This window comes from Sinohyriopsis cumingii, chromosome 3 (assembly GCF_028554795.1).
Source record: "Sinohyriopsis cumingii isolate HCF-2022 chromosome 3, ASM2855479v2, whole genome shotgun sequence".
NCBI classification, from domain to species: domain Eukaryota; kingdom Metazoa; phylum Mollusca; class Bivalvia; order Unionida; family Unionidae; genus Sinohyriopsis; species Sinohyriopsis cumingii.
Window position 1 is genome coordinate 60,798,584 of NC_142963.1, and position 144,179 is coordinate 60,942,762.

Consider the following 144,179-nt stretch of genomic DNA (forward strand, 5'->3'; position numbering starts at 1 on the left):
TCAGTTTTGCACTTTCTGGATGTAAAGGTATTTGATAAAATCCGCTTTCTGCATCAAGTTTGGAGAAGACAGTGGAACCTATCAGCTTCGGTGATATATCATATAGAGTAGGGAGCAGATATCTTTCCCGTTTGACAGCCTCATTGAGCTTCTTCAAGTCAACATAAATTCTCACTTTGCCATTTTTCTTAAGGACTGATACCATAGGCGCACACCATTCTATGGGCTCAGTTACTTCCTCAATGATGCCTTCCTGCTGCATATGGAGCAGTTCTTCTTTCACCTTAGACAACAGGGGAAATGGTACACGCCTGGGTGCAGCTATACTGCATGGCCTGGCATCATACTGGAGTATGATCTTTACTGGCTCACACTTCAACAGGCCAAAGTGACCAAAGGCTGTTTTGTTTTTTTTTATCTCTTCAGCTCTTTTCACAAGACCCATTGCATGTGCAAATGCACGTCCAAGGAGATTATTGGCACGTGGTCCCTAGATGACAAATACCCGAAACTGGTACGATACTTTCTCATAGGTAGTATGTGCCATAAACTCGCATCTTGAATCCAGAATCCCTCCAGGGCTACACAACTTGGATTCCGATTGTCTCAGCTTTGGTTTTGTTGGAAGAGAATTGTATGTTGCTTCAGACATAACTGTTGCGTCCGCTCCAGTGTCTATTTTGAAGTGAAATGAGGCTCCACAAATGTTCAAAATCACACGCCATCCCTCATTATCATCATAGCACATAGTTACTGAGCCAAGGAAGAATGCTTCTTGGTATTCTGCATAACCTGTAGCTGGTGTTTCATTGAATGTGACCTCATTTACTCTTTTTGAGCGACAGACAATGGCAAAGTGGTCGAGCTTGTTAAACTTCTGCACCATTTTCCTTTAGCGGGACATATCTCACCTCTACCATGCCTCCTGTTGCATTTGTGACATGTTTGTTGTGCTGTTGTTCGACCAGTTTGATTTAGTTTTCGCCATTGACGCTGTCCATTTCGGTTGGTCGATCCTGGTTTAGTGCTTGATGCCTTGTTCTGTTTAGAGATTTCATCCAAATCTTTGACTGTCTGACTTTGGTCGCGTATCTGACTTTTTACCAGTTCTGACTGTCTCGCTATTTCTATGGCCTTCACTAAGGTAAGGTTGGCCTCCATTTGTAGCTTTTCCGAAACCTCTTTTTTTTATCCAGAATTACAATTACAAGACGGTCCCTTATTGCTTCGTCATTTTGAGCGCCGAAGTTACACTGATCGGCAATTTCATACAGCATTCTTACAAATTCCTCCACAGACTCTCCTGGTTTTTGACTAAGTTCGTGAAAGCACGCTCTTTCGTGGATTACATTGCTTTTGGGGACGAAGTAATCATCAAATTTCTGCAAAACTGGAGCGTACTTGTAGGCATCTTCGTCGTTAGCAAACTCAAGCGATTTAAATATTTGTTCTGCTTCTTTGTCAAGTTGCTGCTGTTTCCTTTCTTCCTCTCTTTGTTTCCTTTCCTGTTTTGTTTTTATTTTTCTTCTTCTAATATACTCACATCCTTCCTGGTTAAAGAATCCAAAATTATAAACATGCTCCTCAGATTTGATTTGCTGAGTATCATTAGCGACACGATATACATCCCTAATCCAATCTGCAGCTTTTAGAGTTTTAACTTATTCGGGTTTTACATACTTATCTCTATTATAACATCCACACGCGGCAATTGCATTGGGGGTTGGGGGTTGGGTTGGGGTTTGATATCGGCAATACCTTCAGGCACTGAAGACATCTGGCATACCGTCCTTGGTGTATGCCGTAGCTACCAGAGTGACATCATTTAATAATGGATGTTACACAGTAAGACTAGATAAGTTAATTTTATCGCCCAACTCTAGAATCGATTACCAGACAAGGTCAATGAAGAGTAGGTTTAACGTTTCAAGACAACATTGGAAGTAGAAATCAAACAAATCTGAAATCCTGTAGATGCCCATTTTTTTTTTAAAAGTTGTATAGTAGCTGGAATATAAACAGACCTTCCAGTATGTCAATCATCTTATTTATCAGTACCTAATCTCATTACCTACAACCATTGGGAGGACTATAATCTGAAGCCAAGCGTGATTAGCTTCATATCATTTCTTGTGGACAACATGTGCGAATAGCTCCATCAGATTCAAATGGAAATGTGTTGAAATCTGCAGACAAATTAATGTTTAAAGGAAATAAAGGAAATGTATAGAAATCCAGTCATATCGAAGTCAAAAGTAAATATCTATAAATCTGTAGTCAAGTCAATGTCGAAAGGAAATAAAGGAAACGTACATAAAGCTGCCGTTCAATCAATGTCAAAAGGAAATGTGTAGAAATCTGCAGTCTAATCATTATCTAAAGGAAATGTATATAATCTGCAGTCTAATCAATGTCTAAAGGAAATTAAGGGAATGTGTGTGTGTGTGATTTGGATTTTTTACGTAGCTTTAACAATTTTTCAGTCATATCGCTACGATGTCTGCAGTGTGGCAGTTTATACTGATGTCTGGCACTGGGACTTCATGCCGCAGACATGTAGCATGATGTCCCACCCAGTCACATTATCCGGACACCAGGCCGACCAGTCCTAACAAATGCTGAGCGCCAAGCGAGGCGGCTGTCAGTACCATTTTTATGTCTTTGGTATGACTCGGCCGGGGATGAAATGTGTAGAAATCTGCAGTCTAATCAAAGTATAAAATAAATGCATATAACTCTGCAGTCCAGTCAATGGCTAAAGGAAATGTATATAAATCTGCAGTCTAATCAATGCTTAAAGGAAAAATATGACTGATTATTATCAGATCAAATATTTATTGAAGTTTTACTTTGCGTAATAAGTCAGCAAAATTATGTAAATGCATGTGCGCTGGGCTTAAGGCAAGTTTCTTAAAGTCCTGTAATCCTGGTTTACCATAAGGTTTGGAATATATGAACTGTTTGGTTCTTCATGTATGTCCCGTGCAATGGATCGTCGCCAAAACTGGCTCGACAGACGTTTACAGTAGGATTCCTATCTCACATCTCGCGCTCGGTACATGCGGAACTACTCTGTAGGACTTGTGAAACGAGCACGCCAGAGATATACATGTCATACATGTTAGTGTACATGTGTTGGTAACATTTTAGCGATCTGCTAGACAGAGATTTTAAAATTTTATTCTTAAAATATGGCAAACTTGGCAAAAAGAGCATTTTTAGTGATAAAGAAAGAAATTTTGCAGCTAAATTTGACAAGGCAGATGGGTGCGACCGCTAGGTAAGTTGGCGAACTAACTTGTAAGCAGTATTGCATCACACATGACGTTTTTTTCTTATGTAGGTTTGTAACAATATGGAACATGATATGCACGTACACTAGTGTTAGTAGTATTCCATTCTTTACGATTTTATGCGCAACATTCTCTTACCAGTCTGTACTCATACGATTTGAGTTTTTATATTAACGCTGTTCCTTGGTGCTGAATTGTGAATTGTTTGCATTCATATATACACAGGGGACTCGTATTGTTGCTTACAATTGACCTGTCATAAATGTACTATACAATAACTGCAGTAGTTATTATATAGTACACGTATGACAGGTAAAATTGTAAGCAACGATGCGAGCCTCTGTGGTTACATATAATAAACATGTTCAATATTGGTTTGAACATGTTGAAAGACGAGCTGCACATGATTATTGGTAGTTCCAGGTATTTCAGTTATACGTTATGGCGGATATACTCAAATGAACTGTAATTTAGTGTCAGCACAGTGTAGGCTATTTTGCACTCTTTAAGCAAAACCCTCAAAATAAACTGAAAAATTTAAATTGACAATTCATTTTATTATGTCAATTCACCATTATGCACAAAAGAAAATTAAAAATCTGAAATTGAGGCAAATAAACTATAGCTTCAGAAACTTATCTTAAGTTGAAAGTTGCACAGTTCAGATAGACATACAGTATAGGTCACCATTACTTTTCTGGTACTGAGTTGTAATATATTTATAAATGCCCATTGGCAGAATTTATACAGACTAAAGGTAAAAAAAATTCATATAAATAAACAAAATTATATATTTTTTTTAAACTAAAATTTTAATTAATAACTTTTAATTTTATTGACCAGCAGTATTCTGTTTCTAATTCTTTTAAAAATCTAAAATCAAGACCAGTTAATTATGGCTTTAGAAACTTATCATAATATGAAAATTAAACAAGTTTCAAGAGGCAAAGGAGGTCGCAGTGACCTTTTTCTGGTATGGAGTTGTAAATGTATTTAAAAATGCAATGAAAGTATTTTCCAGCTGTAGATTCTTTTACCATGTCTACAGAGTTCAATCAGTGGATCCCCAAAATGAAGTCTCTGACAACAGTGTTCTTGTAACAAAAGTAGGCGCTACTCATTGATGTTGTAGGCGGTAGGACTATTAGTATATGGCCATGGTCATACCAAATTTTGGGGCATACCTTTATACATTCAGATGTGTAGACAATTATCCAGCAGAACACCTTGAGATCACCTGTAAACAACACACACACACATTTATGCACATTCAAAATAGTAGAATCTTGATTATGTATAATGGAACAATACGACAAGTTTTGGACAGGGGATGGCATGGCACAAGAAATTCAGTGGTGATGGGGATGCTTCTGAAGAAAAAAGTAGCATTTTTTTCTAATTTGGAAAGGAAACATTTGATAGCCATAAAAGTTAAAACATTGATGTCTTAGATGTTTATATTTGACGGTAATGGCTTTCAGATAGAGTTGTAGGCCTTATTTTATGTACATGCAAACCTGCCAGATCATGTCATGTAACATGAAAAATACAGTTTTTGAAACCGAAACCTGCTGACATTGTTGTCTTTAAAAAACACACTATTTCCACTAAAGCAAAAAATAAAACAAAACAAGAGACTTCTTCGACACTGCAATATATGCAGTGAACCTGTAATCTATATAAGCATTTAACAGTTGTGATTAACAAAGCTTAGCACCAAATGCCATCACTCCTAGGAAGGTTTGGGACTGATTATTTCATAATGTATCGAGCTATTCTAATAATTGTATATTTTGACTGAGAAGATAGAAGATAATCAAATTTGCATAATGGGGGATAAAACCAAACAATTCTTGGTTAAATATTTGTTTCTGAGGTCACAGTACACAGGATACACTTGGAGAAAGTAAAATGCTGATGCAATAATGTTTAAAACACACAAAGCCTCTCTTTGGATATGTTTTATTATTACATATAACTTCAGCAAGATTATGTGAGACTGCTGTAGAGTAAGAGCTATTCAAGACTTATCATTAATAATTGTCTACAGGCATGCTTTCTACTCAAATCATTTTTATATACAGCACAATAACACAATCTGCTAGATGTTGCTAGGGGCACCCTCCATCATCATATAGACTGGTAATGTAATCCTTTTTTTTAATTAGACTTTATATGGTATCACAATGATGTGCTGATTCAGCCATAAATATGACAGTCCTAATTCATCTTGACTATTGACTGCATTTACTTTGGTAATGTATATGTTTAGTTTGGTACAGTATACATTTATGTTGGTAAAGTATGTTTGGTTTGGTAAGCTCAGTTTTGACCACTATAAATTTTACCAGAGTTGACATCATTATTTAACATTAAATATATTTTGGACAGAAAGGAATTATGGTTTGATAAAATCCCTGACAAGAATCGATGTACTTGTCAGGATGTCTGCTGGTATTTAGAATCGGTTGGAAAGTTTTAAAATTGCATGCTAGATCTAGAAATACATCATTAATGATCGTAGTATTAGTCCCCCCTCTTATGTATTTCAGTTGGTTGACTGTCCCTGTTTTCAATGCTGACCATAGCACTATTGACCCCAGGGTAATTGAGCTGGTTTGCCCAGTACTTAAGTGCTTAGTACATTACATATGGTAATCCTTATAATATATAAATAGTTTTAAAAAAAAATACCTATCTACTGTAATTTTAAAACTTGTGCAAAAGAAAAGGGGTTTTGTGCCTAATAACTATTCAACAACTCTTGAGGAACAGCACATTTGCATGAATAGACACAAAATATCGAACAAATAAACATTTTCATTGGGTTTATAGCCTTTTTAAATTTGTTGATTATATGCATTCTTTATGTTACTGTTTCTTATACCATCTTAATCATTATAATGATATTCATTTTTCCATAATACATTATGTGATAAGCTTACCAATTAATCACTCTCTATTATTATATATACTGGCAGACACATTTTCTGAAGCAAAAATGATCATGCATACATTATGTACTGTATTTATCCACTGTGTTATATTACCTTTATAACAGACATCCCAGTGGAAAGAAAATAGATCCAGATCTACTGTCACATAATGTGTAAGCAAATCAGGGTCTGTGCTATTTGTGTCCATTTATGGTGCAAGAAGAAAATGAAGCATTTATTGTGCACCATAAAATAATTCTTTTGGAGGTACATGTTACCACCAGTAACACTGGATGATGCAACCTTGCAGTGTCAGCACAGGAATGCCATATGATTTGGTTAAGCAAGACACTTGCATGTTGTTACACTATGGTATGTCAACAGAGTCAATTGAGCTTGCACAAGTTGACTATTTGTCTTTTATTATGGAACAGAGGTAATTACTTGGAAGAAGGTCTTATTTTAAAATATAAATACCTACTTTCAGTGTTTCAAATCTTTACACTGTCCCCTAATACTAGTGTACTCTGAGATTACCATATATACTCGCATATAAGCCCATTAGCGTATAAGCTGACCCCCAAACTAAACAGGTATAAACACTAAAAATTGCATGACCCGTGTATAAGCCAACCTACAACTCTGAGACATCTCAAGATGCATTAGGTAAGTTCCAAATGCATTTATTTAGGCAAACTTATATATTAAACATTACCTCAGTTTATAGGATCGCTTATGTCATTGAAAATGAGTAACTCGTGAGCGTGTGTTTCAACATAAATGAAACAGCTATTAAGGACTAGCTGAAATGTTATCTGGAAGAATGCAGTTTGATCGAAACAATGAATAAAGCAAAATCTGCATCTATGTTTGGGAATAAGTAAGGATTTAAGTGATGCTATGCATGCTTTGCACTGTGTAAGTACTGTACATATAGTTCAGCACGGTCTCCCGGGTAAACTCATCCGGCCCACAAATTATGAAGCCTGTATTTACCTTTATTTAACTTTGTGTTGGAGAAATCAGAAAATATGCACATGCAAAATAATACCAAAATCAATCATAGTACTTTATAACAGTTTAATAATTATCAGGTCACTGAAAGTTCCTTTTTTTAACATGCCTGTGTCTTATGACATGAAAAAAATATTGTTTCGTGTCCCAGTATTTACAGCCATTAAAGTAGTCAAGAAAAAGACCTAAAAACTGTCAAGTTTAGACATTGGCCTGTGTATAAGCTGACCCCCCCCCCCCCTTCCAGGCCTTTATTTTTTCCTAAATTATTTGGCTTATACGCGAGTATATACAGTATTTAAGATTGCAGTGTTGAAATAGGTAACTATTTTGTCATGCTTGCATTAGTGGAAAAGATACTTTTTCAGTGACATCAACAGTCTGTTATAGTTTTTGTTATAGTTTTTCATTAGATCAAGCCAACTGAGTTTGTGGTACATCCCATCTTTTGCCATGTGTTGCCTGGGATCCATAAAAATTTTGCTCTTTTCAATTGCTTCTCAAAAACCATAAGATTAATTTTAACTAAATTTGGCACAGAGTATCCAGGCAAAAAGGCAATTCAAGTTTGTACAAATGATGCCAAAATGCCTTAAAAATGGTTTCCTTTACAAAAAGTTGTTGTTATTGTAGGGTTTAATGCCATTTTTCAGCACAAGATATGCTATACATGGCGTCCAGTATAAATGGTGAAGGAAGAACCCGGGAAAACCCTGGAAAGATCCACTGACCCATGAGAAGCTACTGGCAAGCTTTCTCACATACCAACATTGGCTGAACCAGTGACTCGAACCTACGCAGAGGTGAGATGGCAAGGATCTGTAACAGTGAGTGCTCTAGACACATCTGGGCCCTCTTACAAAAAGTAGAAAATCCTTTAAACAGCTTGTTTTAAAAAACCACTGAACAGAATTTGATCATATAACATCTTGACTTGAAGATCTTTCAGGTCTGTGCAAATAATGCCAATCCATAAAAGACGTCTGCAACAAATGGAATTAGACGAAACTTGACATAAAGCATCCTGGCATGATGACCTTTCAGATTTGTACAAATGATGTTGATCAAATATAGCTACCATTTTTAAATCAGAAAAACAACTTGAAACAAGTTTCGCACAGAAACTGCCCATTTGAGTTTGATCAAATTTAATGGCAATCTGATATCAAGGACTTTCAAATTTATACAATTGATATTGATCTGCCATCAAATGTAACCACAACATTACTGAAAAATAAAAATCTTTTCAATGACTTTCCAAAAACCATTCAAACAGAATTGGACAAAATACTTGTCAGTAAGCATTCTCTAGCAAGAAGGGGTTGTTCATTCTGAATAGATGTCAGTAAGCCATCAAATATGGCTACTGTTATGAAAAAGAGAAAAACCTTTAATAAATTCTTCTAATAACTGTGGTACAGAATTAGATAAAAGTTGACAGAAAGTGTACTAGCTTAAAATGGTTGAGATTTACACTAATGACCACATTCTGCCAATATTAGATGTATTGTGGAGCAGTTTTTGTTGACACAGCATTTTCTAAGAAACAAAGCATTCAACAGAATTTGCTGTTTCTTGCTGCATTTGCATACATTTTACCCTGAATGAACAAATTATTAGTTTTTCAAAATATATTTTTTGATTGATTTTCATATGTTTGCTTGAAACCATATAAACTTTACTGTCATTCATTTACTAGCATATAAGGGTTGAAAAATTCCACTCATCTACTGATATCTGTAAGTGGTGGATGATAAAGGGCAGGTCTCATTCTCCAGACAATTAGTATTTTAATCAGATTCAGTATGATGTGTATTGCTGTATGAGTTTAATTGATGCAGGTTAAGTAAATGTTCCAAATCATTTGCTTACTATGACATTTAGCCAACTGATGAGATTTAGAACCAAACATTGGATTATTGGTGATAATGGATTATAAGTTATTTAAATTTTCTTCATTGGAATATTTTGATTTTGCACCTTTCATTTTAACATTTTCAATGCATTGGAAACCATTTATGTTCACCAGATAAATTACAGATCATTTCACATACATACTTTAATTGGTCATTGATTATCACAATTTACCAGTACCAGATGTCCTGATATTTTGTATGAGAACCCAGTAACAGTGATAGTTCCATGAATTTGAGGAACAAAGAGAAACCTTTTTAGGTATATGTATGTGAAAATGACATTTTCCATGAAAAATATAGAATATATCTCAAACTGATTAAAATTAATGGTTGATCAATTCTGATGGAATAGTAATTTATGTTTAATTTGAAACTGATTACCATGATTAGTGTAGCTACATGTACATGTATGTTTATGTACCTAGATTGTAATTATCAATTGAAATTTGGACTGCATTAGAACATTGCAGATATTGCAGCATTAAGTTTATTAGGTCTCAGCTGTATGTTGTTAAATTTTGTTTTTCTCTTAACTTTTAGATGTCATGCTGCAAAGATAATTGATGGGAGGGCCATGGCCCAAACAATCCAGGATGAAGTCAAAGATGAAATTAAGGGCTTTGTATCTCAGGGTGGTAGAGCTCCATTTCTGTGTGTGATCCAAGTTGGTGAGGACCCGGCAAGCACAACATATGTAAAAAATAAGATCAAGGCTGCACAGTACACAGGTATGTGTGATAGTTAAAACGCTAAAGAATATATTGTCCTGTATGATATTGAATGCCATACTGTTCTCTTTGATTTGTGACTTGTAAGGATTTCAGACCCTTAGTGTTTTATAGCACACTGTCCAGTCTCACTTACTAAATATAATTTGTATTATTAATAGTTTATAATAACAAACTTTTTTGACTTACTGAAATAAAATTCAAAATTCAGATTCATTGGCCTTTAAGGTAAATAAATTTTTTGTCACAGGAATCAACTCAAATTTAGGTAAAAGATTATACCTGGTAGAAGTTGTCTTCCTTTAGTATGTTAGTCGGATGGTAATGATTCACACTAAAGTTAAATCAATTTTAAATAGAAAACAGGAAAATAATTATACCCTCCAATAATATTTCAAAACTCAATATAAATTCTCTTGCAACATATAATACAAATAAATTTAGACAAATATCATGAAGGCTTTTTAGAGCAGAATTTTTATGATAGCAACAGCAACCATTGATAGCAGTATTTCTGGAATTGTGTTATTTTATCTGATCTTTTGTAAATTAGTATCACTTCAACCCTACAGCAATAATTGCATCCAGGATCCAGTAAGCTAAGGAACAATTTGCCCCCCCCCCCCTTCCAATTAGTTGAAACACAAACTTCAAATGGGAGAGATAAATGTTTGCAATAGAAGTAATTTTTGTTTTTGAAAAGCAAGCTCTAAAGGTACACAGGTCACGATTTTTTGGAACATAGAACCAAAAATTATGGAAAACAGTATTCCATGCTCAGGGTGCAAGACTGCCTATAGGTTAAAATATCATAGAACAAACTGCAGTTATTCTGAAAACACTGCAAAGGTGTCAGCATGATTTGACTTGAATTCCATAATTTAGTAAATTTACCATACATGTAATAAAAAGTTTAAATTTTTTATAGCCAAAATGATTCGTTATTTATGATATAAGAACTCACAAAGTGAGATTGCTGGCAAAATCAGTGACACTCTATGCTAAAGAATGAGGTATCACAGGCCCAGTGATAGTTGAAGCAAATGGCCCACCTGATTGGGTAATTGTTGGAAAGGCTGATGTTGGTCCATCACTATCAGAAGCAGGTACCATATGGTACATAAGAATTATGATTGATGAGGTAGGTGGAACTTAGTTATTTAATGGAGTCAAACAATGTGTAAGAAGAAAACACGTGTTGTTCAGTATCATGACATACTGAATTGTAGGTTAATCAGTCAATTTCTGTAGCCATTAACAATCACAATTGTTTGTTAATTGATGTGTTAAACTTCACCTGTCAATCAGTCACTGTGGCAGGTAGTTTCCTGTGTCTAACAGCCAGTAAGATCATGATAAAGAGATGTTTTCTATTTGAAATCCAAATAAAGACAAAAAATTAAATTTGCAACCCTCTCCCTTTTTATAGTGTGGCCCCAGCCTTAATGTCTAAATGTGACATCAGTAGATGTTTTCTTCAATAAGTTCCAGGTATATGACTGGACCATTATCTTTGAGCTGTATGTACACAGCATGTAACAGATAACAAATTTACTGTGATTGGGTACCTTTTTGGGAACTCTGGGCTGCATATCTCTATACCTGTATCAAATCCCACCCCTTCACACATCATTGGCAGGTAAGACACTTGACATATCAACCTGCAGCCTTTAAGTATCAATACTTTCTTATGTCAATCTCTGACTGTTCGCTGTCTACTTCTAAATTTGATGGCGCAGTGAAGTATTTTTGTGTGGTGTTTGATATTATGAAAAAGATGTCTTTCCTATACAGGTATAGAGAGTGAAAATATTCGACTACCCAGTTCCACAACTCAAGACCAGCTGCTTGATCTCATACACATGTTGAATGCTAATAAAGATGTTGATGGTATTCTTGTCCAGTTGCCTCTGACTGCAAAAATGAATGAAAAGAAAATTTGTAATGCTGTCGCTCCAAATAAGGATGTGGATGGATTCAATGTTCTGAATGTAGGGAAATTCTGTGTGGACGAACTTTCATTCATGCCTGCCACCCCTGCAGGTGTAATGGAAATAATCCGAAGGACAGGTAATTGTGCTTCAGCGGTCATGTTCCGAAACATTATCTTGCACATGTATCCTTACATGTATTTTGCTAGACAATTTTAATTCCGTTTTTACTGTTCCAAACAAAAACAAATTCATATACATGTAATTTTACAGAATTAGAAAATTATTTTAATTATAATTTTAATTGAATGGTAAAAGCATATAACTTGCATCATGTAATCAGTTTTATGATCATTTTGTGAAAAGGGTTTTAACTAATGCTATGAATAGAACTTAATGAAATATGATTCATTTTGCAGTTTACCATTATGTCATGAATTTGCTAATGAACTAACAGTATCACCCATGTCACACCTTTTGGTTTTCTCACCAAATAACTGAATAAACACCTCAAAAGTATTGCAGAAGCCATCACTGTACATTACTCCTTGTTTACCAATTAGCTTCAAGAGACATCACTAATTTTTGAAGCTTTTATTATGGTCACTTCGTGATTGAAGTGGATTCTTCCAGGTAGAAATATTTATTAGTTTCTCTTTCAATGTTTTCACATATGAGGAAACATAACTTTTAAAAGTCGTCATCATGCTTTATACACAATGTTATTTACCTGCATAATTCAGCAGGTGACCTAGTTTTGTGCCATTTCCTGGCAATTTTGCACATACTACTTGATATTACTTTATCAAAATATTATATTAAGTTTGGTTTGAGAGGGGTGGAGTTTAAGGTGATACAATGGACTGTATCAATGAAATAGTAAAGTGAATTCTATGACTGTGTTTTGAAATCAAAGATTCACAGTATTTTCACAATGATCAATCATTATATTGTGTTTATCACCATTTCTGAAATAATTGTAAAGTTAAAGTTTTTTGAACATGACAGGTATTGAAACATTTGGGAAGAATGCTGTGGTGTGTGGCAGATCTAAAAATGTCGGAATGCCAATAGCAATGTTACTCCATGCAGATGGTGTTTATGAAACCAAGGCAGGTAAGGGTTGACAAAATTTTTGCTTTACTTAGCTGACAGTAAGAGGCAGATGAGGTCTTCTCCTCCCAGTCTGCTCCACCTCCCAAACCATGTCCTTTCTGACCATGTTGATAACTAAAAATCTCATTTTTACTCCATTAATTTGGCACAGTTTCTGAGCCTGAAATTAAGGGTAGCCTTCACTCCTAAGTCTATTACATTTATGAGGCTGAAATTAAGGGTAGCCCTCAATCCTAAGTCTATTACATTTCTGAGCCTGAAATTAAGGGTAGCCCTCACTCCTAAGTCTATTACATTTCTGCTTTGACTAGGGAGCTACATTTGCATGCAATGGTTAGCATGCTGGACTCGGGACTGAAAGGTTGTGTGTTTGAATCCTACATTTGGACCAGGTTGAGTCAGCTACCATGGTGTGCCCTTGGGCAAGGCACTTTACTCTGATTGCCTCACCACTAAATAACCTACTTGTTTTGCTGGTCCATAAAGCAGCAAAGTAAATCCAGTTGGACTAGTAGTTTTCTTAAATTCATTCACTCTATGGCTAGTAAAATTCAGTACTTGTGGGAAGGACTAGTGAAGATTTGGAAGGACTAGTAAATTCTTCAGTTCGCCTTTAGCGCCAGCCCCACAGTTATGTTAAATTCTTTGCCTGAGTTTTGCATATTTATTTCACCCAGGATATCATTGTTAGTACTTGTTTTTAACTTTGACAGTGATAATAAAAAAATTAAACATGATATGTAAATGAATGCATGTGATGTTAAACAGGGATGCCAGGATGTTTGCAAAGTGACAGGTTTCTAACTGGTACAAAGGAATGAATAAAGTGAGCCTTGTGCTTGGAAGATTTAAGGATATTAATGGCAGTTTACATTCACAAATTGAGTTTTAGTGGCAACACAAAAACTTGTTTGATTCCAATATAATTTAAAATTTTATTGATAAATAGAAACAATATCTCATTCACTGTAGTACCACATTGTAGGAAGTGATGTGATGTCACCATGATGTCAGAATTTCAGACAGTTCATCATGGTTTCTAATTAGCAGATTTTGACATTCTAACTTTCAGGAGTTGCATTACATCATGCATTTATGTTAGAGTATTGTATTTACCTGTCTTGTATAACATGCACCTAGCTATGAACAGCATGCATCCTGGACCTACATTCTTGAATTAACCTTTGACAGTCTGTAGTTACAAAATTTAGATATCAATATAGAATTGTACAATTTTCTTCAATGCTCTGGTGGCCTAGTTGTTAGAGCGTCTTTCTCGGATGCAGGATGTTGAGGTTTTGAACCCTTGCCGAGTCATACCAAAGACTTATAAAATGGTACTAACAGCTGCCTTGCTATGTTCTCAGAAATGGTTCTAACGGCTGCCTTGCTATGTTCTCAGCATTAAGAGATTAGTGTTAGGGCTGGTGGGCCTGATGTCAGGATAATGTGACTGGGTGGGACATCATGCTATATGTCTATGGCATGATGCCCTAGTGCAGACATCATAGTGATATGACCGATTTTTTTTTAAAGCTATGTTAAAAAAACCAAATCATACACACAAACACACAATCTTCTTCAGTTGGGTACTCCTTAGCAACTGCAAAATTTCTGTGATGGAGATGCATTTGAAGTATCACATCACAATTTAGGGTTTTAAGCTTAAACTTGAGGTTCATGCTAAAAAAGTTAAAAGATTCTGGGACCAGATCTGTATGGTGTACTGATGATAGGTAAAGAATCCCATTTTAGTTGAAATGCTTGTTTGCTATTTTTGTCAAACCTCTTTCAGAATCAGAAAGTCAAATTCATGACCATTAGTGCTGAATAAGATAAAAGATTATTTTAAAATTTCAGAAAAAAAGATTTCATGTATTATCATGCTATGTATAATTGAAGTGGTAATTGTTTACTCATCTTCCAATAATGTGTGGCTGTCAAGTGAATTCTGAGTTCAAATTTTCTAAACTCATTTTGGAAATGGATAAAAGTTTTACCTGTGTTTAAATTCTCCAGATAGGTCTCTTGTTTGAATATCAACACACATGGATAGGTTTTTTCATATGGGGTTTAATGCCATTTATCAGCATATGATGGATCATACAGGGCAGCCAGTATTTTTGGTGGATGAAGAACCTGAGGAAAAAAACTGTCTAATGAGAAACTACTGGAAATTTTCCTCACATGTTGGTCAAGCTGAGACTTGAACTCATGCTGACAGGTGAGATGTGTGAGTTACCTGTAAAGGTGAGTGTCTTAGACAACTTGGCCACCCAGGCACCTCACTATGGATAAATATATAAGCCAAAACGTTGTATGCAGTGTATAAGATTATTGATGTTTCTTCACATTCTGATTGTCAACTTTTACCCATGTATGCATATGGTTTGACATGTGATTATGCTTTGCTATTAATTATTATATTAGGGGACCCTTTTGGACCTTTCCATTAAATGCTGTAAAATATTGGAAATCAAAACGAAATGAGTATTTGATTCAGATGGAAGAAAATGTGTCTGTCTTCTATTATGATTCTGTATACTTAAAGTAAGTAATAGAAGAGATTGAGAAACAACAAGCTTTGTAAAATTCAACAAATGATTTATTTCCCTGGAATACAAAGTGAACATGTTAAAAGAGGAACTTACAGTATTGTGAATTAATTACCAAATAACCCATTATTACAGATACAATTCCAATGATTAAAAGTCTGAGTAAGCTTTAGTGGAAACACAAATTAAATCAAGTGCTGAAGTGTTGATGCCTGTTGTGGCTTATGTAGCTGTGATGTGCCAGCGTGTTTTTTTTATTGGATCACAACAATACAATCCAAGAATATATCCTTATTGTTTAAAATTCCACTAAAAATGAAGGTCTCTATTTCCACGAATATTAGTTTTGATAAGCACTTTGTATTTGTAGTGAATAAATAATGTAAATAGATAAAATTCCAGCTCAGATGATGTACTGGACACAATAATACAACTGATTCTGCTCAGATATTAAAGCATGAATGAAAATTTATAGAAAAACAAGACTCTGTAGTCCTCTACTTGACCTCAGGTCACAATTTACATTTTCTAAAAAAGGACTTTAACCTTCTAGAAGGTTCCCAATTTTTAAAGATTAAATCTTACTTATAATTAGGTATGTTACTAAAATTATAATATTGACTATAGAATACAGCAGGTATGCCAGTTATATTTATAGGGTAATTCCAATAAGCTACACCTAGACACAAATAAATGTTTACTTATGTTAATAATGATCATAATATTAAACCCTTACAGATAAAATATTGGTTAATGTCTTAGTTGTTTACAGAATTTTTTTTGTGATTTCAGGTCTGGTAGAAAATGAACTTGATATTGGACAAGGTCAAAATCAAATCCAAAATACAGTTATCCATAGTATATATTGAAATTTTTAAAAAATATTACAAAAATCTAACAAACAATACAGATCATATATAGCACTGCTTATGAAGAGAGACACATGTATCCTATACATAAGTATATTTCTAATTTTCATTTGTGCCATATATACATGTACTTGTTTATGAGTCAGATCTATATTTATCTATATCTGCCAATATATAATGTGCCAGCAGATCTGGCTCCATGCAGTTTGTTAGGACTAATCTGTAGAACAAACAGCATATACCCTAATTTGCTGGAGCATTATATGAGGGCATATCAGGTCTATGTTGCTTGCAGTTTGACCAACCTATAAGGTACTATCAATGGTAAGTTGGAATTATTATATCAACAGCTTTTCTAATGAAAAATTGTCATTTTTAGCTCTTCTGGTCACAGACAAAGAGAGCTTATGCAAAGGTCCTTCGTCCATTGTCACTCATTCATCCATTAGCACAAGTTTGTTATTGCTTCTTCTTCTGTACTACTGAGAGGGTTGCTATGTTTATCCCATGTTGGTCCTAAATGAAAATGGTTCCATTTAAATCTCCAATATGGCCACTGAGGTGTCTTGATTTTGTTGTTATTTATCATGTCTGATTAATCCAAAATGAAAAGTGATGCCTGTCTGATATCCAGTATGGCCACTATGGTGGCCATCTTGAAAATCTTGTTATTGTTACTTCTTTTAATTGGTACTGCCACTACTCAATATCAACACTGGATTTTCGTAGGAAAACTTCTTACAATTCTAGTCAGTCCTAAATGAAAAGGGTACTGATCTGACACTACACAACCATTTTGAAAAGCTCATTAATGCACTTCATCTTAAAAAACATGTAATTGCTTAGTGGATGGTCACATAATCATGGGGTATTAACCAAAGGACTTCTTATAATGTCATAAATGAAATTGGTGCCAGTCTGACACCTAATATGGCCATCCTGGCAGATGTTTTATTCCTGTTTAATGGATGGTCATATTGACAAAGGTTTATCAGTGACAGGCTTTTTATGATTCCTAGTTGGTCCTACTTGAAAACAATGCAGATCTGACATCAAGCATGACCACCATAATATGACTGCCAGGGTGGCCATCTTTTCACTGCTCCTCCTTAAAAGACTGTTATATCAACATGGGCTTTTTCACTCAAAGACTAATTATTATGTCTGGTTTCCTATATTAAAAAGGTCCAAACCTGAATGATATGTCCACAAAGTCACCATCTTGAAAATTTTGTTTTTGTACCTCTTCCAAATACCATTACAAGATGTCTTCCACAAAAAACATTTTCAGTATCATTGGTTGCCTCAGGCCTATATATTCTACATTCCCAAACCTGCAGGGAACAGTTTAACAGGAACAACCTGCATAAGTGTAGCCTGAGTACACTGTCATATTTATCATTTTTCAGGCGATGCTACCACTACCATATGTCATAGATACACGCCACCAGACCAGTTGGCTATTTTCACTAAAACTGCTGATATCATAGTGACTGCTGCTGGAGTCCCAAACCTCATCACTGCAGACATGGTGAAAGAGGGAGTGGTAGTTATTGATGTAGGAATCAACAGAGTCAAAGATGAAAGGACTGGAAAGACTAAACTGGTTGGAGATGTGGACTTTGAAGGTTGGTTGCCGTATTGAAAGGTTTCAGGTTTTTAAAATAGTGGTTTATAACATTCAGAAGCTACAACAGATGAAGAAATTCCACTCAGTAAATCAAATGCCTTGACTCTTTTTCACCTTCACTAAAAGGGAAGCATTATTGTTTCCATTGGTCATAAGTCAGATATTAAGCATATATCATGGTCTGTTGTCTGATTGTAAGCGCTGGTTTGTTATCGCTATCCCTTCTTTACTTTAAAGGTTGCCATGAAACTTTATGCATAACTTTATCCCATGGTCTACTTCATCCTAAATGAAAATAATGCTGCTTGGACATCTTGAAAATCTTGTTGTCACTACAGCTCCTGAATGGATGGTCATATCAAAATGGAGTTTTCAGTAAAAGACTTCTTATTTAGTCTTTTTCTTCCAAATGAAAATAGTACCAGTCTAATGTCCAGTATAGCATGAACTGCAGCTAGCTTGAAAATCTTGTTATTACTACTCCTCCTAAATGAATGGTTATATTTACATTGTGTCTTTACTTAAAGACTTTTTATAATGTCTACACATTCCAAAAGGAAAATGGTGCTGATTTGATATTCAGTATGGCTGCTTATCTCTACTCCTTCTGAACACAATGTTATATTGCTTTTTATGATCACTAGTTGGTTCTAAATAAACATGGTGCTGATTTGATATTCAGTATGGCTGCTTATCTCTACTCCTTCTGAATAGAATGTTATATTGCTTCTTATGATCACTAGTTGGTTCTAAATAAAAATGGTGCTCATCTGACATCCAGCATAGACACCATGGTGGCCATCTTGACAATCTAGCTATCACTACACCTGCTTGATAGAGGGTCATATCAAAATGGGGTTTTCACCAAAAGATTTCTTGTTATATGTAAATCAAAATGGTGCTAGTCTGACGTCTGGTATGGCCACGATTGCTGCTCTCTTAAAAAAAAGTTGTTATCTCTACTCCCCTCTGCAACTGAAGGTTTACTATTGAGAAGCAGCTTCCACCGGATGACTTGCAATATCTAGTTGGTTTGAAATTAAAATGGTGACATTTTGAAAATCAAGTTATTGTTAATCCTAGATGGAGAATCATACAAACACATCAACATAGGGTTTTCACCAAAATACTTCTTTGTTGTTTAGGTGGCTCTACATGAAAATAGTGCAGAACTGATATCTGATATTTCCACAATGTCAGCCATCCTGAGAATCTTATAATAACTTCTGCTTATGAATGTGATTTTTGCTGAAGGACTTATAATGATGTCTCTGTTCATCACTCCATCGACTTGTGTCTGGTCCATTTGATACCATTTGTCTCTACTGCGCATGTTCCTTTGCTACCCTGCTGAGAGCATGTATTTCTAAATGGCACCAGTCTTTAGTATCATTGACCATTCTCTGTTTGGTCTTCTTCTTACTGCAGACCATTATTCCAAATACCACACTTTTAATTATCTGTTTCTTCTCTCTTCTGCAGGTGTGCCCAAACAGTTAAAGTTTTTATTCCATAATCATTTGTGCATTGTCTTTTTTTGTTTCCACATGGTCCTAAATGATAATGGTGCCAATCGTCCTTACATTATGGCTGGTACTAATTGAAATTCTAATCTGGAGATGGTTTGAAGACATGGCAGTTAGAATTATGAAATGGTCTTATATTGAAATTCTGGAAATTCTTTTTGGCCAGTAGAGCATCAGTTCCTTTGAGGGACTCTTGTTTTGATTTTAACCACCCAGGCGTACAATGTTTGTAGATAATTGGATGCCATTTGATAGGTGAATTGACTATTATATGCAGATGTGCCTTTTAAAGGTTTCTTTTTGACATGTCTAATTTTGATGGAGTTATTGCTGTTATTGAATCAATACTTAAATCTCCATTGAAGCAGATCTTTGTAACTGGTATAGCTCAGGAACCATTTAACATATTCTTGTATAGGTTTGATTTTATCAAATCCATTTGGGATAGTGTTATGGCCCTGGACAATAAACACTGTACAAGGACAAGAATGTTACTTGTAAATGGCACTGCTTGTTAACCATATTTCGATGTTTTGAATTTTGTCTTGTGAACTTAAGCATGGCTTTCATGTCCCTGCTAATAATTAGACATTTTAAAACTAATTCATGAATATAAACTGTGTCACTTTCAAGAAATACTTGTAATACTTCTGGTTTCTAGTGAATGTCACAATTTTGTACTGCTGATTATATCCTGTTATTAGACCACCAGGTGGTAACTAGATGACATAAAATATATATATATATATATTTTAGAATTCCTTGGCAGCAGAGCAATGACCAGGGTAAGACTCAAACTGGTGTCATTTTATTCTTGACTTTTTTGTCCTTTTGAAACATCTTTAATGTAGTTTTCATAACTATTGGGAATCTGATCAAATTTTCGTGATTGATTTGGAATTTCTGTCAGATGTTCAGGGAATAATTGATCAGTTGATGTCTTACAAAACCAGGGGTATTTTTTAAAAAAAGCATGAAATTCAAAACCACAGGGGACCCTGAGTGGCCGAGTGGTCTAAAGCGCTCTCTGTTACAGATCACTGCCATCTCACCTCTGTCTGTATGGGTTCGAATCTAGGATTTGGCCAATGTGGGTATGTGAGAAAGCTTGCCAGTAGCTACTCGTGGGTCGGTGGTTTTTCACGGGGTTTTCCCGGGTTCTTCCTCTACCATTAATACTGGCCGCCATGCATAGCCTATCATGTGATGAAAAATGGCATTAAACCCCACTTCAACAACAACAACAACAACAACAACAAAACCACAGGAATGGTGCACAACAGAATTTTGACCTAAATTTATTAAAGAAATCATTATTAGATACTTGATTATTTCACTGAACTTGCCATGTGCATAACCAAATTGATTAATCAGTATAGCTCTTGCTTTCCATGCTTTAACCTGTTCCCTAGTTCAGTCCTTAAATGGTTATGTATTCTATTTATCTTCCTCACTTTTGTCCAAAGACCGTGAAAACCCATAATTATTCAAGGGTCAGAGGTTAACGGCGTATCATAGCAAAAGACTTCTCAGTGTTTATTCTTTGAATTTATACTTTTTCAGGGCTCTGGTTTTAGTGGATTATGTTGGGTAATAATTTTGGTGGGTTGCTCGGCATATTTGGTGGATTGTGGATTGTGTTAATTTTGGTCTATTATATGGGATACTCATTTTTGGTTTATTGTGTGAAGTACTAATTTTGGATGGATAGCAGGAGCTATTAATTGTGGCACATTGTATGTAGTTTACTAATTTTTTTTGGATTGATTGGGGTACTCATTTTCTGTGGATTGTGTGGGGTACTAAATTTTGGTAGATTGTGTGGGATACTAGCTTTGTTGGTTTGTGTGAGGTTCTGATTTTGGTGGCTAGTGTGGATTACTAGGTGTGCTGGATTGTGTGGTGTACTGATTTTGGTGGGTTGTGTAGGGTCACTGATTTTTGGTGGATTGTGTGGTGTACTTATTTTGGTTGATTGAGGTACTAATTTTGGTGGTTTGTGTGGAGTTTTAGGTTTGGTGGATTTTCTGAGGTACTAATTATGGTGGACTGTGTGGTATACTAATTTTAGTGGATTGTGTGGTTATTACTTTTATGTGGATTGTGTGGGGTTTTAATTTTTGGTGGATTATGTGGGATACTAATTTTGGTGGATTGTGTGGGTACTAATTTTCTGTGGATTTTATAGTTGTCACATAGCCTTGAATTTAAAGACCCAACAAACAATGATAATTAAGTGGATGTAAAAATGCCCATTTCCTAGTCAGCCCATTTTTTATGACTGATAAAAATGTAACTTTTTGGCAGAACCATAAAAAGTAATACCAATAAAAATAAATGAATTCACAGTATTAACTTTGCTTGTATTGTATATGCTATTTTTCCAGGTGTGCGTCAGAAAGCAAGCTACATCACCCCAGTCCCAGGTGGTGTTGGACCAATGACTGTAGCAATGTTGATGAAAAACACACTGATGGCTTACAAGAAAGTGATAAAGCGTGATTGATAATACTGAATATTAGGTACTCTTATTTATATTTTGTCTGTTAAAGGTTACAACATTCTAAGATTTTCTGCAAAAGGTCAACATTAAATTGTACATGATTCATTAATGACATTTTGAGCATGTAACTTAAAGCCAAGCTGAATTTCCTGTTCCTGTAAGGCTGTATTCCATAAAAATTGTACTGTGAGCATTGTAGCCATTTTGGCTCTTCAGAACACCCAGTCTGCTTTGGGGAATTTTCAAGATGGTGGACAGCACACATACAATTTGCATGATGATACATTTTTAACATTTTAAAACCATGCTTTTCAAAGATTTGAAAATAAACTCTACTTCACTCTAGGAAATATATATTTAATTATTATTGTAAAGTAAATATGTCTATATGTATATAAAAACGGATGGTATCTTTAACAGGTTTGTGCAAAAAGACCAGTTTCCAAGGCCAAGCTTCAGCGCAATTTAAAGAAAACAAGCCACAATCACTGTACATATATTCTATTCTTTATTAGTAGTTCTTGCTAAAATATTGTGTGCATTCATCTGAAAACAAAATTATATAGCAACAAGGATATATATACATTTGAAGATCACATGTACAAGTATTAGCATATGAAATCATTTCAGATTTACTCCTTTTCCTTTATAACACCCTAAATTTGTTTTACCGACATTTAAACTGCTATTTTGTGAGTGGTCTGCTCCTTTTCACTTCTTTCAGTTACAATAATTAAATTTGTCTGTTTTTAGTTGGAGGTACTTCCATTGTTATTAAGGCATTAGGTGTTAACATTAGTGGTCAGTTGTAATATTGGCTGTAAAGACGGTTTTGACTTGGCTTTGGGGAAGTATGAAAAATCTATACATGTACAATGCATATCTAACAAGTAATGAAATTAAAAGAAAAATTATCTCATCCAGAAACAGAATCATTTACTGAGAGACAAAAGTCAATGACATAATTCAAAGAAGACATACAGGAATTAACTCTATAAACAAAGTATGTAAACCAGTCACACCAACTTGAATAGACAACAGCTTGGAAATCGTGATGTAATCACTGTAACATCAGGGGGAAAAACAACAAACAACTCAAGCCTTTAACATTATCAATCAAAACAATTCTCACTTTCTGGTTTAATCAACAAAGACCTTATTCATCTCAGGCAATATGGATTAACTCTATAAAGACAAAACAATATATGTGACCACCACCTTAATTTCAGCACTACAATGGCAATTCGTGACTTGTACGTTAGCCTGGTTTACTTACTGTACCATCTTTACTATATATAAACTGGTAGCCAGAGTCTTCCTTATTGTTTGGGGGGGGGGGACTTTTTATGTTTGTTTTTTATCAGAACAATCTTTACTACTCAAGCAGTCATAGTCATTGTTACAAATGATTACATAAAGATCAGTGGTGTCTGTCTCTGTTCTTGCAATCTGGTCATTGGTCATTCATTGGGATACTGGGTATTACTTGTACATATGATTGGTAGCAATGATAAGACTGGGAGCCAGGCTAACAGTTGGAATAATCTACTTGTACTTCACTCTGGTTTACAAGAGAAAATATAAACACTATAAGCATACTGAACGTATTTCAGATATCGGTAGCCAGCCTATTTTTTTCCGGGAGAAGGGTGAAGCGGTCATTGTTACAGGGATTAAGTAAAGGTCATCAGAGTATATCCCCTTTTTTACAATGCGGTCATTCATAGCATTGCCGAAATGCATCTTTTATGAAGACATCTTGATTGCTGGTCGAATTCAGCAGATGGTCACTCACGAGAGAGCATTTATATAATAAAATCAATCCGTGCATTACGATTGTGGTCAGAAATGACTGGTGGTCACTCGTATCAGAGGTCGCTAATAACTATTTTACTGTAAAATGAGGATCCCCATGGAGCTGAGTGGTCTAAACTTCTTTGCCTTTACTGATCACTGCCATCTCACCTCTGTCTGTGAGGGTTAAAGCATTGGGTTTGGGCAATTTGGATACGTGAGAAAGGTTGTCAGTAGCTGCCCATGTGTCAGTGGGTCTTAACGGGGTTTTCCTAAGTTCTTCCTCCACCGGTTATAATAGCTTCCATGAATCTTACACCAAGAAATGGCATTAAACCCAAAGCAACAACGGCAACAAAGACAAAATAAAATAGGATTCATGACCATATCTGCATTATGCAATGAAGGCCCCTTTAGCAAGGGAGTGCTGTAGTAAGAAGACCTACTGTATATACTCTCTTATAAGTTAGGACTAACTGCAAACTGCACAGACCAAGATCAGCTATCACACAATGAATCTCTCCATAGGACAAACAAGATGGACCCTGATCTGACACCACAGTTTGTGAAGGCACATCAGGTTGTTTTTTTTGCAATTGAACTAAACATAGAAATGAGTATGTATGGTGGGTCACATTTTGATTTTCTACACTTTCTGACAAAATTTGACCTAGTTAAGTCCTTTGTTCTTGCATATTAAACTAAGTTTTCAACTGTGATGAGGGTATCTAGGTTGTATGAATGTATTTTGAATAGACATTAGCCAGTAAAGGAATCAAAGTGGCCCCTAAACAGGGATGGTCCTGGCTTTTAAAAAGCTGTCGCCAAAAAAATCGCCAACCTCAATATTTTGTCGCCAATTTTAAAAAGGTGTCGCCAGAACAAGTAGTGTACATTTTTCCAAGTGTTAATTTAGTCTATTAATGTAACAGGCAATGAAAATTACAAAAGATGAGTTAGTTAATACTTTAATTACAACAAGCATTAACAAAGTGTTACATGAAGATCCGTCGCGATTTTAGGGCTGCCCACTTGTTGAATGCAGTTTCAAAGTCTAATTTTTCACATCTGTACATGCTGATTCTCATTAAATTCTCGAGAGATGGGATGCAGAGTTTATTTCTGATGTCAGTTTTTATGAGGTTTATCTTACTGAATCCACGTTCACAGTCTACAGTGCTGACAGGTGACACCAGTAGTCTCTCTCAGCAGTCGCAGATGCGCAAGGGTACGTTACCCTGGATTGCACTGCCAACTGAATCAAGTCCTTAACACCTCTATACACCATACCATTCCTGAGAACTTGAACCCTAGCATAAGCCACAAAGGCAGCCAACTCCTGACTAACCAAAGCATTATCAACTTTAGTTGACATTTTAATAATAATAAAACCTTATGATTGTACATTGCAATGTAAGATAAGTGACATATAATGCGACCGTCGATTGCATGCATTCCGTAATTAAATGCCCCCCCCCCCCCCCCCCCCCCGGCTAGCTTCACAAAGCTTGTAGTGAATTGCTTTTTAAATCCCAAGAATGATCACTGAATGTTGTATACATTTTCTCGACAAGCAAAATAGGATCTCCATTTCCACGAATGAAACTTACACGAGTCAACACCTGGCAATATTGGACCGTATGTATAAGCATAAATTCACACTCAATTTAGGGATTCTTTCACTCCTGTATTTTGAGAAATAAATAATTATTTTTGTATTTATACACAGTAGTCGGTACTTCAAAGGTTATCAGTTTTCTATGAAGGTTCAGCAAAACTATTGTATTGGTACATGTAAAAGAAAACAGAAGGATTAGCCATTCAATTAATTGTATCTGTTCAGTTCGCATCTTCAGAAGTCGGTCAGTTGTAGGTATAGTTCGGTAACATGATGGACTGTATCAAAGCATACAGTACTCGGCCCAGATGTCAGCATAAGCAGATTATAATGTAACAATGTACTGTAAAGATGGGGTTGTCAATACGAACAAAGGAACGTTTGTGTAACAGATAGATTCCAATGCATTGCTTAGTCAAGTTTGTGGCTTCCTTTTGTTCTCCCTTTTAATTTATCCAGTCCAAATCTATGATTGTATGGACAAATTAAATAACCAAAAAGTCTGTCGCCAAATAAATCGCCAGATGGGATATTTTTGTCGCCAATAAGGAAAAAAAATCGCAATTTGCGACATTGGCGAAGCCCAGGACGATCCCTGCTATATATCTATTACACAAACTTCATATTAATTTAAGTTGCAAAATAACAAGTTTTAACTTAAGCTGAATTTTATGCCTGACAAATTTTGAGAAAAAACTAAAGGTTTGTTTGAATTTGCCTTATAAACAAATGGATTCAGGCTTTAAAATTTTACAACATTGCATAAAGCCCCCCCCCCCATGTATATGTGAAATACCGTATTAAACATGAAAATTGATGTGCACACAAAAGTGACTGAAAACTACTAGGTGCAAATATAAAATACTGAGAAAATTAACAAATATGATTTTTTTCATTATGGATGATATTTTTGGAGTATTAATGACAGATTTTCATAACATGTGCTTTTTATTATATTTTTCAATTCTTCCCTTCATTTATTATAACATTTTCATTCCAGGTATTGCTTTTGATTATTTTTGTCAAATTTTGTCAGCGTGCCATACAAAGGTAAGAAGAAAAAGGAAGAAGGTGAATGCAAATTTTCAACAACGAACATCTAGAGTTGGACAATGGATGATTTGTAGACAAAGAAAAGGCTTACTTCTATCATAATTATGCAAATTCCTTGATAGAAGCTGATTTTTAAAAAGATTTAATTTAAAAATATGTTTTTCATCACAAATGTTTTATATTTACATTTGCCAAAATGTAGGCTGTACAGTGAAAAATGATTTCAACATATTTTATTTTGGAAAAGAAATATTATGTTTCATGAACTTACCATTGTAAATTTTTAGTACTTGTATTTTTGTTTAAATAATATCAATTCAAACATACTGTGATATTGTAAACCTTGACATGTGATAGGGACCACATTGTTGTGTACGGGTATGTTTCCATATTTTTGCTGTTTTCAACATACCATGTTTACTGTTGGGGTTACAATATACATTTTCATTATGTGGATATATGTGTGTCGGGTTTAACAGCATGTCAGCACAGTATTGGTTATGTGGTGCCAATTAAAAGGTAAGTTCTAAACATGTAAATCTAAAGAACTTTGGGAAGCTAACTATATCCTAAATATATGTAAACATGTAGTACAACAAGATAAAAGATAAAAGGTGAAGATGTTAAAACTGTCAAAGTAAAATGTATAAATACAAAAATATAAAATCACAAAATTTTCAGAAATATGGATGAAAAAAGTTGGAATATGTGTGTAAAAGCTTCCTTTATCTGCATTGGAAAAAATTATAATGGGATTTACATTTCCTATTTTGAGATGGATTTTAAAACACTGGTATGCATTCTTGTTTACAATATATATAGTAAGATTAAGAGATTAAATAGATAAATGAATAATTTTAAGTTGCTTTTAATTTATATATTTTTCTCCTTTTCTAGCTCATCTGGCCATAAGTAGCTCAGCGAGTTTATGGTATGGTCATGTGTCCATTGTGGCATCATACATATATCATTTGTCTGTCTGTCAGGAGAATGAATTTTATTGGCAAAGTATCAGATGAGTTTGATTATGAGTGAGGTCTGTGCATATTAATGAGATGATCTTGCATCTGATTGCTTAGCATTGAGATCAATCTGGAGGCCATATTTCTTATCTGATTTTGATCAAACTTAGAATGTATGTTCGTACATACTAATAGAGTGATCATACATCTGATTGGCTGGGCAACTTAATACTACAAACTTTTTTCCACCCCACAATTTCACTGCATGAATTACTTTGCTTTCGCAAGCTTATTGTTGTCAGTTGCAAAGGTGGTGATTTCAGGAGTAAAACTAACTTGAATTAAGTAATACTTAAGTGTTGTTATTAATCAGTTCCCTCCCTTTCACTCTGATGTCAGTACAGTCTCAGTCCACATCAAAGATGTTCCAACTGATGAAAGTTGACTTACGTATCAGACTGGAAATATGTTGTCTTAATTCTAGACCTCCAGTTACTAAACTGAAAGAGCAAATTTTCTCATTAGGCTGAAGGCTATTACCAGGAAAAGATATAGCAATGCAATATTATGTTAGTGTTACATACTAAAAATTAGTTTTGCTCATCAAAAGAACTACATTCTTCGTAATAATGTCCATCTTGCATTTATCTTCATGATGCAGAAGTTATTCAGTGGTAACTTGCAACAAATTGTCTAGTAAATATTATGTGGATATGGTTAATAGGGTATTATTCATCACTTCTCAGGTCTTGGGTTCAGGGATTTACAAAATATTCTGCTGAGATATATGGAAAATCAGAATTAAATACACTATTAGGTAATGTTCTTTTTTTTCTTTTGCAAAATGGCAATGGTATTAGACCATAAGATATCAGTATCACACCATCAGGATCCTCTTCCATACAGTTATAATAAATGCATAGATTCTAACTGTTACAATAGAAGTATTAAAACTTAATGCATCTAGTCCTGTAATGTCCTAAATGAGTGGAAGAGACAAAGAGAGTGATTATTATTTCTGTGTTTTCATATGTGAATCTTTGTCTGCCATTAGAACATGATATTTGGGTAGAGCTTCCTTTATATCACAGTTAATCTCACATGCATGTATAGAATGAAATACTAAAGTTACTGTATATACTTGCTTATTAGGCGATGCCACATAATGCATCAGCATATCAGGGTCTATGGTGCTTGTTTTACTGCTTCCTCTTAATAAACTGCATAGACCCAGAGTTGCCAGCACATCATGTGACAGCAGATCTGGGACTATTCAGTTGCAGTTGGATCTGACTAATAAGCAAGTATCCATGATTAACTATGTTCAGAAAAAAGTATTGGTTTTCACTGTTTTTCAAATTATCATGACATTTTTTTGTTTTGTTTTATTTGACTGCAATATATTTTTCTTGATTCCTATTATATTTGCTATATACATGTTTGTATTGGTGAAAAAAAAAAGGAAAATGTCATGTGAACATTTGATTGGATTGTTCCTGAGGTTACTTGTTGTCTTAAACTTAAAAATTAAGCAAAAATATTACATTATCAGTTTCACTTCAGTTATATAAAATATTTACACAATAAAATAACATTGCACAGGACATTATCTACCAGCTGTTTCACATTATTTTAATACTTTGGGTGCTATAATTTTTCCTTCTTTTTGGGGGAAAACATTTTAAAAGTTTACAATTGTTTTGGAAGAAGACATGGTGGCCTTTTTTAGGCTGGGGTTACTTCCCTTGAGATGAACATCATAACAATGGGATCATTGTAAAATTTATAATTTTTATGATTTTTCTTTCAGTGTTAGAACAAAGTTTGTATGCCATGTATTCTACAGCAACACATATGTATATGAAAGTTAGGAATTTGTTGTGACTGAGTGTGAATATAAATGTTTTTGCATGTATAGTAGCTTTGAAGATGTTCGGAAATAGGAAATTGTTAGGGACTATATGCAACATGTACAGCCTTTACAACTGTTTTGTTAAGCATACATTATGTATTGTCATCATTATACGAGGCAGAGGGCCCTGTGTGGGTATGTGAGAAAGCTTGCCAGTAGCTTTTTTGTGGGTTGGTGATTCTTTCCGGGGTTTTCCTGGGTTCTTCCTCTACTATTAATACTGACCACCAGGTATAGCCTATCTTGTGCTGAAAAATGGCATTAAAACCCACAACAACAACATCAGGCAGAGGTATGTACATGATTATGTTTTGTGCACCTGTGGAATTCTTTCTCTTCCAGGTAGTAAAATCAGTTAATATGCTATTGATGACAGGTAAATTCAAATATATTATTTATTTTTGAGGATACACATCCTGGTTTGTTTTATTTCTCAGCAATTGTGCCTTTGACAGCTATGCATGGACACAGCAGGATTTAAGTTTAGCCTAAGTTGTGACAAAAGATGGTTAAATTCATCATCTCTGTTAACAAGAGAAATTTGTTATGATGTACCTTGCAAGTGTGCAGTTAAAACGAAGCCCATAAGTTTATATAATTTTATTCTTGTTTTTTCTGTGTCAGAATTCAATAAAAGTATGTAAACAATCTCTTTAATTATTTTGTAAGGACTGTACTCTCAGGAAATAAGTTCAGTGCAAATCTTACTAAAAAGAAGTAGATAATTTTTCCTTTTAATTTAAAATGTTTGATTCTTTTGCAGAGAATCTTGCATCATTGTGGTACATATCATTTTTGCTAAACTCAGTGATTGTGAGGTAGCTGTGAGTGATAGTTGTACTGATTTTTATCTGTGATTTAGTTAACTAGTAGTCCTACAATGTAAGATGCCACCCCAGTTATTTGTATTTTTTGGTCACCTTACTGCCTAAATAATGGTGCTGTGTAGCGTGTTCTGAGATCGACTAACATCAGAACATCAGTTAAAAGGATGATAATTGTCTTGAACAAAATGAAGCTATCTAAACACTTTCTTCAATGTTAGAATATTTTTATTCATTAGGTTAAAGAAACATACTTCTACTTAATCTGATTGCATCATACCCAGCTTCCATCACATTGCATCCAACTGAAATGTAAGTCGATGGAACTTGTAAACACATCCATTTGCTTGTGTCAGAGTTTGAATTTACTAGAAAAAAGACATGGAAGTAAATAAAGTCTGATTAAAACAAATATGACTTTAATTTATAGAAAAGTGTCTATTTGGGCTGCCAAGTTTGTGAGATAGTTCTGAAAATTTGACTTCTCATTCTGATGTTAGTTGACCTTGGAACATGTTACACAGTGCTTTTATTTAGTCAGTAAGACAGTGACCCAAAAAACACAAATGTCAGGGAAGGCATCTTACATTGTATGACTAATTATCTAGGTATAGTGCCAGGTGAGTTTGTAGGATGTCATTCAGCAATTATACTAGTATGCCATCAGCTCTGGAACAATTTTCAGTATGTATCATGATTTTATAAGTGACATATTTCTAGGAGTCTGGACTTGATAAAATATTTTTTGTTTCCTTGGCAACCATTTTTTAACCCTAGTCAAGCTTTTTTTAGCACTGTTTAATTTGCAAAACATGTATAATTTTTGTTAGTCATTATTTTGGAGGAATTACATTAATTGATAAAAAAAAATCCACTGCTGTAGAACAGGTTATTTTTTTTAGATGTTTTTATTGTTGCACATTTCTTTTTCAGTCACTTTTCTGGGAAAATATAACTTCATTTCATATTGAGTTTTATAATTAAAAATTAAATGTTCATTACTGATCATCGGCAGCATAAAATTAAAACATTTCCAAATATTGCATGATTTGAATTGTTACATTTTGTCACCACAGAATAACTTTCTATTTGAAGTTGAGTTTATTCCAAGACTTAAAGTAACCAAGGAATATTGAACATATCACATGTAGTGTTGCTAATAAAAGTTTGTCTCAGTTTTTAAAAAAAGCCAAGTCAATTCATTTTCCATATGCCAACTTTGTAACCCATGTTACTGCTTCAAGTACTGTGAATGTCGGTGTACATGTGCATACAATGTATGCAGTGGTCCTAAGTCATTTTCATTTGTTATTTTCATATATGTTAATAACACTGATTTATACAAATATATGTATCACTGAACAAATTGTGAAAATTTGAAATCATGAACATGATAAATTTTCTGATTTTATAAACATTTATGATGCAGAAATACCAAATATGGGTAGATTTCAATGTGGTTTTAATTTTGCAAGTTTTGTGGTGAGTGGAAGACAATTATGAAGATGTAATCTTTGAAAATCTTAGGCAGAAAAAAGTTGGTGTCATAAAGTTCAAAAATTGTATATAAAAAAATAAACACATGGAATTTTCCTGATAAATATATATGTAATAGATATATTACTGGGCGATATGTTGTAAAAACTGATCTATTGTTGAATGCTGTGTCATTATTAAGATTGTTCACTATTTGGATTGAAGTAGTAAATGTTTTTTCATCATGTGAAGTAGATGTTAATATTCAAAGTTTCATATGTATTTACAACAGAACCTGGCTCTATTTGAAACTCAAATGACAATCAACTTTTATGGATAGGGCCTGCTAATCTTTATACACTGATGACATTTGTATGCAGACCAAAAGAAGGATCATAAACAGTGGTATCCTTTACACCAGGTTTTTTTATATTGAAGTGTTAACATCAGATTAGGCTGTTTAACGTAATCTTGATTGTCTTGAGCTTAAGATTTTATTTCAACCAATCACAGGTGATGTTACTTTTGAAGGATTATTTATGATTGGCTGATCATTGATTATCCTAATGCATGACTTGGTCAAAAGATTACAATTTGGGTCAGTGAGGCACTTTCTCAGTACAATTGGTTACAAAGTTGAATATTCATCAAGCAAGCATTTCATGTTTTACATCAATAAATCATATAGCATTCTTGATTCAATGTAATTATCCATAGAATACTTAGAATTGTTACAGTAAAAGTGAATCAGCCATCAGCAATTTATGACTGGAACTTAGAATCTCCTTATGATTGCTGCAAGAAAGTAGTCTGTGAGTAAATGACTGTATTCAGTCATTTTGGTTTACAATTATGTGTTTTACAAACAGAATATACCGGTTAATTTTTCAGTTGATTTTATTGCATATATATATCTATATCTGAATATTTTTTAATGATTGCTGTTAAACGTATTTCAGCATTCTATAATTTGATTGGTAATGGGTATGCATAGATCGGAAAATCTTAAGCAGTGGCTTTTTGTTCGTTGTCCATTGGTATGAGTTTGTTATTGCTACTTCTCCTAAATTACTGTAAGGATTCCCACAAAACTTTACAAAATACATTCATCCAATGCTCTAGTTGGTCCTAAATAAAAATGGACATCCAATATGGCCACAGTGGCAGCCATTTTGAGAATCTTTGCTATTCCTGAATGGATGATATTGATATGAGGTTTTCACTGAAAAAGCTTATTGGTCTGGAATGAAAACAGTACTAATCTTACTTTCAGTATGGCTGCCAGAGCTGCCATCTGGAAAATGTTGTTTTCACAATGTTTCCTAAAGATGTAGTTGTGACATGAATAAATGATGGCATTGACATGGGGTTTACATTAAATGGCTTCTAGTTCATTGGTTCTGAATGAAAATGATCTGAACACCAGCTTATCCATACTTTTTTTTAAAAACAAAAACCAGACCTAGTTGATCTTGGGGTGAAGTCATAGGTCATTGATTGCATTTTTATACTTCTAAGAGTTTATAAACACAGTGATTTTGATCATAGGTCATTGATTGCATTTTTATACTTCTAAGTGATTTTGATTATAGGTCATTGATTGCATTTTTATACTTCTAAGTGATTTTGATTAAATTTTGTATTTATATGCAGTTCATTGAACAAGTTGATAGTTAGCAATCTGACATTAATTTTAAAATTAGAAGTCTTTACATGTTTTTTTTTGCTGTACTGACTTGTAAGCATAATAACACAGAGTGTGTGCATAGATATTTATTATTAGCTCAACTCGATTAAGCAAACAGCATAAGCAACGATGTAGATAAAAGTATATAAATTTTGTACAACCTCTCATAAATTTTTATACTAAAATTTTGGCAAAATTGAGAATCTTTGCTTAACAATGGTTTTTATGTATGTGTAAAATTTAACATAACAATCTATTACCACTTTAGTTTTTGTTACTAAAGATAATAAGAAACTTTGACATTGATAGTCAATTGTCTGATTTTATTGGTATCCCACTGGATTTTACTAGGATACCATTTAATTTGTGCCAGTCTTTTGGTGCTTTAGATATAATCAGTGTGCCAGTTTGCAGATGGTTTTTCTTTCTCATATTGTGTTTTTATTTTATTTATACAAGCTGCTTGTGAACGTAGAAGACAGATATATATATATATATATATATATATACAGTGTTTTCTGAAACATATTTCAACAGTATAAATTGATCTTATCTCTCATTTCTATAGTTAAGTGTAGTACTAAGAGGATAATCTTTTATGTATTATTCTGTTAGTCACTGAAATCTTTTGGAGCCATCAAACAATTTATTGGTAAATATTAACTTAGACATAAAATTATATATAAATATTGATTGTAATTTTTTTAGCTCATTTTTTTCAGGTTAAACTATTATAACAGCTTGTAGTTAGGACTTTTCAAATTGGATTTCAAAATGTGCACATAATGTTACTCAATGAATGTACATTTGTGAACATACCAACAAAAATGAAAACCTTAATGCATGCTTATATGATCAAATGAATTTAATTTATGTAACATATAGCCTTAGATTTACTTAAAAATAATGATATATTTCTGGTATAACACCATTCCAGTTCATTTTTTCAAATTCATATGACCCAAACATTTCAACTATGTTTTTGAATATCATCAGCATTTATTTTAAAGTTTGTTTGTTTTTATTGTTTTACCCCAAAAATGACATTTTCACATTTTTTGTGATTATGACCTGCCATAAATGAGCCATGTTACAAAAACTGAGAAAAATTCACTCATCAGCATGTATTTTTCTTTGTTTATTTGATAAAAGGAGTCTGTGATCTTCAATCTGAAAATTGACTGAAGTTTAGATACTCTTTAAGGTATTGTTTTATGGATGGTTACAGGGTAATTATCCCATATTCTTTGTAATGGCCCTAGCTTATTCATCTAGGACTAGCACACCACTGATACATTTTGTAAGTGATCATAGATTTTAGGACATTCAGTTACATAAAAATATACATTTTTTAAAATCTAAATATTCCAGCATTTCGTTGATGATCATCATTACATTTGTGGTTCATGGAATCCACAAAATCCATGAAACCATGTATCCAGTGAAGAAGAGTCAGTTTGCAGTAGCTATGTTTGTTATACATAATTACCAGCGTCAGTGTGAAATTGTAGTCTAGGTGTTTGATACTTTTAATACGTTCCTATGGCAGATAAATGTTTGGTTATCAAGATAAAATTTCAGTCTTTATATCTTATTTGCATGTTTAAAATCTAATGAAAAATTTCACTTAGTAAATTTTCAGAGATTTTCTCAGAACAAATCACAGTTTATATCTTCCTATTATGTATGTGGATTTATTTGCATCTGAAAGATAATATCTTATTTGATTGCTAGTTCACTAATAATTTGTGTATGTGGATTTAATTATTTTTTTTAATTTATGCTTGGGCTTTCTTGAGCTTGATATTTAATTGTATTTTTCAAGGGGCCCTGAGTGGTCTAAAGCGCTCTCCATTACAAATCACTGCCATCTCACCTGTCTGCGTGGGTCTGAATCTCCGATTTGGCCAGTGTGGGTATGTGAGAAAGCTTGCCAGTAGCTTCTTGTGGTCAGTGGTTCTTTCCTGGATTTTCCCGGGTTCTTCCTCCACCATTAATACTGGCAGCCATATATAGCCTATCGTGTGCTGAAAAGTGGCATTAAACCCAACAACAACATTTTTCAATGTTTTTTTTTCAACTTTAATTTTCTTCAGGTAATGATGATTGTCATCATGTATACTTTAAGAATGCATGAAGATACAAATAATAGGATACATCTGTACATGAGTCATTATTCACTTTTTGGTATTGTTTAAATTTGATTTGTCAACACTCAGAGTCCCAGTATAGCACTATTCAGCTTGCAAGCAAATTTCATCAGAGTGCTACATCACTGGTTGACAAAATATGAGATGATTGCAGTGGTGATAACATTAAGAGAAAAAAAAAGTTTCGGTCTGTAAAATGAAATATTGAATTAAGATGTTCTTCATGCTATTTTCCATCAATGAGTCACTTTATTGCTGTTCATGAATGAAGGTACCGCATATATTACCATATACAGTTGGGATTAACTGAAAACAACATAAACTCTGATCTGCGGCTGCATAATTCACTGACAGAACAGGTCTATGTTGTTTCTTCAACCATTTACTCCTAACAAACTACATTGACCCAGATCTGCTAGCATATTATGTTATGGTAGATCTTGGTCTATGAGCTTGCAATTAGATCTAATTTGTATAAGAATATATGCAGTAATTTATGTACATTTCAGCATTTTTTCTTCTTGTTTGTTTTTGCCCACCAATTATTAAATATTAAAGAAAAAGGCTGTGTTTTGTCTTTTGTCTATCAGTAAGTTGAATGTCAAAAACTAGAGCATGAAATAGTACACAAAATCAGGAAAGCAATTAAGACCAAATCATGATACCATGGAAAATGGCCCATAATTAAAGAAAGGTTTCTTTCCTTACCTACCATACTGGAGTACAACTAACTATTGAGTATTATGGTGTCAAATCAAAGTAAGACATAAGATTTTTAGAATTATTTGGTTTTTATGGAGTTCATATCTGCCTAAATTCACTTGTTTGAAAAGACCTATAAAAACAGAAAATATAGCAGATTTTTTTGAAGACATTTCTTTGTTTTTGTCCTTAGACTCCAAGTTAATTGTACTCTGTCATGGCAGAAGGAAAATAGGCAGCGTTTCAAATAAGGAAATGGAGCACCCTATACAGTGTTCCCGTATGTGCCTCATTCCTTGTATCCATAATGGGGAACACAATTATTATGCTATTATGTTTGTTTATAATTTTGTTTCGGCACAATAATTTGATTTGTCCACCATCTACAGTTACCAAACTTTGTGGATGTGTTAAGGAAGAACCCTTTCGATTAAACAATCAAAGCTCAAAGGTCACGGTCACTGTTGCTAAAAGAAGAGAAATGGTTTCTGTACAATAACTTGAGTTTTCTACCAACTAGTCACCAGAATTTATGGCTTGCATCTGGTGTAAAGAAGCTTTTTGATTCCAGAGAAAAAAGGTCAAATGTCAAGCACAATGAAATAAGAAATTTATTTCTGTACAGTAACTAGTGTTCTCCATCAAATAGAGTTACTAAACTTTGTGGATGGCTTGCAACTATGGTAAAAAAACCATATTGAGTTTTGGGGTCAAATAGTCAAAGGTAAAGGTCAAAGGCTAAAAGGAATCAAATGATTTTTGAACAATAACTGTAGTTCTCCACCATCAACAATTACAAAATACTGTGGATCGCTTGCAGACCAATATAACTGTGAATGAGAGAAGAAAAATGGTTTCCACACAATAACATAAGTAGTTCTGCATAACTTACCTGGACCACACATAAAGGATGACTTGCACTTGGGGTATGGAAAAAGCCTATTGAATTTGAGATCAAAATACAAAAGATTCAAGGTCACTGTTACTGTTTCCACACAATAACATTAGATGCACGTCATATACCTTGACTGAGCTTTGTGGATGACTTGCACTTGAATAAGAAAGGAGCATATTGATTTGGGGCTCAAATATCAAAGTCACTGTGACTGGATGAATAAAAATGGTTTCCACATAATAACAATAGTTCTACATCGTAGACCTGGACCAATCTTTGTGGACAACATGCTCTTGGGGTATGGAAGAAGCCTTTGTATTTTGGGTTTGAAAATGTTGCAGGTCAGGTCACTGACTGAAAGAAGAAAAATAGTTTCTGCAACCAAATTTCAGTTATATGCAAAGACGGCTGTTAAATATGGACAGACATAGTATGTGCCAGTCAAAGTACTCTTACTGAGTCTTGACATATTCTGATACTGCTCTTCAAACTGAATAAATTATTCTTAAACTGAGCTTATGATAGCTTATTATGAATCCTGAACAATCATGTTGTCAAGTATATCAAACAAAAGTTAATTAATCAGTATTTATAAACAGTCTCTGGAAAAGGTATTATCTTTATTCAGTTCATAATAGAATCACTTACTATGTACCTCCTTTTAAATTAAAGACATATTAAACTTATTGTGCAGTTTAATAGTTGCAAGTCAGGTATAAATTATCAAACAAAATAAAGACTTCAGTGAAATGTAGATTTGTTTATTTCACTTTTTCATTCTGTTTAAATAATCTAATATATAGTCATTACATTATCATTTTGTACTGATTAGATTGTTTGTGTATTCATAATGTAAATAAATGTCCTCACTACACAATTCATATCAGTGCAATTCTCTTGGCCTTTTACTATTGGATACTTAAGTACATGTTTTATGTTGGACATAAACCTTAATCATATTTTCTGATATCTTCTTATATGCACTGTAAATATTTGCTTATAAGTCGAGTCAATGTTGTATAATGTGCCCACATATCAGGATCTAAGGTGTTTGTTCTACTGGCTACTCCTAACAAACTGCAGAGAACCAGATCTACCTGTGCATTATGCGTCGGCAGATCTGGGTCTGTGAAGTTTGAAGTTGTACTCGACTTATAATTGAGTTTATATTGTATTCTCTACCTTTGAGAGAGCAAAAAAGTTGTTCTTTGTCACTTCTGATTACTTTCTGATGACACTTGCTCCAGAAAGCAATACAAAGTGGTAAGAACAACCTAATGCTATACTTTGTATTATGCAACTAAATTTTATGAATGTAAGATGGCATTATAATTACCATATAAACTGCATATTTTATTAAGGGTTCACTCCCAATGGGTTAATGTAGAGTTCATTTGATTTATAGTTATTACATGTAGGTCACAGTTCAAGGTCATAGTACAGAGGCTCTGTTATATATATATATATATATATATATATATATATATATATATATATATATATATATATATAACTTTGATTCTTGGTGCATAACTTGTATACATTTTTAAGTATTGATGAGCATGTAACATATGTTTGCCATCTCTAAAGAAATGTAATTAATGTTCTTTTGTATGAAAGTCAATAATATAAAATATTCTTTACAATTTTTTTTATCTCTATCTCCTGATTAGTTAGTTTCCTGAATGGGCAGAAAAGAAATCTTAAAAAAATTGGCTTTCCTGTTTTCCCTTGACAAATTACAGACTATTTAATGCAGTGAATTATCTTCTCAAATAACAGGAAAACAAATATTTTGAATCACAAAAGATCAAAACTGATTTGATTATTGTTGGTTACTATTGCTCTTGAAAAGTTATCAATAATAGCATTTGCAATTTATTTTGTGTAAATAGATACAATTTTCTACATAATCTGTATAGTGTAAATATATACAGTTTTCTATGTAATCTGTGTAGTGTAAATAGATACAGTAAAAGCTTTTGATGTATATCTAATTGTTACTATAGTAGGAAATGTACAGCCATTATTTGAATTCAGTACCAAAAGTAATCATGACATAATGAAAATCACAATTATGGTAAATTAATAAATATGAATCACTGGCAATGCAAGATAAGAACACTGTAAATAATTACTAAAAATATATTTCTATAAAAGGTGGAAAATTTAGAACTAGTAATACCAGAATTTCTAATAAAAGTAGACATATAATTGTACCAATATATTATATAAAATACATAAAATCAACATAATCCAGTTAATAATGTTTCCTCTCTCTCTCTCTCAATAAGCTTTTCTAACACTTTGTAATGCTTCTTTGCATAATGGGTCCAATTCTCCATCACTGCCTGGAAAAAAAAGTGTTCACATTTATGTATGAAAGAAAAAAGAGAATATGCTGAAGGAAATCATTTGATACAGACTAATTAGCAAAAGTGATTCTTGGATTTTGTTAACAATTTAGAATTAGGCAATGGTTAACACATACAGGTATGCATACAAATACAGTTTTCCTTATATTATCCTTGGGAAACAACATTAACGAACACTGAATAGAGAACATGTAAAATGTCTGAATCTTTAAAGTAAAAATCTCTGGGCTTATATTGGATGTGTTGCTTTACCAGTTCATGCTTTCTCAACTGTCTGTACCTGTTTTCTAGTATTTGTATTCACAGTAAGAAAGAAGTAAGTAAAATGATGGTGAGGAAACCATAATACCAGCTCTTGTACTTAAAGCTTTTTTAATTTGCACTACAGGCTAAGTGTTAACTCCAGATCTGCAGTTGTATAATGGATTTTCCTCCTCCTTCTCCTCTGTTTGTGTGTATGTGTGTGTGTGTGTGTGTGTGTATGTGTCTGATTTTTGTTCTCTTTTTATCATCTTATTTTTTTATTTAAAAAAAGCATCACGGGATATTGCAACCCCCCCCCATCTATCTGTCTACCGATTTCTGTCTGGTCTTCTGTGTTACCACATCTCTTAAAATACTGTGAGAAAATTGAGACAACTTTTTAGTTATGTTGCCATATGGAATCTATCTGCACAAGTGGTATCACCCTTGGTTCCTGGGATGGTTCTGAGGTCAGATATACACAATTTTCAATTGCAATCACATTATAAAATATTTTCTGGCCAAACTTTACAAATGCAATTACAGCAGGAAAATGCATCATATATGTTATGGATTTTGCATGAGGACTTCTGGGTCAATTTTCTGGGGTTGGGTACAGTTTGCAATGGGGAGGGAGATTTTTTACCTGAATATTTAATAAAATTCTGTGGGGACTTTGCAATGGCAGACAATTACAGTTGCTCTGGTAATCTTTCTGTCTTTGTTTGTAATGTGACAGTTTCCTTGGATTACCCCCCTTCTTGTGTATTAAGACCTCTCTTTTATGTGTTGCTTATTAAATGAATAAATAATCATGTCTTTTATATAACCTCCAAAGGCTAAAAATGTCCACAAAAAATTATATAGCTCTTTGAATTTTACTGCCTTTAAAATTAAAGTGAATAACATGAGATACCATAGTCCAAATTTCTGATGTCACAGGTGAAGATTTTCTCTCCATTTACCCACAGTTCCACTCTATTCAAGTCTTCAATCTCAACTGTTTCTACAGTGTGTCCATCTCCAGTAAGCATACCTAGTAAAAACAGTGAAAAAGTTAGAAGAGTTGAGCTGCAAAATACAAGGAATATAAAGAACTTATATGTCTTGATACGTGGAAAATGAAAATAAATCACCTAAAATAGGAATGGGAAGTGAGCTATAGTAAAAGTCATACAGGTCATATATGCATTCAGTACTGTATATTTCAGTAATGGGTGTTGTTTTTTAGAATACAATTACATGTATCTTTAAATGGTGATAATCTTTAAATGGTGATAGTTCACTTTATCTGGATCCTCCTACATCCATATTCCTTTGGAAGGTTATTTATTTACAAGCCCGGTCATACACATCTAGCCAAATTCAGTGTTAAAGTACATGGACATTTTTGGACCAGGTCAACTGAAAGGTGTGATCCAGAACAAACTGGATTGAATGTCATGTGATGTGATGTCACAGTGAAAACTACATATGTTGAAATAATTTGTATTAGCCTATATTGCAACAATCAGACCTAACAAGTTTCTTTCTTCACCCAGTTTCATACCTGGCCACCACTGTAGAAGTCCATAACAATTAAAATTATTCATCTGAATGTTTCTCGATGACAGTTAAGGTGCAGAGCATTTATTAATCAGGATTCAATAAACTTTGGTTAAACTATATTAGTATTAAATTTTCAAACAACAAAATATTTGAGTAAATACACCTACATGACCACCTCAGCATACACTATAGATGTATTTAGGATGGATGAGCATTCTTATAAATGTTGTCTTTTGCTTTTTTAAATAACACAACTAACACAAATATGATGGAAAATGATTGTTGTAAATCACTTACATTACTATGCATTAGTTAGATGGCATGTAGAAGATTCCATATGCCATACACATGGTGAGATATAGGTATCACTTTTCAGGCTGTGACCACATTTTTTTCATCAACATTACAATTTTGTGATAAAAATTTTGCAAGTCAAATATAGGTGATGGGGATGAATATTACATTACATGGAAGCATGTAAGGTACTTGATTCTGTAGACTGCATGGTCAACTTCAATGCTGGCTCAATCCTGGTTGATGCTTTAATTCAAGCGGAATGCCCAAAATTATTTGACATTGAATCCCAACCAAAAGTATAGAAAATATGATAAATTAGTAACTTTTTATGATATTGACATGAGTGATTATGTTGGCAAGGTGGTTGTAACATTACAATGCTACTAATCAACAATAACAATATTCTATCTCAGATCCAGTGTGCAGGGGACACTGTGTTCCCTGTTAAAGAAAAACACTAGACTATGCACAGGACTTACTGATATTATGGTGTAGAAAGTTTTGACGTGAAATTAAAAATATAGTAGAAGAAAGCACTCATTGGATATGCTCTACCAAGCCTATTCATAGTTACGATCAACTTGTGACTATCACGACCACTCTGTCTGTGCCCTTTACATGGAGTGTTATTTCTTGTTTGTGTCTGTCTGTGACCTGAACATTTCTTTTCTTTATGATACTTTTAATTACTTACATTTTAGACCCTCCAGTCGTGGTTGTCTGTGATCTACAATACCACATGCTTCATAGGGACCATGGTGGATCAACACTCTTGCGTTGACAGGCATTTTAAAATCTCTGAAAGTAATCATTGGCCTTTTAAAATTAAAAACACACCATGATTTGTTATAATTGTCATTAATATATATGATATGTATATAGAATATATAGTTGGTCTATACTATAAGCATATCATAAACACTAATAATAAACTGTTACAAATGCCAGTGTTCACTAAGCAAGTTCAGAAAATTATTTGTTACTTGAAGTTGTACCATCTCTTCCAAAAACTAAAATTGCAACCTATCACTCAAATTAGAAGAATCATTATAAAATAATATCTGAAGTTATGAATTGATTTCTTAAATAAATTGGCCCAATGACTATGTGGTATTTTAAACAAAGTATAACAAAGCCCAGTATTTCTCATTACTTGTTAAATAAAATATTTATACTTTGAACAAAGAAAAATTAACTCAACAATTTCAAAAATATAACTTCAAGTAGTGCAACAGAAAATGTACACTGACACTCTTTTATTTATTTCTGCCTATCCGATCATTACTCTTCTGACTGTCCTATCACTTCCATCTTCACTTTATCTTTGACCAAGCACCACCCATTGCTTAACAGTCAAGTGTGACTGCGTCAGCGTATTTACAGATAGATAGAACAGATGTTTCATACAACTGTATTATTGTGTTATTTAAGAAAACTGACCTATTCATTAGGCTTAGTTTTCTCTCTATGATTAGAATTAAAGACTTTATATAACATCATTTACTGTACAAAATATGTTACCATCATAAACTGAGTAACAGGAACTTTTCCCCATAATATAGATATAACTTCTATATTACTAGGTAACCCCATACAATTCATATTAGATCAATGAGATTTTCAAGACGGCCAAAAAGTACATAATTGCAACCAAAAGATTGGTTTAATCACTACTTGAGTCTAAACATTAATCTGTTTTATCTCTGGTGCAGAATTATTTTGTTACTTACTTACAAGTAAAAACTTATTCACCTACCCGTCCCACCAAAGTCTACATATTCATATTTTGCCCCCCCCCCCCCCATGCAAGACTATTTACTGTTTGGCATTATTGCAATATTGCATGTAAAATATAGATGTAATATCTCATTATGACGTTTCAATGTGTGCGATCATATGCCCTCACTATTCACATCAGCCAGAAACCTCTATCCTTAAAGTATGTCTTGTTTGATTTTATGAACTTTCCATGATGACTTCAGCAAATAAATAATGTTTAAGTCACAATCAAATCAGCCATAGATCTGAGTCAGCCAAAATAGTTTGTGTACATGTTTTTTCGTACGCGTTTATCCTTGTATACCTTAAATTGGCAAATAAATCTTTAAAAGTGATTTAAATTGAGAGACTCCATAGAATTAGCCAGCAGCGCCGTGTTTCCAGGAAGTAAACACACATTTGGATTACATTGGACATTTCTGTTTGGTCGTCCGAAAACTTGAGAAGCTCTCGAAGAGCAGTTTGGTTGACGAATTTGAGTTATATTTCAATTTGTAAACGCGTTTTCTCAACCAGACTGCAGTAGAACAAAATGGCTTCGCGGGTGTTACTACGTCGTCTGTTCAGGGTGAATTTTGCGAAATGTCAAAGCTGTTTGTAAGTGCAGTATATTAATTTTACTGAATATGATCATATCTAATGATATATATTATATGCTTACAAGTGTCTTGTTTTCAATGTTACGTCGAAAACGTATGATACACGTAAGGTTAAAAAATGTTATTTTCAGTTTTGTCCCGAGTTTGGCAAAAACATACATTTGGATAGTCCTACCTGTAAGACCTGACGCTGATATTTATGTTTTGGGCGTCATAACAAAATCAAAATGTGCTATGTCTTACATGTAGTACTAACATTTGGAAATTTGCAACTTGGACTATCATGTTTAACTCGCCCAAAGTTTGATATAAAAAAAATGAAATATACATTTAGATCTTTGTAACAAAGATGACATGTGGCTGACGCGAACATAATGTTGTCAAAAAGGAATAGTCTGAGTTGGAAAGAAAATAAAAAACATACTGCGTGACAGAGGTGTCTCATTATGACCCGTACTGATACTGTACACTGTCTGTCCTGCTCTAACATAGTCCTACAATGTAAGACATCTCCCTTGATATTTATGATTTGGGTTCCACGTCTTACAGCCTAAATATGGTGTTGTATAGAATTTTCCCCAGTCGACTGACGGGGGAATGAGAGGTCAAATTGAAAGGAATGTCTCACACTTGGTAGCACATATCAACACTTTTATAACAAATTGAAGTCATGTGACTTTAGTTGGACCTTTTTCAAATAAATTCAATTTTTCACACAAGCAAATGAATGTGTTGGCAAGTTTTGTTGAACTACATTTTAGTTGGTTGAAATGCAATGGAGGCCGGGAATGCCAAAATCAGTTAAAAAGGTGATAAGTATCATCAATGAAACAAATAAAAATATTGTAATATTAAAAAAAGTGTTTTGAGAGCTTTGTTTTATTGAAAAAACTTATCACAGGATTCCTGCAGGTACTGGAATCCTGGAAAAGTTTTGGAATTTAAAAAATAAATTTCAAGGACCTTGAAAGTCGTATGATTTCTTGAAATCTTACAAAGTTTTTTGAAGTCATGGTATTTCTGACAGTGGAATTCAAAAATTTGATAACTGCTAACCTCATCGAGAGCATAGCCCCGATTAAAAAACCTGTTTCAGACGTGACAAAATTGTGATGGGATTAGCTGTATCATTTCAAGGTATTGTGGTTCTCAGTTTTGTTAAATGGACCAGGAAAAGAGTTGGAAAAGTCATGGAATTTGTTAAGTCTACATAAACCTTCTTATCTCTCTTTTAACCATATTTGGCATTCCCAGTTTCCTTCATATTATGCCTGGTGAAATGTTCAACAGAGCTTGAAAAACATCTATTTGATTGTTTGAAATTGTCAGTTTATTAGAACAAAGACTTCAGAGTAAGTAAAGTCCAACTAAAGTAACATGAATTTAATTTGTTCATAACTATATCTGCATTCTAACCTTTTTTCATGTATTCATCTATCCACACACACATACAGGGGTCATACTACCAGGCAGAGGGGGCGACTAAGTCGCCAAAAACATCTAAACTTGTATTTTTCTGTTAGGAAAGCAATAACGACATTGCCCTGTGATTTTTCTTTGTTTAGTTGTACAGCGATTTACAATAGTTTATGACTTTTGAGATGCTCTTCACTATAGTCAGGAAGTTCTCACTGTAGTGCTATAGCCCAAGGTGTATTCTAAGCATTGTTAATACCAAATGTGCCAGCAAACAAACTCTTGCACATTCACAGACATGTCTTTTAATAGCTGAATGACTTTTAACCCTTTACCGAATAAGTTGTCACTGCTCTATTTCTGCAAGTTAAGCCTACCATTTGATGAAAACATACCAGCTTCTGTTTTGATACTTAATTGTTGTAAAGCACTTTCTAATTTAAATTTTTTTAAATGAAGTATTTAATTGCCATGTTTATGTTATTTTCTTTATAAAATCAATTTGAAACCTTGAGTGAACCTATAATGGTGAACATTGCTGTGTTTAGGAAATGATACTTCATTAGATTGTCTATTTTCGTAAATGGTTCCACAAATAGATTAAGGAAAATACATAATTTATAGAAAGCAAAGTCTAAATATTATGTGATTTAGATTAAAAATGTAATTGTTTAAGTCAGAAACACATCATCATGTGACAATGCTATGTTATGGAATTCTAAAAACACTGAAACTTTGTAAGGATGTGTTTTGACATTCATTTTGTGAAAATACAAATAAAAGCGGTAAAGCAAATACTATTTAACCAAATGCATGACATTACTACAAGTAAAAAGGCTCATAATAAAACCATAAATTTGCATTCCTGTCAATGGATTATTGTAATGGATTTAGAAAGTAGTTAAGAAAATCCCTCTTTGAGATAACATGCACTCATATGCCATGCATGGAGCCATACATGTTCTTGGTTGTGATGATTAGTTTGCAAACAATGATATGATTCAGTCATATATCAACATTAATGCTTCATTGTGTTTATGAGTAATGTTTAATCAGAAAAAAAGAAATTATGATTAACAGTGGTATAAAGTTTCTTGCACCTTTTGCTGTATGTATATTTTACAAGGGGTTGTTTCAGAGTAATTTAGAATTCTTTTTGACTGCCGTTTTATACAGAACTTTCAGACAGTAAAAAAAAAATAAGTGGTAGTTTATTAAGCATTTTACTGAATTATAAGACTATAATCTTATAGCTCTTATTACTGTAATTCATGTTTTTCTTCTTACCCTTTAATTTTTTGTGCACCATGAGGCTATAAAAATAATAAGTAATTAAATCTTGTCTATATTATCTAAGTTAACAATCATGGACAAAAGTTAGGTGCACAATTTAAATATACATAACAAATCCTTAAATACAAAATTTGCTACCATGTGAGTGAAGAGTGTTTTTGCGGCACACATAACTTTGGGGGAAAGATTGTTGGCTCACTTGCTGCTGTATGAAATAAAAATGATTGTAATACATGCTATCTCAGTTTATAAAGAAAATAATGTTAATAATCATTATATTAAATTTAGTTTAATTTGCTGTGAGAAATGTAACTAGTAACTTTTGAGCCAATTGTTTTTTGGCCCCGAGATATTTGTGCCGTTGCTTTTCACTAATGCAGTAGAGAATTTTGCATTCAAGAATTTAAGACTGAGTGGATATTTGTAAACAGATATGTAATTCTTCCATGGAACAGATGCAAATGTCAGCCTGAGATTGAGGGTCAAGTGTAAAGTGGATAGTTTGGAAGTTACTTGTATCTTTTATTGCATGATAGACAGGGTCAAGTGTCAGAAGGTATCAAAGGAATATTCTTTGAAAATTTTGTCACTTGGTATGATTTGTTTTTCCTTCATGATTAGCTCTACAAATCCATCCAGTAACTGGCTAATCCAGATATAATTTTTTAAGCATGATCAGCTGGCGAATGAAAAAGTTCTCTGATTTGCAGTCATATGTAAGCTGCCAGTTAGTAGTGAAGTTATTATTTTGTTACTGTGCACAAAACAAAGTAAGATCAGTGATTATTTTTAGTCAGTGATGATTTAATTTATAGGATGGATTAATGTGAGCTGGATAGTGATATTGTGCAGAACAAATTTGGGACAGAACAACATATACAGGAATTTTTATATTTTGATGAATTATGCACACAAAACAATCTTGATTAAAAAATAATAATAGTTATTATAATTTTTGCTGAATGGTATTTGTATAAAAACTCATTTTAATAGGTGAATCTATGCACAGAGGTCAGCTGTGTACAAAGGCCAGTTTTACCGTTTTCCAAATGCGGCTGCTTTTGATAGATTTATCTGTATATGCAAAAGGATGTATGCATCTCAGAGGTTTTAAAAATGCCTAAGCACGCGTATTTGGGTAAAATTTTTTATCTGTGATGCAGAAAATCATGCAGGATTCCTCTGTACATGCGCAGTAGCTGGGTGGCAAATTCAAAGGCTTGCCATTCCTGTTTCTTCCACCTGCTGGGTGTGAAAATGTGTTGATCAAGTGATCATTTTAGCTGTGGTAATATTTACAATGACAGAATTCAGTGACTGAAAGGTCTAGGTGTATGTGTTGTCATTATAAGAGTACATCAAAAGAAAACAACACAATAGCTGGGAGGGCAAGTTCAAAGACTTTAACTTGCTGTTGAGTGGTGCGAAAATGTGTTGATATTTACAGTGACTGAATTCAGAGGCAGAAATAACCCAGAGATGCACATGTGGTCATTATAAGAGCACATCAGCTGAACAAATTTAACTTTCATTATTATCAATGCAGGTATGTGAGAAAGCTTGCCAGTAGCTTCTCGAGGGTCGGTGGTTCTTTCCGGGGATTTCCCGGGTTCTTCCTCCACCATTAATACTGGCCGCCATGTATAGTCTATTGAGTGCTGAAAAATGGCGTTAAACCCTACAACAACAACAACAACAACAACTTTCATAATTATGTTTATTTCCTAGTGTAGCAGAATAAGTAGTGTGTGTGACCTCGAAATCAAGGCATGTCGAAACTTAGACAAATGCTGTCTGCAAAATTTGGATAAGTATTTTGGGGTCAAATGGCAAATTGACAAAGATTATAATGAGATTAGGAAGAGTGTTGAAGTGGCTAGAACTGATAGTTCAGATGGAACAGAAGTCAAATGTAAGGAAGTGTGTAATGCTTGGCTTAGTGATTGGAATCAGGTCTTTCGTGGAATTGACAAAATTTGTCTCATTCTAATGGACAAAATAGAGCTATATTTCAGTGGTATAAAGAATTTGTAGAAATCAAACTTAATGACAACCATTGGTTCTTCTTATCTGGAATTTTGGTCACTTCAGATATACCCTATATGCTTATGGGATTGCAACTTTTTTTTTAGTGAGACTCTTGTTTTTACCAAAATAGAGTCCTGAACTCTTAGTTTTAAAATCCTAGCAAGACCTCTGCATATTTTCTTTATTCAGATCTCGACATTTATGCTAAATGATAGGAATGAATGACTTTCTTAATTAATCTAGTTACTGCAGTATGCATAAAGCCTGTTTGCTCAAAAATGCATGGAAGTGAATGACAGTATAACTTTCTTGAGAGATACATATTTGCTCAGTATTTATCCTTTATATTTTCAATGACAGATTAACAGAATTAAGTATCCACAAATATGAATTTGTAACAAAACCATGATACCCACAAATTTAATTTGATTTTCAGATGACACAAACTTATTTCAACTGAATAATACTTTCTGCCCATTTTTTCTTCAAATTTCAGGAGCAGGCTACAAAACGGATTGCAGCTGCCATGTACCAGCATGTCAACAGTTATCTCAAACAGAAACAAGAAATCAAACTTTCTTATCCCTTTTTTGAAAAATCACCTTCAGGAGCAAACAGGTTCAAACTTATTATTATTCATCTACCCCCAGAAAAAACGAAGAAAGTACTTCACTGTAGTCTTGCCAGTTATTCATTGACCTATCATTGTAATATTACAACATACAGTACATGTAACTGTTACTCATGTTCTATACCTTTATATTAAAAGTATGCTAGGTATGATTAAAGTCATTTACTTAGAAAGAAGGCATCATTTCTCCTAAAGACAATGGTAATCACCTATCAAGAGAGCACCTTCATTTATCATTTTGATGGGTTGTCGTTTTTATGCATTGTAGTATTCAGCTTGATGTAATAATATTTAATAATAACAACATACCTTTCGCTCAATATATCACCTACTGTGGGTCCAAAAACAGACTGCATGATAAGCAAGGGTGTGAGTTACAGAGGCACCTCTAAAAATGAAGAAGGGGGTGCCATCCTGGCTAGACATCATGAAGATCAGGGGGTAGTGGCACTGTTTGATGGCTGAATACTTGTTTTGCAAAGGATTGGGAATAATTGTCAAAAAATAGCTTTTTCTGATGAAACTGTTCACTTTTTGTTATAAATTACCTTTATTTTAAGATAATCCAATCACTGTAGTCTGAAAGATTCTGAAAAATATGAGTTACAGAAGTTTCAACACATATCAAACTATTGTATATTGCATCCCTGGTTTTGCACAGTAAAATAAGATTCCTTTATCAAGATACTAAAGATATTTCTTTTGTGAAACAGCCATCAATGTTCAGACTGGAATTTTAAAAAAAATTATTTTATTAGTTAAATAATGATGTTGTGAACGTTTTGCAAGTAATTTGAAACTTCTGCTCATCCTGGAGCATGTGTATCAAACAGCTTTACAGGTACTGCTTTTGCTTGGTTGCCTTGCTGTCGTTGATTATGAATGACTAGGATAATTTAAGGTAGTTTGATTCTGTTACTTAATATAATATTTATAAAGTGTTTGAGTGTTCAATTGAAATGAGTTGACCTGACACATGACTGTAATTGCTAGCTCTTTGACAAGTAGGACTTGCATGTATTTAAAATTTGTATTGTATTTCACCTCTTTCATTTGATTTGATACAAACAACATAATTAACGTGATAATATGAAGCAGGTCTTCTTTGAATTGAGTGTATAAATTCAGCAAGTACATCCACAAATATATCAAAACACAGCAGTTAATTAGGTTCTTGCAGAACACTTGCAGACAAAGCTGTGACTGTAGCTGACATTTTTCACATCTTAATGCAAGAGGCATGTCACCTTCATGATGATTACACTGAAACATGATTAAAACTTGTAACTGAAACTTTGTTCACTGAACAAAATTTATTTCATTGGTTTTCATTTCTTAAAGTGGTGCCACCAGTAGGCATTAGAGACATTGCCACTGATTAAAATTTCATCTAATATTGTTATTTTAATTAAGTATATTGAGAATTTTTTTATTATAAAAGGACAAAAATATATGACTTATTAAAGTTAATTATTTTATGATGTTGTTTAAAATTTTCCGACACTGCTGTTTTTGAAGATAATATGAGGAATATATCAGGGTTTTGTTTATCATTTTTGATCCCTAATTTCTTCACATTCAACAAATAAGTGTCATGTTTTTTTATATTTTCTAGGAAAAAAATTGGGGAAAGCTGGTTCACAAGTTATCTGTTCACGAGTTATTGAGGAAGCAGTGTAATAATAATTAGAAGAAGAAATATTATTAACAGTTGTTTATTATTATTATTATTAATTGATTAAACTGAATACATACCTTTAGGAGAAAAATTTAAGTACAATAAACGTGTTCTAGAATTTATGGTCTTTAGTGCATTTTATAAATGGTATACAGAACTTTCATTGCAAGTAGTAAAGTCATAAGTTTGGGTATAATTTCTATGTTCATGTTATAAGAATAGAAAACATTAATCGGATAGCTTGTATTTATGCAGATTTACAGATGACAGCTTATACCTGGTATAAAATGAGGGATCGTAGCCAGTTATCTTTCCAACAGGTGGAGCCACAGAAAAACCCGGTCCAGATATTAGGTCATCCTCTGAGTTTTGTTGACAAATCGAGTGATAAATAATTGTCAAAACTACAATAATACTCCTATCAATGAAGAATAATATTATTTTATTATTTGGTGTATCAAATATATATGTTAACATAATAAGACACTAAAATCGACGGTTGTCTTATTTTCAGTTTAATTAAAATAATATATTTTACCACTTTTGGTCTCCTTATGTTGAAACCTTTAGTGTGAACCTATTATATATAAAATCTTAATACTGTTCACTTCATTTTGTAAGTATCCGTTGATTAGTGTGGCTTTAATAAAACTGTGATTAGTGTGGCCTAAAGAAAATCACTTAAACAATGGTTACAAATGGAACACTGGATCTTTAATCTAGCTTTAACAATTTTTCAGTCATATCGCTATGATGTCTGCAGTGTGGCAGTTTATAGTGATGCCTAGCACTGGGGCATCATGTCGCAGACATGTAACATGATGTCCCACCCAGTCAGATTATCCTGATACCAGGCTGACTAGTCCTAACACTAACCTCTTAATGCTGAACACCAAGCGAGGTAGCTGTTAGAACCATTTATTAAATCTTTGGTATGACTCAGCCAGGGATCAAACCCACAGCCTCCTGCATCCAGAGTAGATGCCCTAGCCACTGGGCCGCTGGAGTGGTGAAAGAAAGAAGAAAAGACTTTATAAGTAAATACAAAATGTACAATTTATTATCTTATTATTTTTATTCACTCATAAGACAATTTATGCAAAACAAGTGTAAGAAAGATTTCTTATTTAAACTTTAAACTAAAAGAAAATAATTGCCTTTATTTGGTCAACAAAAGTGAAATATATGGTCACAAAGAGGTAGATAGACTTTGTATGCATTTACAATAATTACCTCTGTCAAAATAGCCAGGACTCAGTTAAATAACTGGTTAAAAAAGGAACAGATGTTTGTATGTGTGGTAGTCAATAACAATCCCCAATATTGCACCATATGTTTTATTGCAACAAAATCCAATGTAATGTTTTAAATCTTGTCTCAAACTGTCATTGCAAACTGAATTTAACACACCAAGAACAATAAAACTTTATTTAGACCATGATAATTCTCTCCTTTTTTCCTTCCAGGTAATATTTTATGTATAGGTTGTTTGGATAAAATAATTTTTTTCACTTATATGACTTATAAAAATACTGGTCTAGGATGACATCTTTGATAAACTTATTGTCATACACCTCCAACCTAGGGAAAAAAACACATTTACAGTTGCATATAATGCAGAGATGATATTACCATAATAATGTATCAGATATATGTTTAATGTAAAAAAATATTTAACGAGAATCTTGTATATTTCCAAACTAAACAGCTAAAATATTTTCTAAGGAAGTCAAACATTTACTAAATTATCGTACCAAGTAACTATCTAAAGAATTATTCAGATTAAATCGCTGAGTCATCCATGAATTATTTGATTTTAAAGATATGAATCTGTTGAAAAATATTTTCAAAAAAGAACCATAGTTAATTATATGAAAATGAGTATTTTATTTTTATGCAGATTTGAGAAAATGTGATTTTCCATTTGCAACTACAATATCACCGATTATGCCTGATATTTACTTATCTATCAGTTAACTCATTTTTTTCACCCAGATAACTACTTGTCTTTTTTAAATCGTCTCTCACCGATGATAACATCCATAATCCATCCGATTGAGACATTTTGTAAAGCAAGATGAAGATGCTATCTTTTTTTGCTTGTTTATTGATCAGGAAATATATACTGGAAATAATCTTGGACCACTTTGTTTCATGCTGGCACCTATAGGTTTGAAGGGAAGATAACTGGCTACAATCCCTCATTGAAACTCTACCTAATAATACAGAATTACATATTTTCAAGATTTGAATTCCATAATTGTTGCAAATATATGTAAAATACACATAGGCTAAGAACTACTACATACATATTATAAAGCCACTGTGCTTTTGCGCTAGATGTTTACATCTTCTTAGGGAAATAATATTGGAATAATTTTGAAATTGACATACTTTATCAGGATTGTCAAGAGAGTTTCAGGATGTACTGGACTCTCAACTCCTGGCACTCAGGAGTTCTATGCCTTTTTCTAAGAGTCCCTGGCATAAACTCATGAGTCCCTCACTTTCAAATGAATAAAAAAGAAAATGTAATACTAAAAAATGAAAATATTTTTCAGTAAATAGTACGTTTAAATATTATTCATTTAAATTTATGATTTTGACCCCTACAACAACACTAAAAAAAAGCCCCGCAGGAATAAAATTGTCAACAATTAGTTTCTATCCTAAGAATGACCATCTAGAATGCTGTTGAGTTTTAACTTCAAGTAAAATAGCATCTCCATTCATATCAAAGAAACCTCGCATTACACTGTACATGATACATAAACATAAATTAAGATCATTAAATGAAAGAAGGAATGAAGTAATAAACCAAGCAACATTTATGTAAACAAAATAAATCAAAATAAATACTTTAAATAGTAAGCAGTATTCAATGCCATAAAAGTTGGTTCAGAGGAATAAAGGTGGGGTATAATATCTGCTCTAGAGTAAAGATGTATTAATCTTGATACATGCTTCATCCCTTGTGCCACGGGTGACACATTAGGTTTCAGTGAGAGTCACTGCTGCCAGTCTGCAGCCCTATGTGTGACAGTGTTCCATGCTAGGTTACATTCCTTCGTATCTTTCTCTATGGTCCTCCTTCAGGTCTCATTGGGTCAACAGCTTGGGGGTGGGGGAGGCTCCAGTCTTTGCTGCAGAATGGGAAAGATTTGCCTTGATGACATGTGGACCCATTAAGTATGGACTTGCAAGAGGCATGACTTGACATCCCCACTTGCATGACTTCCAAAAGTTCTGTGATTTGCCTTCCAATACAACAGGCCACAAAGCAGCAGGTTGGAGCAATACATAATGTCACTTGTTACCTTCCTCCTTATTCTCAGTTTCCTTGTCAACAAGGATATCTGTGAACTCATACCAATTTAAGATTTCGGTCATCCATGTCCAGAACTCAACATTGAAGTAAATAAAGTATGTCTCCCTTAGGAACAAGAATCAAATTAGTACTGTGGTGGATTCTTGGCTATATGGAACAATCCATCTGCTAGAAAATTCCTTTTCCTGTTACGTTTGCTCAATGCCACAGTAGAGGTTTTAGTCCTGGGCACCAGTTGCAGTGATTCTTTGATTTAAATGGAGTTCAAACCTTTGACCATTGAACCAACTTACACAATCTGCAGAATGAGGTTTCATCTGGAAGGTTGGGAAACCTCAATAGACTCATTTTGGCAATTCCTCAGCAGTTACAACATATGGCAGTGTCGATCTGTACAGATACAAACACAGGATTGGGGGGGGGAGGCAAGTCTCCTATCATTTCCTGATGCCAGTGGAGTGGGGCCCCTCAGGATGATTATTTACATATCAACATTCTTGAGATGAAAACCATTCTGAAAGTCTTTCATTGGTGGCTAGAGAACCTAAATGGGAATAGAGTTCTCATTCTGTCCAACAACTCCACCGTGGTGACTTCTTTCTAATGACATGGTGGAACCAAGTTCCCAAACATTTGTATTCTTTAGTGGGATTTTCTAAAGTGGTGTCCCACTGACAAATCCATTTCCTTGTTCAACATATCCTAGGCTGGTTAATGTACTGGTGTACTTTTTGTCCGGCAAAGGCCAACTACATTCAATGCATATGGAATAGTCTCTTCATCCCTCAGTTTTCACTTAATAGATGCAGCTACTTACATGTTGAGAGCATACTGTCCACTGTTGCAGTAACTGATGACAGGATTTGACACCAGTCTTGGTATCAAGGGGAGATCATTCTTTCACCTAGGTAGGCAGATAGCTTTTGGCTTTTTAGCTAAAACGTTTTAATCTGGGAGGGCTGGATTTGAAAGGTAGTAGTAGTTCTTCCAAGTATCATCAAGAAACATTTTACTTAAAAAAATTGGTATCTTTACAGTGTTTTATCTACAAATGGCTTCATGTAAGTCATTTGACTCATCAAGGCAAAATACAGTCAAAATCCAAACTTATGAGTCTTATTCTAGCCGTTGATCAGTTTTCAGTAGTTTTTAAAATATAGTTACATTGTTTAAATACACAACAAAAGTATTAGTTATTGTAAAGCCAATAAGTAAATTCTCTTACCAGAAGCATCTGAACATTATATATTTGTTAAAAATCTTGTTGAAGGTTTTATGTCATCAGACATAATTCGAGCATATATGACAAGGCATTTACTTTTGGCTATGTCAGTGCTTTCATCTGCCATTACTGTCACAAATGACGAATTTTGTATGTCATGTATAAGACTTTCCTCAACATTGTTTGATAGGTGCTCCAGTAACTCTGAACAGGTAGTAGCCGAGTCATACTGGTTGGCAGAATTTTTCAACTTCTTCAGCCGCTAAGTCAGGTATTTTGTTAAGAAGATATTTGTATTTTAAAACAAGGGATGTCTTCCAAACTCAGCCAATGTACACACTTGCACTTTCACTGCTCTGTCTTGTTTGGAAGAATGTTTTTGTAAAAGATGTCTTAACTGCCACATTCTTCACTCGACTTAACTTCTTTTTGAAAATGTTGCAAGCAGTGTTTTCATCCATTCCTGCATGAACTATGTTTTATCTTATGAGTAACTGTTACCTCATGTTTGGATGATGAAGGTTCCACCAGTTCGATAACAATACAGTCAGAGGTCTTGGAAACGCTTAATCATGCATATTTGGACACAATTTTTTTAAACTTGGGATGCAGAAGATCATTTATACAGGTGTCCTCCATATGCACACATTTGCCAGACGGCAAATTCAAGGACTTGTCAGTCCCGCTTCAACCATCTGCTGAATGGGAAAGTGTGTTGATCAAATGATCATTTTAGCTGTGCTGATATTTACAGTGAGAAAATTTAGTGGCTGAAAGATCTCCAGATGTACATATTGTCTTTGTAAGAGTACATCTGAAGAACATAACCCAATAGCTTGGCGGCAGGTTCAAAGACTTAACTAGCTGCAGAGTGGTGGGAAAATGTACTGATATTTACAATGGCTGAATTCAGAGGCAGAAAGACCTAGTGGTGTACTTTTGTATAAGAGTACATCAAATAAACAACTTTACTTTTCATTATTGTGTTCATTTCCATGTGTAGCTGAATAAGCAGTGCATGTTACCTCAAAATCAAGAATGTTGAGAGTTAGACAAAAAGCTGTTTGCAAATTTGGATAAGTATTTTGGGGCAAATTGACGAAGATTGTAATGAGATTCAAAAGAGTGCTAGAACTGATATTTCACATGGAACACTATGTGTGATGCTTTGCTTAGTGCATGGAGTAAGACATTTCCATGGCCTGACATAATTCACTCTCACTTTAACGGACAAACAAGAGTTACATGTCATTGTTGTAAAGAAGTTCTAATCATCTGGAAATTTAGCCACTTCAGGTAGGACCCGTTATGCTTCTGGTAGGGGACTGCACCTTTTGCTGGTGGGACTCCTGTTTTTTTTTCCAAAAATAGGATTCCTGGACACCTAGTTTTAAAATACTAGCAAGACTTCTACTGTTATCATCGGTTGGTCATAAATGCAGTCCAAAAGATAATTTGTTTTGGATCTGTTTTATTTTTTTTGCCTTGGATGCCATTTTCAATCAAATGCTGATAGTATATTGGAACAACGCAAGGCATAAAATTGAGTGAATGGAAATTGTTGCTTCATTGAGTGACAAAGGTGCGCATAAAATAATAGTTTCTTGTGAGAATCATGTGTTTATTTTCCACCTCTTTCTTGGGTATGGTGATTATGCGGTTTTAGCATTACAGTCAGCTCCAGGCTCCACACTCAGTTTTAACCCTATGTGTTATGACAACATTAGCACAAGAAACTGATGTGCGCATGTTTTCCATTTGGGAGAGTTGTAATCTAGCCATTAAAATAGTTAGACTAAACCTTAATTTTGTTTTAATCAACAAAATATAATATTGGGGTGCGTTAATTTATCTACTAACGATGATTTTTAGACCGAACCTTTGTTTTTTGTTGATGAGTAAAATGTAATATTCTGGTGCATCAATTTACATACTGGTGACTATTTTTGTGTGTCAAATTGGAAAAGTATGCATATATGACGCGGGGGTAGATAAAACACTGTCTTTATGGCTGTCTCAATGAATTTATATCTTTTCTTGCCTATCTAAATTTAAACTTGAAAACAGTGCAGTGTCGTCAGCATAAACAAGGACTTCCAGGAATGAGTTGAGAGTCCACCTATTACTTCTTTTGCTATCCAGTTATTTCTTTCATCAGCCAGTCGATGGCAAGGGCAAAAAGGAAAGTTGCAAGGATGGAGCCTTGTTTTATATCTGTTGATGTTAAAGCAGTATGTGAGGTGTTTTGTCACAGATGACTTTACAGAACATGATGATGTTTACAATTTTAAGTGGGATGTACCATCAGACTAGTATTTTCCAAAGAAAGTCATGGTGAAGACTGTCTAAAACCTTTTCAAAGTCTATAAAGATTGTACTGTTCGATTCAATTATCTGCTGTAGATTATATGTGTGTAAATCTGGTCAATGCAGGATTTTCCTTTCCTGAAACCAGCTTGTTCCTTTCGGGTGAGGAGCTCAGTTGTGATGGTGATCTTCTTGAGTATGACTCTGCAGAAGACTTTGCTGATTATGCCTCAAGTTGTTACAACCCACAATGTCATACTTTTTTTGGTAATTTGATGATGATTTCAGTTTTCCATTTGACAGGTATCTTTTCCTTCCCCTATCTTTAGCAAAATTTCTCTTGATGATCATTGGGGTTTCTGTATCTTCTGACCTAAGCTTTTCTGGGCAGTTGCTGTCCTCACCTTTCTGAGGGATTATATGGCATATCTGGCTTATGTCTCAGAGATGTCCACCAGACTGATGTCCATGTCCTCTTCTGCTTCTGGCTTCAAGTTTGTAACTGATGGGTCTGGTTTGTTCAGTGCCTTTTGAAAGTGTGCCTTTCATATTGTCATTTTCTCCCTCTTATTTTATGTGTTCAGGTTCTAATAAACAGTAACAGAAGAAAGAGTGAAAACAACAAGCTTTGAAAAAATTTAACAAATAATGTATCTCCCTGGAAAAAACACTGGAAAAATGAAAAATAAGAACTTAGGTTTTAAGAATCACATCCAAAAATAATCCAAGATTAATCCACGAATTAAATTTTAATAGTCCTAGTAATGAAATGTTCTGATGAAATTTGAGTTCGAGTCCAGACAAAAAAATCCAAAATGGAAGGCAATGATGTATGCTATAGCCTTTATAGTACATTTGTGTCTACAGTTCTTTGCTTATTCACAAACAATATTCCAGTGTTTAAATTTCTGAATAAAATTTAAAGAAATGTCTTTGTCCAAGAATTCTTTATGAGCACTAAAATATTTCCAGGAAAAAAAATTATCTTTATGAATCCAAATAATTTGAATAAAACTTAAAATATGACTCCAAACTGGTCACAAACAAAATGAACACCTTACGTCCCAGTGTTTAGAAGTCCGACTGACTAATTTCTCTATAAACAAAGGTTATACAGTAACTTGAGACACAAAACAGATTCCTGGATGAGGGTCAAGTGATCACATTCCAGAATGGTTTAGAAGGTATCTACACATCTAAGGACACGTATTCACCAGTACAGCCTCAATTTCACTATTATCATTCAAACTATAGGCTGCAACAACAATTCAAGTGGAAAAAAATGTAATGATATCTACTTGACATGTCTAATGCTGTTCATTGAGTGGACATGCTACTGCAAGCAGTTTAAATAAACAATGACTTCTTTATGCATCATCACATGGTGTTAATCATTGGACACAATGGGCACATGTATTGCTGCTTACAACCATACAAATTATCAACAGCACTTAATCAACTGTTTTTGTTTATCGGGGAAAAGAAAAGGGCCTTTCAGGTTGGTAAGATAATCCCTTTAATCATATCTTCTCAGTAGCATAGTGCTGTTCATTGGTTAGACACACTGTCTCGAGCATTCAAAACAAAGAAATGGATATGACACTTATTATCATAGAAATTATATTACTAACATAAGCAAGTGTATTTTGACAAAAGGAGCATTTTCCAACCCAAAAATAGCAAATAGTTTTTTTTAAAAAAGGCATGGTGGAATGTAAAACAGTGTGGTTTGGAAATAAAACATTATGGCATGATGCCATCCTAAAATAGCTTATGGGCAACACTAGAGATGTTTACAGTATAAACGAGGGTCAGTTGCTTGAAAATTTGGAAAGAAATTATAAAACTTGCAGCTTATTAAATAACCTGTTACAGTGATCTTACAGAATACACAGATCACTGCATGAACATATGTAAGAAAATAATCTTAAGGTTGAAGAAAATTCTTAAAGCCAACTACCATTAAAGTTCTAAAAACATGTTATGTATATTTAATTTGCATAATTTGTTTATTTATATTTTATTATTTCATTATATTCTGTGGGTAATGTAAAATGTATCTAGTAGCTGGCCTTCTCTAAAATCAGTGACAGTCTTGTAAACAACATTGTTGACCTTTTTTCTAAGTGAAGGATAAATATTAGGATCATTATCTTAAGCTGAGTAAAGGATATTTGTATTTGTATCTAGCTAGACCTGGTCTGTGTGATGACTGTCACATGCTTTGTTATGGTTTTAGTAACTGACCTAATAATTATAACTTAGATTCTTCTAGAACAATGAACTTATGACCCTCATCCAAGCTATTCTTTTGTTGTATTCAGATTTTGATTAGGGTGAAATTGTTTTTTATTTTCAGGAAATACAAAGTGCTCTATAATAGTCATGGAAATGGACATTAACTGAGAATTATTAATGAATTCAGACAAGGAAACCTTGGATTATATTACTGTGATTCAACAAAAGACTGTTGACACATCAATACAATTCAGACCATTGGTACATTAGTACATTAGAGACTACCTGCAACTACAAGCACATCAACACCTTCAGCATTGGAAATTATTTGAAGATCACTAAAGTTTATTCAGAACTTTATTCATTAGGTTAGAGTGTCTGCTTCAGATGCGGGAGATCGTGGGTTCGATTCTCCTGTCGAGTCATACCAAAGACATAAAAATGGTACTAACGGCTGCCTCACTTGGCACTCAGCATTAAGGGCTTTGTGTTAGGACTGGTTGGCCTGGTGTCAGGATAATGTGACTGGGTGGGATATCATGCTTCATGTCTGCAGCATGATGCCCCATCACTATAAACTGTCACACTGCAGACATCGTTGCAATATGACTGAAAAATTATTAAAAGCTACGTTAAAAATCCAAATCATATACACATTATTCATTAGGATTTGTGTTAGTAATTCTAGGATTGTGGGGGATTTAATTCACAATTCCATAAGTTCTTTTTACATTTTCACTTTATATTCTCGGGACATAGATTATTTGTTGAATTTTACCAAGCTTGCTGCTTCTCACTCTTGTCATTACTTATTTTAAGACCATAGAGTTGTAATAATGACCACAGCTAATTTCAGGCAGTCTAACCTCTGCTGTTCTATTTCAGCTCGCAGCATGTTTATACAGGTGCAGGACACACCCAATCCCAATAGCCTGAAATTCATCCCAGGTGTACAGCTGCTTGAACAGGGCACAGTCGATTTCCCCAATCCTCAGTCAGCACTCAGCTCTCCATTGGCAAGGTTAGCAGTCCTGACTTAAGACATCTGGGAAAAGTTGAATAATTATGTTTGGAAAAATTGGTGTTTTTAAAAGGCTAAGGGTCCGTACAAATACAGAATTACTTATTAAATGTATAGGCAAGTAGTGTTTGCTTATTCATCATGCTCTTATCATAGATACTTAGTTGGGTCAAATTGCACACAACAAAGATCTGTTAAGATATACAAATATACGTCAGTTGATGTAACATTAGTTTTTTAAGGAACTTCATCCAGGATCACCTTGAATCAGTTATATTTGACAAGGAAAGCCTGATGTGGTATTGATCCATAGTCTGCACTAATTATGTCATAAATTCAGCAATCACCAGAAAGTTTCATTTGGCCATGTTAATGCCATAAATAGTGTACTGCCATTTTAAAGTAATAACAAAATGTGGTGACTGATTTTATACATATTGATTTATACACATGGAGAGTTATATCTATTTCTAAATTGGGCTGAATATATATTTTGTCATATAAATATTACACCCTATAATTACTGTAATTCTTGTAGGTTAATTCCTATAGGCTATACAGATATTTAACAGAATATATGGAATCATCAGTTATTAAGGAAAGATTTTTACCTTCCCTGTGTAGTTGCTTATAAGTCGAGTCCAACTGTAAACTGCACAGATTAGATATGCCTTTGCATAGTGTGCCAGCAGATCTGGGTCTCTGCAGTTTGACTGGAGTAATCAGAAGAACAAACAACAAAGAACCTGATCTGCCAGTGTATTATGCTACAGCATGTCAGGATCTTTGTTGCTTGCTGTTTGAGTCAACTTTTAAACAAGTTCATATCTTATTTGATTAGCTCATTAATGAGACTGACACTAAAGATAGTCAGGTGCCCTTCAGTAATTGATAACATTTGGCTTAGCTGAATGAAATTAAAGAGTTATCCAAATTGGCAGTTCTCTACTATCTCAGTAAATAAGGTTAGTCATGGCTGATTGCAACACTGATTCCATTAGCCAGTCAAAAGGTGTAATGCTTGTTCTTAGTAGCACTGATTTTTTTACACAGTCAAGTGTTTTGATTAGCTGCTGATGTGAGCAGTGACAAGGCTTGTAATTAAGATTTTTTTCACAAAGTCACTGGATCACCAAAATTTAACTTGTACTGATTCTGCTTTAATCATAGCTCGAGCTAAAATCAGACAGAAGGCAGATCATTTTCCAATTCAACATTATTATTCATTAACATCAACTCAAAACAATGACAACTGTATTTAACCAACTATACTCATGAATGAAGTACCCAGTGCTTTTTAGTAAATCTCTGAAAACTCTGTACAGAAACTGCACAACTTCCCAGTCCCTCTGGAGTCATACTTCAGTCATTTGTGCTCATTTTCCCACCATTTCTGGTACTTTATTTGTTCTTTAATAAATATTTGCAATTGTGCTCTCTCCTATCATTTAATTTCTGTCATGAATACTACAATGAAAGGCCCTATAATAACTAAAATGCATATTTACAATTGTCACCAAATAATGCATTGAATGTTTATCAACAACAATTATATAAATATTAAAACACATTGATTATTATAATACTGGATTAATCATGGAGTTTTGCAAATGTTACTTTTTCCAACTGGTCAGTGTTGGCATGAGACTGTACACTTTTTATTATTGTCATTAATGAAATCAGTGCTTGGGGGCAGTACATCAGGCTAGTTCAGTGTGTGCAGAGACTTTTGAGAATAATCACACTAATTTACTTGATAACTGGATGAATGGTTTGACGCTTGTCCATTTGCAAGCATTTATTGTACAAAATCAAGTGCAGGATGCTGGTAGGTGCTCAGTTAGTACAACAAAAAGGTCAGTCAGCCATTAAAGGGAATGCTAGCTTGTGACCACTTCATATCGGTTGTGATAGCAACAGGTGCTAGTTTTCACTGTTCCAGTGGATTAGTGACACCAGGGTTTTAGTGATCCATCTGCATAAATAATAACCACATGATAATGGATTGGTGTTTATATAAATCACTGCACTTAGCTTCACCAATACTGGTTGAAATGGTAAAACAACTGACAGTGTGGATATAACTCTATCAGTATAATTTTATCCATCTTTTAATATTCACAAATGTCATTCAAGAGGATCAAATGATAAACACTGTAAAACCAATTTGAGAAATGTACACCAACTGACTTTTACGTTGGTAAAAAGCACTTGTCCTGGACATCAGGCTACTGTATTTGCTTATCCATGAATAATCAGTATCCCCCACACATCAGTTCCTAACCATCCAGCCTGCCCTACAATTTGAAAGCCACTTTGAATGTCTACATACCAATCGGATCCCAACTTATGAAGACCTACCTTGAGCACTGTGCAAACATATGCATGACATATGTATGCAAAAATGCGCAGTGCCCTGGGTGTAGAGTGGTCTAAAGTGCCTGCCTTTACTGGTGTCTGCCATCCCACTTCTGTTCACTTGGGTTCAAGTCTTAGGCTCAGCCAGTATTGGTATGTGAGAAAGTTTGGCAGTAGCTTCCCATAGGTCAATGGTACTTACTGATGTTTTCTTGTGTTCTTCCTCCACTAGATATTCTGGCAGCCAGTTTTTGTGTTTACTGAAAAATGGAGTTAAATCTACAACAAAAACAACTACAACAACACAAATGCACATAATTATGTACAAGCAAAACCACAAAGCCCAGACAAAATTTGTCAAATTAAGTAATCCATGTCCTCATTTGTGGGGGGGCCTACAGTTACTAGCATTGCTGAGAATACCTTAATCATACCCTATTGCTTGATACTAAGTTTTGACCTGTACTAAATTGAAGGGTTGGAACAAATTAATCTCAGTATACCAGTATTAACAAATGGTTCAATAAGCCTGGTGGTTACAGCTGTTCAAAAAAGGGATGTGACCAGTCTATTAAACAATCAGTCACATAATTGACCAATCATATGACTATTAAGTGGTTTGTTCACCTCCAAAGTTAGCGATAAAATGACACTGATGAGTTAATCCTCCATATACCCTGGCACTATATTTTATCAATGTCATTATTCACTTTATCTACACTGATGAGGATATGCAGTCTGGGAGAAAGATTTTTCTACACCAGCCACAAGTTAAAATGGTGTAGATGTATGGTATGGCTACCATGGTTGAAATATATTTTAATAGACTTGATTGCATTATGTTTATTTTCAGTGCATTTGCATAATTGACCATCTTTGTGCAAATTAAGTAATCCATGTCCTCTTTTGTTTCAGGCAATTATTTCGAATTGAAGGCATTAAAGGTGTATTTTTTGGAGTGGAATTCATCACAATAACTAAAGTAAGAACTTCTGTGTTGTGAACCACATCGAGGATCTTGTCTTCAAAGTCAAGGTCATGGCTTGTTATTTCATATTTTCCCCATACATTTTTATTTAGCTCTTTAATATTAGAGCTGTTTGAGATTAACTTGTAAACTTACATTTTAATATTATAATGTGCTCCCTCTTACGTTGGGCTTTGTATTTTCAAAGTCAACAGGCTAAGGTCACAACTTGATGTTTCAAGTTTTTTTTATAACACTTTACATTATTGTCTATAACTTCAGAGCTGTTCATAGATTGAGGGATGAAACATCTTATACCTAAATATTGTCATTAGAAGGTGTCTCATGTACCTCACTTAGGAGTCATATATACAAGGTCACAGTCATGGGGCCAGTCTTTCACAATTTTCTCTCTCTGTTTCTTTTTTCAAGGTCAAGGTCACACACACATACCCCTCCCCCCAAACACCCACACCCACACAGTTTGTGATTGCTAATGTTTCTGCTTTATATCTTAAAAGTGGCTGAGGTTTAGGGTTGAACATGGGTAGATTTATGTTTTTCTATTTTGATGGTAATTCATGTATAACAGTACGGTTTTCTCTTCAAGGTCAGTGTCACTGATCAATATCCTCCCCATTTCTGAACTTTTAAACTAATGCCCTTTTGTAACATGGAGATCCAGATAAAAGAAATAAAAGAAATGAACGACTATTATCCACTACAAGAAGAGATGTGTGAGATTAAATCATAGGTTACGTATTTGTTATGGACTAATCAGTTTGATTTAAAGCCTGAAATTAAACAGGGTATACATGGCATTGTTAAACAAATCTGTAATTGATTTCACTGAACTGATTATTCTTTTTCATAAGTTGTAACATTATTTCACCACAACACAGTTCACTGTATTCATAGTCTGTATAGTGTTTTAAATGCATAATGTTTGAACAAATCAATATATATTTTTTCTTAGAGAAAAATGGTCATCTACAGACTGACGCCTGATTAAATATGTTGGTGTGTTCATTTCATGACCTCATCTGCAAAGGGAAGCAAGACATTGAGACATTTGCCTTTTTTGTGTAGGTTTTCCAGTGCTGCACTTGGTTTATTTCTTTCATATGCAAGACAATAGATATGGAACATTGGAGTATATCATGTTTAATTGCATTATGACAGTTTCATCATGAATAAAGCCAAGGTTGTCTAGTGTTTGTCATAACCATCTCTTCATCATTATATCTTTCTGACTATGGGGCCCCGAGTGGCCGAGTGGTCTAAAGCGCTCTCTGTTACGGATCACTGGCATCTCACCTCTGTCTGCGTGGGTTTGAGTCTTGGATTTGGCCAATGTTGGTATGTGAGAAAGCTTCCCAGTAGCTTCTCATGGGTTGGTGGTTCTTTCCGGGGTTTTCCCAGGTTCTTCCTCCACCATTAATAATGGCTGTCATGTATAGCCTATTGTGTGCTGAAAAATGGCGTTAAACCCCACAACAACAACAACTTTCTGACTATCTTAAATTATTATGCACTGCCATTCACACAACATATGCTGCATAGTGCAAAAGTTGGTGGATAATATGATTGTGCTCCATAGACAGGCATACAATCTTCTAATTCTTACCTGATGGATTTATCCAGAGTTACCATTAATAAACTATGGGCATATATTTATCATTACTGTTTTTCCAAATTTTGTACAGATGTTGAAATTTCTTCATGTCCACAACTCATGATAATTTTGTCAGACAAGCTGATTCTCAGTAAGTTAATTCAGATGGTCTAGCTCACAGTGTAGCTTGTAAAATAATTGATCAGGACTGTTACATCTCATCAAGCAAGTATTTATTGTCCCAGAATCATATGAAATCAAACTTGGGACAAGACAAATGATAATGTCATGATTATGTAATGTCAAGCAAATGTTGCAATTATAGCTCACCTGTATAAAGTAGAGGAGAGTTACTGCTCTACCGCCAAGTATTTGCATGGGCATCTGTACAAATGAAAGCACTACATATTTACAGACTCACTGAATCTTAACCTTTCTAGGTAGTACTCGACAGTTTTGAGTGGATTTTATAGCCCCTACCCCACTGGGAATAAGACTGTGAGGCTAACTTTCTACATGTAACTTTAGTTGGCTAATTCTTTTCCATTAACTCAGGTTGTTAGCATACTGAATAAATACTGTTATACCTAGAATGATGAAACATGGTGTGGGGGTGCATTTTAATGAGTTCTAAACCATCATCACAAAAGTAGGTCACAATTACCAATATTTCATACTTCATTTAAATTTTATTTTATTTATCAGGCTTTTTTCCTGGCAGAATCATCAGAGTAGATGTTTGTATGCACCTATTTTAGTACCATACCCTTATGGCAAAAGAAGTTAACTGTGACCTACATTTCACATTTTACAAGCTCTGGTCAAATTTTTGTGTTAAGCACAAGATCAGATAGTATTTGTCCACCCAGTACATGTAAAACCTGTCATGAGCGACCTCTGCTATGAGCGACCACCTGTCATGTCCGACCGCAATCGTAAAGCACGGATCGATTTTACTATATAAACGCTCTGTTATGAACGACCACCTGCTGAACGCGACCAGCGACCGCGATTTCTTGGCAAAATATGCATTTTGACACTGCTATGAACGACCGCATCGCCAAAAAATCAAAACAGATTGACACCACTGACCTTAACTTAATCCTTTGTAAACATTAGAGCTCGGGATAAATGTAGTATGCAAACAAAGTGCACATTAAATAACACTATAGTTGAACAACCATATATCGGGATAAACACCTCTAACCATCATTTAATCCTTTGTAACAAAGACGGCAAAAATAGCAAAGATTGCTCTAATAAAGTATTTAAAAATAATTTGTCTTGCTACAGTACCAGTTTTGTGAAATTTACAACTCCAGCGTACGGTGTCATTTGTAAACTGCAGTAAACCAGACTAAAGTACATGTCACTAACCGCCATTGTAGTGCCGAAGTCATGTGAATAGCCAGTAAGAGTAACATCAAAGGGAGTAATGATGGATATACGCAGTCAATTTAGAGGTTTGTATTTTTTCTTTATCTGTATGAAAACTCACAAAACGCCAGTAGTCCTTATGTCCAAGTGAGAAATCGTTTAAAAGGGCTTCAGTGTTGGTTTGAGTACGTCGTTTGCTTTCAGTTAATCCATAATGCCTGGAGGGTGAATGAGCTCATTGTCTTTAATACTAGTAAGTGAGAATCATTTCCGGATTTTTTTTAAATTATTTTTTATTTCTTTTGTTAGTGTTTCACCAAGCCACAATCTGTTTACGTGGGTGCAGATGGTCGGAATATTTGTTTATCGAGCTATAACGCTGTTGATTTAAATAAATGTACAGTATTGTTTCCTGATGAGTTAATTATGTATTTTGGTTTCATTCATTGGTACATAATATATATTTATTCCACAATTCCCCAAAACCTGATCAAAACCTATAGTCTTTATAACGTCAACACTAATAACAACGGCAGAATCTCCGCTGTAAAAAAGAAAAATTTTAACACTGGAAGAAAGGATTAATGTCATTGAAAGAAATGAAAAAGGTGAGACCACTCGCAAAATAGCAGTCAGGATAAAGCGTCGGTAAAACGCAAGTTCAAAATGTAATCAAAGACAAGAAGTCCATTAGAAACGAATGGCAGAAAGGTGCACAAGCACAGAGGAAATATGCCACGGCACGACGGACAGTTTACGGAGATCTGAACGAGCGAGTATGGGAGTGGTTTTGTGTTGCAAGGAGTAAAAACATACCAGTAAGTGGAAAGTTGATTCAGGAAAAGGCAATAATTGAGATACATCTTCAGACCAAAGAGCTGAGTAAAACATGTCAACAAAGAAGTATAATGGATTTCTTTTAAAAAAACAGTGAATAAGTGTATAAAATAAGATATATACATCATATCTAACTGTTCATTTTTTGTACATATTAATGTGATGTTGAAATATAAATTTTATTCTCGTTGTTTGATAGATGTATATCTTTATTATATAAAGATATTTTGAGAGGAATGCATGCATTATTTAACAAGATTCATGAATAAAGGATATGATACATGTACAGTGAGTATGGGTATTAATTATTTTTCAACAATGCTAACTATTGACCATGAAAACCAGTCCATTTTCACACACCTCTTATGAGAGACCACCTGTCTTGAGAGACCACTTTTGGTTGGCAGAAGGGGCGGTCTCTCATAACAGGTTTTACTGTATCAATATTGTTATACTAAGATTCATACACAGGGTTCCCATGCTGTCGGGAGAAATGATAATTTTTTTCCCAACTGTCCTGGAATTTTGCAAATATTGATGAAAGTTGGGGAAAACCCCGGGAATTTTCTGCCACCACTTGACGCCCGTAAGTTGCATTTATTGAGTTTTAACCTGAATATTCAGAGGGTGCAGTATTTATCATTTGGGTGCTTGCAGTAAACTTATATTCTGAGTCAATGCAAATGCTCAGTGGATAAGATTCGTCTAGTCGAATTTTATTTTCAAAGTCAGCTTGATATCCATATCTTTCCTTACGTGAAAGCTATGAAACCACTCTAGCATCACAAGAGGAAACATCGTGTTAGCAAAGTGTAGCTGCTTACTGGATGGCCTAGCAAACTTTAAACCTTAGGTCGAGTGATACATGCATGAAATGGATATGAAAATTACTTATTGTCTCAGAAATTGTGAGTATTAAAATCAAAGTTGATGAAATGTGACCTTTTACTCGCGATTATCATTGCTAGTTGCATGAGTACACAAATCTAGCAACCCACATTTTCAAATGTTGTAGAGAAATAGAGAAGAAAAAAAAATTAAATGAAAGTCGTATATTGGTTGTAATCAAGATATGAAAACGAAAGAACGCAAAGTTTTCCATATTTATATATTCCAAAAACAACTTCTGGAGTTTTTTGGCATCATGAGCCTACCACGTTGCTTTCTGCTTTCTGCTTGATAAATCAGACTGGCCAGATTACTGGTTTTACAAAAAGTATCTGACTTTTATTTAATATAATTGAATTTCTCTACAACAACATTAAAATGGAGTTTGTTGTTGATATGACGTGACTAATGGACTTCCGATGTTGTCGTTTGAGATTTGTGAAGTGACTAGTAATGCAAATGGCGAGTACCGGGTCAGATTTCATCAGTGCCATAATTTGGTCTAGTCTATCAGCAGAATAAAGACATAACGAGAAAATAAATCATTTTTCTATCAATTTCATGCAGTATAAGTCGATATAACATAAGTTTAAATTTTCTAGGCCCTCGGGTAAGTGACTACCATATGTCGCTACTGCACCACGGTGGCAAATTCCAAATTTTTGATACGCAATTGCAACAACCCCACACCCCAACCTGAATGTCCCAATTATGAAAAATGGGGTGGGAATATTTGGAGGAAACCCAGATTAGAAAACGGACTTCTATTCGTTTTAATCCAGATTTGTAGTCCAGATTGTTGAATCTCAGAGCAGAAATGAGAAATTGTCATCCCTTGTATTGTATATTAAAAAAATATTCGAGCCTCTGTATCAGTATAGGTTTGGGGACTGGTTTAACAAATTACAAGAAGACAAGTCGATTTTACAGAAAATTCAGTCCATGTTTATACAACAATATATAATTTTGAAGGTCTTTTTTCAAAATTTAAATCAACCCTTTTGAAATGTTTTTTACATGATGGATTTTTAACCAGATCTTCTTAAGGAGATCAGGGTGTTTGGTAAATCTTGCTTGGGATTTTATTGGCACAGATAAATTCAGGGTTAAACTCTCTTGTTGCAAGACAAGATTCTAATTATTTGCGTTTATTGTTTTTTTATACTGTAATAAGAAATGTTTACTTTCTATAAGATATATATATATATATATATATATATATATATATATATATATATATATATATTGCTGTAGAATTCTTTATAAATAAAGGTTTGAAAGGAAACAAAACTAATGTATGTTCATTATGTTGTTTCCACTTAGCAACATAATGCAGGTCAGCAAAATAAAGTTAGAATTTTTATTTTGTACATTGAAATGACTTTACATGCCAATTTAAAGGAATATAATCAAACTTGTTTCGTGTGATACTTTTTGGGGTTTTGTACATGATCATCTTTTCTGGCTTAGATGTTTTGGAGAGTCTTGAAAGAGAACCATCTTTAGATTTAGAAAAGGCATGTTTTATAATCTAAAATTTTCTTTAATTCCATTCAGTAATGGTCATATGTGAACCTTGAAAAAATTAATTTCGTCCTGGAAAAAACCTGGAAATGACCTGGAAATTTATCTTTAGAAAAGCATGGGAACCATGCATACAGCTTAGAAAGGGGATGCATCCTAATGAATACTACACCCTGCTCATAAAAATCAGTCTGTCTGACCCACATTTCATTTTTCACTGACTTCAGTTCAGTTTTGTGTTATCCATTTATTTCATATGCTCTGTTCATGCTAAAATCATCAGACTAGATGATAGTATGCATCTGTTAGTGCCACACTTGTTCAGTAAAAGATGAATGGCCCACATTTCACTTGAATTACACTTTTGTTTAGCTCATGATCAGATAGGTTTTTTGCATTCTGTATTTACACTGTTATACCTTAAGTTATGATATTTGGTTACCTTGAGTTATGATATTTGGTTAGGAGATATGTCTTGATATGTGCTGTACTCTTCATCACAGAGGTAGGTAACTGTAATACTGATTTCTTACTTCACTGACTTGGGATTATTTTAAAGCACTAGTCATGCTAAAATAATAAAATTAGCTGATTTTATGTATCTCTGTTGGTACTACATTCTTACAACAACAGAAGGTTGCTGTGACCCACATTTCACATTTTTCTGATGTGTTAAGCTTTTTCAGTTAGTTCATGACCATGTAGATTTTTGGCCTCCTGCATTATACTGTTATATAACAAGAGGATTTACTTTGATTAGTATCTGCACTCTAATTTTAAAGGTTGGTCTCTGTATTTCATGCTTCACTGACCTTGGTTTAAATGTGTTTGTACTGTTCATGTTTGAATTATTAAACATGATGATTGAATAGATCTCTCCTATTACCACACCAAAATGAAAAAAACCTACATTTGAAATTTACTTGGGTTATGTATGTTTTTTGCATTAGCTCATAACTGCATGTTTTTTTATGCATGTTTTAAACATCCCATCTAGAATCATGAAACTTATTCAGATATGCATCTTCCTGAGTAGGTTATTATAGCCCATATTGTATACTTCACTGACTCGGGTTAAATTTTGCATTTAATGTTCATTTCTCAGGTACTGTTCATGAAGTTGATGATGACATGCATCTCTGTTACTGCCACACCCTTACAGCTAAAGAATCTCATTGTGACCTATATTTCATCTTTTACTGGCTATGGCTACATTTCTTTTATTGAGCTCGTCACCACATGAATGTTTCAGATATGATATTGCATACTATTTTTACAATGAATGATGACACTTGTTGAGTGTATGCATCTTAACAAGTTCTACATCTTTATGAACTATATTTTATTCTTCAATGTCTTTGTTGAAATTTTGTGTTTAAAGTTCATTTATTATGTGCTTTTTATGTTCCATCATGAAACTTGATAAGTGGATGCATTCATGATAGTTGGGTACCCTTACAATCAAAGAGGGTCACTGTGGCCTTTCATTTTGTATTTTACTACAATATTAAGTGTTTACATTATTTACCACATTGATTCTTCCATGTTTTTTTTTTTTGTTGCATACTAGCCATCTCAGAAGGTTATATCTTACCAGTGCTGTTGGAAGTTTCAGTAAATATGTTTATTCAGTGTTAAACTTCCCATACTTTGACTTTACGTTGTACATTGTGATGTTATTCTCAACATGCTAATTGAGTATTGTACATGTATAGGAATTGGATGAGTGGACTGCATGCTGCATAGTTCGTCTTTATATTGTGGATTAAATGTTAAAATTTTATTTTAAAAAGATTAAGATGATAAGAAGAATAATTTGCACTTCACTTTAATTAGAAAAGGGTCCAACATTAGCTCACTAGATCACTATAGTCCTAACTTATTTCCTGCATGATAATGTTTACAATGGCTACCAGAGACTGCTAAAAGCTTTGTAGAGGTGAGTTACGTAATCATAGATCACACTCTGATTTGTTGTGGAATCATATGAAATGAAACTGAATTTGATCCAGACAAATGATACTGTCATAATAATGAACTGGCTTTGAAATTATAAATTTATGTGGCTATGATTGCTATCCATGTTGTGAAGAGGTGGACTTAATGCTTACTTTAAGTAAGTCCTTGTTGTATTTAAATTATACATTACATTATGAAATTATCAATTTTAGTTACTTTGTTTTTGTTATGTTCACCAGGGTTATAGAATATATTTGTAATCATAGTAATACCGATAGATTTTTTAAAGCTCTTATTTTTAGATGGATGATGATGTAGATTGGCAGATACTAAAGCCAGACATTTTTGCCACCATCATGGATTTCTTTGCTAGCGGGTTGCCAGTTCTTACAGATGCGCAGCCTTCTGCAGATACAGGTAACACCTCAGAACAGATACCTTACTTAGTCTCTTAAATACTGTGAATCCATTGGAATAACATTTTTTATTGTCTCATATGAGAAGCATAGGTGAGACATAGGGAACACATTTTTTATGGTATTGTGCTGGTTGTTGGCATAGTTGTCAGTGTAAATTTTTTGCATTATCTTAGATTCTTTGACACTTGTATGTACAGTCATGAAACCCGCATAAATGGACACCTGATAATCTTGAATGGCGCAATGCAACATGTGAATGAAGGTCAGTGTCCCACTATTTTGGCTCCAGTTATTGTTTTACATTTAGATCCATTTCTCTGGCACTGTTATTTGCACACATGAAACTTGATGGGTATATTCATCTTGGAGGGTATGTCTCAGTATGAGCAAAACTAAGTCACAGTTACCCACTTATTTTTGCTCTTGTGATGTTGACAGATTTTTGGATTGTACCACAGCAGAGGAAGCATGGGAGAGTATTCTGCAGGATTCATATTGGATTTGTGGTCCTACAAACCACATTTAGAGACCCACTGGACAAAGATTCTTCTCTGATAACAATAAGACCCCATTCCAAATCCACAAAATAAAATGACTGTAATGGCATTTTCACCCAAACCATAAAACATTTTTATTTATAACAAGAAATGAATTCATAGTAACCACTATGGGCAAGAACAACATCGCCAAATCTTGAAGGCTGTCAGCTATAGTTTCCCTACTTATATTTTTTCATCATGTTTTTTCTGATTCTCGAGTTAAGAAATATTTGCTATTCAAAGTTAAATATATCTTAATATCTTTTATCTTTCTGCAAATAAAATGTCATATTCTGCATAAAAATATGCATGCTTCAGCCTGTATTTGCAAAGTATTCATTTCAGCTGGAATGTGAAATTTGTGTACTTCTGAGAGTTTAATTTCCATTACCTCCATTGTTTTCAGAATAAATATGCTAAGAATTAATTGTGCATTTTTTTTTACAAACAATATGTAACTTTAATTTAATATTTTCGAATTTGTGTACAACAACATTGGAAATTGGTTTGCTATTGTTATCACATGACTGTTGGAGCTTTGATGTCGTGGACTCAAACGTTTTGAGAAAATAAATCATCTTCCTATCAGTTTCATGCAGGTATGGCCCAGTGTAACAGTCTAGTAAATGGCTGCTTTATGCTAGCACTGCAGACAGTTGGCTCTGACCCTACACCCCAACATATATATCCAGATATCAAAAATGGGGTGGGAAGGGTCAGAGAAAACTCAGATTACCATTTGGCACTGTCTCCCTGATTCCCTCTATCAGGAGATAGGTGTGGGGGACCTCCCCTTCTTATGAAAATTCATGTCAGCATATCTGATTTTGCCATCCAGATTACAGCCTTGTGACAGTGGTGGTAACCTGCTAACCAGTCAAGAAGGGGAAGTAACTTACTGCCATGAGTATTTGCCTCAGAATGCATAGGACTGACCTTACTGTCAAGGCCTTAAACGGAATACAGTTATATTTCTTATGGATGAATGAAGACATTTTATTGTAATTTCAGTGATTGAGCCAGAGGATGATGAGACAGTTGCCATGATAAAAGAACTGTTAGATACACGGATTAGACCCACAGTTCAGGAGGATGGGGGAGACATTCTCTATATGGTAATATGATCTGTGTGATGGTAATAGTAATGTGATATACACTGTATGTGGCAAAGTTAAACAATATGGATGTTTGTAGTTAAAATAGGGGTCAGGGAACGTTGAATGTATTGAGTTTCTCAGTGATTTTCATGTATAATACTATAATAATGCAGGGACAGGAAGGCCACAGCTTACAACCGCCATAAAAGTTATTTTGTAGTCATAGATTAAATTTTGTCTCTGTGCTTAAGATTGTATTTGTAACATCTCTGTTAGGAAGAGTCTCAAATTAAACTAGTTCAGAATAAACCTAATTTTTTTCTTGTATGTAGAGTCAAGGGAACGCAGTGACCTACTTCTCTGAAATTATTTTTTGTAACCAAACACTATGGTATTTAAGCTGAGTTGTCCCCTTCATGCTTATGATAATAGTATATATACTACTTTATAAGTCAATTCAAACTACAGAAACAAAGATCCTGATCTGCCATTGCATAACACACATGCAGATCAAGGTCTGTGCTGTTGGTTCTACTGATTATTCATAACAAACTGCACACACCCAGATTTGTCAGCGCATTATGTGCCAGCTGGCAGATCTGGGTGTACAGTATGCAGTTGGACTTCTGTTATAGGTGAGTTTATATGTGGTTATGTTGTTGTTGTTGGGTTTAACGCCATTTCTCAGCACACAATAGGCTATGCATGGCGGCCAGTATTAATGGTGGAGGAAGAACCCGGAAAAACCCCGGGAAGAACCACTGACCCATGAGAAGCTACTGGCAAGCTTTCTCACGTACCCACATTGGCCAAATCCTAATGCAATACTATATTAGCCTGCTTAGTGAAATTGTAAATTGTTAATTAATATAAACCAGGTGAATGATATGATGCCTACTTTGGCCTCATGGTTTATGGATTACTCTTAATAGTGTTTCAAAATTTTGTTAGTATTTAAGCTGTGCAAGACCTTGAATGAAATCACACATAACAGAAACAAAACAATGTATTTGACACCAACATGGCGATTGGCTACTGACTTCTGGCAATTTGCACCATTGGAATATGAGCATAGGATACAGCTGTCAGCATTTCTTCATGAGCTTTCATTATAGGCAGAACATGTCAGATACAGCTGTCAGCATTTCTTCATGAGCTTTCATTATAGGCAGAACATGTCAGATACAGCTATCAGCATTTCTTCATGAGCTTTCATTATAGGCAGAACAAGAACATACAACACAAAAAAGCCCAAGTCATAACATATTGCAGTAACAAACTAGAGCATACCTTGCTAGTAGATTAGTCCAAATATGGATACACATTTTCTCAGGCTAACTTTAGAAACTTGCACATTGTATTGGCACCCTGTGAATTTTAGGACCTTATCCTTTGTATTGGCACTGTGCTAAAAAATTTCATTGAATATTATACTGTTAATTAGGATAAAATGTTTGTTTATTTCTGATTAGGGATATGAAAATGGTGTGGTGAAGCTGAAGATGCAGGGATCCTGCACTAGTTGTCCAAGCTCTGTAGTAACATTAAAGAATGGAGTTCAGAACATGTTACAGTTTTACATACCTGATGTTAAGGAGGTGCAACAGGTAAGCGGATTATTGGTACTGGTCTTCTTGATGGAGCTAAATAGAAATGTAATATTTTAGAAAGCTTTCAGAGTTAGAGAATGCTTTCATGTTGGAATTCTCTACTGTACATCTGTTTTCTGAACCTGCATTCCTAACTAAGACCGACTTTTCAAAATAAAATATTATGAGTATTTTCTTTGCAGTGCCTGACAGTGTAAAATGGTTGACTTACCACAATTATACACCCTGATTATCCAGTTTACCTCATTTAATTTTCAGAAAAGCCTTGTATTGAGGTTTAAAAAAAGCATTATGCACTATACTTAATGATAATGAGGGTTTCAATAGTGAGACTTGCTTTCCTTAAATTGTAAACATGCTTTGTTTTCAGATATTTATCTTAGATTGGTTATAACATTAGATCGGTTATAGGTTAGGCACAAACGTTCTTATACCATCACTTGGACAGGAAGAGCATGTGCTTCTATATTTTGCCACCTTGCCTCCCATCTCCACAAGGCAAATCTAGATTGGCCATGTATTGCATATATCTCATCACTGGTTTGATTTACAGTATGATATGAACGCTAAACAAACAGTTTACTTTTAAACAGTCCACCAGATTTAAATTCTGGGCTACCTTTCCAAAGGGTTAGGTCACGGCTCAGAATTCCCTTTTCTTGACTCATTTGTACCTTTCTTCAAGGGCCCCCGAGTGGTCTAAAGCACTCACCGTTACGGATCACTGCCATCTCACCTCTGTCTGCATGGGTTCGAGTCCAAGGCTCGGCTAGCGTGGGTATGTGGGAAAGCCTTCCAGTAGCTTCTCGTGGGTTGGTGATTCTTCCCTGGGTTTTCCAGGGTTCTTCCTCCACCAGTTATACTGGCCACCATGTATAGCCTGTCTTGTGCTGGAAAATGGCATTAAACCCTAGAACATCAACAACAACCTTTCTTCAAAACAATTTCAGCACTGCTTCATGGGAGGCGACACAATCATGTCATGAAATTGTTTCAACTTTAAATGTTGGAAAAGGAATACAGCTTCAGTGTGATAGTTACTTCAAAGGTTCAGTAAAATTTTTATGCCTGTAATATGATTGAACAAAAATGTTGAATCAGAAACTGAAGAAGTATGTGCAGACTTTCAGTTCCACACCAACAGAGCTTGAAATTGTCAATATTTTCCCTCATTTTGTTAGTGACACTTAAATGTGTTCTTTTGCTGGATAATTTTTAAAAAGTGTTATTATTATCCCATCTAAATAAGAACAGGATAAAATTGCGGAACAGGAATTATCAGTTGTTTGAAAAATTTATTTACACATCCAGCATAGTAAATAAAATCAGTTTTAAATAGTTCCTCAGTTGCAAAATTAAATGATCCAAATGTGCATACCACAGACCCAGCAATTTTAAAACATAGCATCATTCATTATAATGTATCCAGTCAGAAACACTGATATTAAAACCTCATTGATAGTATTAATATTTAACTGGATTTTCCTACCTGGTTGTCCAGTTTTATCCAAAAGAGCTGCTTTAATGTTGTATAATAGTACTTTCATCAGTCTATCAACTTTGAGAGAAAGGGTATGTGAATCATAAATAAGAAATTGACATTTCTTCTTTAAATACATTACCCAATCATAATACCTTAGGAGAACTACCACGACCTTGCAGATCCAGCCCTCCGAGATATTACTTTTAACTCAAGGGAGCTAAAAGTTATGTGCCGACCTGTTGGTGGTCATGTAGAGTGATCGCCCTTTGCACATAAGGCTTGACAGCAAGGTATAAGGATATGTTAGTTATTACTTTCACTCGTGCCTAGAAGCACACTCTTGTCATGAGAGACCTTCCAAAGCCAAAGCTACGTGGAAGCTATGCTACTACAAGTTGGAAGAGTTTTTTCACTTATAAGGAAAGTAAACTCCATCTATATTTCCAACTTATTTTCTCTCTTTCTCTCATGACAAAGTTCTGCCTTTACAAATTGTCACACTGTCATCATCACACATTGGGTACTTGCACATGGAGCGTAAGCTACTTCACAGTCTGTTCACGCTATACTTAATTTCACATGCAAGTCTCTAGTACGCATATTACTTCTCTATATGTGTAATCTCCATACTAACAGGTACATATTAGCGAGTTTTTATCCAAGGCTTTCATAGTGTCTGGGCACCATTTAGTATAATTACTTGTATGGGTAGTTTCTGTGCCTTTTTCCCTACAAGTATTGCCTCATAATGGATTTTGTCCCACCTACTGAGTATTTCTTGATAACAGTGCCTTTATTCCTTTCTTTGTGAAGGTTGTTTTGTGTGTCATGTATATACTGGTACATTCTGTATTTCTACCATTCTAGTCAGACAAGTATAGGTCAGCGCTTTATATATGGTTCATTCAGTCACCTCCTATGCATGCATGTTTCTGTAGGCAACCCTTGAGTCATGTTTATCTGCATAACTTTATATCATATGGATCGAACACTTAGTTGCGCGCACGTGTAACCCATGTCATCATAAGTTAGTTTCAGGCTACATTAGTTACATGTGTGCATGTCTTTATGCACTGAAGAACCCTTTATATATGTATGATTCCATTCTTTTTGCATATCAAGGTGAGTTCTTTTACCATCTTATTTTTAGCTTTGGAACACCATGCTTCAATAGTCCTTGACCTCCCTGCAGGTAAGCATGGTCATTGACATTGTCTGCCAGCAATTTTATTCCAGGAAACCATTATTTGTATAGCTCTGCACCCACACGGTATGCAACATAACATGAAGGCACACAGGTTTGTAAACAGGTGGTATTGTCATTATAGTTCACCTGTTTGCTTCCTTACCTTATTAGATATGATTTTTGATGAATTAGCTCAACATGGACATTGCATTCTAGAACAGGTGCAGGGCTACAACTTTATCCATTTCACTCTATTTTGTCTTACTGATTAGAACTATGGGCAATAGCACAAACAACATACATCTCAGACCAAAGGCGTCAGTAGTCTGCATGCAGATTTCTTCTGCAGTGTGAACCTTTATGGGAGCAAAGGAAATAATTCAACTTACCCATTAACCATGAAGCACTGGACATTGACACACTCTGAAACAGCTTCTGCACCCAAGTCACCACCACAGAACCTGTCATTTTGGGAACTCCCCCTACCTTGCCTCATTGGGGTCTGACTTAATTCCTCCTGCTGAATGGGACAGAGCTAACAGCCATGTTCCCTCTCACAATTTCTCTACACTCTACCACAAGAAGAGCCTTTGTACTCTGTGACTTTGCTGAAGTCAAGGTTTCTAATTCAGCGCATTCTACATGTTCAGTGAGTGTTAGACCACATCACTCTCTTGCCAGGTAAACCTTAATGTGTTGCAAAGGACTCTAGCTCTTTCCCCACAACCAGATGATGTTGATCGTTCTACATTTATCATCTATTCTATCGTACTTGAGGGCATGGGAAGTTTCTGCCTTCCGACCTCCATTGAGAACATGTTTCCACCCCCAGAGCTAAAACAACCTCAATCATTTTTCCACAACCCTTGGTTCAGTCCAGGATCCCTTAAGTGCATTTGAATGATATCCACAAGGCAGATTTTGCCTTTACTCTTGGCTTAAACGGCACATACCTTCATGTCTGTAGGCTCTCAGGATGTTCCTGAGAATTGCATACAACTTCATTTATCAATTCAGTGCACCCAATTTGATGGCGCATACCGGGACCATTTCTATGGTAGCAACCTCAGGTTACCTGGACAACATCCTGCATCAACATCAGCAAGCTCTAACCAGTCATAATGGTTCTTGTTACCAATCTCATTAACAAGGACAAATACAAGATAGTAGCATCTCAACAATTCACTCCCCTAGGTATGGACTTAAGAACACAGGCACCATACTTTGTTTCCCTGAAGATCAGGCATTGAAATGACCCATGGTAGCACCTTTCTTTGTGAGGAATTCTGTCCACATGGGATTGCTCAATACAGCAGCAGACATCATGGTCCTCAGTTGCCTTCTTCTGCTTTGCTACTACTTTTTTTCTGCACAAATGGAGTCCTCAAGTTGGCCCACTGGACCATCTTCTCAACATGTGTGCCCAATCAGGCACCATCGGCAGAACATGGAGCAGCCTAACTTGGCTCATTTTGGGTATGCATCTACACATCCACCCACTCTAGATTGCATTCTGTACTGATGCAAGTACGAAAGGCATGGGAGACCACCCACTACCATCATTTTGGGACACCAGTGGTGCATGATCTCGCCAGGAATTACATCTACATATCAATAGTTCAGGAGACGACAGCCATTGTGAAAACTTTTCATTGGGGGCAAGAATACTTAAGAGGCCAAGGGAGTTTTCATTCTGTCTGACATATCTACAGTGGTGACTTTTCTCAAACAACAAGGATGCACTCAATCATACAATGGTGATTATCTTCAATAACAAGGATCACATTCACCAGACTTTTGCATCATGGTGTGCGACTTGTTGAAGTGGTCTTATCAACAAGAAATACAGTTTCACCATATCATTGGACTCCTCAACACACTGATCATCCCTTCATCACAGAACATTCAACTAGTACAGAAGGAATGGTCTGTCCATCCCTTGGTTCCCATGCAGATCTGTACCCAATGGAATTGACCATAGGGAATGCCAAAACCCCATTCTTTGTCTTTCCTGTCCTGGACCCAACAGCTTGGGCAGTGGATGCCCTATTATTGGATTGGTCTAATCTTAACTCATACACCAACCACCAATACCTCTGATTCCAGGTGATAAAGCAAACAAGGGAATCGTCCTGTAACCTCATTTCATTGCTCTCCAATTGGAGAAGTCATGGATCAACAACCTCATAAATCTGGCATCAAAAACACCACGGAAGATTAGGGTCTTCCCTCATCTACTCAAACTACCATGACAGCAGTTGTTCACCCCTGCCTGGAGCTCATGAACCTGCACATCTGGATCACATCAAACAGACCCTCAGACTTCAACAATTCTCGCAATCAGTCATGAAGAGAATCGCTCAGGCATGATGGCCCTCCACATATGAAGATAAATGGCACTTGGCACCATGTGGTGTGCAAACAAACATATCTTACCTCTTCAGGCATCGATATCGCAGATAGCCAATTTCTTCTCTGGCTCTTCAAAGAGAGAAAATTAGCTGCGAGTATGATCAAAGGCTACTGCTCGACTATAGCCACCACCTTTTGTCATGGGCACGAAGATATCGGACAAACAATCTCCTTGCAACTTTGAGTATACACGGCCTAAACATTAACCCTCTGCCCGATGGGGAACCTATCTTGTGTATTTACCGGGCTGAACAACCCTTTTAAACAAATTGCATGGGCATCTCTGGTGCACCTTTCCTACAAGACCTGCTTTCTCATAGCCTTAGCAATGGCAGGCAGAATCAGTGAAATACATGCTGTGTTGACAGACCCCAATTATCTGCAGTTCCTCAAAGATGGGTAAGTCTTTCTTATGATAGCATCCTCTTTCATCACCAAGAACCATCTCCCTTCCATGGGTAACCAGTCTTTTCTCATGAAACCTCTGTCTTCCATGGACACTTCAACTGGAGGCCACTTACAAGACCATGTTGGATGTTTGAAATGATACCTTAATTGAACAGAGCCGATGCACAGAAGGAGATTACATCTTTTTCTATCTCCAAAATCAGGTCAAGACAATGTATCGGCTCAGAATATCTCATCCTGGATCAGAGGGGTTATTTGCTCAGCATACATGGAAATAACCCCAGCTCAATGAACTTTTTATGCATTTCTGCGCATGAGGTTAGGGCAGTTGCCACCAGACTAGTATTCAAACGGAACTGTTCTCTAACTGACATCATCAGGCTGTTGGTTGGAGATCAGAGTCCACATTTTCTAGCTTTTTTCTCCAAGATTTGTCATCTTACAATTTGATCTGGTATTACCCATATATGCAACACAACAGGTTACATTTCCATGTCGATTGATGGCTTCTTAAAACATGGCTTCATGATGTCCACTGGATTTGCTTGGGGGGGGGGATTTGTTCCCTTTTTAAGCTGCACCCAGACTGATGGAGTCTTCTCCAGTCTGGGCACTTAGAAACTGCCTCTCATACCTTAAGGGATCAGAGTTTTATCTCCATGATAAGAGGATGTACCCCCCTCCACCTCTTACTTATTCTCTTAAGGTATTATGATTGAGTAATGCATTCGAAGAAGAAACCAATTTCTTCTAGTAAATTGTTTCTTCAAACATACTTATCCATTCATAATACACATACACCCTCCCAACCTTCCTGTAGTTACATCAATAGTGAGTGTGCCTTCTGCTCCAGTAATAACTAACGTATCTTTATGCCTTGCTGCCAAGTCTTATAACTAAGGGGAGACCACTATGCCCAACAACTATGCTTAAAAGAATTTTACCAAAAAATAACTGAAATCATCCATCCATGTACAGCTGATGCTAATTTGCCATAAAATATGGCTACCATTACTAAACAGAAAACCTTGAATCAACTTCTCAAAAACCACTAACCAGAACTTGGCCATATTTGAAAGAAAGCATCCTGGCATTAAGAGCTTTCCATTTTATACATATGTTGCTTATCCACAATAAATTATTCCCACTGTTAGCAAAAATAGAAAATCTTTTCAAAGACTTTTCCTCAAGTATCACTCAATAGAATTTGAACAAATTTGATAGCATCCTAACATGAGGTGCTTTAAATCTTACATAAATTATGCAGCAATCAAATAAGGCTGCTGTTACTAAAATTGAAACACTTTTAAAGGAGTTCTCAGAAATCACTAGAGAATATTGACTGAAATCATCTTTATAGTATTGATGTGATTTGTTCAAGCTCAGCAAGAAACACCATTATGTTCATTTTCAAAAATCAAGATACCCCCCTCTAGACAACAATAATGTTTAAAATCGTATACATTACTCCCCACAATGTGTTTAGACATTATACAATATACATGTAATTCTTTCTTGGTCACAAAATACTTTTTTCAAAATTAAACATCCAAACCCCAGTGCTAAGAAACTAAGTTAGATTTTGAGATATACAGACCTTAAGAAGCCACAAAACAAATTCATAAAACCTACAATTATAAATTCACCCCATCCCTTATATCTTGTTGATCCAATAGTCAAGTATGAGCAGTCATCCAAGTGTTAACTGAATTATCAGCATTGGACACCTGAATCAGCATCACGTCCAGAGTCTAGTACATGTTAAAATGAGTTGTAATTTTGCCCACATGCACTCTTCCTTGTATCATAATGTGTACTCTATATTCAACAGAGGACTTTAAATACAATTTCAGACATCAAATATGGACTAATTCCTGTTCTCATCTTTGAATGTTGATATGCTGAGGTGTTGCAGTAAAGACATTTTGCTAAATGAAGCCTTTAATGGTTTTACTTGTATGAAAAAAGCAGCAATCCATTATAGTATTTTTTCTTAAGGTCAGTGATAGAAATCAGTTACGTTATAAATATAGGATCTCATTGATAATGTATGCCAACTAGCATATTTTGGTGTGTATAGCATGCACCCCAATTTTTTGATCCAGAATGAGGTTTAAAAAAACTATTTGTGCCATTTATGAACAAAATCATAATGAACCATGCCAGAAATCAGACATTTTGGGTTTTCTAGGTAGCCCATATTTTAAACACAACCATTCTTATCATGTCCGAAGAAACCAGAAACCAGAAATTTGGCATAATTGGCACAGTGGCAAACCCTGACAGCATCTCTGCTTACGTACTTGACATATCTAATGACTTTCCCACAAAGTCTCAGTTGTTCTGCCAATACTTCCTGTTCATCATGCAGTGAATATGCTACATTGATTTCTGATTGGTGGTTGTTGTTCACCTGGAGCAGAACAAGCAGAATGAGAATTCATTGTAACATATTTCAATGTGCACCACACCGGTAGTGTAGTTTTCAAATCGACCAAAGGAGTCCGGATACAATTCAAAGGAGAAACTCTGCGTGAAAGTGGTTTTTAAATGATGAGTAAAGTACTTCATCATACATGTGAAACACATTTGGAATGTATAGTATATGCTGAACATACTTATGGGTTAAGATAATTAGCATGAAATGGGGTGGGGTATGCAGATTACGAACCATGTCACTTTGTGTTAACTTGTAGATGGTGAGTGGGTATTCTCAAATTATCTTTTTCACTTTTACTATTAAACATGAGTGACTGTGACTGCAAATGCTGTTTCAAATGGATTATAATTTTACAGAATAACAAGGCAATAATTATTTATGACTGCTGAAGACTAAAACAACATGCATATGTTCAGTATCATTTTGTGTTGATTCTCCTTGTCTTGTATCGATATATTTGTCATTTAAGCAAACATATCGATGCATCAATGAATAGTTTCACCCCTAGTACCAGGACAATGCATTGAAATTATACTTGGGACGTCAGAGGTTTAGCTTGTGCTGAATACTTTAAAAAACCACTCCATGTCAGTTAAACATTGATCATTATGTTGTGAAAAAGAAGTATCAAATACTATGGTATGAGATCAGAAATGAAACAAGGAGCCAGATTTTTTTCTGAAGAAAAGGAAATAAATTGAAACTTATCTATGTCAAAGCAGTATAATTTTGTTTAGCACAAGAATACCAGTCATATGTACATATATTTCTAGTCAAGTCTGGATAATTAGACTGTTTTCTAGTGGGGATAGGATTGTGAGTATGTCCCTACAAGGACTGATAAACAAATGGCAGAAAAATGGATTTCGCTAAAATTATTATTTCATGTGTAGTGTTTAACAGCTTTATATCAGCATATTGATTCTGATATTTTATTACTGCAAAAATTAGGGCCCCCGAGTGGCCGAGTGGTCTAACGCGCTCTCCATTATGGATCACTGTCAGCTCACCTCTGTCTGTGTGGGTTCGAGTCTCGGATTCAGCCAATGTGGGTATGTGAGAAAGCTTGCCAGTAGCTTCTTGTGGGTCGGTGGTTCTTTCAGGGGTTTTCCTGGGTTCGTCCTCGACCATTAATACTGGCTGCCATGTATAGCCTATCGTGTGCTGAAAAATGGCGTTAAACCCTACTACTAATACTACAACTGCTAAAGTCGTACATTTCTGTAAAGTATATTGCATAGTGACAGATAAAGCATTGGTCTATGCAGCCAAGGCAACGTACATGTATATACATCAAAGGTAATGTGATCTATATGGGCTCAGAAGCCACCATTGACTGATGTAAGTTTTTCTATTATTGTCTCTTGTCAATTTAATGTTCAGTGTAACAGACTAATTGGGATGCTGGTCTTGAGTGAATGAGGCAAACAATCCTAAATTTGTCATCAAGGTTAATGAGTCAAGGTTAATAAGTCAACTTGATACAGAATGCACAATCAGTCAGTCTGTGCACCAAATTCTTGTTGTCATCAGCCTCTGTGTATATGTAATTGCATCAATAGAAGTGACATTCTGTCTGATTTGGGTTGTGATGCCTTCACTTGACACCCCCTCAGTTGAACATAAGAAAGAGAAAGAATCGTGTACAGGGCACTGAAGTACATTTATCAGAGGATGTTTTCCATAGGCACAGACAGAGGAGAGATTCTTAAATGCACTTTTGCAAAAAATTAATCAAACCATATAAATCAATTAAATGAATATGTAATCTCTGACAACTTATCATAAGATCCTATTAAATAGAATATATATTATACAGATATTTAACATTTTGACAAAAAATCTTGAACACATGAAGAAAAGAAAAACAATTGTCACTTATATTGAGTAATTTACTTTTTTCTTCGTTGATTTTAATTCACTGGTCTCAAACTTATCAGTATCCATTAAAAATTCTAAATGTATTTTTTTTTTAAAGTTGATTTCTGTTTTTGTCAAGTCATTATAAATAGATCTGGCAAAAGTAAAATGCCCTGAATCTGTAATTTGAAGACAGTTGAAAAAGAATCTGAAAATATGTTCAAATTAGATAAAAAGTTAATTCCTGGTTTATATTTGATGATCTTTGATATTTTGCTCCCAAGAGGGATAGAAACTTAAAGATCATGCTTATTAAACTTTCCATGCGATTCTCTCATCTTTTTAAAATGTTGAAGATTTTTTTTGATGTAAAAAATAGGAAAATTAATATCTGATTTCATTTACATTTTTAATTTAGTTTCTGGGACAACTATCTTAGACCACATTTCTACACCTTGAAAACTTGAAAAAGAAAACATTTTAGAGCATGATGTTGCAAATTGTGGGAACAAGAAGACCCTATGGGACACTCACCCTCCCAGCTAACATGCATAGTGTTGTGTACATGTAGATGGTTGCCCATTCTGTTGTCTTTGGTCAGATGAAGTGTGGGACTTTGTTGAAGGTTGATGTATTTATAGGGGGAGGAAAAAATGCTTTTCTTCATCATGTTCAGTGGAGAAAGAGGGGTCTGGATCTTTTACCCATATAATGACCCTGTGGGGCAAAAACATTCTGCAGCCTCCGTGGTTCTGAGATCACCTAAGGTCCAAGGTTCCTTGATACTCATCATGATGATGTCAGCGTCAATGAAAGATTGATCCCTGACCCCTTGAGAGTGGGTCATGCCGCCTGGTTTGTGATTAGTAGTGCCCTCTCAAGCTCAGTGTCCTGGTAAATACAATTATTGAATCATGCCTTCCTGAGAAAGAAGATCAGTGATTTCATTATAATAAATCTGATGTGGGATTGTCCATCAGATATTTTCACTGGGCTGGTATGGTATGGTAACCAATCACTGGTCATCCATCCAGGCCCAGCCCTAGGATGTATCAGGCCCAAGGCAGCAAGCAATGAGCTTTGGGCCCCAAGCAAAAGACTTGCATTGCAGAGTAGCACAGGGCCCAAGGTGGTTACCTCGTTCGCCTTGTCCTAGGGTCCGCCCTGTATTCGTCAGTCACTAGGCTTTGAATACAAATCATAGTCAGTGGGTTCGATTATTATTGTTCTAGGACAGGGATTCAGTCAATTATAAACCACCACCTTTACCTGTTTCTGTGTTACTGATTAATCATGATGGCAATTGGGTGTCAACCTGTACTCACTCAGTTGGTGAAGAGAATCTGATTGGCCTCTCCATCCATTCACTTTTAATTTCCTGGAACCTTTCTAACACTCAAGTTCTCTAGGGATTCTGCCATTGAATCAGATCCCATCTTTCTGACTTCATCAGGTATTATTAGCTTCAGAGACCAGTATCTTGCTCACAAATGTCTTGATAAAATATTTCATGCATTCCTTGGGCATTGCCAAAACCCCTGTATGAATCTTTTGGTGAAGCTTAGTTTCATTGAGGAGAAGGATTGAGCTTCAGATTGTTTATGGTTTGTAATTCAATTTCTCTTTTTGGCCAAAAAATGGTTTAGCAGCTCAGTTCCCTTTTGAGATCTCCAGGCTCAGTTGTATTTGTGCTGGGGAGGATCATGATGGCCTTCTTTGTCAAGATGTGACTTTAAAATTCAGATTGGCTTCATAATTAAGGGAGGTGGAAGGGTATGAAGCATCTCATTTTACTTTTTAATGGGTTGCTCTGATATTTCAGCATCCACTATTTCCAGGTGAATTATCGCCAGTATCAAGAAAACCTAACAGTTGCTCACCTAGAGGAGCCTTTCTTTCATGAGAATTAAAGTCCATGAAGTTAAGGCTTTTTGCTACATCTTGAACCTGTTTCTTCTGGCAGTCTCACACTACCTCCACCTGTTACCTTCAGTCCTTGGTGCATCAGAGCAAAGGCATCTTTTGTTAGGCCCTATAGTGATAGCACAACATGTGGCCCAACCTCAACTAGCTTACAGTAGTGAACTCTCCTACTGTAAGAGTAATATAAAGAGTAATATACCAGAGTTGTTTAGGCCATAATCACCCCTCCTAAATGGTAAAACAGCAGTGAGTTCTAGTAGGTAATGTATTACTGCTATTATTATCAAGGGGTGGAGGGGGACTAATTTTGATCATATAATAATTACCTGCTACTGTTGCAAAGATTCTGTCAACCCACCCTGCTATGAAGTCCTGTTCTCTAGGTCCAAATAAAAAAAGATAGTATTCTCTATGTTGGCTGTGATGCAGGAGTCAGACTGGTATCTTGTTCTTTTCAAGTCTGACCCTCTAATATTAACTGGAGGAGAGAATAATTTTGTTTGGAATGTGGGATTTTGAGTCCCAGAAAAGGAAAGCAATGCAATAGCTGCAGATAAGTATCATTTAATAAAAAATAGTTCTCCACTTGACCACACCCCGATTAAAAAAAACCCTACATTTTTGTCTCATGTGAGTAGGTGACTTTTAAATGTGAAAACCAGGGTTTTATGGCTTAGCTAGTATGAATTACATTAATATTACTCATTCTTACAGATAGGGTTTTTAGTTTTAAACAGAGTGTATCATTTTAACATAAGGTATGGTCAACATTAAAGAAATTTGTAAAATTCTGCAACTTCTTCGCAAACCATCAGCATGATTTGACCAGATTTATCAGAAAACAACATGACATGTAGGGCTTTCAATTTGTGCATATCATGTAGATCCACCATTAGTTATTGTTTCCCATATTAAAATTAGAAAGACTTTAAAAACATTTCAAAACTACCTCAGAATTTGACCAAATTTGTCAGAAAGCATCCTAACTTAAAGACCTTATAGATTTATACAAATGATGCCATCAAATATTCAGCTTTATTTAATTTTATTGCACAATTCTGATATTAAAGTAGATCAATACTAGTTAGATCAATAATTAGACTCTGTAATTAGCATAATTATTTTCTCAAAAATTTTGATACACACTGTATCTGTTAAGAAACAAAATTGATTATTCTCATAACACAAATTATGGTAATTCCATTGAAATGAGAACAATTCTCCATTTATTTTACTTGCAGAAAATGGTGAAACAGATGTTCATCATAGTAAATTTTATTTAATACTTTTATTTTAATAGGTGGAAGATGTGACAGATGAAATAAGTAAGAAGGAGTTTGAAAAGTTTGAAAAGAATCTACATGACCATCAGAACAAGTCATCGACGTAATATTTGCATGTAATATTCTTTTCATACTTAACAAAATTGAACTTTGTCAATTTATGGAGCTACAGTATAGTTGCTAGCAGATTTGTTAGAAGGAAAATTAATTGTTTGTGACAGACTGGTTTTATTTAATATAAAATGTTGAGGAAATTTGGTGTTTACCAGATTTTTTTAATTTTAGTACTCTTGTAAGGGATAATTTGTCACTTTTGTTTTCTGCATGTGATGAGTTTCCAAAAGCATAGAATCTCTCCATATTTGTAAGCATTTCATCCATGAAAGTGGCAAAGTCATGCTGTTTACTTTATTAGACTTAAGTCACACAATAGTAAGTGACTTGAAGTTTTCTTAAATGTAAATAAGTTTCTTGATAATTGAATACAAGTTGATCTCATATAATAAACAGTAAACATCTTAGTGCTGTCTTGTACTATCTTGAAAAAATGTTTGAGTCTACATAATGAATCCATATAAATTATCTTGCTATAGTGAAAAGCAGTCAGTCTGTTATGAAAGTAGTTTGCACTCTCTCAAATGACAGTCTTACAGACTTGGTCTTTGTGTATCTCTGCTATCTTTATTTTTTAATTTACTGTGATGTTTAACCATTAAATTATGTGATTTTTTTCTTCTTCTGTGATTTGATAAAACACTTAATTGAAATAGAATCAGTATCTGTAAATGTGATAGACAGGAAAAGACCTCATAAAACTATCATAGCAATGCCATTAGCTGAGACTATTGACGCAAATGCTTGAAATTAATCAGCCATTTCCATCAGACTGTTCAGATAAAATTTTGATGTCTATTCACATTCACATAGTGTATTCTTTCAAGGCACATATGAAAATAACTCGAGTTAATTAAGTGTGGTATGTATACAGTCGTTAGTGTGAAATTACTTTCAGAGTAAGTAGTAGTTTTTATTTCTGCTTCATGGAGTTCCTGTATTCTTTTCTGTAGAAGTTAATTATTCCAAGTTTTGTTTTACCTGAAATGAAAACATTTCTAACTCTAAAATAGTGGATAAAAGATAATTTATATGTCAGCTATTACGTTTGGAATAATTATTTTGCTTTTTCTCACCTAGAACAACTTGTATTTACCTGTATATGGATTACACTTTTTTGGTACATTAAAAAAAAATCAAGCAATGAAATGGTTTGTTTGTCATTTTTATTGTCATCTCTTTCATTCATCATATAAATTCGAGAACATTTTAATACAGTAAAACCTGTAATGAGTGACCGTCCCTTCTGCCAACAAAGAATGGTCTCTCAAGACAAGTGATCTCTCATAACAGGTATGTACAAAAAGACCCGTTTCAAAGATCCAGTTTCAGACAATTTAAAGAAACATAACCACAATCACTGTACATATATTCTTTTTTATTAATAGTTCTTGCTAAAATATTGAATGCATTCATCTGAAAACAAAATTATAGTGCAATAAAGATATACTTATATCATTCAACATGAAATCACATTTACATCTGAAGATCATTTGTACATGTATTAGCATCTGAAATTGTTTCTGATTTACTCATTTTCCTTTATTTTATAACACCCTAAATATGTTTTATTGACGTTAAACCACTATTTTGTGATTCATCTGCTCTTTTTCTCCAGCGTTAAAATTTGTCTCGTTTTAGTTGATGGTTCTTCCATTATTATTAAGGTACTAGGTGTCAACATTATTAGTGCTCAGTTTTAATATCAACAGTAAAGATGGTTTTGACTAGACTTTGGGAAAAAATGATAAATCTATACATGTGCATTGCATATCTAACAAATAATGAAATAAAAAGAAAGAGTTGTCTCATCCAGAAACAGAATCATTTACTCGGAGACCAAAGTCAATGGCTTAATTCAAAGAAGACATACAGGGATTAACTCTATAAGCAAAGTGTGCAACCCGGTCGCACCAACTAGACGACAGATATCACAAGCCGTTAACGCTATCCAATGATTTAAATGATTCTTACTTGCTGGTTTAAAGACAACATACATGATCACTGTGTTAATCTGGGCACTACAGTGGCAAATTCGCAACATGTATATTAGAGTGGTTTACAGACTGTACCATCTGTCACTATATACAAACCGGGTAGCCAGAATCCATTTTGGTGGGGGTCTTTTCTAGTGTGTTTTTGATCAGAACAATCTTTACTATATACGTGATTGTTGTTGCAAATGATTACTTCCAGACTGGCAAATTTCTTGCCAATGGCAATAAGTTTTTAAAAAAATGTCGACTATTCCATTCACTGTTTAATACTCCACATAGAGCTATATTATGCTAGTCTTTTTGGTTTAGATGATGCGAAAATCATATAATATTTTAAAAAACATGAAACTTTTTTTAAGATTTTCAGGACACACCAAAAACTTTGTTGTCAGAGTACTCTGTAGCTACAGTTCTCAAACTCAGTTTTTGTAAAATAATGTATATGTAATGTTTTTTAATTTATTGAAAATATAGTATTATTTTGAGTTCAGAATGATTTTCAGTTATGGACTTTATTTTCTTCATTCAGGGTTAGTCATACAACATGATTATACCACTCTTAATATCAGGCAAATAAGTAGCAGGATTATCTTTCCACATTGCTACAAAACATGGCTAACTCCAACAGCAAAGGTTAGAAATACAAAACATGGATCTTTTGTTTCACATGTAGTTATAGAATCAGATGAAAAAGTTATTTTCAAGATGAAAATAGCTGGTGTATGCACAGTTTCCACATTCAACCATTCTCCTGACTTTGCAGAAATATATGGCTTTGCTTGCAGACAAACTAAGATACACATACCTCCCTCATCCAGGGCCTTCGCAGATTTGCACTAGATGAAATGGCATCCCAACCAAGCATTGCCTTCAGCACTCCCCACTCAGAACAAAATACAACAAACTCTACAATGTGGTGCTCCCTGGGCAATTGCCCGTATCAACTGCCCCTTACAACAGTTCTGATCTTAATCCCCACCCCCACCCACCAGTTGCAGCTTATATATATGTATGTACATGTGTGTGTGTGTGTGTGTGTGTGTGTGTATATATATATATATATATATATATATATATATATATATATATATGAAGCAAATAAAATACATATGTGATATTAAAAACAAAATTTGCAAAGATGACATGGACCCTTGTATAATAACGTGGAATGTGCATTTTTTATATATGTAATCCATGTTTTCATGTCACTTGAATTTAATTATTGATGAAAATTTGAATTTGAGTAGGCTTCACATATAATTTGGCCTTGTGCTCAAATTCCTGTATTCCGTATTTTTGTCATTTTATTCAACATTTTTTATGCCCATTTTTTATCATAAGATACATCAGCATCTTAATTAATATTAGCATACCAATCCAGTGTGAGTTTATGGTCCTGCATCTGTTGTGCATAGTGCATCTTATCAATCAACAACTATTTGTAACCAATTTAGAGTCCATTTTTCTGGCAGGATTTCTGTCAGACTTGAAATATGGGGTTCATATCATCAAAATCTTGTCAAGTTCAGTAACAGTCAAGATTTATGCATAGTAATGATGTGATCTTACATCTGGTTGGCTGACTGTGTTGCCACACTGGAGGCCACATTGCTGATACATATATGATCAAACTTGGTTAATATGCTTGCACCATCAAGATCTTGGATTTGTGCAGTAATGAGCAAACTCCTTGCATATTAATCAGTTGATTTTGCATTTAATTGGCACAGCTTGTTACCACTGTAGATAAAGATTGTATTTCAGATGTGATTTTTATAAATTTTGGAATATATGCTTATGTCATCAAAGTCTTGGACAGGTTTTGATAATGATCGAAATACGTGCATATTAATGCAGTGATCTAGCATCCAGTTGGCTGAGCTTGTTACCAATATGCAATCAATATATCTGATCCACCCTGAAATATAGGTTTATAGCATCAAGATTTTGGATGTGTTCAGTAATGACAAAGATCTGCGCGTATTAATAAGGTAGTATTGCTTGTGATTGGCTGAGCTTGCTCATTAACCAATTTTTTTTTAAAACATGGGTTATGGGCTTATTTCCTTGGGCTGATTGATGAGTTTGCCAAAGAGCAAGAGCCATGCATAATAGTGAGGAGATCATGTGTCTGGTTGACTGAGTGTGTTGCTGCTCTTGTAGTAATATTTTTCATCTGAATTTTGTCAGATTTCAAGTACAGTGGAACCTGTCTTGAAAGACAGCCATTTCTGCCAAAACTTGATGGTCTTTCATGACAGGTGGTCTGTCATAACAAGTCATAATACTATAATCAATAAATCTGTACAAGGAGAACCTGGTCTCAAGACAGGTGGTTTCTCATAGCAGTGGTCTCTCAAGCAAGGTTTTACAGTATAGGCTTATATCATTAAGATGATGCATGTGTTTGATAATGCAAGGAGATCAACACTTATTAATGAGATCATAATTGCATGTAATTGGCTCACTTGTTGCCACTCTAAAAACTGCATTTTCAATCCAACTTGGATCAAACTTGGTAAATAGGTGTAAATTGTGAAGTTGCTGGAAGATTACAGTTATGAGCATGATCTATGCATATTAATGAGTTGATTTTGCATCTGATTGGCTGAGCCTGTCAGTGCTTTTGCTACACTATTTCTGATTATATTTTGTATCAGACTTGGTAAATAGGCTTATATAATCAAGCTATATCCTGTGTTTTATTGTGAGCAAGATCTACACATATATGAACTGATCCTGATCTTAACTCTTCAGAGACTATATTTCTGATCTAATATTAATCAGACTTATTAATTAAGCTAAGATCAAGATATTGGATGATTATATTGTGGCGTGATTATGATTATGAGTGAAATTCATGCATATTAATGACAACCTTACATCAGGTTTTCTTTTCATTGCTCTAGCTACTATGTTTGTAATCAGAGTTTGATCAGACTTAACCTTATATTATCAAGGTGTTGAATGAGCTTCATTATGAGCAGGGTCTACGCATATTAATGAAGCAAATGTTTATCTGATTGGCTAAGTATTTTTATCATGCTGAATTCCAATCAGATTCTGCTCCACCTCGGTAAAATTACTGGCTTATAAACATTGTTATAGAAAGGTTCTTTATTAAGTGAGGTCTGCACATACTGATGAGGTATCTGGTTGACTGAGCATTTTACCTCTTCAGATCTAGGGTTCATTTATCATCCAGTTTTCATCAGATTCATCTTGTATGAATTCTGTTATGAGGAAGAGCCCATCCACATTACTGTATATACATGCCTATAAGTCAAGTCAAATTGCAAACAACAAAGATCCAGATCTGTCGTAGCATAATGCACCAGCAGGCCAGGGCCTATGTTGTTTCTTCTACTGATCACTCCTAACAAGTGCACATATCCGGATCTGCTGGTGCATTATGCGGCCCAGGTCTGTGCATTTTGAAGTTGGACTTGTCTTGTAAGTGAGATTGTATGCTATATATGCCCTTATTTTTAGAAGAATTGTTTATCAGGTTATAATAAAATCAGTACACTCATCAGGACATAAGAATTGTGAGATAGTTTACATTGCTTGTGTTCTTACAACACTGCATAAGTATGCTAGTGAATTGATCAACTTTTATGTTAGGTAAAAGCAGAGTCAGGCCCTTATGGGACTCTTACATTCTTATTTGGGCCTTTTCCATTTGCTCATGTGACTGCCTGTTCACACTTCTTGTGATAGATTTACAACCTTTACTCATAGTTAGATGGGTAGGTGAATTGCTTATTAGATGTGGATATGCCTTCTGCATGTTTAATCTTTTCAGGTCCAAGTTTGAGAGAGTTATTGCCCTTTTTATGTTTTGTTTTTACATCTCCACTGCAGCAGAGCCTTCTAACCAACATAACACAGGAACCATTCAACATATGTAGATGAAGTTTGATGTACATTTTCTCATGGACCTAGATGTTCCTGTAAAAAATTTTGTCTCAGCCATATGACAGTTCACTTCATATCTTTGCTGTGTTGTAACTGACATAGTTGAAGAACCATTCAGCATATTCTGTTGCAGTTTGATGTGTCCATATTCTCATAAACTGACAGGTGCCTTTTATGTGTTTAATCTCATTAATTTGTATAGAGTTATTGCCCTTTTCAGGTTTTGTTCAGTGCAGGGACCTGTGTGACCCTGTCTCTTTTTCAAGTTTAAAATGTTTAAGTCATCAATGCTTTGTTACAGAAATTACTTAAATGATCAGTTTCAGTATTATAACAATGGGTTCATTTTTCTGTTACTTTTCTGTTTTTGCCTGACACCATTCTTATGAAATGAAGGCGATAGTTACCAAAGGGAGTTACTGTTGTCCACACAGATTCAGCTTTTGGTATTTTTCAGTAACCACAAGAGCTGTTATAATACAGTGATATTTATCGGGAATATCTATTTGTACGGTGATACGGTGATATTTATCAGGAATATCTATTTGTAAGTTTTCAGACCTCAAGTTAAACATAAAACTCCAAGTGAACATAATGTCAAAGTTCAAGGCCACAAGTGATTTTAAAAAAATGAGAATCATCCAGCCCCTAGTTTAGGTTTGAGATGTCCTACTAGAAGGGTTTTTCAAGGTCAGTGATTTCTTACCTTCCAGGATTGGATATCTCAACTCATCCCAATATGTATTGGTTATTTTTTTTCTTACATTTCTCATTTTAACTTCCAATCTCCATCCATTCTCCTTTTTCTTTGACTTCATCATTTTCTTGTTTTTCTTCTTCTTTTTCTTGGCATGCTTTGATTTCTATGCATTTGCACATTGATATAAATACTGTTGAGTACCTTTGATACCAATACTTTTAAGTACCTGGATGCCAATATGTTGACTTCCTTTATACCAATGCTTTTGAGTACCTTGATGTGATTACTGCCAAAAACTATTGAGTTCTTTGATACCAATGCATTGAGTACCCTGATGTTAATACTATTTACTTGCATTATACCAATGCTGCTGAGTACCTTGATACCAGTATTATTAACTACATTGATATAAATACTGTACTATTGAGTATTTTCATGTAAATACTATTACCAGTAAGTTGCTTTATACCAGTATTGTTGAGCAACCTGATACTAATACTGTTCAGTAGCATGGCTTGGTTGGTTGTGTATCAGACTCATAATCCATGGGTCATGGATTTGATACCCATCCAAGCCAGCTTGATTTGGCTGCCTTCGTGTGTCCTTGGGAAATGCACAGGGCTCCCGCTTCATCTACATGAATCAATACTGTGTAAAATGTGCTTTTAGAACTGCAAAAACAAAAACCAATATTAGTGAGTACCTCTCTACCAATACTGACAAGTGCATTGAAACCAATCATGTTGCAGGGACCATGTGGCTCAGTTGATTTAGCATCAGACTCATAATCCATGGTCCATGGATTTGATATCAACCCAAACCAGCTTGAGTTGGCTGCCTTAGTGTGTCCTTGGGGAAGGTACTTAGCACACATTTCCTCCACATATAATCAATATTGTGTTAAATGTGCTTTAAAACTGCAAAAACAAAAACCAATATTTGTGAGTGCCTTGATACCAGTACTATTGTGTACCTTGATCCCAATACTACTGAGTACCTTAATACCAATACTGTTGAGTTTCTTGATACTTTTACTACAGAGTATCTTGATACCAGTATTACTGAGTGCCTTGAAACAAATAATGTTGAGTACCTTGATACAATACTGTTGAGTTCCTTTAAACCAGTACTACTGAATTCCTTGATACAAGTATTGCTGAGTACCTTGATACCGGTACTAAAAGTACCTTGGTAAAGGTATTGCTTAGTACCTTGATACCAGTACAACTGAGTACCTTGATACTAGTACTACTGAGAACCTTGATACCAATACTACTGAAACCACTCTGGTGGCCTAAGTGGTAGAGCATCAAACTTGGATGTGGGAGGTCACTGGTTTGAACCCCGGCCAATTCATGCCAAAGACTTTTAAAAATGGTACTTGCATGTGCCTCGCCTGACACTCAGCATTAAGAGGTTAGTGTTAGGACTGGTCAGCCTGGTGTCGGGATAATGTGACTAGGTAGGACATCATGCTACATGTATGCAGCATGAAGCCCTTGTGCTTGATGACATCACAATAAACTGCCACACTGCAGACATTGTAGTTATGTGACTGAAAACATTTTAAAGCTACATTAAAAGTCCAAATCAAATGCACACCAATAATACTGAGTTGAGTACCTTCATATCAGTATTACTGAGTACCTTCATACCAGTACTTTTGAGTACCTTCATACCAGTACTATTGAGAATTGATAACAGGATGTACAAAGATTGAAAGCAAAATAAAGAAACACAGTAATTACAGGAAAGTCCCAATTTTTCATATACTCCATCCACTAGAGTATGAGAATAATAAACAGAGAACAAAATGAAAAGAGCGAAAAAGTTTTAAGTTGGTGTGTTCCATTTCCTTCCTGTTTTTATGCCATTCCTACAAATGTGGAAGGGGGCCTGTATTATTACCCTTGTCAGTTATTTATCAGTTTCTGTATTGGACACATTAGAGACTTTGGTTAAGTTTAGCAGCGAGGAGTGGTGGGCATAATATATTGTTGTGTGAACACATGTCTGGTTTCTTCAAGATGGTGAGTATGACATGTTTTAGAGTTATATTGATTTGTAATATGCGTGATCAGTGACCAAGTCTGAGATAACAGACACAAGCTACACAAGGGTATTTTGTTTTTCTGTAATTTCCCTGTCAGAGAATTTTTATGTTTTAAGTCACAGTGTGGGTCTTTGTAAATAAATTACTAATTCTATATGCCCCTTACTACAAAAGAAATAATCTTGATAAGCCCGTAGATAACCTGGATATATGAAAGGAAATATTAAGTCAATATTTTATCGACAGTAACTACACTTTGTAATTAAACGATATGACTCCCTGTTGTTTCCCTGCCATATGTACATCCTTACAAGTTTGATCCAGATGCAGACCGCATAGATCCAGATCTACCATTGCATAATGCACTAGCAGATCTGGGTCTGTACAGTTTTTTATGAGTAATCAGAACAAACAATAAAAACCCTGATCTGCTAGAACATTATACAATAACAGATCAGGGTCTGTGTTGTTTGCATTAGGGCATAACTTATAAGCATGTACAGATGGTATTATAAAGATTGGAAAATGTAGGTTGTTGGAACAATTTTGTTTGATATGCTTCTGAATAATCAATATTTTAAAAAAAAAAAAAAACATGATGTGGAACTAAAAATAAAGTCAGAAGAATGTATATATTTATTCTACTTCACTGTCCAGGCAGTGAATGGAGGAAGGGAAATCTTGTATTAGTTGTTAATTTGATTAGTGACAAGTTATTTCAAATAATAATAATAATGATAATAATAATAATGATTGTTTAAAAAGAAGTTCATTTGGTCAACTGACCAGTCTTGCATGAGGTCTTCAACAATTACATTGTGTGTGTATATACGTATGTATGTATGTATGTATGTATATGTGTGTGTGTGTATATATATATATATATATATATATATATATATATATATATATATATATATATATATATCAACCGCTCCAGTGATCTAGTGGTTAGAGCGTGCACCTCGGATGCGGGAGGTCGTGGGTTCGATCCCCGGCCGAGTCATACCAAAGACTTACAAAAATGTTACTAGCAGTTGCCTCGCTTGGCGCTCAATATTAAGAAGTTAGTGTTAGGACTGGTCGGCCTGGTGTCCAGATAATGTGACTGGGTGGAACATCATGTTACACGTCTGTGGCATGAAGCCCCAGTGCTAGACATCAATATAAACTGCCACACTGCAGACATCGTAACGATGTGACTGAAAACTTGTTAAAGCTACATTTAAAATCCAAGTCACACACACACGAAGGCAGCAACTCTTGGTCTAACAATGTTACATTTTCTGTACAATTATTCATTGGATGAGGCAGTGGCTGTAACAACAGTTTTGATTTATTCATTGATAAAAAAAGTTTTTTTTAAAAAAAAAAAAACATATGAAAAGAATTGCCGACTATTTGATGAACTTGGCTAAAATGACGTGGCAGCAGCTTTACCAGATAGGATTGGTAGTGTAATAAGATAGGTTATTTGTAGCTTATAACAACATTGTTTTTATTTTTTGCAATTGCACTAAAAGGTCTATTCATTGTAACAGATTTAAGAGTAGCCAGATTATTAATTCAGTAATTTATTTCAAAAAGTAAAAAGTAAATTACACCATTTTCTGCATACATAAATATTAATAAACGCTTGTTTATTTACTCGTGATCTATCGTTTATATCATGAAGTATAATAAGTTCATCTATAGTGTCTTATTTGTATATATTATTGTAGGTATGATGGCTGTGTCTCGTCTGCATTTACACGAATTCTTGAAGATTTTTTATCAGTTGCTGGTATTCTATTCTTTACAAAGTTGGTGTTTAAAGTGCTAGTTATAGAAAGTTCAAATTAAACTATTGGTTTTTTGTCATTTATTTTTAATACCTAGTATACTACCCAGTTTAATAACCATATCATTGCGTCCAAATAATTGATATTACCACCATCAAAGTAGATTATTCTTATCTTTGAAATATCTTGCACGACATTTTTAGGATATTTTCATTTGAACCAAAACCTTGTTCAGCTAAATTTATATATTTAAAGTTTCTGAACCTTCTTTTACAGCAGAATTGAAGTCTATTAATAGTTATTTTCTGCTTGAGCAACGTAAATAAATATCACATACGACCAGATTATCCGATTTATACGCGTTAGGCCGTTCCTGGAAGAAATACGTTCATCCTAATTTGTTCTCCAACATTTTTTCTTTCTATGTATGAGAGAGTTTTGTCAATCTTTAATTTGTTGTAACCTGATATTCAACATAATTGTTATTGAATCGTTCTGATATTCTATGACACACTTACATTTTAGTGCTGTTAGATAATTGCTTCCATATAAGTTTTCCCCATTTATTACTGATAAAGTATTTGTCTTCCTTCTTATCCAATCATCATGTGGTGGAATACGTAAATACAAACTGTTAACTTACCTTAGATTTGTGCAGTTGTTAATTGGACTAAGTATTTGATATATGGTAATGGTAGTGTGTATTCAGACAAGTTTTTTCATTATTTCAAAGTATATATGAAACCTATAGACTCAGGTTGCTACATGATAAATGTCGGTAAGATATTCCACATTGTAATGTCATCATCCATACCGCACAGTTAAAAATATTTTGAAAAAATTTGATATCACATTGTGATCTGTTCATTGAATCATTATTATCAAATTTTTAAGTGCAACTATCAAAAATGCTTATTAGTTTGTATGTAAAGTGGTTAATTTCCATGTAAAACATTTTATGTCGTTAAATTCATTAACTTTTCCTTATCATCCGGTGCATTCAGCTAGGTTTTTTAGATCTAACATTCATGATTATTTATATCACATTTTTGAATAGTTGATGCGACCTTGCCATGTAGGAAATACTGGGTTGGAATCAGCACCGATTTCATTCTCTACGTGCGCTTTGGGTAGACAGGGGTCTGGAAGAAATAGGGACTATTTATTCGCGATCTGCGGGTTGGGGGTGGGGGACAATCGATACGGACAAGATGTTCAACATTGCCCTCTAAAGGTACCAATTACCTAATGCAAATATGACGCCGAGCTAGACGCCCTAATGGCCTCACTCGTCCAACGCAAAGTTCCGGTCCCCTGGCGCAAAGTAGAGCCTCCGGCTCCGCAAAGATAGATAAGCTGCTTGGATTTCCCGAACACCTGCCAGTTCCAGTTCCGCTGAAACTGTTGATTACCTGACTCCATTGTACAACATTATTGCACTACCGTACCGGAAGGTCTTCGGTTCGAAGGGGACGCTTTCATTCCCTCGACGCAATGGTTTCAGCGCTGAAGAATATCTACCCCGAAGAAGCTGTGCCAGCAGAGGTCGTTCAAGTGGCAGTCGGCTTTCGGGCCTGCTCATCAACGAGGTTTGGCGGCTGCTTGCATACTTCGGGGCATCGCAGAATACTTGCGCAAAGATCCGGCTTGTATTTCGTGTGGTGTATGTCGCTAGATCTTCTGGTGCTTGAGCTACATCCCAACGCCTCATTACCTCCCGTTGGATTCCTGTCATCTGTATGAGAGACATCTACAACCGCTACTTCGAGTGAGCAATTCTATCGTATCTATACACGGCTGAAGAAAACATCTGCTGGTCCGGTCAGTGCCTCCGAAGGGGCCGCGAGTGGCCGAGTGGTCTAAAGCGCTCTCCGCTACGGATCACTGCCATCTCACCTCTGTCTGCGTGGGTTCGAGTCTAGGATTCGGCCAGTGTGGATATGTGAGAAAGCTTGCCAGTAGCTTCTCGTGGGTCGGTGGTTTTCCCCGGGTTTTTCCCGGGTTCTTCCTCCGCCATTAATAGAGGCCGCCATGCATAGCCTATCGTGTACTGAAAAATGGCGTTAAACCCACAACAACAACAACAGTGCCTCCGACATCAGGATGAGCTCAACATTACCGGATGGATCGGATGGTAATTTGTTCACATTGTTTAATCTTGGCTCAAATCTTCATGGTTAACATGTTGGGGAAGGGTACACTTTCTAGAGCACTATTACATTCTTTTATTCTGCTTTTATAGCAGTAGTTGTTGTTGTCGTACTTGTAATTGACATCGTTCTTGTTATTTTCCTGAACATGTAACGAGGGAGCTCTCGCGAACGAAAATTGCTCCTTACCCACATTATATTCACATTGTATAATCTGAGCAAGAAAAGTTAAGAGTTTGATCAGTAAACTTTAAGTGGGTGATGACTATGAATTTCTCTTTTCAAACTTTTCAAGTCCCCCCAAAAAGGTTAATGGACAAACCGTTTTGTCCACTCTTGCCATCCTGGGTCTCAGTTGTTTCCGTTCCGGTTATTTCTATCACTTCCGTTTCAGTCATTCCCGTCATTTCTATATTGATCATTTCCGTCACGGTTATTTCCATCATATCCGTCTTGGTCATTCCATCACGAATATTTCGATGTGTCTTGGTAATTTTGGCGCTTCTCAGTCAATGTCTGTCTCGGTCATTCTGGTCATGGTCATTTCTATAATTACAGTCTCTGTCATTTTTGTTTTGTCTCAGTCATTTCGGTCATTTCCATCACAAGTTATCATCCTGCTTCTGTGTTATTTTCTGTCTTGATTATTTTCGTCATTTTCGGTCTCATTTGTTTCCGGTTTGTTTTGTGCCGTCATTTCCATCTCGGTAATTTTCATGTTTCTAGACTGTTTCCATCACTTTCAGCCTCAGTCTTTGCCGTCTTGCCCATCTTCGTGTTTCCATTCTATGTCATTTTCTTGCTTTTGCGTCATTCTGTCATGTCCATCTCTCATTTTCGTGTGCCTCTGTGCTTTTTGTCATTTCTCTGTCAATTCCGTCTAGATCTTTTCAGTTTCAGTAATTTCGGCCATTTCTAACAGTCATTTACGTCTCAGTTACATCCGTACCGATCATTTTCGTTTCGGGCATTTCCATATCTCTCATTTTAGTCTCGCTCGTTCCGTTATTCCGTCTCTGTCGTTTCTGTCATGGTTATTTCCGCTCTTCTCGGCCTTTTTCGCTCTCGGTCATTTCTGTCTTGGTCATTTTAGTCCATTTTCATCTGCTTTGTTTTCTTCTTAGCCATTTCAACAACTTCAATCTCGAACATTTTCGTAATTCAAAATTATTTCCGTCTTGGTAATTTGTGTGCGTTTCAGCCATTTTCGTCATTTCCCTATCGGTCTATTAAGATGACGCTCAACAATTTCATATTTTGCGTCAGGTTTTAAGAAAAAGAATTCACCCGGATCTCCTCATTGGTTATAGTGGTTATTTAAATAGACCTTGAATACCTTATGCGTTATTAAAAAAAAACTTTGAATTCCCTTTATTTTGGTGCCTGATTGATGAGTGTAAAATGGGTTATAGAATTTGTGTCCCTGTTAAAAAAAATCTAACTCCGCTTGGTCACTTTCACTTCCTGGACTTTAGAGGTAACTTTTGTATATAAAAGAAAGCCAATAACGTTTTTTTTAGATTAAAAAAAATAATTATATTTGTTAATTCATTCATTGCACTTTCAAAAGCCGGTATTCTCTAGTCTGTCAAAATTCGTTTTCAGTGTATAAGTAACTGCTAAAAATGTTTACCTTAGACAAATTTCATGCCGATTTTTCGAGCACATGGTAGCAGTCATTTGCAAACAACTTCACCTTACACCTGACACTATCTCAAGAAGTTCATACTGTAGAGCGTCCCCTTCTGTCTCGCTGATTTCGCTCACACAGACCTGCGCACCACACAGACACAAACGCACCGCACAATAATGCAAGCGCGCAACAGGGGTGGGGTAAAAAAGAAATAAATTTTAGCTTTTTGTCTCAATTGGTATTGAAATAAAGCCAGTTTCCAATTTCCAATGACCTCGCAGATTGTATTTGCAAGATTCAAACAAAAAAATATAAGTTTCTAATAAGTTTCCTAGAAACGTTGTCAGCGGAAATCATCTTTGCAGACAAAGATAAATGATGTCATGAGTAAAACAAATGCAAAATTTGGAATACAAATACAAGCTTGAATTTACAAGAACTTTGATTCAATATGACCTAGTTTTCTCCGCTTCTTATCTATGAGCTGGAAGGTGACACGTTACTAATGTTTGCTAAATATGCTGAGGCGCTGTTTATAGTGCGGATTCACACACACACACACACACACACACACACACATATATATATATATATATATATATATATATATATATATATATATATATATATATATAAAATAGAGATTTAATAAAAGTAACAAATGTACGTTCTTGTAGGCGTTTTATCCGTTGTTATTTTTGGTCCTTCATCCTTTGCTGTAAAGCATTTGTGAATGTTAAATTTAGTTAATGTTCATATTTCTTAGAAACTCTATTTTTGGAAATAATGTTTAATGCTTTTGACGGTGATTTAAGTGTTCAAATCATTATGTTCTGTAGCCTGCAGAACGCTTTAATGTTTACTGGTAGTAATCTTATAAAAGATGGAATTTTTCTGTTTTCAGATTTCAAAGTAGTATGTATGATTTTAAGTGGCTTTAATGACTTTTCAGTGAATTTATAAATAGTGTCTATAAATCTCGAAAATTTATCTTCAGTAGATAATTTCTCATTATTCCAGTTTTTTCTTCTTCAGAATACATATCCCTCAGACGTTTAGAAAATGGTTTAAGTGAATGCATATTTTCAAACAATACAGTGCACAATAAACTAAACAGAACATGACTGAATTCTGCAACTTTCTGTGAATTAAGGGTAAGAATGGGTAATGTAATTCATGCATTCAGATGTATATCTTAAACTAGATATATGAAAACTTTTATTTCGACCTTAAAGCAACTCGAGTGGATACAGAAACCAAATGATCGAATTACAAAATATGCCTCTTACCTAATTGTTTCCTAAACAATTTATAAATTGATTGTTAAAATGTAAATTTGAAAATGGTTTCTATCTGGATTTTGTTTAGAACATATACAGTGATTGTGAACACGCATCAATTTCAAAAACATTAAGATATTCATATTTTTTAAAAATTAGTACAAATTATCTTTTGTAAACCACTGGCACAAACAATTGTAAAAAAGTTTATTTTACCAGTAAATTAAAAAGATATATCCATCTTTTACACATAGGAACTGCACTTTAGTTCATAAAGTCTAAGAAATGTATTGCCGCATAACTTGTAGGAAGGAATCAATAAATACATAAAGAAAGACATAACTATTTATTTATTTATTTTTATTTTACAAGAAACGTATTTATCTGAAATACCGAATAACTTAAATCGATTTTCAAGATCCAAACTGCCTTTCGATGACTGAAAGAAGAAAAGAAATAAATCAAAGAAAATAATCTTTTTTTGGATAGGTTTATCATCCCCGTCATGGACTGGTCATGGGTCAGATTGACATTCGATGTTCGTACCATAAAAAGTAAGAAGATATATGTCACAAATAATGTCGATGAACTCAAAATATAAAACAAAGATACAATAGTATATTTGAAAGAAATATCGTAACCAGTTGATATCACGCTGGAAAAGAAAATCAATATTAATGATGTATACAAGACAAGTCCTAACATACTGAAAACATAGTATAGCTACAAAAAGGAATCTAGACTAAGTTGAAACACAACCTGTGTTTCACTGAATCCCATTTAAAATGTTTAAATAAATACATTTTTCTGCTTTATAAATCGAGGATATGCAAAGTATACTATGATGAATATATAAATGTTGTTACTTTACACCTAAATATGTCTTACTTTGTACCCAGTAAAAATAAATTTAAGTGTCGGGTTTACTTTTCTCAAATATAATATTCCAAATATTATACTTTACAGGTCAGATTAAGGCTATGTATTTTTGTGCGTGTGCGTATCTACTAGTATACACACTTGGTCTCTATGCACAGAAAATATCTTTCCAAAAGGAAGTAACAACTGTGCTAACCCAAGGGATATGCGAGATTTTCAGATCCTGTTTTACAAAGAAAACATTTAATATTATCAAAGGTTGCAATTTTAGTCAAAAATGTATTTGTGGACAAAATTCTATATAAAACTTTAATTTGAAACCAAAGAAAATTTTTTAAACATGGCAAGCATAAATGATAATCTAGAGATAATTACCAGTTTTTCATTGTATTTTAATCCGAACTCAGTTTCCCCTTTATTTTTTGAAGACGAATGATTCTTTCTTCCATCATCAATATTATTAATATTATACGTCCTTTATTTGTCTTTATCAAGTCTTTAATTGTGGTTTGAATATATGAAACGCAATTTTTTTTAATACATCAGTATATACTTGACGTGTTCAAAAACTTTGTTTGACGGACATGATGAATCCATTATAGCCTGGAAAAATCACCTTGACATAACGGTATCTCCTGCAATACCCATAATAGAAACATAATAACCTTTTACATTAATTAAATCATTTATAATTTACTATACGTGCATGAAACATTTTTGTATCGTAAATATACTTTTCCACCAACCTTAGTTTTATTCTTGAACCAAAAAGACATTTCTTTAAGGAAATGCTGCATTTAATAATGAGCTAAATATTGTTTACATTGAAACGAATACAGGCATTAAACACATCACACCCAAATGAATTCAATCAATGCAAATTCGTCTTCACAAAATACACACCGAACTTTGTAAAATCAAAGCATTCTTTTAATTGAACACTGAGCAATTTCACCTATTTTCGCTTTACAGACGTTAAAAGCCTTCTCATCCCTGAAATTTTAAAATATATACTAAAGAGTATAGATCCATAATGTGTAATTCAACTTCAGAATAATCTTCTACAAATGTTGTCCTCTTAATTATATCGTTTGAATCATTCAAGACAATTTTAACAAAAAAGGAATTTAAGCTTCGTTAATATTTGTTGTGAACGATTTGCTAGAGACAACACAATATAATGAAATATTTTACATCACTATGTTTTTAAGACATTACATTTTTCCAGAAGGTAATGGATTTCGTTTAGGCCATTGAGTAAACCAATTTGTAAAATTTCATAATTGATTGTTAAAATTACTTTGAAGCATTTCTTGAAGGTGGGTGTAGACGTTTACCCATATGCTATGAGTTGACCATGACCCAACTTAAGATTTATTTCGCGGCAAACTCGTGCTTTGACACTAACTATCCAAATCACTCTGGTTTCTCAGTATTCATATCCATTCATGTACTCATATTGCAGTATTCATATGCATTCCAGTATTCATATGGATTCCTATACTCATATTCCAATATTCATATGCATTCCAGTATTCATCTGCATTATGAGTTCTAGATTCTCAGTATTCATATGCATTCCAGTACTTCTAATCCAGTATTCATATGCATTCCAGTACTTCTAATCCAGTATTCATATGCATTCCAGTACTTCTAATCCAGGATTCATATGCATTCCAGTACTCATATTCCAGTATTCAAATACATGATGAGTTAGGGGCTCTCAGTATTAATATGCAGTATGTGGTCCGGGTTTTCAGTATTCGTATACAAGTAGTATATGGGGCCACCCTAGCGACAATGGGAATTAGCATTACAAAACCCCTTGGGCCACTCTAGCGACAAGGGAAATTTAACATGGAGAAAAACCCTGGGTCACTCTAGCAACAAGGGGAATTGAACATGGAAATTGAACATGGGAATGTCACCTGGGGATCAGTGGGAATTAAACATTGGTAACGTCATAGGTTTATAGGGTCAAAACCTCTTATAGGGTGAAATGTATTTGTAGGGACAAAGGGTTGATAGGGACAAACATAGACATACAGAAACAAACAAATACACATTGAAACACACAGAAAAGAGGACAGAAATATTCTAAAGAAAGACTCACAGATAGAATAGAGACTCGATAAAGAAAAGTCTGTTGTATGGGTTCAAAACATTTATTCAAGTACATATATACATGGGCTCTCTGGCCTGTGCTTTGGTCTAAGCACTATCCATTAAATACATAAACATTTGAACATAAAAGAAACATATTTACGAGTTGTTTAGTTATTGACTCTAGTAAACTAATGTTTAAAATTAACGTTCACTCCTTTCTAAAATCACTTCATATGCAACGAATTTACATTAAATGTTCGTTTATAAGAAAAAGTTAAAAACAAAACAAGTAACAAACAATCAAATAAGAGAAAGTTCGTGTTTGTCTCTCTATCCGTTACACACGTTGTTTAAAATCTGGTCAGCTACCACTTGTGTCCCAGCATAGATGTTTCCGATCTCGTATTCCCTGTCAGTCGTAAATCTGCTGTTACGTCCATCGTGCTAGGTACACTTATCGGTAAGCAGATCAAGAGCAGTGATCGTCTTCTTCCCATGGAGGTACAACATATGCCATATGAATAGTCACTTTTCCATCGGTGATGTCAAATTTTTCTCTCACCGACCGCACGTCTTCAATAGCCCTCAAAAGTTTGGAAGAAGTTATTTCTGCAGGTGTGCTAAATCCGAGACATACAGGCGAGTTCAAACTGTCGTGATACATAGATAGGCTCAAACGACCTTCATCTTTGACTTGGCAATGACATTTGAGTTCCTCTAACAGTGAGTCAAGTAAATCCGTAACGAAACCTGATATTTCCTCGGCTGGAACGTCAGACGCGAAGTCTTTAAATTTCACGTTGTAGGTGTAAGTTGTCGTTCTAAATTTTCTCGAGGTCGCTGTCTGGGTCATTTGGATGCTAAAATACTCCTTTAGGTCTATTGAATCCTTTCCCTTCTTGAACGCACTTTGCTGTGACGGTATGGTGGTGAAAGAGGTCAATGATGTTTGTTCCTTCTCTTTTTTCTTCTGCGTAGAGTTATTCATCTTTCTCGTCGCTTGTCCTTGCAATGAAGTGTCGTTCTTGGAAGTCGTCCCTTTTTATACTGGGTGATATCAGCATGTCCATAAGGTAAAGTTTTGTGGTCTGGAAGTTTCACTGGTTGCACGTAGTTTGTCATGGCATTAGTACAAAACAACTAAGATGTGGTATTGTATTGGTGATGTGATCGTGAGGCATAGAATCACACCCGAGTTTCTCGTTGGACTTGAGTCTTACGCCCTATACTTGCTGTTTGAAAGGATTCATTTTTGTCGATTGGTCTTGGTAGTGACAATGAACTATTGGTCTTGGACGTTGTCCATTTTTATATGCTGACCAATATCGATGTGACCGTACGGCAACGTAAAGTGATTGGGAAGTCTCACTCGCTTCTGGTACACGATTTGATAGATTTTTTCCAGGGGTCGACTGACGATGTGGTGAGTGGGTAAACGTACAATCTTGTTCGGTTGGTGAGTGGTCACTTTAAAGTTTCCATCCTCTCCCGATTGCAAGGCTTCTTTCAATACCCCAAAGTTGACCACACGACTGGTACGATAATTCAGAGTCAGTCCTTTCACTTTACACTCTGTGTGCACTTCTCCTTGTTTGTCCCGGTATTGGTAGCCGTAATTTTTAGGACCGCCACTCGCGAAACTTAGAATCTTGTCGTCGGGGTGTTCGTCTGTCCAGGCTCCTAAACGGTTTTCTTCGATGTCAGGGTGTTGCTGACCCGGTCGATCGATGTAGATGCAACTGTCCGTGTCAAAGTACAGGACGCGTTCCCCTAACAGTTCTAAAGCTTCGTACAATTTTAAGCGAGCATGAGCTGTCACGTAAGCCGCAATGATGACATTACCAAAAGGGTCGTCTTGTACAAAGTCCAGATCTTCTTCGTAATTGACCAAGATCAAATTCTCTCGAACGACGTCCACGTGTTTCATGTATTTGGTTTTGTCGTGAATCATCTGGAAGTAGCTGGAAGGTTCTGTCAAATATTCCGTCTTGGGTAAACACGGTCGTTGTGCCATTTTACCCCACAAGCAATTTAACATCACTTTGGCAAACGATCGCCTGCCTTCGTTTTTCTCGATGTGGTCTAAAGAGATGCCTTCTTGTTCATAGTATTTCTCTTTGAATTGTATTTGGTCTTCGGGAGTGTGACACCAGGAAGGATAGCCGCTGGCTTCTTGTTTCAGTTTCAAAAAGGCATCCACGTAGTCAGCGAAAATGCCTTTCTCACTGGGGTCACCCTTGTGGTATTGTTGTGTCTTGGGAAAGTGGCAAATTTCGTACACTTCTAACAGTTGGTATCCCATGTCCAGAGCTTTGAACAATTCTACGCTGACCCAGGTTCCTGTCAAGGCACGTTCTTCCTGGGTGTGATGACAAGGTTGGTCTTGGTTGCACGTTTCGGCACAAGTACGGCACAATGGAAACATCAGTTTGCCTTGACAATGGTGAGGTAAGACGGGATGGTATAGGTTCGTGGGAGGCAAAACTTTACACTTGATCAAGCCTTCGTATTGTCGAATGTTTTTCAGGTCGATGTGTTCCGTTAACAATTGCGGGTGCCCTACAGGAAAGCGACAATATTTGCACACGTAGGGATACAGCGAACACACGTTCAAGTATTTGATTTCTTCTCCTTTCTCTTCGTCGGTTTGGTACAGCAAACAGGTGGCATTGGTCCTTCCTCCGTACAAACTATCCCTCGGTTCAGCGGGTCCATGAACTGGTAACTTTCCACGAGGCGTTTAAACTCGGGATCGGTTTTCATACGGTGATCGTACTCGTGTTCCCACATTTCCACCACTTGGTATCCTTCCTGTTCCAACTTTAGGCGCCGCTGACAAGTGTCCTGGTACAAGTCTTCCATGGTTCGTTGCAAAAACTGATTTTTAGTGCTACGGTCAGGGTAACAGACGGGACATCCGTGAAATAAGCAGCCGTTAAACTCGTACACGATCTTTGAGTTTTCTAAGTCCCAGCCATCTACCGAATACGTTCCGATGGTCTTTTCACCCCCTCCGTTGCGGGCATGCTGAATCCATTTGTTTTCCTTGTCGCACAAGTAATATAACCAACGTAGGGCTTTGACCGAGTATTGACGTTTGACAAAGTTGGTCGTTTGAGGGCTGATGACAGCCACGGTGTTTTCAGGCATGAATCGTTGTCGATACACTAAGGAACACACTTTGGCAATGGTGCAAGCTTCTTTCAAAGGATCGACCCCTCCGTGTTCCATGAACAGTTCTCGAAATTTTCCACAGCAACGCCGTAAAATGTCCACGTCGGAACGACAATACTTTAGCATTTCTTCCTGAAAGTCGAAAGGGTCCGAGGCGTGAGCCTGGTACCAAGCGTAGAAAGCTTCTCGTTGTTCGGTACGCATGTTGTCGGGGTCGTAATAGTGAGCCTCAGGTAAATGGGGTAGAACGGCGTGTTGATTGGCTTCCGTATTGAAAAAGTGTGGAAAGTACCCTTTAGCCATTTCTGTCATTCCAAACGTTTTAGGCATTCGACTCAAAGGCATGGCCAAATAGCTCATCGAATCTTTAAACTGTACTTGTCCCACTTGCATGAAAATGATTTTGGCTCCGTTCAAAGTCACTTTAGGACGTTCGGTGCCATGTTCCGTATAGTATCTGAGAAGAAACTGTCCATCGTATCCGGAGAAATTGTGAGCCATCACCGTGGCATGACGATGACAATCTCCGTAACGTTCGATGTCCTCTTGACTCCACGTCTTGTCGATGGGGTCTAAGACCCATCGAGCGAAATCGGCTAGCGTGTTCGGTCCCCGAAAGATTTTTTCACGTCCTCCAGGAATCTTGCTGCAGTGAGGGCAATGACTGAAGATAGGTTCTTGAATGCACTTCTCGCACGCTCGATGAGCCACGCAGAAATTAGGAATGTGAATGCCAGTCTCTTGCATGCATTCGAAATCGAAAAAGATGAAATTGCTTTTCTTCTTGTGACCATCCTCTTTCTCTGGTTGGGGTTGGCATTTTTGCACGTAGCATTGGTGTTTCAAGTCCACGATGTGATGACAAATGTGACATTTTTTTTTCCTGAACATACGTGTGCCTTGGTACTATTGGTACGTATGCCTTGTCTACACGTAGGGCACAATCTCAGGAGTTGACAAGCACATTTCTGCTGTGAACCTTGCGTCTTCAGATGTTGTTGGTAACAGGCAGGGCTGACAAACGTGCGCAGACAAGCAGGACAATGCAATGGTTTTTGCCTTTCGCTCAGACAGGGTGGAGAGGCCAAACATCCTGGGCATTTCGATCCACAATGTTTGTGTTGCTCTCGATTATTATAACCACGGTCACATTTCTCACAGTAATATCTGTATCCCAGGAATCCGGGGATGGCAGTAATGGTATCGAAATGTTCATCGTGATAATAGACATGAATGTATTTTCCGTCCTTAAAGTCTTGGCCTCGAAACAACAGAGGTCCGCGCACTTCTTGAGGGTGCACTTTCAAGGTGTATCGTGGAGCTAGGGCATCTTGCAATTTTTGCATCTCAGGAATGCCACAGGGTGTGTCTTTGGACAGTCCGGCTTGTTGTAACAGGAGTTCTGCTTCATTTCGTTGTTTGGCTCGATCGGATCGTTGAATAGTTTTCCAGGTTCTTTTCCATTCTACCGTGTCGTTCTTGTTGGCATAGGTTCGTCCCACCACGATGGCACGGGCTAAACACATCTGGTCTTGAGGGTTGTTAATTCGGACGAGACTTGTTTTGGTGTTGCGAAGGTCGTCCACCAATAAGACCTTTTTGCGTCCAGTCCCTTGAGGAGGAGAGACGTGGGCCATTTTCAGTGTGGCTTTACCATCGGTGATGTCAAACTGATCATTAGATTGTTGTACGTGTTGAATCTTGTCCATGACTTTGGAAAGGGTTAGTTCTGCGGGTCTGCTAAACTCGATCCAAACAGGGGATTTCAAGCTGTCGTGATCTATGGATAGTGTCAAGAAATCGTCTTCTTTGGGTTGACATTGTCGCTTTAGTGTGGTGAGCAAAGAATCCCACATCTCGGTGATAAACCCTTCTGCTTTCTCCAATGGTACGTCGGACTTGAAATCTTTAAACTTTACCGTGTAGGTGTAAGTCGTGGTTCTAAATTTTCTAGAGGGTCGCTTTTCCGTCTCTCGAATGTGATAGTAATTTTCAGGGTTAACTGGTGGACTTTGGTTTGGAGTGGGCTCTCTATGTCTGGTCGCAGACGTGGAAGGTGTTGGTTCAGGTTTGCTCATGTCTTCGTTTTGAGCGAACACTTCTTTTCGTGTGTGAGGCGATACGTCACTTCGCTGCCTCTTACGTTCTTCTTCTCTCACTGAAATCGTGCGATCGTTTCATCTCGATTGCTGATTCAGAAATGATTTAACCAAGTTCATTCTCTCCATATATACCCTCTCTACCTCTTGTTGTCACAATGACTTGGTATATTTCACAAGGGCAAGTGAAAGCCAAGCATATAGGAGCCCAACGACAGCGGTGCGTCTTAAACACCTCATGCATCTTGATGACCCTTCGATTCAAACCCTACCACGAAAGAAAAAAGTTGCAAGAAAAAAACCCAGACAGTTGGTGTCTTCAAGAGAGCTAGAGACGCCGGCACTGTGTCGCTGGGACACGTACGTACTCCAGAAAACTACGCCACTCGACAACGTTGTCTCCTTCTCTCAGTCACTTCTACTTTGTCGCTGAATACATTCCTAAGATGATGAGTGATGCATTGTTTTTTTCTTAGGTAGTGTGGCAAAATAATGCCAACGCAAGAGCGTTGTTACCACTGCAGTGCAGACAGATTGGACAGTGTAAACGTACAAACCCTTTGTTGCGTATTGTACCATTTCTTCTTGCCAGATCAAATACTAAACGGCAAAAGTACTGGTTCGCGTTTTGAAACTGACAAACATTTTTAATCTTACTCAAACATTTTGACAAGCACACTCACATGAATAGAGACAGAAGTGTAAAATATCGGTTGGCCAATGAAATCACTTACAATGCGTAACACAATGTTTGGTTGTAAATTCAGAGCAAGTAGTGTAGCGACCAGCCGCAGAAGAAAAAAAACCACGTCCGATCTTGTCACTGTACGAAAAGGTACTGAAGTCAATTCGAAGCGAAAGCGGTAAGAAAATATGTATAACCAATGAAATCGTTTGTGATGAGTGATGAATTGTTTTTTCTTAGGTAGTGTGGCAAAATAATGTCAACGCAAGAGCGTTGTTACCATTGCAGTGCAGACAGATTGGAGTGTAAATGTACAATCCCTTTGTTGCGTATTGTACCATTTCTTCTTGCCACATGAAAATATTAAACGGCCACAGTACTGGTTCGAGTTTTGAAACTGACAAACATTTTTAATCTTACTCAAACACTTTGTCAAGCACACTCACATCAACAGAGACAGATGTGTTACAGTACCAGGTGTCAGTTTTTTGTTATTTTTTTTCCCCTTCAAGCTAGTGATTTTGGGGTTTGTATGAAGTAAAGAAACTAAAAGTACAGTGAACCTCAAGGATAATAACCCAAGCTGTCTATCCATTGATGTATGTATTTACATCAGAAGAAATATGATCCTAAAACAAAAAGATATAAGGCAAGCATGATTAGAACGAACACAAAGACAGCAAATTGTAGTAACAAAGGTATGTTTTCCTTCACGTCCGCGTAACTTAAAGTTTCAATCCCCTTGCAAGACAAACTTGGTACCTTTTGTAGAGCTTGAAATGAAAAACTGAACAAACTTAAACACTTTGCTATAGATACATGCATTTTCTTTTTTGCAGCAACAGACTAAACAACATAAATAAATTAAATCTTCTAGCAAAAAAGAAATACATCATAAAAATAGAATTAAAGATTAACGATGACTAACCAACAAAACCGAATTTAACAAAGGCAATGACATGTGTAGAAATGCCTTTCAGTTTGAGAAAGTATTTGGATGTCATATGCCATGTACCAACAACTTGAAAAAAAAATGTATAAACAGAGAGAAACCTTAATTCAAAATTTAATTTTGTTCCAAATTGTTTGTGTTTTTAGGGAATATACCTAAGCACTAATAAAGGGTGGAACAGGGAAGATACACATAAAAGCTTTGATATTTCTGAAAAAAATGAGGTGATATTCCTACAGTTCTTAACCAGCTATATATGCTGGGACGGGTCTGTTGGATATCCACAAATAAAGAAGTACAGATTCTGGTCACGTTGCAAGTGTGTGGGTGTTTTGGAAAATGGTAAAACTTGGATACACTATTTTCTCGTGACACTTATAAAGTGAAGAGTCTGTACAACTGTCAGAAGCCAAAGTCATATAACTTTTGTACGGTTTGTAAAGATTTCCACTTTAGAAAATGTGAAGTATCACAAGTTATTATCACAAACAGAAATGGAACATAGGGGCTTGACAGTTGTTGTTTAGACACCTCCGCTCAACTTCACAACTTACTTGCTCTGTCTCATATTTTGATCTTAAGGAAAGATCATCTTTGTGCAGCAACAGTGGTAACAGTAGGAGGAGACGCCGTCACTGCTGTCGATAAAGGGTAGTTCTTTTAAAAATGCGTTTAGTATATTTTTTAAAAATATCAGATGAAGAAACGTGTGTTAAAACAGGGTTGGTAGAATGTATTCAGCGACAAAGTAGAAGTGACTGAGAGAAGGAGACAACGTTGTCGAGTGGCGTAGTTTTCTGGAGTACGTACGTGTCCCAGCGACACAGTGCCGGCGTCTCTAGCTCTCTTGAAGACACCAACTGTCTGGGTTTTTTTCTTGCAACTTTTTTCTTTCGTGGTAGGGTTTGAATCGAAGGGTCATCAAGATGCATGAGGTGTTTAAGACGCACCGCTGTCGTTGGGCTCCTATATGCTTGGCTTTCACTTGCCCTTGTGAAATATACCAAGTCATTGTGACAACAAGAGGTAGAGAGGGTATATATGGAGAGAATGAACTTGGTTAAATCATTTCTGAATCAGCAATCGAGATGAAACGATCGCACGATTTCAGTGAGAGAAGAAGAACGTAAGAGGCAGCGAAGTGACGTATCGCCTCACACACGAAAAGAAGTGTTCGCTCAAAACGAAGACATGAGCAAACCTGAACCAACACCTTCCACGTCTGCGACCAGACATAGAGAGCCCACTCCAAACCAAAGTCCACCAGTTAACCCTGAAAAGTACTATCACATTCGAGAGACGGAAAAGCGACCCTCTAGAAAATTTAGAACCACGACTTACACCTACACGGTAAAGTTTAAAGATTTCAAGTCCGACGTACCATTGGAGAAAGCAGAAGGGTTTATCACCGAGATGTGGGATTCTTTGCTCACCACACTAAAGCGACAATGTCAACCCAAAGAAGATGATTTCTTGACACTATCCATAGATCACGACAGCTTGAAATCCCCTGTTTGGATCGAGTTTAGCAGACCCGCAGAACTAACCCTTTCCAAAGTCATGGACAAGATTCAACACGTACAACAATCTAATGATCAGTTTGACATCACCGATGGTAAAGCCACACTGAAAATGGCCCACGTCTCTCCTCCTCAAGGGACTGGACGCAAAAAGGTCTTATTGGTGGACGACCTTCGCAACACCAAAACAAGTCTCGTCCGAATTAACAACCCTCAAGACCAGATGTGTTTAGCCCGTGCCATCGTGGTGGGACGAACCTATGCCAACAAGAACGACACGGTAGAATGGAAAAGAACCTGGAAAACTATTCAACGATCCGATCGAGCCAAACAACGAAATGAAGCAGAACTCCTGTTACAACAAGCCGGACTGTCCAAAGACACACCCAGTGGCATTCCTGAGATGCAAAAATTGCAAGATGCCCTAGCTCCACGATACACCTTGAAAGTGCACCCTCAAGAAGTGCGCGGACCTCTGTTGTTTCGAGGCCAAGACTTTAAGGACGGAAAATACATTCATGTCTATTATCACGATGAACATTTCGATACCATTACTGCCATCCCCGGATTCCTGGGATACAGATATTACTGTGAGAAATGTGACCGTGGTTATAATAATCGAGAGCAACACAAACATTGTGGATCGAAATGCCCAGGATGTTTGGCCTCTCCACCCTGTCTGAGCGAAAGGCAAAAACCATTGCATTGTCCTGCTTGTCTGCGCACGTTTGTCAGCCCTGCCTGTTACCAACAACATCTGAAGACGCAAGGTTCATAGCAGAAATGTGCTTGTCAACTCCTGAGATTGTGCCCTACGTGTAGACAAGGCATACGTACCAATAGTACCAAGGCACACGTATGTTCAGGAAAAAAAAATGTCACATTTGTCATCACATCGTGGACTTGAAACACCAATGCTACGTGCAAAAATGCCAACCCCAACCAGAGAAAGAGGATGGTCACAAGAAGAAAAGCAATTTCATCTTTTTCGATTTCGAATGCATGCAAGAGACTGGCATTCACATTCCTAATTTCTGCGTGGCTCATCGAGCGTGCGAGAAGTGCATTCAAGAACCTATCTTCAGTCATTGCCCTCACTGCAGCAAGATTCCTGGAGGACGTGAAAAAATCTTTCGGGGACCGAACACGCTAGCCGATTTCGCTCGATGGGTCTTAGACCCCATCGACAAGACGTGGAGTCAAGAGGACATCGAACGTTACGGAGATTGTCATCGTCATGCCACGGTGATGGCTCACAATTTCTCCGGATACGATGGACAGTTTCTTCTCAGATACTATACGGAACATGGCACCGAACGTCCTAAAGTGACTTTGAACGGAGCCAAAATCATTTTCATGCAAGTGGGACAAGTACAGTTTAAAGATTCGATGAGCTATTTGGCCATGCCTTTGAGTCGAATGCCTAAAACGTTTGGAATGACAGAAATGGCTAAAGGGTACTTTCCACACTTTTTCAATACGGAAGCCAATCAACACGCCGTTCTACCCCATTTACCTGAGGCTCACTATTACGACCCCGACAACATGCGTACCGAACAACGAGAAGCTTTCTACGCTTGGTACCAGGCTCACGCCTCGGACCCTTTCGACTTTCAGGAAGAAATGCTAAAGTATTGTCGTTCCGACGTGGACATTTTACGGCGTTGCTGTGGAAAATTTCGAGAACTGTTCATGGAACACGGAGGGGTCGATCCTTTGAAAGAAGCTTGCACCATTGCCAAAGTGTGTTCCTTAGTGTATCGACAACGATTCATGCCTGAAAACACCGTGGCTGTCATCAGCCCTCAAACGACCAACTTTGTCAAACGTCAGTACTCGGTCAAAGCCCTACGTTGGTTATATTACTTGTGCGACAAGGAAAACAAATGGATTCAGCATGCCCGCAACGGAGGGGGTGAAAAGACCATCGGAACGTATTCGGTAGATGGCTGAGACTTAGAAAACTCAAAGATCGTGTACGAGTTTAACGGCTGCTTATTTCACGGATGTCCCGTCTGTTACCCTGACCGTAGCACTAAAAATCAGTTTTTGCAACGAACCATGGAAGACTTGTACCAGGACACTTGTCAGCGGCGCCTAAAGTTGGAACAGGAAGGATACCAAGTGGTGGAAATGTGGGAACACGAGTACGATCACCGTATGAAAACCGATCCCGAGTTTAAACGCCTCGTGGAAAGTTACCAGTTCATGGACCCGCTGAACCGAGGGATAGTTTGTACGGAGAAAGGACCAATGCCACCTGTTTGCTGTACCAAACCGACGAAGAGAAAGGAGAAGAAATCAAATACTTGAACGTGTGTTCGCTGTATCCCTACGTGTGCAAATATTGTCGCTTTCCTGTAGGGCACCCGCAATTGTTAACGGAACACATCGACCTGAAAAACATTCGACAATACGAAGGCTTGATCAAGTGTAAAGTTTTGCCTCCCACGAACCTATACCATCCCGTCTTACCTCACCATTGTCAAGGCAAACTGATGTTTCCATTGTGCCGTACTTGTGCCGAAACGTGCAACCAAGACCAACCTTGTCATCACACCCAGGAAGAACGTGCCTTGACAGGAACCTGGGTCAGCGTAGAATTGTTCAAAGCTCTGGACATGGGATACCAACTGTTAGAAGTGTACGAAATTTGCCACTTTCCCAAGACACAACAATACCACAAGGGTGACCCCAGTGAGAAAGGCATTTTCGCTGACTACGTGGATGCCTTTTTGAAACTGAAACAAGAAGCCAGCGGCTATCCTTCCTGGTGTCACACTCCCGAAGACCAAATACAATTCAAAGAGAAATACTATGAACAAGAAGGCATCTCTTTAGACCACATCGAGAAAAACGAAGGCAGGCGATCGTTTGCCAAAGTGATGTTAAATTGCTTGTGGGGTAAAATGGCACAACGACCGTGTTTACCCAAGACGGAATATTTGACAGAACCTTCCAGCTACTTCCAGATGATTCACGACAAAACCAAATACATGAAACACGTGGACGTCGTTCGAGAGAATTTGATCTTGGTCAATTACGAAGAAGATCTGAACTTTGTACAAGACGACCCTTTTGGAAATGTCATCATTGCGGCTTACGTGACAGCTCATGCTCGCTTAAAATTGTACGAAGCTTTAGAACTGTTAGGGGAACGCGTCCTGTACTTTGACACGGACAGTTGCATCTACATCGATCGACCGGGTCAGCAACACCCTGACATCGAAGAAAACCGTTTAGGAGCCTGGACAGACGAACACCCCGACGACAAGATTCTAAGTTTCGCGAGTGGCGGTCCTAAAAATTACGGCTACCAATACCGGGACAAACAAGGAGAAGTGCACACAGAGTGTAAAGTGAAAGGACTGACTCTGAATTATCGTACCAGTCGTGTGGTCAACTTTGGGGTATTGAAAGAAGCCTTGCAATCGGGAGAGGATGGAAACTTTAAAGTGACCACTCACCAACCGAACAAGATTGTACGTTTACCCACTCACCACATCGTCAGTCGACCCCTGGAAAAAATCTATCAAATCGTGTACCAGAAGCGAGTGAGACTTCCCAATCACTTTACGTTGCCGTACGGTCACATCGATATTGGTCAGCATATAAAAATGGACAACGTCCAAGACCAATAGTTCATTGTCACTACCAAGACCAATCGACAAAAATGAATCCTTTCAAACAGCAAGTATAGGGCGTAAGACTCAAGTCCAACGAGAAACTCGGGTGTGATTCTATGCCTCACGATCACATCACCAATACAATACCACATCTTAGTTGTTTTGTACTAATGCCATGACAAACTACGTGCAACCAGTGAAACTTCCAGACCACAAAACTTTACCTTATGGACATGCTGATATCACCCAGTATAAAAAGGGACGACTTCCAAGAACGACACTTCATTGCAAGGACAAGCGACGAGAAAGATGAATAACTCTACGCAGAAGAAAAAAGAGAAGGAACAAACATCATTGACCTCTTTCACCACCATACCGTCACAGCAAAGTGCGTTCAAGAAGGGAAAGGATTCAATAGACCTAAAGGAGTATTTTAGCATCCAAATGACCCAGACAGCGACCTCGAGAAAATTTAGAACGACAACTTACACCTACAACGTGAAATTTAAAGACTTCGCGTCTGACGTTCCAGCCGAGGAAGTATCAGGTTTCGTTACGGATTTACTTGACTCACTGTTAGAGGAACTCAAATGTCATTGCCAAGTCAAAGATGAAGGTCGTTTGAGCCTATCTATGTATCACGACAGTTTGAACTCGCCTGTATGTCTCGGATTTAGCACACCTGCAGAAATAACTTCTTCCAAACTTTTGAGGGCTATTGAAGACGTGCGGTCGGTGAGAGAAAAATTTGACATCACCGATGGAAAAGTGACTATTCATATGGCATATGTTGTACCTCCATGGGAAGAAGACGATCACTGCTCTTGATCTGCTTACCGATAAGTGTACCTAGCACGATGGACGTAACAGCAGATTTACGACTGACAGGGAATACGAGATCGGAAACATCTATGCTGGGACACAAGTGGTAGCTGACCAGATTTTAAACAACGTGTGTAACGGATAGAGAGACAAACACGAACTTTCTCTTATTTGATTGTTTGTTACTTGTTTTGTTTTTAACTTTTTCTTATAAACGAACATTTAATGTAAATTCGTTGCATATGAAGTGATTTTAGAAAGGAGTGAACGTTAATTTTAAACATTAGTTTACTAGAGTCAATAACTAAACAACTCGTAAATATGTTTCTTTTATGTTCAAATGTTTATGTATTTAATGGATAGTGCTTAGACCAAAGCACAGGCCAGAGAGCCCATGTATATATGTACTTGAATAAATGTTTTGAACCCATACAACAGACTTTTCTTTATCGAGTCTCTATTCTATCTGTGAGTCTTTCTTTAGAATATTTCTGTCCTCTTTTCTGTGTGTTTCAATGTGTATTTGTTTGTTTCTGTATGTCTATGTTTGTCCCTATCAACCCTTTGTCCCTACAAATACATTTCACCCTATAAGAGGTTTTGACCCTATAAACCTATGACGTTACCAATGTTTAATTCCCACTGATCCCCAGGTGACATTCCCATGTTCAATTTCCATGTTCAATTCCCCTTGTTGCTAGAGTGACCCAGGGTTTTTCTCCATGTTAAATTTCCCTTGTCGCTAGAGTGGCCCAAGGGGTTTTGTAATGCTAATTCCCATTGTCGCTAGGGTGGCCCCATATACTACTTATACATTATGTGTTCTGGTTTTTCAGTATTCATTTACATTATGTGTTCTGGGTTTTCAGTATTCAACTACATTATGTGTTCTGGGTTTTTTTATTATTCGTGTATATTATATGTTCTGTGTTTTCAGTATTCATCTACATTTTGTGGACCGGGTTTTCAGTTTTCATCTACATTATGTGTTCTGGGTTTTCAGTATTTGTATACATTATGTGTTATGGTTTTCAGTATTCATCTACATTTTGTGGTCCGGGTTTTCAGTATTCATCTACATTATGTGTTCTGGGTTTTCAGTATTTGTATACATTATGTGTTATGGTTTTCAGTATTCATCTACATTTTGTGGTCCGGGTTTTCAGTATTCATCTACATTATGTGTTCTGGGTTTTTCATTATTCGTGTATATTATGTGTTCTGGGTTTTCAGTATTCATCTACATTATGTGGTCTGGGTTTTCAGTATTAATCTACATTATGTGGTCCGGGTTTTCAGTATTCATCTACTTTATGTGTTCTGGGTTTTCAGTATTCATCTACATTATGTGGTCTGGGGTTTTCAGCATTCGTATACATTATGTGTTATGGTTTTCAGTAATCATATGCATTATGTGCTTTTGTTTTCAGTATTCATATACATTATGTGTTCAGAGTTCTCAGTATTCATAGACGCTAAGTGCTCTGGGTTTTCAGTATTCTTATGCATTATGAGTTCTGGGTTTTCAGTTTTCGTATGTATTCCATAAAACAACGCTACACCATCGGTGTAACATAAAAGAAACATTATATTGTTATCTTCGATTTAATATTAATGATGAATTATGTTCACTAAACCTTTGCTGATGGAAAACGCATGTAAAACTATTTCCTGATCTCCATATAAAAAAATAGTATGGAATGGAAGAAAAGAATTAATGAGATGAAAAATAAGTAAACTATACGATAATTTTTGTGTGTAATAAATAATCAAATACGAAAAGAAAAACAAAATGAGTTGTTAAAAAAAAAGACAGAAAGAAACAGAAGGTGTTCAAGAATTGATGGAAGAAAAACGGTCAGTTATTATTTCCAATGTATATGTCTATCTATCTATCTATCTATCTATCTATATATATATATATATATATATATATATATATATATATATATATATATATATATATATATATATATATATATATATAATTTATGGATAAATAAAGATAAACAGTTTTATTAATATTTTATTATGTATAATGCACATTTAAAAAAGAAAAAATATATCTTGATATATTATTGACGAATGTTCAGTATGTCATCAGAACGCAATTTATATAATAAAATGTATGGTGTGCATCATACTTATAATCAAATATTTTATAAATAGTCATAACATATTAAGAAATATTTTTAAAATGCCCTTTCATTTTCAAAGAATCAGTAAACTTGTTTTTATGATAATAGTTAATACTTGCACTAGTTAAGTTATTCTGTAAATTAGAATTTTATATATATATATATATATATATATATATATTATATATATATATATATATATATATATGTATGTATATATATATATATATATATATATATATATATATATATATATATATATATATATATATATATATATATACTGATGCCCAAAATAGTCATAGACAATGGCAAAGTAATATTCACTAGGAGTCAAGAAAATGATGGTTTTAAGAATAATTTTTTTAAAGTATAAGTAGGATACATTGTGTTAAATTAAATTCTTCTATACAGTGAAGTTAAAAAATACAGGATAGTGAAGATATATTTGTGTCTCATACTGGACAAACATATAAAAAGGAGATAATGTTGTGATAAATGGAATTGTTCCATACAGTGAAGTTCCCACATTATAAGATAGTGAAGATATACCTGTGTTTTATGTTGTAAAACATTATCTCAAACTACGAACTATGTACAGTAGAAATACTGATCACATGATCAAAACTTAAAACTTCAACAAATAATTAAGCATATAGTTTTCGTTATAATATTTTCTACATACAAAATACTGATAACTGATGTATTGTGTTTATCGCATGTAAAGTTAATGTAAATAAATGGCAAAATCTTCCCAGAAGTCTTTTAAAGGAAGTGTTTGTACTTATTATTCAACAATTTGGACATTGCACGTTCTATGAAAAATATATTAGCCTTACATATTGTCTATACTTGCGAATAAGTAAAGTCCAAAATGCAAATAACATAGCTCCAGATTTACCGTCGATTGAAGCATCGGCAGATCAGGGCATACGTTGTTTGTTCTACTTATTACTAATGATAAAACGTACCATCATATGATGCGACGGCTGATGTGGGTCTGGGCAATTTAAAAGTGAACTCGACTTACAAACAAGCATCGACGATTGATCCGATAAAACTATGAACTTCTGTTAGTTACACATTTTTATGATAGCCAGATTTGAAACTGAGAAAATCGTTCGTTGATTGTCCCCATTTGTATCGACTTCAGACAAATGTCAGTGTAGATACATGCGTATTAGTTTGCAAGGACACCCTGAAAGAACAAAACAAATATGCAGCACACGCAACTTGAGAACGTTTAGCTTTAGCGTTAATAGTGAACGCGATCGGTGTATATTAACATCAATAACATGCATGGGGATGTACATTATAATTGTGTTTTGTACATCCGCGATTCAATACCTATCGAAATTTAATCTCTTCCAGGTAATACAAATATGTTCATATGGTTTCTGATTAACGCTAATATCGCTTGTTTCTAAGGATACGCGTAATATTTTGTTTATTTATATCCGAACGAACCACGTACGCACAACTATTGTTCGTGACAAAAGATGGCTACACTTTCATATCCTCTCAACAAAATAAGTTTGCTACAGCTCACTTTATAATTGTGTTATTAATATACGGCTTACAATTTCCTTGATGTATTTAAAGGTAGGTAATTGTCTATTCATATTTTGGGGTTGAAATTCCATACAGATACGAAAACAGTCCTTTTTTACTTTGTTTTCCATGAATACTCGAGGTGTTAATTGTCCGTCTAGGCAGTTTATAATACTGAACATTCGAAGAGTTGGAGCCATGTTATCTGAAGCACCTGTATAGTCGGGTAGACGCATATAAAATGTATCTTTAAAAAGCAAACCAGCGTATCTATGTTGCCCAGTTATTATATCTTGTTAGATATTGATACTGTTGCTTTTTATTGGGCAGTGAAATTGACATTATTCTACATCGAGCTACATGTATTATGGTTTGATCTGACTTTTGCTAATTGTTATTTAATTAGTTATGGACCATTTAAGAGTGCACAATAAAAAGAAAAGAAATATTTCTGCTTTATTTTCACAAAAGCTGCTGAATTATTTTTAAAAAAACTGTAATACTAACGAAAAATTCTGAGTGCAAAACACGATCAAAGCAAAAATACGCACATAAGTTTCTGGAGCGTACAACATTTATTTAAAATGCTATTTCTGAAAATTTTGTATCTTCCATCACTTTATAGAGTTGAGTTTATTTACGTCAATCAAAATAAAATGAAGCATATTTTCTTTCCTTAAAATATTATGTCGTTGTATCCAGTTAATACTTAATTTAGATTTTCAAGCTTTTTTTTCCATTTTATGTCAATTTATTTTATTATTGTACATAAAATAAAAACATTTTATACATTTACAGAACCTCCATGTGGTGGTCTGGTTCGTCTTTTTGGTTCTTATTATAATCGTTTTCGAATGTTTTCACTTTTGCTCAAATCAACTTGAGCAAAGTTTTAATACGATAAAACTTTATTTTGTCTCTGTCTAGAAATTATACAAGGTATTTAAAACGTTTTCTGTGTATAAACTATTTTTGGGGTGTTTTGTTTGCTTATTTGGGGTTTATTTTTATTGTCCCCGTAATATGTTGACCATTTGGTCGGGGAACCATCCCAGGGTCACCTTACAACTGATAGGGACAATAAATATAGTGAGAGAGAGAAAGAGAAGAAAAAAAAAAACATGCACACACATACAAGCACACGTGCACACATTCATGCATTTCACAATCTCTTATTTGACAGTTATAAATATGCATCATCTAGATCACACGCCGTACACTATAACATGACGCTATTAAACATGTATTTTAGTTAAACACATCATTCTTGCTACTGTGGAATAATGGTTCCTACTGTTCCCAAATCAACATAAATACTTCTTTCATTTCAGATTTTATTGAAATATATTTTTCCAGATTATAGAGATCTTTAATAAAAACTTACAAACCATCCAATCTAGGCATATCTCCTTTCATTTTACATATATAGATGTAGTATTTGGCTCAAAGAAAGCAACAATAAAAAGGTTGTCCGTGTATTCCATCTCTATTTGTATGTTCTAATATAACAGTTTTTGTACTTGGCACAGTATCATTATTCAAAGGGTTACTTCATTCCACAGTTTGATTATCGCATTACATTTCCAAAGCAAATGCAGTATTGTTTCCGGGAAATTTATTTTACAAAAAGTACATTTATCAGTGCTAGACAATTTTATTGTAAACAGAAAAGAATTCATATATACAATTCTGTGAGTAATACGAAATTGAAACCATTGCAATTTTCAGTTTCTTGTTATTTTAAAAAACTTTAGTATAAATGTCAGACCATATATCCATGTTCAGATTAAAAATTTAATTCCATTTATTTTCACTAGTTGGTTTAACACCCTTATTAAAGGTAAATTGTAATAGTCTTTACATCCTTTATTGTTATGAAATAATATTTATAAAAGGAATAGATAAATGGTCTGACCAGTGTTGATTTACCATAAATGTAATTTTTTACACAAGGACTTTACACACTGAATTATTCTTTGCAAGGCAAGGAAATTCGTATTGAGACCATATTTAGCTTTAAAGCTATCATAGTTGATCATAGTTCCCAGATCTGTAAGCATATCATCAGTATAGATCGCATTATGTTCAAACCATTTCCTATAGAAAATGGATACCTTGTTCACCTTTATAACGGAATTCATCCATAAACTTGTTTTCATAACATCTCTTATCCGGGGGATATTTTTCTCTTGTAACAGCTTCCATGCCAGTTAAATATCACGCCAAAGAGGATTTGTTGTCTTTTTGGATAAAGTAAGCCCATTTTCATCCCCTAGGTGGAACAGGCTTCTAATCTCGCGTATGTCATATTCAAGTAAATTGACCAATTTTACGTGAGGTAGAAGAATTCTACGAATCCATGATATTTTCAAAGCCAATATAAATTTATCAATATCTTTGCCAAGCCACCTTTAGAAAAAGTTTGAATCATAACCTCTCTTCTAACTTTGTTCACTTTTGATTTCCATATAAGTGTGAAAAATAATTCATTTAATTCTCGAATACAATTTTTTTTGGGAAGGATTTGGTAATGAGATGAACAAATGATTAAGCTTTGGAATGATTAATGTTTTCAGATTTTTTTTTATTTACATCTTTTTACTATAAATAATAGACATACAGTACAATAATATTTTTCGTGTTGATAACATCATTTAAATAATTAATTGTAGCGTATTGTTTTGTTTATCTAAATATTTTATATGTATATTTGAATGCATGTAATACAAGAAATATTCATAAGGATAAAATTTCATGGGTTAAAATTTAAGAGAATGTTTTTGGTATTGAAAAAAAAATTTGGTATCACACTTATGACCTGCCTAACTAATATTTAAGACTTTTCCAAGGTGGACTAAATTGTGTGGGTATTAGTTACTCACGAAGACAACGACTTAAAATCCTAAAGGAGTATTTCTTGTTTACCAGTATATATTAACACGAAACTTGGTAATTCGCCGCCATTGTGAACTACAGTAAAACTGTAAAACTACAGTTCTGCAATGTTTCGAGCTAATTCAGCACATTGTCAAGGGGACTGGTCCAGCTGCTAGGATCTGATAAGTGACCAGTTATAAAACAGTTTCCCAACGTTTCCAGATAATCAAATACTTTGTCGATGACTGTATTACGATGTACGTTTTAACACAGTAATTTTAATTGAAATAATTGAACAAAGTTAGTCGATATAAATGTTCCATCGTAGATTTTCTTTTCCAAATACCCAAGACGTTTACAGAATAAACTTTTATCCGTTAATACCTCTGCCTCTGAGATAATTTTGGTCCGATTTATCAGGCAGTCGCTGTTGGGTAACACGTTTCGTACAAGTCTTTGGTTGATTTCCATGAAATTAGATTTACGCTATCGGAAGATCGTCTGCTGATTCCATAGATATGTGAATAGTTGTGCAATTGGTGAAAGCCGATGTTTAGCGAAGCTGCATGAAATGGGATAACAAATTTAAAAAATATGATATTATTTTTTTCAATTTTCATTTATTTCTCAATTGCAATTAAAAGCTACTAAGATGCAAAAATCATTAAAAATATATATTTTTATTCCGAAAAAACGTACGTATTTTAAAAAAGATTGGCTTGGTTTTTGTCATTTGTTTTTTGACAACATGAGCATAACTTAAAGGTTGCGGCCACACTATTAATTGGAGAAGGCTGCATATTTTCCTCTTTGTCTCAATTAGGCTTTCCTCGCGAACACATCTTATCATGATCTGGCAACAACAAAGTAAACTGCGTACATGCACACACACACACACACACACACACACACACAACACAAAAAATAAAATAAAAAATATATAAATATATATATATATATATATATATATATATATATATATATATATATATATATATATATATATATATATATAAAACACACAAAAAATAATTAATAAAATAGAAATTACAACTAAATATGAATAACCTCCTAAACGACACATCATATGACGAACCTGTATCCAAACTATCCCACTAAATCTTTTCTAGCTTATGATGCCAGGAATCTTGGAACAATAACTACAAATGATTAATTACACCCCAGCCCGGAAAGCAATCAAACAATTATCCAAGTACAGTTAGAACTACACCCCAGGGACTAATACCAAGTCTACCGTGCCACTACTGAAAATTAGATAGTTAACCCAAAACTTTTAAGATATGATCTAGATAGTGCCAGTCTATACACAAAATAAATTGCGTTTACAACACAACACACACAAACAGCAGCACACCGGCCTTTATGACTATGGCAAATCACTCAAAAATAATAACGATAACGAAATGGGGATGGGAGCGGAAACTTTCACCCTGAACTTTCGCAACGGGAAAACGAGTACGATCCTAAGTTTCATGCATGTCGGGTTCAAGGCAAGAAAACAATCACAAGCACTAGTGTTTGCAAGTATTGACCTGAGAATGGAAACCGACCTGCGTACCGAGTGGGAACGGAGTACAACTCAGAACCCGCATGCAGGGACAACTCGAGATATATGGCGAAACGAAACAAAGATCAACCCTGACGAGAAGAAGAAAAAAAATTATTTAAAAAATGTAAAAAATAAATAATAAAAAAATAAAAAGTTTATATAAAAAAAATTAATACAAATAAAACAATATCACATGAAATCCACAATTGGGAGGACAGGGGATACAAAAGTTACAAACCATGACCTTTAGAAACAAAAAACAGAGTGACACCTCCAACTCTTTACCAGCATCTGCTGGAACGGAGTCATGGGATGCCAACATAACTTATCATGATCTGATTGGCTGTTAGAAACAGGAACGAACATGTCACAATGATTGACCAGTGAAGCTTAACTGACCAATAATGGTTGTCTTATTACACCTTCTTTGATACGGTTCAATTATTGATTTCAACCGACATGGCCAATCTTAATTCTCTTTTTATTTATCTCAATACCATGCATGATCTCCATGAATTGAAAGTGCAAGAAAATAATTGTTTCCCTCACAAATTTGCACGAATGAGATTTTAAGATATGCGCTAAAAGCAGTCGTAGCTAATGAATGTTCGAGCTACATTTGTAAATAAAATGTAATGCCGTCAAACAATTTTAGTTTCCAAGTCTGTAAATTAACAACGATCGATATAATTTGAATATATGACAAACTTAATATTATATGCAGATATAATAGGTTCCAATAAATCTTACTTTTATCAATGTCTAGCTGCAAAATTTGATACCTTAAGATTTCAATGCAGCTTGTACTCATCTTTTCATCGTTGAAATATTTCATTCTGATGTGATTTTTGTTTCTTTTCTCTTACTATTTAATTTTGGTTGATACGTTTTGTAATTAAACTGAAGAAGTCATCATAGAAATTGGATAATGCGACGACTTTCTTGTAATAATTACAGGTAACGTCATATTGTCAACACCTGATACACACACACACACACACACACATATATATATATATATATATATATATATATATATATATATATATATATATATATATATATATATATATATATATATATATATATATATATATATATTACGCAAGCTATTTGGCCTATGGGCTTTTTACTTTCACTGAGTATTTGTCAAAAGCAAACACAAAACGCAAGATATACAATATACAAATCGAAAGCGTTGAAAGTAAAAACGTTTCCATGACTCTCTATAATGGAAGTATTGTATAAAGACATTGGTTGTTCCACTGACATAAAAAATAACAAAATACTCACTGAGAGGGCATGGGAAAGTTCTTAAAAAATGATTTTGTACAGTTTATTGTCAGTCTGATGCATTTCATTTAATCGTTTTTTTGTTTTTTTTTTATGTATCACAGAGAGATTCCAAAATCAGCTGGTTTCAATACCAGTAGAGCGTTGTATAATATACGAGCTTATGCGATGGTCGTTGTCCGTTCATTTAATCAAGCCATGAAGACGCCTGCTGTATCCAGTGCATTTGAAACGATTCTTATTCGCCATATGATCTATGTTTCATTATTCAGTATCAGCCCCACTGATTGGGCACGTTCATGACATGTTCTAAATATTAAATCATATCATTAGAGACATGCATATACGTGCGCATTTTCTGCTTATACTTGTTCCGTACAGATAACTGTTGAACGATCATACCTCCACCTGTTGACCTTCAGTTGAATCTTAGTGAACAGCGAGATTTAATTGTCATCGGTACGAAATCTACCCGGCGCTTACAGCCAATCCAGCGCGAGATCCGTAATCATATATCAGCCAATCAATAGTTAGCTCCAATATGGAACGCGGAAGTTTACACTCTTACATCACTTGATAATGTTAGGCACTAACCATTTGATTCGGAGGTGGGGTGGGGTTAAGTTATGTTTCCTTCAATCTGAGATTATTTTTTTTACAGTATAAAATACATTTTACATAGGCTTTTAATGGATGGCAACCTTTCACACACACACACACACACAAACACACACAGACATGCACACAACCCCCATCTGTTTCAAAGATAAAATATGTAATCTTCCCTTGCACCTCCATTCCCCAGTCGTGGATAGTCGATGGGTATCGAAATCAAATAATTAAATACTAACATAGCTATCCATATATCCATACAAAATGTTTGTGTGTGTGTGCGTGTGTGTGTGTGTGTGCGTGCGTGCGTGTGTCCTCTTTTATGGCACGGCGCGCGTCACAATAAACAAATATTCTGATATACTTAACATACGTTAATAAATTGTAAAATGCCGACATGTTGTGGTTTGACATTGAATGATATACAATAGATTTGCGTGTTTCATCGAGAATACTATTCTCTGAGTATATTAACACTTGAAGATGTTGGTTGCTAAAATTTGAATATCACCAAATACAAAAATGTCACGTTCCGTCATAAAATGGAACCATGTTCCAATGATCCGTCATAATAAGGAACGATGTTCCCGTGTTCCGTCATATTAAGGAACCATCATGTTCCAACAATTTGCATGTCACTCACCTTCCGTGAAAATGAGGTTGCCGGCATTTACTGTCACATTAGGTAATATCCTCCTCACTCCAGTATAATCCTGCTGGCAGAACGTTCCATTAATCGATGGACTTTACAGCGTCTATTTAGGATTTCTTGGGGCATTTTCGTCATTCTTAGAAAGGATGCCCCCAGAAAGCCCAAAGTTTCGCCAGATCACAAGCGACAAATATAATTATTCAATCAGTTCTCGTTGTTCGTCTGCTTTTGCTTTATCCAGGTACGGGTTTGAACGTTGGACTACCTTGACCTTATTCGGCGAAGAGCAGTCAATTGTCCCATTCGTGGAATATTAAGCTATACCTGGATATGACGTTCCTGCACCTAGGCGCCTTGTCTAATTAGGTCGTTTTGACAGTGCACGGGGCATTACCATGCGCTAGGTATATGGATTTACAGGTAGATCTATATAGTAGATAGTACAACTGGTTTGGCAGCACTATGTGCATGTAATACAGGTTTTTGTCACAGGTGTTTATAGTTGTTGATTTAATACACAGCAACAACGCTGTATTAAACTTTATGTCGATCAGTGTGAACTGACATGTATTCGTATGTGTCTGAAAGAAGGAGCCAATATGTTGTAAAGGGAGATCAAAATCGTTTGTCGCAATAAATAATTTACTAAATGGAATGTTCCATTTGATCTTCCAAAGAATGCATTCAATCAAGGAAATTATACCACAAATATGTTATCAACCGATCAATTTAGATATACGTTGCATTGCCTCTTGTGGTACATGAGTTAATTTGAACGATATAATAACACAGTATTAGTAAAAACTACTGTTATATGAGACAGTGTATATAACCATTATTAAATAATAACACTAATATTTTACTTAGATATGGCACTAAAACGCTTTTCGAACGCAATTTTAGACAGATTCTTTTTTGGAACACTACATGTATGTCGGTCTCTAACAGTGGCGTACTTAGGGTAAATGGCGCCAGGAGCGACGATGAAGGTCCAAAGACTTCTGGCACCCATAGTTTTGGCGCCCCAAACGCCCCGTCTGCCCCCGGCCCCCTTTTGGGGGTTCTGGTCTCTGAAAGCGTGTGGAATGATAATTGTTGGTTTTTTTTAATGATTTATATAATGTTTTCTTTTGTACACATTCAGCGTTAGACCACTGTTTGCTGACCTTGTCTCAATAATAATTACAGTGCACTTAGTCTACCTGGTCCAGGGCATATGAATTTCCCAACGTTCCTGTCTCTGTGTAACCGCCCATTATATATTATTTTTACAAATATCAAACATTTTATATCAATAGAAACCGGATTGTTGCTAGTATCTACAAACTAATAGGTCACAACGTCTATGAGAGTCAAGGTTGAAAGAATTAGAAGAGTGAAATTTCACTTGACTATTAAACACGAAAACGCGATAGAGAAATTTACAACATTTATACTCTTTCCAACAAGAGATTAAAATGTTATAGATGAAAAAGGTAGCAAACATGAAGCCTCCATATTGGATATTATCACACGCACAGTCTAGTTACTTCATTTTAAACCGATGCTGATAACATTATTTGATTGTGTAAGAATAAGCGCAGAAATGGACCAGCTTATAACAACATGTAATAATAAATAAAACAAAAATAAATTTATCGGCTTAAAGCATAGCACCCTCATTTTCAATATTTCATGTAGACAAGCCTTAAATTTAGTTAATATTGTTATTATTATTGTTGTTGCTATGGTTGTTAGTAGCGACAGTAGTAGTAGTAGTAGTATATTAGTGATACTACAATAATAATAATAATAATTATTATTATTATTATTATTATTATTATTATTGACTATTTTGGAGAAAATGAGAACTGATGACACCAACAAAAACAAAAAGATCAAACAACCTAATTTTCCTATATATTGGAAAAATAAAATTATTCATTATGTTTATTGATCTAGCTATAGCTCCTGAACCTTGTACACAAATTCTTTTGTGACTTTTAACCCATGTACCTTACTGCTCAGCAAAAGACCTAGATATACCAAAGGTTGTACAATTTCAATTTCAAAGCCACATGATCTCAGACTAATATTTTCTTTTTCTTATATTTCATAAAGGTTATGATCTCAGTTTTATGAACACTGATTTGAGTTTTAATCTCACAAAAATTTAAGTTAACTTGTTTGAAAAATGTTTGCAATGCTTTGGACGACGTTGCGGACAGAACGGTATCATCTGCATATAGCAGTGTTAAAATGTATATTTTATCAACAGTAACAAATTCTAGTATCATTCTCATTTAACAAATTATCCACATTAAAATTCTAGAAGAAATTAAATACAATCGGTGACAAAAATATCACCATGTTTAACTCTTTGATAAATAAAAAATACAAAAATAAAAAGTCAGTAAAATCTTCCGTGTTTCACACAGACGCATATATTGCTATTCAAACTGTAACATCCGTATAGCTAGCATTACATTATATTAATTTGTACCATCATCAGTTTAAAGACATCTTATAATATTTTGTTGTTGTTGTTGTTTTTCTTTTTTTAAATCATACACATAATTCCAAACAAATATTCAGTAAACATTAAGGTTTTGCGGCTGAAATTTTTTTCGTTCGCCTCCACAAAAATCAACTTTCTCGAGGGCATCAGAAAATACTTTATGTATGATTTTTGTTAGAGTAATATCTCATTAACTATTTACATCAATTAGATTCCTAATTGTTTCGTGAAAACGCTATTGGAATTAACTGATTAATTATACAAAATAGTGGAGGAATATTCAGTACACATTTTGAATTAGTTTGTTATTTCAAAAAATTTAAAAACTGCAAAAAAAGATGTATCGAAGCTTTTAAACGCGGAGAAATGTTTTACGACCATATGTTTCCAGAGACATGACAGACATAAAAAGTAATAAGAAAACAATCCTCGCATGTATATCTTCTCGGTGGAAGACCAAAATATCAAATTTACAAAATAAAGATTATCATAGAATTTGCACGTATGCCTTTATCTCAGCAGATATGACTCGTGCAGTTTTCTAACTGGGAACAAAGACTGAATTTTGTTATGCTAAGTTTCATGTCCTTTGAAAGACATCGAATGTGTGTGTGTTCTTCTACAACCACCTCGTCGATGAAGCCATCTCTTAATATGTCGCTTATGCTAACTGGGCATCCGTAATTTACCAACAAGGCGATTTCAAGCGTTTCTAGCACGAAGCAAATTTAACTTCTGTCAAAGACGTATATCTTAAAGCATGCATCAATCTCAATGATTTCTCTTCTTGGCAGTTCTTTGTAAAGTTCCAACATGACCGACGTTTATTTCGAGATTTTATTCAATTCTGAAAATTTAGAATGGTAAAGGTAAAAATAATTTTTGTTTATTTATTTACAATGTGCAGATGTCTGAAGAGAATATATCACAACATTACAGTACCATATAATTTGTGATACTGCTAGATCCGGTAATAAGTCGAGTAAGCGCAGTAGATAGTTAGATCCGGTAATAAGTCGAGTAAGCGCAGTAGATAGCTAGATCCGGTAATAAGTCGAGTAAGCGCAGTAGATAGCTAGATCCGGTAATAAGTCGAGTAAGAGAAACAAATAGCAATTTATAATTATTCAAGCATACCTTGGGGTCCATCTAGCTGCTCATGACGATAACAAAGCACAAGATCAAAACTGCAAAACGGAGTACAAAAATTCATCGATCTACCTTCATGTTTGTACGTAACATATAGGTGTTTATATAAGGTACAAAGTATACCCTGTGTTAGACATACATGTGTTTATATAAGGTACAAAGTATACCCTGTGGTGAATATAATGGTGATTCAACCTCAGCAAATGTTTATGAAGGTAATAAAGTTGTGCTTCTAAAAAGATCGTACAAATGACCATGCTTTATAGTATGTATATTCCCAGTGATAGTTGCTATAGTTCATACGATGAAACGTTTGTGATTCGCTAGTTCATTTAACAGCGATGATAACGATACAACAAGGCAACCGCCTAAGGCAGTGTGACCTTTTTGCACACAACGAATACTGTAATATACCGTTTTTATGCGGTACAAGTCATTGTATAATGTTTGTCACCTTTGAACTAGCCTAATAGATCAAAATATATGCAGCTTGACAAGAAGTAGTGTCTAAAAAAAAGGACCTATATGTTATCCCAGACTTTGAGAAACTAAGCTCAATGCAAGGGTAGTCACGCGTAATTGAACCATGACGTAGTTTTCATTGATGGATTTAGTGCATCTCAATACTCAACTGCATACCAAGCAATGTGACTTCGTAAGAATAATGCCTGAAAAAAACACAAATGTCGTATAAAGTAAATGAAATGTGAATATAGATAGGTCACAGTGACCGACATTTTACTGAAAGGCGCAGGACTCCATATGATGCTTGTAGGTACCGACTTATATGACTCTACTAGCAATAGTGTTTGAGATAGGGACCTAAACGTAAATCCTAAACTAGAGCTTTGAGCTGGACACGTTCTGGAAGTGATCACAAATGTCTGCACTTTTTATTGTCGACCCCCTTCTGCCCTGAACCTATCAAGTTTAAACACATCCATTGTCATCTAGTCAAACTCATTCGATGTAAATTGGGAACTTTCACGCATTTGTTTTCTTTCTGCATTTTAGAGGGTAAAACGCAGGAAGAAAAGAAATGTGTTAAAATTAACAGTCCTGAAGTCAAACACTACAGAAGAACAAGTAACACAAATACTCGAGGCATTAAGCCCCTCACCCCCAATACACACGCACCTACCTAGCTATTGTCCTTACAACTGAAGCACAAGTTAGAATGCCATATGAATCAGTAATACCAAATCTATTTTATCCTCATTCTGTTCATAAACTACAAAATGAGCGAAATAGAGCAGTAAGGATATCATTCAATCTTAGATTGTTTTAAACAAAATAAAGAAGCTACAACAATATATAAAACTATAATATCAAAAGAAAAAAAAAATCAAGGACACAACCAGGCCTAATATTAACCTAAGAAATAAAGAAACAAGAAACGTCATGACTAAAATGGGGGAAAAAATCATGAAAGAAAGCAAGAAAAACAAATATTGCGAGCCAAACCCCACAAAAAGTACAGGACTGGAAAGGAAATATTATTTCGATGAATATGTACCATCAAATCTTATAAATTGAACTATGATTCATGTTTTGGTATATTGACCTTAAGAAGACTTCTGAATTAAAATTGGAAAAATATACCAATGATAGCAAGTCTGTTTTAAGAACAAAGACTGACTATGACCTTTTATGATTTGACATAAACAGATGGAAATTAAGCAAAGAATCATAGTGACAAAACATGAATACTTTCAAAGCATTAAATAACTTATCTGGGTCAGCAACAAAAAACAACAGATACAAATTAAAAGGTATAAAAACAAATGCAGGCAATATACAATATTATAAAGACCCAAGCCATTGAGGTTAAAAAATTGAATATAATATATGGTCGCAAAAATGTGAGAAATCAACGCAGATAACGAGATTGCTGAAATTCTAATAACTTAATGATAATTTATCAAGTGAGACTTAGTATGAAATAAATTTTTACAACTGTCTGTGATATTGTATAATGAAATTATATAACTGGTACATGAAACAACACCATTCTTAGATTTTGACACTACAACTTGTTTGTGTCAGTAACAAGTTTAATGTTGATTTCAGCATACTAATACCGTCTGGGGTTAATTAAGCTTAAAAAATAGAACTGATAAGCTCAGTAGTATGGAATTCGAGGTTTTAGACATAACCAAATATTGGTTTCGGTGCTATGATGGTACACAGAGGTTTGATATAATAATACCACCGGGAACATATAATATAATTTATATAAATAACGCTATAAAAAGATAATAATAAGTAATCAGATAGAGCCTGAAGCGATAACAATTGAACCAAATTTTAGTACATTAAGATGCCGAATAATATTAGCCCCTAATTACAAAATCGATTTCACAATTAAGAACAACGCTTATGCACGTGGCGATTGACAAAATATATAAATTATCACGTATTACAAGGCATATTACAAACTCTTCTGGAAAAGAGGCTGATCTAAGTTGCAGACTATTAACATATTATATTTAAATGAAAAAACAAATTCAATAAACTTAATATAAAATATTCTTATAAAACCAGAAATATCAGCACATAATATTGTGATTTTAATATATTTGGTAATGTGCTTCGTGCAATCAACGAATTTATTGCTTAATTAGAAATCCAAAGCTACTACCAGATATAAAAGAAATTGTCAATAAATTAGCTTAATGTAACATTAAGATGGTACCTTTATATGCATATTAAATAATAATTCAGCTCAAATATTATCGAATTTAATGTCTGGAAAAAGTAATAAAAAGAAATAATAATTCAGCGCAAATATTATCGAATTTAATGTCTGGAAAAAGTAATAAAAAGAAATAATAACTCAGCGCAAATATTATCGAATTTAATGTCTGGAAAAGTAATAAAAAGATTATAATTCTATTATATATATACTCATACAATCATACAAAATAAAAATAAAAATTTCAGCGCATTTAGATTTATTTATGAAATCTCAATAAACAGTTTGAGCATAATAAGTATGCACCAAGTGATGGAAACATGGATATCAAGGAAAGTAGCTTAATAACGAAAGAGAGGGTTATTGTTCGGTTACTATATAAATCTATGTTTGAAGTCAGAGGGAAAAATGATAAAACTTGAAAGTGCAGTTTTAATGCGAATGACGAGGATGCATTAGCAAACAACGATAATGTTTTGGCTCAGATAGCTGTAGTGGTGAAGTTTGTTTAAAAAAATAAAATCAGTGGTTGAAATTACCACATTAACGACCATTACAGCTGGCAATAGCGCTGTTAATGGAGGCATTTTCAGATATGTTGTAAATGCATGTAATAAACACATTATAATCTTCATTCGAAATACCATTGGACTGTTTCCGGATTAGTGTGAAATTGACAGTGCAATCTAGGAATTCATATACTGCATGCTATTTTTAATTCTTTAACTTTTTTGCTTTTAATTTTTTTAAAAATAAATATAGATTTTGGAATCTCGTTACCTAAGTTTACCAACGGATTGTCTGCATTAAGGAAGATTATTTCTACATGATGGCTACCTGTCACTAGTGGTGATATCACTGGTATCACATAGTAGTCCATAGTCGATTCTGGTATTAGGAAAGAAACGATGTAGGAATTGAAAATCATTGTATTTAATGTAATATAATAATACAAAAGACACACATTGAATTTGAATCGATCTTTCCACGACGTCAAAATGATACATTACTAGAATCTACAAAACATCCCACTACATTAGCAAGACGTAGGTAGGCTTCAGTCGTCTTAAAAAACATGGGAGTCGTAAATTAGGGCTAAAAACGCAAATAAAGTATTATGTAAGCAAAATTATTTTAAAAAACTCACGGTCTTGATATACGATTTTAAGGTGCATATTTAAAGCAAAGGAAACAATGTGGTTTTATTTGCCCTGTTGCTGTTATTGCTTGAAGTCTATTACCTGTTTTATTAGGTATAGAGCGAGGGCTGCCAGGAACTCCCGGTAACGGTAGGCTAGTCATTAGCTTTTACTAGGAACAATACCGCCATTTATAAACAGACAGACCTTTATGCACATTTATAGGTTTGAAAAAACTATGAAAAAGAATCATATAAATAAATTCAGATGTAGTTTTACGGAAGATTTATTGCCATGAGATAAATGACAAGACGAAACGTTATTGTTAATACTGAAGACCGTGTTAAAGGAAATGCTATTTGTAATGAATTTAACAATCAAATATATGGACTATTTTGATTCCTTGGCCTGCCCTTAATTAATATTTTTTGACAAGCATATGATACAAAGCAAGAAGTAAATTATTCATAGTAGTCAGCACATATCGATACAGTTATGAGTGGATATTAATGTGTGTATTATGTAATCAACTGTTGTACGGGGGGGGGGGGGCAACCAATTGATATAACAATTAAGTTCTAAAACTCAGTTTGTAATTAAAATGTTATAAAACAATGTGCAAGAAACTCCGTAATGGAATTATATAAATACGAAATTATATAAATATGAAATTATATAAATATGAAAGTATATAAATATGAAATTATATAAATATGAAACCATATTACCCAAAATGTAGAAACATAGCTGGTTCGAATAATAAAGTCGTGACATAAACAAAAATTTGCAGAAATAATATGAACGGTAATTGTTTAATACGTAAAACGAAAAAAACAACAGGATTTCTACCATCAAAAGCATTACCGCTCCGGTGGTCTAGTGGATAGAGCGTCCGCCTCGGATGCGGGAGGTCGTGGGTTCGATCCCCAGCCGATTCATATCAAAGACTTTAAAAAATGGTACTAACAGCAACCTCGCTTGGCGCTCAGCATCAATAGGTTAGTATTAGGACTGGTCGGCCTGGTGTCAGGATAATGTGACTGGGTGGGACATGTCTGCGGCATGATGCCCCAGTGCTAGACATCGATATAAACTGTCACACTGCAGACATCGTAGCGATATGACTGAAAAATTGTTAAAGCTACGTTAAAAATCCAAATAACACACACACACACACACACACACACACACCATCAAAAGCAGATGTCAGATTAGTTATTTAAAGGGTAAATTTCCCACTGTTACCAAAAAGTCGAAATCCATTACCTGATGGTTCACAAATCAGTTCCTTGGATATCATATCTATATAAATTCATTACCTGATGGTTCACCAGTCCATGCCTTGGATATCGTATCAATATAAATTTATTACCTGATGGTTCACCAATCCATTCATTGGATATCGTATCTATAGTTATTTATTACCCGATGGTTCACTAATCAGTTCCTTGGATATTGTATCTATAGAAATTCATTACCTGATGGTTCACCAATCCATTCCTTGGATATCGTATCTATAGTTATTTATTACCCGATGGTTCACTAATCAGTTCCTTGGATATCGTATCTATAGAAATGCATTACCTGATGGTTCACCAATCCATTCCTTGGATATCGTATCTATAGTTATTTATTACCCGATGGTTCACGAATCAGTTCCTTGGATATCGTATCTATAGAAATTCATTACCTGATGGTTCACCAGTCCATTCCTTGGATATCGTATCTATAGTTATTTATTACCTGATGGTTCACCAATCCATTCATTGGATATCGTATCTTTTTAGCATGATCATTGCTTTAATGTAAATCCTTATAATATATTACAAGGTAATAAACAAACGCTGGATGAATTACAAAACACACATAAAGGTTTGACACTACCTCACAAATCATTGAAAACGTTCGTTGCAAGACCTATTAATGCCAAACATGGACTTGTCTAAGCAAACCAATCAAATAAAAAGGCGTTGAGATGGACTACACAAGAACCAGTTGACGAGCTGCATAAACCAACCATAGATAAACTATATTATATATTGGTTTGCTGATATAGTTGATATACAAACATTTAGTAGATGGAATAAAGGACATAAATACATACAAGATGTTATTGATACATTTAGTAAATACACATGGAGCCTATCAATCCACAGTGAAATTAGAACTGTTATAACCAACGCATTTTTTATATTAAATAAAATATTCTATATTAGTTGGTTGAAAATAATATTGAACTGTTTCTCACTTGTCAGAAAGGCACATATTTTGTGTTTGAAAGATTTAATCGAACATTAACACATATAATGTATAATTAGTTCACAGCAAACAACACAAAAATATCAGGATATTTTACCAGAAATGATAGATAAATATAATGATGCAACTCATCTCAGCATTAAAATGACTCGTATGGATCGAGCATTAAAAGAGTGAATAATTTGTTTATATGAATCTATATGACGAAAAACAAAATGCAAATTAGGTTATATGGTAAGAAAGTCACATACAAATCTACAATTAAAAAATGGAAAAAATAGAAGGAACGTTTGACGAACAAGAACTATCAACATATATTATCACCAACTATAAAATTTTGATCATGAATATTTAATGCAAAAATTATTTTAAAAACTCCATACTGGGCAATTTGGTCTAATATTAATACAGAAAGGGGAATATACATCAGACAGAGAGGAGGAGCGGACGTTGCTATAATGGATCCTATACGAGGATGCGTTATAATATAATGTGAAATTATTATATGTTGAGAAAGAATATTATGATACAGGTTAAAGAATATTCTTAATTCGTTCCATACCGAGACTCGAAACCAGGTCCGAGGTTACAGCAACAATAACATTGCATGCACGCACCAACCTCTATATTCCCTCGACCATGCACTCATCTCCCAAAAAGGATGAAACATAGTCGATTGTATCAGTAGCGGCCTTAGTGAGGTGAGATTAGTGGGGCCGGCAATTTTTGAGTTTGTTTAAAACAGATTATTTGCAGACTATTTAAAAAATAAATTTGATTTTGAAAACAAATTTGTATTTTCTATGAAGATTTCACAGAATTTTTTCAGTGATATAGAAATAAAATTTTGGCGGCCCATTTTCTTCATTTTGCAACTCTGAAACCACCGCTGATTGTATAAAGTATTTGGAGTGTAGCAGAAACACCAGTATGACGTTCAAGAAACTAACACTTGTTTATACATATTCACTCCTTGTTACAAAACACCAGACATAGAGAAATTAATATACATACTTACAACTATACAACAGACAGAGCAGTAAGTGCTAACACTGGACCCTACCTGAGGATGCGTGATAATATCTTTATTAATTTTGATATGTTTGAGTTTTGTCGTGTTAGATTCGCGAAAAAATAAATGAAAGGAAAAGGCAGCCCTTTAAAATTGCGCTGTGTAGATTGACTACAGGTTTCCACATCTAACATATCATGCTGGAAGTTGTAGTGATGAATAAAGCGCGCGACTACATCGAACGATCATGTAACCATTAGTTCTGTACACACCTTCATTACGTCCAGGTACTTCTAGGAAATACAATGAATATACTATACTAAATAGAAGGAATCTAAAACAAGATTTGATACAGTCATAATTACGTGTATTCTATGATTAGAATTCCAATAAAAATCATTTCCTTTATTATTTGAATTATTTCGCTTTTCGGTTCGTTTTATAACCATTTAAGTATTTTTGTGATGCGGTATTCAGCGGTATGAAATGAATACATGAGCATATTTCATAGTGTCGATAAGCTCATATATGCAAACTAACAAGCAGAAAATCGTACGAGAGTAAAGGGACTCTGACTGTCATTGATAAAAAAATAAAATACAAAAATATGTTTAAGATGTCTTCTTCCAAACAAGTCAGGCTGCTAAACTTGGAAACTTATGATCAGTTTTAAATATTCTTATTTGACATATGTAATATTTATTTTTCTAGTTCTCGTACTTTTTTGATCGAATGTCTTCACAACTTCATTTGTGTTCTCGTGGATTTTCAAAAGAGCTTTTGATAATGGAATTGTAATAAAGAACTGTATAATTACTGTATAATTACAATAGATTTTATGTACAAAATGTAATAGAAAAATATATATTTCTTTTTTCATTGTCCCAAAGGTGAACATTAGGGTGAAAATCTTTTATCACTTCTGTTTGTTTTATTTTTCAATGGAATTGAAAGTAATATGATAGAAAACGGGCTTAGTGGTGTTGTAATGAAAGTTTAATTCGACTTTATACAGATGATGTTTATTCTTTCAGAAAATTCTAGAGATTTGCAACATACGTTGATTCATTTTGCCAAATTCTGTAATATGTGGAAAGCACGTAAATTTCAGGAAAACGAAATCTATTCTATTTTGAAAATTATGGAGAGAAAAAATCCTTCACATAAAAATAATGTGCTTGCAGCTTGCAAATGAGTATAAAATTCGGAGAGTTAGTTTTATGAAATAGAAGATTTATGCTGAACATTGAAATTTTCTTTCAATATCAAACACACAAAATACACATAGGAAAAGTTTCCTTTGAAAAATCCTTCAGTATATATGTTCTGTGAGAAATTAGGAGGGTGCTATCATGTAATACGTGTTTTATAGAAACATGATATTCTGGAAAAGATGTAATCATATATATATATATATATATATATATATATATATATATATATATATATATATATATATATATATATATATATATATATATGAGACCAAACCTTTCAAGGTACAAATTGAAGACCTCTTAATAAATATCTGCAACTTATACTAAACTTATACTAGTAATAGCTGGTAAAGTTTATATCTTCGTAAACAAAAAAAATATATCTGATGTAAAGCATTATATTTTTGAGCTTTTCTCAGTTGTCAATTCCAATCAGTCCTGTGTATCAACAGTATTTTCAAAGTGACTTACCAGAAGGTACGCCGACCTCACCTTGAGAAATGAATGACGTTATTTTCACAACACATTTCTAATATACTTAAGATATTATTCCTATGTAGACCATAGTTTTGCAAAAACGTAAGTAGGACAATTTTCCAGGAATTGTTGATTAAAATAAGTGTCATTCGATTAAAACTAAATTGCTGAACAACACCCGTACACCCCCAACACATACATATATACTCCTTCGTCAGCTTTCATTATATATATATATATATATATATATATATATATATATATATATATATAT

General features: G+C 35.0%; 3 protein-coding genes and 1 long non-coding RNA gene across 6 annotated transcripts in view; 3 read left to right on the forward strand and 1 right to left on the reverse strand.

The window, feature by feature from the left end:
- The first annotated feature begins 3,138 nt into the window (after nucleotides 1-3,138).
- Nucleotides 3,139-36,056, forward strand: LOC149802950 (bifunctional methylenetetrahydrofolate dehydrogenase/cyclohydrolase, mitochondrial-like). 2 transcript variants are annotated; one of them, XR_016420115.1, is made up of 8 exons: nucleotides 3,139-3,280; nucleotides 9,700-9,887; nucleotides 11,682-11,957; nucleotides 12,827-12,934; nucleotides 17,768-17,986; nucleotides 21,902-22,036; nucleotides 26,430-33,145; nucleotides 33,205-36,056. XR_016420115.1 is itself a non-coding variant. In XM_089952463.1 (7 exons), exons 1-6 carry the CDS (start codon nucleotides 3,192-3,194, stop codon nucleotides 22,018-22,020), a joined length of 999 nt encoding a protein of 332 aa, XP_089808589.1. In that variant the 5' UTR covers nucleotides 3,139-3,191; the 3' UTR covers nucleotides 22,021-22,036; nucleotides 26,430-36,056. The 2 variants fall into 2 exon arrangements, 1 of the variants encoding a protein (XP_089808589.1); XM_089952463.1 differs by having other exon boundaries at nucleotides 26,430-36,056.
- A 1,779-nt stretch (nucleotides 36,057-37,835) lies between these two features.
- LOC149802951 (UPF0728 protein-like) lies at nucleotides 37,836-43,780 on the reverse strand. Of its 2 annotated transcripts, none has more exons than XM_089952465.1 (4): nucleotides 43,637-43,780; nucleotides 42,248-42,351; nucleotides 40,625-40,744; nucleotides 37,836-39,441 (listed from the first exon to the last, which is right to left on the reverse strand). In XM_089952465.1, exons 2-4 carry the CDS (start codon nucleotides 42,339-42,341, stop codon nucleotides 39,377-39,379), a joined length of 279 nt encoding a protein of 92 aa, XP_089808591.1. In that variant the 5' UTR covers nucleotides 42,342-42,351; nucleotides 43,637-43,780; the 3' UTR covers nucleotides 37,836-39,376. The 2 variants fall into 2 exon arrangements, with proteins under 2 accessions (XP_089808591.1, XP_089808593.1); XM_089952467.1 differs by lacking the exon at nucleotides 43,637-43,780 and adding an exon at nucleotides 43,460-43,586.
- A 10-nt stretch (nucleotides 43,781-43,790) lies between these two features.
- On the forward strand, nucleotides 43,791-90,541 carry LOC149802952 (NFU1 iron-sulfur cluster scaffold homolog, mitochondrial-like). The gene is made up of 8 exons (XM_089952464.1): nucleotides 43,791-43,929; nucleotides 49,165-49,286; nucleotides 60,958-61,093; nucleotides 64,367-64,433; nucleotides 72,921-73,035; nucleotides 74,588-74,691; nucleotides 76,146-76,280; nucleotides 89,296-90,541. Exons 1-8 carry the CDS (start codon nucleotides 43,865-43,867, stop codon nucleotides 89,383-89,385), a joined length of 834 nt encoding a protein of 277 aa, XP_089808590.1. The 5' UTR covers nucleotides 43,791-43,864; the 3' UTR covers nucleotides 89,386-90,541.
- A 32,662-nt stretch (nucleotides 90,542-123,203) lies between these two features.
- LOC149802953 (uncharacterized) overlaps nucleotides 123,204-144,179 on the forward strand; it is a 26,892-nt gene continuing 5,916 nt past the window's right edge. Inside the window, exon 1 of the long non-coding RNA XR_016420116.1 lies at nucleotides 123,204-131,880. This is a non-coding gene — a long non-coding RNA (uncharacterized LOC149802953). The remainder of the gene's footprint in view (nucleotides 131,881-144,179) is intronic.

What these genes read in the sequence shown, in the direction of transcription:
- LOC149802950 (XM_089952463.1), top strand. Translation starts at nt 3,192, where the DNA reads ATGGCAAACTTGGCAAAAAGAGCATTTTTAGTGATAAAGAAAGAAATT. An exon ending in CAGATGGGTGCGACCGCTAG is followed by an intron (nt 3,281 to 9,699) that starts GTAAGTTGGCGA and finishes CTTAACTTTTAG; the next exon opens with ATGTCATGCTGCAAAGATAA. An exon ending in GGAAATAATCCGAAGGACAG is followed by an intron (nt 11,958 to 12,826) that starts GTAATTGTGCTT and finishes TGAACATGACAG; the next exon opens with GTATTGAAACATTTGGGAAG.
- LOC149802951 (XM_089952465.1), bottom strand. Translation starts at nt 42,341, where the DNA reads ATGCCTGTCAACGCAAGAGTGTTGATCCACCATGGTCCCTATGAAGCA. An exon ending in ACGACTGGAGGGTCTAAAAT is followed by an intron (nt 40,745 to 42,247) that starts GTAAGTAATTAA and finishes TGTTTTTACTAG; the next exon opens with GTATGCTTACTGGAGATGGA. An exon ending in CATCAGAAATTTGGACTATG is followed by an intron (nt 39,442 to 40,624) that starts GTATCTCATGTT and finishes TTTTTTTTCCAG; the next exon opens with GCAGTGATGGAGAATTGGAC.
- LOC149802952 (XM_089952464.1), top strand. Translation starts at nt 43,865, where the DNA reads ATGGCTTCGCGGGTGTTACTACGTCGTCTGTTCAGGGTGAATTTTGCG. An exon ending in GCAGCCTTCTGCAGATACAG is followed by an intron (nt 73,036 to 74,587) that starts GTAACACCTCAG and finishes TTGTAATTTCAG; the next exon opens with TGATTGAGCCAGAGGATGAT. An exon ending in ATGTTAAGGAGGTGCAACAG is followed by an intron (nt 76,281 to 89,295) that starts GTAAGCGGATTA and finishes TTATTTTAATAG; the next exon opens with GTGGAAGATGTGACAGATGA.